General features: G+C 46.9%; 1 protein-coding gene across 1 annotated transcript; it reads right to left on the reverse strand.

The window, feature by feature from the left end:
* Positions 1–3,287: 3,287 nt before the first annotated feature.
* On the reverse strand, positions 3,288–119,750 carry LOC144681444 (collagen alpha-1(VII) chain-like). Its single transcript, XM_078543031.1, has 33 exons — positions 119,679–119,750; positions 107,829–107,913; positions 104,706–104,886; positions 100,432–100,591; positions 94,756–94,849; positions 94,491–94,652; positions 91,461–91,624; positions 87,893–88,022; positions 85,619–85,738; positions 63,197–63,352; positions 60,401–60,520; positions 56,407–56,553; positions 51,388–51,504; positions 50,268–50,420; positions 47,592–47,723; positions 45,544–45,687; positions 37,391–37,513; positions 34,049–34,192; positions 31,541–31,663; positions 28,841–28,984; positions 27,679–27,801; positions 23,283–23,426; positions 22,223–22,354; positions 21,691–21,837; positions 20,713–20,844; positions 19,154–19,300; positions 17,926–18,045; positions 16,387–16,536; positions 14,433–14,572; positions 11,404–11,527; positions 7,643–7,783; positions 5,585–5,754; positions 3,288–3,347 (listed from the first exon to the last, which is right to left on the reverse strand). The coding sequence occupies exons 1-33, from the start codon at positions 119,748–119,750 to the stop codon at positions 3,288–3,290; spliced, it is 4,401 nt and encodes a 1,466-aa protein (XP_078399157.1).
* Positions 119,751–144,179: the final 24,429 nt, after the last annotated feature.

A 144,179-nucleotide genomic window follows, 5' to 3' on the forward strand; every position in this document is an offset into this window, starting at 1 on the left:
GTGGCCCCACTGGGCCAGGTGGACCTTGAGGTCCCGGCAAACCGGGCTGACCCTGAACAACAAAAACCATTTCGGCGAATTATTACCTCTGACTTTAGAATTACCCATTGCCCCTCAGATTCAGGGTCTACTTATTGTTTCGTTTCTATTTCTCCATCTTATTTCTTGATGGGTGTTTAGATCTTTGTCAGTCCACAACGTTGAATAGTTATACCACTGAGTGAAATTAAGGCTTTTAATCGCCTGAGGGGGTTGGACTGAAATTTTCCAAAGTACTTTTTTTCCCCCTTATTCTCCCAGGGTTTTTTCCTGTTTCCGTGACTCTCTCAGGCGATTGCAGTGATGGGTGAGAGGTGTGGGGTGATGGGGGCGGGGAAGAAGTGCCTTGTCATGATGGCCCAGCCATCACATTGTGTGGGAATGGTTAATGGGGAGCCGCTCTTTTTATGTGTTTATGATCTTAAGATCAAATAGGAAGCCAAAGCTGTGAAGCGTCTGAGGCAGCGGCCATGAAGGGGAATGAACTCGGTGGCAGGGTCGTGGAGTTGGCGGCAGGCGGCCAAAAGCCATTACTGTGGTCTTCCCGATCTTTAAGTGGAAGAAACTGTGGCTCACCCAGGATCGGATGTTGGACCAAAGCAAATTTGTCAACACAGAGGCAGTGGAGAGATCGAGAGAGGTGGTGGAGAGATAGAGCTGGGTGTCATCAGTATACCACATGTACTACATGGGTGACCACGTCAAAGACGGCAAAGAGGTTGAGATGGACAAGGGCAGCAGATGCATGGAAACACCACCACCATCCCTCCAAGCCACACACTATCCTGACTTGGAAATATATCGCTGTTCCTTCACTGGCACTGAACCAAAGTTCCAGGACTTTGGGTGTACCTACTGTGGGTGTACCTACGCCACATGGACTGCAGCGGTTCAAGAAGGCAGCTCACCACCACCTTCTCAAGGGCAATTAGGGATGGGCAATAAAAATGCTGGCCCAGCCAGCGAAGCCCACATCCCCGTGAATGAATAAATAAAAAAAGGGATGAGGGGGACAAGTGTATCATGGTGACAGTCACATTGGGACACTGAGTGGATCATTTCAACACTGCAGCAGGGGGGAACACCTAACTGGTGACATACAAGCATAATGAGAAAGGAGTGGATTTCTGGTGGAACAGGACACCTTCTGGTTAACCTTCTGTCCAGTTGTCCCAGCCCTGCCTCTCTTCCTCTGAGAAGCAGAACAGTAATGGAACATTATAGTTACAATAAAGCAAAGCTGCGTCGCGTAGACTGGGATTACAGGAAAAAAAAATTCCTTTTTCCAGGATATTCCTAATCCTGTTATGTCACTTTGGTTCAGAATGACGAACACGTTCCTCAAGAGTTCTTTATTTGAGGGCCAAGTCACTGAGAGAAGCGGTTTTCCACATTCAATGTCCTGAAATTATTCAGCCATTCCACTGGTCTCACAGATTACAATAAGTCGCGTGTACTGTTTTAGAAGGGACAGAGTTGGAGGCCACAAGGGCAGGATTTGGGTTTGTGATGATGATCCACTGCCGAGCCCCTGATCTCAGTCCCACCTATTCACAGGGATGGCGGGCGGAGGCCAGAGGCACCTGCAAAGCGCGGGTCCAAGGCAAACAGAGACACGGTCGTGTTCCGTACATTCGATATCGGACGGTTATAGAATGACACAAGGGCTGCTCTGACGCTAAGGGGTCGAAACTGAGCCTTGTCTTTGACTATAGGCTTCCTTCTGGCAATAGTACTGAAGACTAGTGCTCCAGAACTAACTGCGCCCCTAAAGCGGTTTGATACACCTGAGTGGCTTGCTAGGCCATTTCAGACGGCTTTTAAGAGTCAACCACATTGCTGTGGGTCTGGAGTCACATGTAGGCCAGACCGGGTAAGGGTGGCAGGTTTCCTTCCCTAAAGGACATTAGTGAACCAGATGGGTTTTTACAACATCAACTGGAAGTTCAAATTTCTTTTTTAAAAGTTATCGATTTAATCCAGGTTTATTTAATTAAATAAATTTGAATTCCTAGCTGCCGTGGTGGGATTTGAACTTATGGTTCCGAATCATTAGTCCAGGCCTTTCATTACTAGTCCAATAGCCTGTCCACAACGTGACCATACCCCATAAGGGAGCAGGGATGAGGGATGGAAATGCTGACCTTGCCAGAGGTGTCCACATCCCAGGAATGAATAAGTAAAAAACATTGGCCGGGATTTTACAGCCCCACTGCAGTGAGGACAGGGCCGTAAAATGCGGTCAGCAATTCTAACCTGCACTGACTTCGGCGGGACTGTAAAATCCTGCTGGCGTCAAATTCCGTCCATCATTTTTTTTCTCAATCCCTTTGAAGGCTTATTTATTCGATGTGAAAGTATTGGAGATAGGGGAAAGGTTGTTTGACTGGGAAGGACAAGTGGTCATTTAATGAAACCTCCAGGAAAACATCCGACCAGAGCTGCTAACGCTAGATCTGCTCTGGCCATTCCCCTACCTTCTCCACACCTACGCTCCCCCACACCTTTCTCCCCTCTCGGCACATACCTGCAGACCACTGCTGGTGAGGCATCCAGAAATTTGTGTGGCGGGAAAGCTGTGTCTGCTAGGTGTGACAGGCAAACCTGTTGAAACTAGGCCTGAGGCCTATAAAGTCCAGTAGGCCTTAGGCCTCTTGCAGGGTGGCCAACTGCCCCATATTTTAAGGGATTGTCTCCTACTTTGACTGTTTGTCTGGTCTCCTGTCTCTTATTTCTAGGAGAGCTGTGGGAGACTAAGCCTGGGAGTTTCCTCTTGCCTTTGCCTTTTTGGTTTCTTCTTGCAAGCGTGTGTACTGTGGCTGTCAGCAACCAGGGGATGTTCTGGTCACCAGGGCACCCACTCCCCTACACGCACCCGCCCCCACCACCCCGACCCCATTCGTATGTTCACCAGCATCGCTCCCACACCTCCGGTCAAAGTGCCCCTTATTTTATTCCAGAACGAGTTGGTCACCCTGCTTGAAAGGGACGTGAGCTGCCTGCTCGCTCCCGATTCCAGGCCTTAAACCAGGCTCCAAATAAACGGTGACACCATGTTCTCCCCTGGCCCCTGGTATCCAATGCATCTTCCCAGCTTCCAACAACACAGGTGAAAAAAATATACCAAAAAAAAAAGAATAAAAAAATGTAACGTCGGAGAGACGAAAAGCGAAGCAACCAGCAGCCAAAACAGAGGAGCCAACGTTTGCTTGAGTTAAATAACCATTCCAAATTTCGACCGAGAATTTCTACTTTAATTCACTTGTAAACGTGACACTTACATTCCTTCCTGGTTCCCCTTTCTCACCCTGTTGAAAAAAAAAACACAATACTTCCATGAAACGTATACAAAGTCAAAATAAAATTCTTCACTCAAGAGGGTTAGGAATCTTTGGAACTCCCAACCCCAGAAGTCTATGCAGGCCCTGTCGCTGAATATATTTAAGGCCCAAATTTAGTGGCAGCAACAGGATTCCTGCCGGCAGCTTGAAAGTGGGAGACGACCCCAGGGTTGTATTTTACTGACAAGACCGGGGCAGCCATCCCGCTTAAGAATGGCGGTCCCCAACGTAAGAGCCAATCAGAGGGTCAGCAGCTCAGCAGCGCCACCAGGAGCGGTGGCCGCCACTGGGAGTGTACCTGGAGGAAGAGCTGCTCTGGGCAGGATTTTCTGGTCCCGCCACATTATGGGGTGGGGTGGTGGGGGGGGGTGGGGGGAGGAAGAGACGGGGAAATTTGGAAAGCGGCTGAAATTGACTGTTGGTCTCTCCCCAAATTTCCCCGCCCTACCCCGCCCCCGGATGATGCCCGCTGTTGGCGGGACCAGAAAATCCCAGCCTACGTCTTCTGTTTATAAATGTTCAAACCTCTCAGCTGTCTTTTGAACACTCAGGTTCACGACGTAATCCATACCAAGGATATTAAATGGGCAAAAGCATCTTTCAGGTCAAGGCAGAAACCAAGAGTGCAAGTGCTGGGACGGTTTTAATAAATACACACAAATAACAATCCATGTTAATTCACTGGATAAGGGAAACTGTGAAAAGTGGAGCTGAACTCCTTGTTCAGGATGAGGCACGTTACAGGGTAAAAAAGTGCCACCTCAGGCAGAGCGATAAATAATAGCCAGAATTTAGTCAGGGGAGCGGCATGCCAATTAGAGCCAGTGGCTCTTCAGTCCCAGCAGCGCCACCAGGAGTGATGGCCATTGTCGGGACTGCATCCAACTAAGGGGCGCGGTGATAGGATCTGCCCTTGCAACAAGTTAAGCGGAGTTGGGTTTGCCAAGATCAGCCCGGTAGACAGGGGAGAGGAATGGTTGCTGAGGGCAAGGAGAGGGGCGTTGCCAAGGGGATGGTCATTACTGCTGAGCGGCTCCTCCGTGGGCCGAGTACTCGAATAGGAGAACCCCTGCCCACCCCGCCCCAAACACCCACTCCCCACAGGCCTGCTGGGATGCCGCTAAGGCTCACTGGGGGTCTCCCTATAGGGTGGGGGTCCCACCCACCGCTGGTAAAATGCCAGCAGCGACCAGAAGAGGCCAATTAATGACCACTTAAGCAGCTGAATAGGCCTCTGGATGGTTCTTGTTGAAGAAGCGAAGGTTGTGAGGGGGTTTGATAGAGGTACTCAAAACCATGAGGGGTCTGAACAGAGTAAATAGGGAGCAACTGTTCCCATTGGTGGAAGGATCAAGAACGAGAGGGCACAAATTTCCTGGTGATTTGGAAAAAGAACATGATGAAAAATCTTTTTGCACCGCGAGTGATTAGGGGCTGAAATAGACTGCCTGAGAGCGGGGTGAATTCAATCACGGCTTTCAAAATGAAACTGGATCATTATCTGAAGAGAAAGAAATTGCAGGGCTATGGGGAGAAGGCAGGGAGCGGTACTGGATGAATCGCTCTTGAAGACAGCCAGCAAGTTCTTGATGGGCCAAACGGCCTCCTTCTACGCTATAACCGTTCTATGATGAGATTATGAGTTTATTAGAACTATGCAGCTAAGAAAGGTTTGTGAATAGACAGACTTTTGCGATACCTACCACAGGACACTGAGTAGTACAGTGGGCTGGTGTGGATGCCTGAAAGAAAAAAGATTCAAAAATAAGCTTGACTTACTTTGAGGCACAACTGTGTTTTCAGTCTAATAATAAGAACCCAAGAACTTGGTTACAGCAATTACAGCTTGCATTAATATAGCACCTCTAATGTAGCAAAATGGCGCTTTCGAGGAGTATTACCATAAAAAGTTTGGCATGAGTGGCATATTAGGACAGGTGGAGGTAGGTTTCGAGGAGCGTCTTAAGGTAAACGAAGAGGGAGAGAGGTGGAGAGGTTTAGGGAGGGAATACAGAGCTTAGGGCCCCGGCAGCTGTAGGCATGACCGCCAATGGTGGAGCCATTAAAGCTGGGAATGCTCAGGGGGACCCGAGGAACTTCAGGTGAAACAGAAGCAGTGGGAGAGTGAGGGGCTGCAGTTATTTTGCCACATGCACTGGTCTGATTTCAACGTGTGGTGCTCGGATAGGTTGGACGTCACTTACATCTGGTTTGCTGGCTGCAATGCAGATTACACCAGCGAGGGCCCCTTCAAACTGGGCCAGTGAGTCAAAGTTCTCTGCGTAGACAATGTTCTTGGGGTCTCTGTTGGTAACAATACTCTGCAGTTCTTTAATATCCGCTTCACCAACGCCTACAGCGAACAGATGGATGCCTAACATTGAGATGAATGGCATTACGATCGTTAGGTTCGATTCCATTCCTTGGGCAGTTTATCAAGATTAGATACTGGAACGTGTCGCCCACGCGCCATAGTACGAAATTTCCTTTCCAGCCTGCTCTTCCTAACAAGCCTTAAGCCACAGTCATGAACGTCTACCCCTTAGGAGGTCTTGTGGTGCAATGGGTAGCGTCCCTGCCTCTAAACCAGAAGCTCTGGGTTCAAGTCCCACTTCAAGGACCAAGATGGTTGTGTAAGGTCCATTCATAACACACGCCTATGATAGGTGGTAAGAGTAGGAGAGATTCCTGGTCAGCCATACTTGATGTGAAGTGGTGACCCTCAAGCTATAGCCTCTATGCCAAATTCCAGGAAAAATGAGCTATGGAAACAGACCAAGTGTGTGTCTCTATATGGAAGAAAACATCCTTCCCAACAGAGGTAAAGCTTTGACAGTGAGGCAATTCTGTGAAATCGCTTGATGACCTCCCCACCCCCATTATGCTTCCCCCTCCACCCCAAAAGAAGGTAATTGACCAACAGGATGATGGTCTAACATTGCACTTGACATAACTTTTTTTTATATGCATTCATGGGATGTGGGCATTGCTGGCTAGGCCAGCATTTATTTCCCATCCTAGTTGCCCTTCGGAAGGTGGTGGTGAGCTCCCTTCTTGAATTGCTGCAGTCTCTGTGGTGTAGGTACACCCACAGTGCAGTCTGTGCTGTCACCTCTGACCAGTCACACTCTTCAGACAACACTCACTGCTCATAACAGGCAAAGGATTCATCCCGTGGCCCTGAACCAGGTCCCTGATGGAGTTGTCCCTTAATCCCACCCTTTTTCCACACCCTCTTTCGTTTTATTTATTTTTCAAGTACTTTTAAAATATATATATTTTTGGGGATGTGGGTGTTATTGGTGATCCAGATTTATTGTCTCTCCCTAGTCACCCTCAAGAGGGTGGTGGTGAGTTGCATCCTTCTTGAGCTGCTCCAGAATGTGGTGCAGGTACATCAACACTGCTGGTAGGGAGGGAGTTACAGGACTTCTTAAAAATTCTTTCATGGAACATGAGCATCACTGGCAAGGCCAGCATTCATTGCCTGTCCCTAACTGAACTGAGTGGTTTGCTAGGCCATTTCAGAGGGCAGTTAAGGGTCAGCCACATTGCTCTTTTGTCTGGAGTCACATGCTGGCCAGACCAGGTAAGGATGGCAGATATCCTTCCCTAAAGGGGCATTAGTGAACCAAGATGGGTTTTTAATGACAATCGATGATAGCTCATTACTGAGTCCAGCTTTATATTCCAGATTTATTAATTGGATTTAAATTCCACCAGTTTAAATGGCCAGGTGGGATTTGAACCCAGATCCCCAGGGCTTCTGGGCCTCTGGATTACTAGTCCAGTGACACTGGCTCAGCGATAGTGAAGGAACAACAATAGGGTTCCAAGTCAGGATGGTGTTAGACACAGAGGCGACCTTTCCAGTGGTGGTGTTCCCATGCACCTGAACCCATGCCATAAAATCATGGGAACGTACAGCTAAAAAAGAAGCCATTCAGCCCATCTTGCCTGCGCCAGCCATTCCATTAGTCCCACCCTGCCTCCCGGCTCTTTCCTCAGAGCCCTGTAAAACTTTTCTTGTTCTCCTGGGCGGTGGAGACCTTGGGTTTGGGAGGTGCTACTTTGCTATTTCTTTATCGAAAGTTGTCGTGTGTTTTACCTCCCCCCCAACCCCCCCTCCACCGCTATTGCAGGCAGGCGATTCCACATCCCGACAACCCTCTCCATATACCTGAAAAACATCCTCTCCCCTAGCCCCCAAGAAATCCCCCAGTAAACAAAGCGCGGGAGGGGTGGGGAACAGAGGAAAATACCTGCGGCCTCTGCCTTCCTGACAGCCTCTGTTACTCTGTCTTCTGACAGTCCGTCTGTCAACAGTACCAGCAAGGCCGGGACCTGTGGGCGCCTCCCAGCTGCCAGAAACACGTAATCCAGGACAAAATTGATCGCTTGGCCTAGGGGTGATGAGAAGAGGAGGTCATGAAGGAAGAGAAAAGAATTCACTTTCAGATACAGCGCCTCCCACAACCTCGGGAAATGCGGCAACCCATTAACGCAAAGCAAGATCCCACAGACAGTAAACAATCAGTGACTAGCCAATCTGATTCTTTATATAAATATATATATATATATATATGGCACTTGTTGACACCAGGGAGAATTCCCAAATTTTCGGGGCATCGGTTTAACATCTCAGCCAAGATTGTGATGTTAACCTGTGCAAAAAATCTCTCTAACAATCCTAAAGTACAAGATATCCTGCTTTTAAAAAACAAACATTACCGGTACTGGCACCTTTCACTTCAACATGACGGAAAATGTAAGTGATATGTGAATAATTAGACAAATTGTTAAATGTTGAATGGACAAAGGATAGAACAGTGTACCAAAGGCACCTTGTTTAAACACAAGAGCTTTTTTCAACGATTTGAAAAGAAATGATTGATTGAAAATCTGTGGTTTGTTATCCAGGGGATTGTGCTGCACCTTCCGACGCCTTCAGTCGCTGACCCTGTCCGAGTTTGCCAGGTCAGTGGAAGGGCACCCCATTTTGCCAAGGACAGGCGGGCGCAAACGCCTCTGGGCACTCTGCCTAACCATACTGGCCAGACGTTCCGCTGCCCACTCATCCCTGGGTGTCAGAACTGGGGCGGCGACTGTCTTGTAGCGAACCCTGCACCATCCTAGGCCACAGGCTTCACAGCCCACTATCCAAAAAAAAAAACACATCCTTCCCCCTGGGGATGCGAGTCACTTCATTGACCTGGATCCCACGTTATTTTTTTATCGTTATTTGTTTATGGGATGTGAGCATCACTGGAAAGGCCAGCATCGATCCCCCTCGGAAAGGTGATGGTGAACCACTGTCACTCCTGGGATGTAGGTATTCCCTTAAGACTCTCTGTAACGGTTTGATACAACTCAAGAGGCTTAACAAAAGCAAAATACATGCGGGTGCCGGAGATCTGGGTGAAAATAGGAAGCGCTGAAAAAACTCAGCAGGTCTGGCAGCATCTGTGGAGAGCGAAACAGAGCTCAGGTTGCAAGTCCAATGGGGCTCTTCTTCGGAAACGGTTCCAAAAGAGTCACATTGGACTCAACACGTTAACTCCGTTTCTCCCTCCACAGATGCTGCCAGACCTGCTGTGTTTTTCCAGCTCTTTCCGTTTTTTATTGTGTAAGAGGCTTGCTAGGCCATTTCAGCATTACAAGTCAATCATGTAGGAGACCAGACTAAAAATGGAGAGCAGATTTTCTCCCCAGAAGGCTGTTAGTGAAGTGGGTGTGCTTTAACAGCAATGCAGTTCTTTCAAGATCATTGTGAACGAGACTAGCATTTTATTCCAAGTGTTTGCTAAGGTGGGATTTGAACTCACTTCTGCAAGCATTAACCCATATCTCTGTATTACATGCCCAGTAACATTACCATATGCTACCATCTCCCATACACCCTTGTGGATGGGGATTACAGTTCAACGCACTCGCCTGACAGTCATGCCAACAGATATCACTTAAGGTCATCATCATCACACTCCTGTCTTGACAATAACACCCAACACTGTGCTGACATTATAGGGCAGTGTCACCTTGTGTGGAGAAGGGCACCCTCTTTCCAAAACCTTGCCCACAGCCGCCCTCTGATGAGTCACCCGATTTAGCAATTCTATGTGGGTGGACTCGAATCGGCGGAGGATTCTCAACTGAATCAACCTCATCTTCTGGAGGACGGGTCGCTCCATCTGACTGAGTGTCTTCATCCTCCCCATATTCAATGGGTCCCATGAAATCGAGTGTAATGAGTTCCTGCCTCTGGGTTAATTGTATACCAATGAGGTGTTCATTGTATCCAGGTGGTGAGCATTTACTGGGGGACTCAGCGATGCTCACATTCTGTGTCTGAAGATGACTGTAAGCATGGTTGACGAAAAGAAAGTGTGGGTTTCCAAGGAGGGCACCAAGAAAGCGCAGAAAAAGTTGCCTGCGAAGGGTGGCAAGAGGAGGAGAAGATCCAGGAAAGAGAGCTACTCCATCTACATCTACAAAGCGATGAAGCAGGTTCACCCCGACAGCGGCATCTCCTCCAAGGCCATGAGCATCATGACCTCATTCGTGAGCGATATTTTCGAGTGCATCGCGGGTGAGGCTTCCCTGCCTGGCCCCATTACAACAAGCGGCAGCACCATCAGCTCCCGGGAGATCCAGACCGTCGTGCGCCTGCTGCTGCCCGGGGAACTGGCCAAGCACGCCCTGTCGGAAGGGACAAAGGCGGTGACCAAGTACACCAGCCCCAAGTAAAACCCCACATATAGGAACAAGCTGAAAGTTCAGTTGTTGGTTGGAGGTCATGGGGAGAATTTCCTCCCCGTCGTGCAGGCTGAGCGGGAGCGGGTGCAGGCGGGCGCGCAGCCAATTGCCACCCGCGATCAGCTGCACGCCGCCATACTACATGGGCTGGCCAATTAAGGCCCGCCCAGCGTGACGCACACCCGGAAGCGCTCAGCACTACCTGTGCGGGTGGGGGGGAGGGGGGAGGGAGAGCTGGGGCATGCGCTCTTTTGCGCGCATGCATGCGAAAGAGCGCAGAAATCTCCCTGAGGCACGGAGCTGCCTCAGGGAGATTAATTTGATTGTGAAAAATGGAAAAAAAGAATTAAAAAAATTATTCAGACATGTCCCCTCATGTAACAGTGTCACATGGGCTGGGACACGTCTATGAATTTTAATTCAAAAGTTTATTAAAGTTATAAGCCCCTCATGAAGCCTCATCCCGCCCGTGGATGAGGTTCAATCAAAAATGCAAAAGGCCACCCGGACTCTTTGCCTTCCCGCCAACCTTAAGGTCGGACGGGCAGCTCTGACAATTACTTCAATTGGTTGCTTATTGGCCTTAACAGGCCTTTGACAGTCCGGCAGGCGCACAGTCGGCTCCGGTGCGTACCTGCCCACCTGAAGAGCGGAATGACGCGCGGTGACATCGGGACGCACGCCTGACATCACCGCACATCGATCAGAAGATTCTGCCCCATGTTTGTAATCTGTGTCTCTCTAATTAAAAGGTTGTAAAGTCCTGTAGAAATTAGGCTCCAGCTCTATCGCTCACTGCCCGGCTACGTCAGCTGCGACACCCTGGATTACCGTGATTACCGTGATTACCATGCACTTGCTTCAGGAAAAAAATCCTTGCTCTGCAGAAAGTGGAGTTTTTAGTTATTTTAATGTGATATTTTGTCACTGGCCTTGTAAAGGGAAGACAGGAGCCCCAGCCCTTCTACCGGACCCAACCAGGGACACCCAGCATAGCCCAGGGCTTGGCACACCTGGACACGTCTCTTTGCCGTTCCACTGGACTCTTGTTGAAGTTACGGCAGGAACAGCCAAGTAAATTCAGCCCCGTTAACTTTATTGTGGGAGTTTGGCAAAATGACCAGCCTAATTCTACCCCACTCCCCACCACCCCACACCCCGCACCAAAGTGCCACAGACCAGAATACACCACAAGCCTACCAGAGGGTCCTTTCTCTGTGAGAAGTCTCTACGTCAGGTCCACGAGCTCTTTGGTATTCAGATACTCTACCTGTTTTAGTGCCGCCACCTTGATACGGAAGTTCTCTTATGGCTTGGAGCAGCTCCTGGTGGGTGCCAAGTTTACCAAGTGGGATTTCAATCTTTGGCTTATCGCTGTACTGAACCACTGACACCTGCACAAAGAGACATGGGCCAAATTGCAAGGTTAAACTAATTGTCCTGTATATCAAACTACTCAATGAAATTGGCACAACGCCTTTACTTTTTATTAAGTTTCAGAGTAGCTCAGTCTAGGGGAGCTGATTTAGTGGTTGTTTTTTTACCCCTGAGAGCTGACTTTAATTGTCGCCCAGTCCCATGACATGAAAGCATCACTCCTTGTTAACAATGACTTGCATTAGCACCTTTAACGTAGTAAACACCCCAAGGCTCCTCAAAGGATTTTGATCAGAGAAAAATCTGACACTGAGCCACATAAGGAGATATTGGGAAAGATGGCCAAAAGCTTGGTCAAAGAGGTCCAATGAGAACAGAGTTAATGCACTTTGATCAATGAATATAACTACACAGCCCCAGACTGCCCACAGGCTGGTAGTTTGACTTACAAAGGACAATTGGGTGGCTGATGGTGTTAATAGAAATGTCACCCTGTTATAGTATAAGGCGATGTTGTTGGTATTGATTTTTAAGACTGCAGACTAAATGACTTTATATTCTGGATTCATGCCCGCTAGAAACTGGATCAAGACCATGTTATGAGTGAACCTGACAGTCAACAGACAGGCTACACAATCTATCAGTCTGGATTGAATTCCAATGCAGATCCCAGAAGTGAAATGACTGCGCAACTGTTTCTTGAACAGTTAAACTTCTGTTGACATGATTATTTTCAGCACAATGGGAGACTCTAAATTGGATATTCTCTATTTGGATGCATGAAGCCTACAATCTCACAAATACAGCAAGCAAAATGGTAAGCCTTATTTTCAAAAGACTGCATTTTTTTTTTCACTTGCTGTTTTTGCATGTGGCTCAGTGAGTGACACTCCTGCCTCTGAGTTAGGAGGTTGTGGGTTCAAGTCCCACTCCAGGACTTGAGCAGCAAACTCAAGGTTGATGTTCCAGTGCAGTATTGATGTTCCAGTGCAATACTGAGGGAGTGCTGCACTGTCAGAGGTGCCATTGTTTGGATGAGACAGTAAACCAAGTCCTTAGCTGTTCTCTCAGGTGGACATAAAAGATCCATGGCACTATTTTGAAGAAGTTCTGCCCAGTGTCCTGACCAATGTTTATCCCTTAATCGCCATCCCCAAAACAATGTGTTTGGTCATTATCACATTGCTGTTTGTGGGAGTTTGCTGTTTGCAAATTGGCTGCTGCATTTCCTACATTACAACAGTAGCTACACTTCAAAAGTACTTCATTGGCTGTAAAGCTCTTTGAGATATTTGGTGGTTGTGAAAGGTGCTACATAAATGCAAGTCTTTCTTTCTATCCATTTGCTTCTTTCTTCAACTTAAGGATTCTAGGATCTGCTTCACTTCAACGACAAGTATCACTGTTGGACAATTTGTCTCCTGGCCGGATTTTACCTCATGTACACAACTTACTCTTTCCCAAAGGTGAGAAGATCCATTTCTTCACACGGCCGAGTCCTTGTGATTACTGCACATAAACTAACCACAGAACTTATGGAGTTCACCGAAACAGTAAAAAGTAGTTAGGGGCTATCGAATCACAACACAATTCATACCCACGTTATGTTAGCAATTGAAAAATTCTGAGATGAAGAGTTTATTTTTCTGTAACCTGTTACAGGATCAAATTAATCAGATCTTGTTGCTCACTACCATTACACAGGGAGATTGGTTAGCTTGGATGGCTAGCATGTGGTTCTGAAAAACGCCAACAGCGTGGGTTTGAATCCCGTTCCAGGTGAGGTAGATTTGTCTCCTCACCCTGCCCCTGAGAATGAAAGGCAATGACAGACCACCACTGACAAAAAACTGCAAGGGGAATAGCTCAGGATGAAGCCTGTGTAGACAATTAACCAAGAACCTGTCTTCAGGCACAGCACTCATGGGTCTGAATTATTACACCAATGAACTACTGCTGTATGCACCCTTTATAAAGCCCTTATATAGAATCTTGTCAGATCCTCAGGGACGTCTCAATGCATTTTACATGCGGTGCATCCATTTCGAAGTGTATGTACTGTTGTTTTGTAGGCAAGTGCGCCAACCAGTTTGCACATGGCAAGCTACCCCAAACTACAAAGGAGATCAATGACGAGTGCTTTTTTTTCTAACTGGCATTGTTGAAAAGACAAATGGTGCTCAGAACACCAGAACTCCCCAAGCCCCCTTTGAATATTGCTGTGGGATTTTTTTTTTACACCAACATGAACGGGCAGTCAGAGCCTCAGTTTAACACTTGATCCAAAAATTGGCATCTTTGACTAAGCAGCTTTCCCTCAGAGTCCACGCAGATGATGTGTTCAGGGCATCATGGGGTTGTTAGAGCACAGAAGGAGGCCATTTGGCGCATCGAGCCCGTGCCAGCTCTCTGCAAGAGCAATTTAGCTAGTCCCACACCCCCACACTTTCACCGTAGACCTGCAATTTCTTTCCTCTTCAGGTACTTATCCAATTTCCTTTTGAAAGGCACAATTGAATCTGCCTTCACCACACACTCGGGCAGTGCATTCTAGGTCCTAATCATTCACTGTGTAAAAGAGTTTTCCCAGTTGTCGCTTTTCCAAATCTTCTTAACTCTATGTCCTCTGGTTCTCATCCCTTCTACCAATGGGATCAACTCAGTCTATACCCCTCATGGTTTTGAATACCACTATCAAATCTCCCCTGAACCTTCTCTTCTCGAATTTCATGAACGTAGTGTGGTTTGAACCCACAACCCTCTGCCCCAGCTACCAATCGAGGCAAGCTGACCGTTCACTAAACTCCAGAGTCAAAGAAGATGAATCCCGATTAATGTCTGGATTGCTCATGAGAACCCACAACAAACCGACAGCCAGTTCTCTTCACCACTAATCAGAGTATTGGGGAGGGATAGACCTACCTGAGTCGCATCAGTCCCAATGCGAGGTAGATGAGAGACCACGTTGTACAGGAACTGCTTCACTTTCTGAAAGTTGTTCTGTCCGATACTCCAGGACCCATCGACCAGGAACACGATGTCAGCTCGTGCTCTGCTACACACTGCGAGCAACGCAAAGCAAATCAGTCTCGTCGGGCATGAGGAGAAGGAACGCGAGTAGGCCATTCAGCCCCTCAAGCCTTCTCCACCAGTCAATAAAATCATACGAAGATACAAATTGGGAGCAGGAGGAGGCCATTCAGCCCCTCAAGCCTTCTCCATCAGTCAATAAAATCATACGAAGATACAAATTAGGAGCAGGAATAGGCCATTCAGCCCCTCAAGCCTGCTCTGCCATTAAATAAAATCATGGCTGATCTGATGTAACCTTAAACCCCACTTTCCTGCCTACTCGCGATAATCTTTGATTCCTTTGTTAGTCAAGAATGTACCTACCTCTGCCTTAAAGATATTCAGTGACCCTGCCTCCGCCATTCTCAGGAGAGTCCCTCAGACTCACGACCCTCTGAGAGAAAAAAATTCTCCTCATCTCGTCTTAAATGGTAGACCCCTTATTTTTAAACTGTGTCCTCTAGTTCTAGTCTCTCCTCCAAGGGGAAACATCCTCTCAGCATACACCCTGTCAAGTCCCCCTAAAATCACAACTCATTCTTTTAAGCGTCACTGGATACAGGCCCAACCTGTGCTGCCTTTCCTCATAAGATAACCACCTCATCCCAGGAATCAGTCCGGTGAACCTTTTAAGATCATGGCCGATCTTCTATCTCTTCTCCACCTTCCTACCCGATTTTCCCATATCCCTCAATCCTCAAGAAGTTTTCTTGTCCCATTCATACCAGCTTTTAATTATTCCACCCAGCTTGGTGTCACCAAACCACTTGGTGCGCCTTGTCTTCTCTTCCACGCAATTCAAAAATAAACACCTTGCATTTATACAGCACCTTAAACGTCCCAGGGAGCAGTTAGACAGAAAGAGACAGCACATAAGGAAATATTAGGAGAGATGGCAAAGGGCTTGGTCAATGAAGTAGGTTTTGAGGAGCGTCTGAAAAGGGGAAAGGGACGGCGTGGTTTTAAAGGGAATTCCAGATCCTAGGGCCAAGTCAGCTGAAGGCATGGCCGCCAACGATGGGGGCGTTAAAATTTGTAGTTGCGCAAGAGGTCAGAATTGGAGCAAAGCAGAGATCTCGAAGGGTTGTGTAAGGCTGGAGGAGGTTACAGAGATAGTGTGGAGCTAGGTCATGGAGGGATTTGAACATGAGGATAAGAATTGTACATTTGAAACGCTGTTGGGAACCAATGTAGGTCAGCGTGTACTAGGGTGATGGGTGAACAGAGTCATACTGACATCATATTATAGACCTTAATCCCAAATGGTAAACATAAACCTCCTCAGGTGAACACGACCTCCGCAGTCTATAATTATAACCTAAAGTAAAGTTAAGACAATAACAAAAAGAATTAAAGGGAGAGTTTTTGATAAAATTGTTTTCTTTTTACTCAGAGGTTAGTTAAAATAATATGTAAAACATCCAGCAGAGAAGGAGGCCATTTGTTCCATTGTAGAGCTATCCTATTAATCCCATTTTCCCTGGTCTTTCCTGTAAATTTTTCCCCCTTCAAGTATTTATCCAATTCTCTTCTGAAAGCTACTATTGAATCTGCTTCCACCGCCCTTTCAGGCAGCGCATTCCAGGTCACAACAACTCGCTACTTTTTCCAAAGTCACCTCTGGTTCATAAACCGTGGAAGCAGGATCCACACAATTTCTTAAAGAACAGGGTGAGAGAGGGAAACATTAACAGGAACCGGGAAGCGCACATGGGGAGTAGGATTAGACTGCACAGTTCCTGTGGAGAAAAAAGACATTCGATGGTTCCTGTGCTTCTGGAACATTCTATGACTGCGCACTCACCAGGCTTTTCAGTAATGGAGGTCTCAGGTCCAAACTCTGTTCCAAACACTGGTCGGATTGTGAAGGTATACTCGCTACCAAACTGTAAGTCGGTGATCTGGTAAGAGCCAGTCGTTTCTGCTACAGTGACTGACTGCTGTTCTTTTTGAGCTGAAGCATATAAATATTGTGGGATTAATGGGGTTGGCAGTACTCAAAAAACTAACCAGCAAACAATTTTAACTGATCAACATTTGTTCATGGGGTGTAGGTGTTGCTGGCTATTGCCCATCGTCCAGGGGGCACTTAAGAGTCAACCACATTATTGTGGGTCTGAAGTCACATGTAGACCAGATTTCTTTCCCATCCCCAAAGGGCATTATTTTATGATTTCATAGTCATTCTTAAGCCTTTAATTCCAGATTTTTATTGAATTCAAACTCCACCATCTGCTGTGGTGGGATTTGAACTCTGATCTCCAGAGCATTATCCTGGGTCTCTAGATTACCAGTCCAGTGGCAATACCACTATGCCACTGCCTCCCCTATTACTATGGGTGATTATTTTTCTATTTGTTCTTTGGAATGCATCCATCCCTAACTGCCCTTGAGAAGGTGGTGTTGAGCCACACTCTTGAACTGGAACATAGGAAATAGGAGCTGGAGAGGCCATTAAGCCCCTTCAGTATGCTCCACCATTCAATTAGATTATGGCTGATCTTCTATCTCAACGTCATTTTCCTGCGCTATCCCCATATCCCTTGATGTCTTTATTAACTAGAAATCTATTGATCTCTGTCTTGAACATACTCAATGACTGAGCCTCCACCACCCTCTGGGATAGAGAATTTCAAAGATTCAACGCCCTCTGAGTGAAGAAATTCTTCCTCATCTCAGTCCCAAAAGGGAACCCCCTTATTCTGAGACCGTGTCCACTGGTTCTAGACCACCCCCCACCTCGCATGGGGAAACATCCTTCCTGCATCTTACCTTGTCAAGCCCTGTGAGAATTTTGTAAGATTCTATGAGACCGACTTTCATTTTTCTAAACTCTAGAGAATATAGGCCTAGTCTCCTCAATCTCTCCTCATGGGGTAATCCCGCCATCCAAGTCCATGTGGTGTGGGTACACCCACAGCGCTGTTAGGGAGGGAGCTCCAGGATTTTGACCCAGCGACAGTGAAGGGACGGCCGATATATTTCCAAGTCAGGATGGAGAGTGGCTTGGAAGGGAACTTCCAGGTGGTGGCGTTCCCATGCGTCTGCTGCCCTTGTCCTGCTGAGTGGTAGACTTGGAAGGTGCTATTGCTTGCTCAGGCCGTGTTGGGTTTTAGCTCCTGATTTGAAGCTCAGAAAATTTGGGTATTAATTTGATCATTCAGTTTGGACGACCTGGTGCTGAGGAACAAGGCTCCAATGAAATGAAATCTGATCTTAGTCCTGTTGTCCAAGCTAGAAGCAAAACCTCATTAGTGATCAGAGGGCAATGCTATTTGTCTGGTCCTTCAGGACTTTCAGGTAAAGATAACAGAGTCTGAGGGACTTCAATATGTGAACTCACCTGTAGTAAGTCTCCAAGACAGGATGTAGCTTGTAGCTCCAGGGACACGATACCAGCCCAGTGTCATCCTGCCTGTATCGACATCTATCACTCGGAATCCCTGCACCTTCTCAGCCTGGGCTGCGGGTAAAGTAACAGAGAACTCTCAGAAACCAGGACCAGCATGGGTTCCATAGATGAATGACCTCCTTCTGTGCCATAACAACTCTATGACTGAGATTAAAATTGACTCAGACTAACCCCCCCATCTGGCACCTACCCAAAGATCGCCATGCCAATTTTAGATCTCCATGCCAATTTTAGATCTGTTTCGCACAGATTTCAGGAAGAAGGAAAGATCTGAATTTATATACCAAAATTTATTCCACGACCTTGGGCCGTCCAAAATCAAAACATCATCTCAGTCCAAATTGAAGAAGATCTTTCGTGTAGGATAGACACGATCTTGGGCTCACCCCCACTCCACCCCCACCCCATTGAGATATTCCTATCATCATTTGCACAATTGTCCCAAATCAAGCATTGCCAGGAACCATGAGTGCGGGCAACTTGCTATTGGTCTTTTCCTCAATGTTGTACACTCTATGGGGCAAGTTGGGGGTCTATGAATGGATCAGCTCCCTGATGGGGAAATATCTGGTCACTTCCCAGTACTTCACCACTCCAATCAAAAACAATGCAGTGAGCACCATGGCCAATAACCCCAGTGTCAGGCTGCCCACCAGGACTAAAATGTAGATACTGGAGTCACAAGGTCGTGGGCTCAAGTCCCCAAACTCTGCGGAGTCTTGAGCACGTAATCTAGGGATATAATGCCGGGCAGTGCTGAGGGAGTGCTGCACTGTCAGAGGTCTTCTGGGTGTTAAAACAAGGCCCCATCTGCCTTTTCAGGCAGACATAAAAGATCACTGTTTCGAAGGAAAGCATTGGGGTACCTTCCACTGCCCTGGTTATCACTTAACCCTCAACCAACACCTAACTTATCTGGTTATTATCTTATTATTGTTTGTGGGAGCTTGCTGTGTGCAAATTAGCTGCTAAGTTTCCTATGTTACAGGTCTGACTGCATTTCAAAAGTATTAAGTTGTCTCTAAAGCCCTTTCAGGACACCCTGAGGTTGTGAAAGGTGCTACAGAAATAAAGCGAACATTAAATCAGAACCTCAGTAAATGCACATCGACAAGCAAGCGCACATAATCTCTTGTCAAAAAAATTCACTGACTCTTACCTGTGGCACCAGTGATTGTTACAGGGGTCCCTTCACGGTCGCCAAAAAGGGTAGAGACCCTGATGATGTAACTCATCCCTGGCTGCAGATTCAGGATATCAAATGTGGTGATGGTTGCTGTAACCAATCGATTGGTCTCTGGGCCACCTGTCAGCAGGATTTCATTCAATAATTAGGATCCAAACCAATGTAACCTTCATATGTATACATACGTCTCAGTACAAGCAAGGAACTTATGCTAAACTTTGAAAAAAACACTGACTGGGTCCCAACTAGAGTACTATGAGTACTAAATTGTGGTTTGGTAGCACAGAATGTGAATATTGCTGAAAAAAGAGACATGTCAAAGCTTTTCATCTTGCACTCATCAGGACACGTTGCAAGAATACCAATATAAGGGGAAAACAACAACTTATGCTCAATGTATACAGTATAAATTGTTGTTTTCCCCTTATATTGATATATTATTCCCACTCTTGCAAAGTGTCCTGATGAGTACAAGACGATAAGCTTGGACATTCTCGAGTGCCAATTTGTAACCCAGAACTTTATTGACCCACGTTTCTCAGTGTCACGCCAGACGGTAGATTTACTCAGAAGGAGGCCATTCATTCCATCATTCCTGTGCTGGAAAAAAAAAACTATCCAATTAGCCCCATTCCCATTCAAGGCACCAGACTTTGGGAAGCATGTTGAGGCTTTGGGGAGGGCGCAGAGGAGGCTTACTCAAACGATATCAAGGACGGAACACTTCAGTTACACGGAGTGACTGGAGAAGCCTGGGCTGTCCTCTTCAGAGCAGAGAAGGTTAAGGGTGGATCTGATTCAGTACGAAGGGTTTCAGAGAAATAAGGAGGCGTTTGCTTTGGCAGAAGTGTCAGTAACCATAGGGCAGAGATTTACGGTGATCAGTAACTGATCCAAAGGCAACATCAGGAAAACAGAATTTAAGCAATGGGATGCAGTTATGATCTGGAACTCACTGATCCGAAAGAGGGGTGGAAGAAAATTCAATAGTGACTTTCAAAAGGGAACAGGACAAATACTTGAAGGGCAGGAAATTGCAGAGCTGCAGGGAAAGGACACGGGAATGGGGCTAATTGGATAGTTTTCTTCAAAGAGCTGGCACAGGAACGATGGACTGAATGGCCTTCTGAGTAAATCTACCATCTGGCATGACACTGAGGTACGTTCTAGGTTACAAAGTTCTAGGTTACAAATTGACATTCAAGTATTGCTGAAAAAGAGACATGTCGGAGCTTTTTGCCTTGCACTCATCAGGACACTCATAAGAAAACCAATGTAAGGGGAAAAGAACAATTTATACCGTATATATATACAGGAGGGCATTGGAATATCAAGTCTAGAGGCAACTCAACCTTAACAAGAGTCAGAAACAAATCAAATCAGCTCATGCCCTTTATCAGGCCGACTATGATGGCCCGTTTATAGACTGTAGCTATACTGGGAGCAGCGGGTCACTCGCTGCTGTTCCCTCAGTCCACTAAGCTGCTATAGTGATTTTCAAAGCAACACGTTAAAGTCACTAAACATTTTACCCTCTGCCAGCCTCCAGTAGATTCTATATCCGGAGCTTCCCGGCACAGCGTTCCAGGCTATCTGAATCCGCTTTGTGGTTGAGCCGATGATCCGGAGATTCCCAGTCGTTCCCTGCAGACGTTCAACAGCAGCTGCAATTTCGACATTACAAAAAGACCAACAGGTTAGCGCTGCCGCATGGAAACAATGGAGGGACGGTTTTGCGGGAGGGGTGCAGGGCGTAATCATTCCCCTTGGAAAACAGAACATTCTAGCTAAGACCCTGAAAGCGATGGGCCGACCTGTGTCACTGCGATGAGAAGGGCACGTGTTTCAAATGGGAAATAAGAAGGAGTTAGCTCGTGCCCATTTGCCCAGGGGAGAACAAATGGAGGTAAATCCCTAGGGTGAGGTCAGAGGATAATTATATACTGGGGAGGCCATTCGGCCCATCTTAGTTCATTCACACAGAGAAATCCTGCAGCCCCTTCAGTTCAGCATCTAAATTGTGTCTTAACAGATTCCTGGATTTTGGCTTCCCTTGCTCTGTCCATATCTCATTCGCTCTGTTTAAAGTAGAAATTTTCCATATCAATTCTAACGGCTTAAATTAATAATCCCGTGTCCTTATCTATCTAGTTTACCTCCAAGACCAACTCTCAGATGTTTCCCTTTGAGGCTGAATAGCCCGAGGTGCAGCCTCTCCAAGGCTTTCACACTTCTCTGCACCCCTCCACAATGTCTGCAAAATTCTCCGTGCCCTTTTCAATACCTGCACAGCAAACTCATAGCTGAGTTGTTTCAGCATGCATTGTGGTCAGAGAACGGACGAGAAAGAGACCATCGCGTTTCCTGAGAGAAAATAGCCATTTGAACCAAACAAGTCGATAGGTGGAGAGTGATAGGCACGACAGGCTGAACACGACTCCCACAAAAAACAATCGGGGACAGAGAATAATCGGGCTGTGGGAAAGAATCATTCCCTGTGAGTGACTTACGAGTAGTCGCAGTGATGGTGATGGGCTGTCCTTCACGATCTTTGATCAACGCAACAACTTTAACGAGGTAATTAACTCCGCCTTGCAGTTCCATGATATCAAAGGTACTTACATCTTCAGGTACAACCCTGCTGATCTCAGGTCCCCCTGCAGATTGGAGAGGAAACATGGAGTGGGTTACATCAGCTAGTCGTGGGTTCAAGCAGTTCCTTTATTGTTCACTCATCGGTTGTGAGCATCACTGGCAAGGCCAGCATTTATTGCCCATCCCTAGTTGCTCCTCAGGAGGTGGTGGTGAGCTGCCTTCTTGAATACAACGGAGTGGCTTGCTAGGCCATTTCAGAGGGCAGTTAAGAGTCAACCACATCGCTGTAGATACGGAGTCAAATGTAGGGCAGCCTGAGTAAGGATGGCAGAGTTCATTTCCTTAAGGACATTAGTGAACCGGGTGGGTTTTTTAAGACAATCCAGTAATTTCATGGTCGCCATCACTGATATGAACTTCCTCCCTTCTTTAGCAAAGGGGACCTACCATCACTGCGTTTCCAGCTGATACGGTAAGATGTGGCTCCGCGAACACCGACCCAAGACACTCGGAGGACATCGCTGCGGGCTTCAAGCACTCGGACATCGCTGACTCCAGCTACGTGACCCTCTTTGGACGCTGTTGTAGTGACAGCAGAGGAGGTCACCATAAAGCATACACATCAAGCTGCTATCAAAGACAGCACAATAATTGTCCTAACACATACAATCACACTTAAAACGGCTTTGGAACACAAGAACATAAGAAATAGGAGCTTCAGTGGGCCATTCGGCCCCTCGAGACTCTTCCGCAATTCCGTAAGATCTTCTACCTCAATTCCACCTTCCCACACTATCCCCATATCCCTTAGTTCCCTTAGCGCCCAAGAAGATTACTGACATCTGTCTTGAATATACTCGGTGACTGAGCATCCACAACTGCCCGGAGTAGACAATTCCCAAGATTCACCATCCTCTGAGTGAAGACATTTCTCCTCATCTCAGTCCTAAAAGGCCTACCCTTGTTCTGAGACTGTGCCCTCATTTTCTACCTCATTCCCCAACCATTTTTTAAGCATCTACCCAAGCCCCTTAAAGAATTTTATATATTTCAGTTAGATCATCTCTCATTCTTCTAAATGTCAGAGAATAGAAATAGGCCTAAGCTACACAATCTTTCCTCATGGGACAATCGTCCTATCCCAGCAATCAGTCAAGTGAACTTTTGTTACACCCCCTCTAGGGTAAGTATATTCTTCCTTAGGTAAAGAGATCAAAACTACTCACAGTACTTCAATTGTGGCCTCCCCAATATGCTTACAGTAAAATCTCTTTACTCTTATACTCCAATAGCTTTGTAACAACAACTAACATCCAATTTCTTCCTTGTACACTGTTCATTGTATTTCATTTTAAGAAACACGGTGTTCTTCTGTGGAAAGGGCTGCATTTATTTTCTACGGTTTTCGTAATCTGGGTCCATCAAGTGATGGATCTCGTTCAGTGTAAAATCTCTTTTTCATCTCTGCCCCCGGTTCACATACATAGAAACATCACCACATACTTACCGGTCTTTGTCATAATGGTAGCAGGAATCCCTTCTCTATTTCCCATTTGGGGAGTGACTCTGACAGCATAAGCAGTGTTGGGCTTTAACTTCTGGATGTTAAATGATTTGATATCTCCACTCACTATACTGCTCTCTTCAACTCCTGAATTAACAAACAAAATTTTGACTGTAAAATCAACAATAGATTTATTATTGCGCATTTAACCGAGTAAAACACCATAAGCGTCATGAACACTGAGCTTTGCAAGATGGTTATATTTTAAAATGTCCCCTTTAACTCAAGGTTAAACAGAACATTCTGAAAGGGGGATGGTGGAGTCATGATGAACACTTGCTCAGAGACTATGTGATCCAATTGCCATGGGGACAGAAACTCAAACAGAAACCTACTGAGGTACCAAGTGATAGTCTTAGCACCTCAACACAGTGTGTCACAGAAAAAGGACAGCTGCCTTTTGAGAAGCGGGGAAGAAATAAAGAAGGTACTGCTGTGGAAAAGCAGAGCAGGACTATTTTGTGTTAACAACCAAACAGGATGCTGGTGAGAGTTAATTTTCTGTTCAAAAGGAATGGAACAGAACAGAACGGGATCTAAGAGATTTAAGGAACAGAGTGTCACTGAGGTATAGCTTATTGGTGAAAACTAGATCCAGAAAACTCCGGAATGATTTTCTAAAGGCACTGGAAGTTTTGACCTAGCATAGCATGGAGAAGTGAGTCTGCTGGAGAGCTGGAACTTTGGAACTGTTCCTGTAATGCTACCCATCTGCCAGAAGTGCAGTGTACAGCAAAAGGGGTTGTAAGATGTATTTCAATTGTTAGTTAATGCGAAAGTGCCTTTTCTTTGGTTTGATGTATTAGTTGCCTGTTATGTAACGTTTGATCTTGTTGATTTTGATTTGTTTATTACAGCAAAAGTCTTAAAACATGAAATCTTGTCATTCGGTTCTTTCCATCACTCACTGGGAAATTCAGATCATTTTAAAAGTTAATGGTGTCTACGGGGATTGTAACATAAGGCAATTCACAAGAGTTATCCAAACATAACTTGACACTGGGCCACTTAGGGAGATATTAGGACAGGTGACCAATAGTTAGGTTGAAGAGGTAGGGTTTAAGGAGTATCTTAAATTAGGAGAGTGAGGCGATTCCACACAACCAGCGCAAACACGATTCAGGCAGCACTATGTCATCATTACACTGCACAGTTTGTTAAAATGTACTTTTAAGATGTGTACGTCATTGGCAAGGTCAACATTTATTGCCCACCCTTAGTTGACCTGAGAAGGTGATGATAGGTCTTCTCCTTGGACCACTGAGTGACTCACTTCAGAGGGTTTTTTTTTCGTTCACGGGATGTGGGCTTCGTTGGCTGGGCCAGCATTTATTGCTCACCCCTAGTTGCCCTTGAGAAGGTGGTGGTGAGCTGCCTTCTTGAACCGCTGCAGTCCCTGTGGTGTAGGTACACACACAGTGCTGTTAGGGAGGGAGTTCCAGGATTTTGACCCAGTGACAGTAAAGGATCGGTGATACATTTCCAAGTCAGGATGGTGAGTGACTTGGAGGGGAACTTCCAGGTGGAACTTCCTGCTGCTCTTGTCCTTCTCGATGGTAGCGGTCGTGGATTTGGAAGGTTCTGTCTAAGGAGCCTTGGTGAATTCCTGCAGTGCATCTTGTAGATGGTACACACTGCTGCTACTGTGTGTCGGTGGTGGAGGGAGTGAATATTTGTGGATGTGGTGCCAATCAAACATACTGCTTTGTCATGGACTGTGTCAAGCTTCTTGAGTGTTGTTGGAGCTGTACTCATTCAGGCAAGTGGAGAGTATTCCATCACACTCCTGAACTGTGCCTTGTAGATGGTGGACAGGCTTTGGGGAGTCAGGAAGTGAGTTACGCATCGCAGGATTCCTAGCCTTTGACCTGCTCTTGTAGCCGCAGTATTTATATGGCTAGTCCAGTTCAGTTTCTGGTCAGTGGTAACCCCCAGGATGTTGATAGTGGGAGATTCAGTGATGGTAATGCCATTGAACATCAAGGGGTGATGGTTTGATTCTCTCTTGTTGGAGGTGATCATTGCCTGACACTTGTGTGGCGCAAATGTTACTTGCCACTTGTCAGCCCAAGCCTCGAAATTGTCCAGGTCCTGCTGCATTGGGACATGGACTGCTTTAGTGTCTGAGGAGTCGCGAATGGTGCTGAACATTGTGCAATCATCAGCGAACATCCCCACTTCTGACCTTATGACGGGAGGAAGGTCATTGATGAAGCAGCTGAAGATGGTTGGGCCAAGGACACTACCCTGAGGAACTCCTGCAGTGATGTCCTGGAACTGAGATGACTGACCTCCAACAACCACAACCATCTTCCTTTGTGTTAGGTATGACTCCAACCAGTGGAGAGTTTTCCCCCTGATTCCCATTGACTCCAGTTTTGCTAGGGCTCCTTGATGCCACACTCTGTCAAATGCGACCTTGATGTCAAGAGCAGTCACTCTCACCTCACCTCGGGAGTTCAGCTCTTTTGTCCATGTTGAACCAAGGCTGTAATGAGGTCAGGGGTTGAGTGGCCCTGGCGGAACCCAAACTGGGCGTCAGTGAGCAGATTATTGCTAAGCAAGTGCCACTTGATAGCACTGTTGATGACCCCTTCCATTACTTTACTGAAGATTGAGTGGACTGATGGGGCGGTAATTGGCCGGGTTGGATTTATCCTGTTTTTTGTGGACAGGACATACCTGGGCAATTTTCCACATAACCAGGTAGATGCCAGTGTTGTAACTGTACTGGAACAGCTTGGCTAGGGGTGCGGCAAGTTCTGGAGCACAAGTCTTCAGTACTATTGCAGGAATATTGTCAGGCCCCATAGCCTTTGCAGTACCTTACAGTGCCTTCAGCTGTTTCTTGATATCACGTGGAGTGAATCGAATTGGCTGATGATTGGCATCTGTGATGTTGGGGAGCTCCGGAGGAGGCTAAGATGGATCATCGACTTGGCACTTCTGGGTGAAGATTGTTGTGAATGCTTCAGCCTTATCTTTTGCACTGATGTGCTGGGCTCCCCCATCATTGAGGATGGGGATATTTGTGGAGACTCCTCCTCCAGTGAGTTGTTTAATTGTCCACCACCTTTCACGACTGAATGTGGCAGGACTGCAGAGCTTAGATCTGATCCATTGGTTGTGGGATCGCTTAGCTCTGTCTATCACTTGCTGCTTATGCTGTTTGGCACACAAGCAGTCCTGTGTTGTAGCTTCACCAGGTTGACACCTCGTTTTTAGGTTTGCCTGGTGCTGGAAAGTCAACCACATTGGACTCAGATCCAGAACCAACTGGATAAGGACAATAGGTTTCCTTCCTCACAGGACATTCATGAACCAGTTGGATTTTTATGACAATCCAGCAGTTAATTGCTCGCTTTTTACTGTTACTAAGTTCTTTATTTCCAGGTTTTCACACTGAATTTGGGCTCTCAATCTGCCAGTGAGATTTGAGCTCTTATCCGCTGGGGAGATGGGGGCTTTGTGGCAATGTCATGAGACTAGTAATCCCGAGGCCCAGGCTAATGTCCTGGCAGCATGGATTTGAATCTTGCTAGTGGAATTTAAATTCAATAAATTTTGTAAAAATCTGGAATTGACAGCTGGTCTGAGTGATGGTGATCATGAAACTTTGATTGATTGTTGTAAGAACCCATCTAGTTCATTGCTGCCCTTACCCAGTCTGGCCTACATGTCACTCTCGGCCCAGGGCAATGTGGTTGACTCTTAATTGCCCTCTGAAATGGCCTAGCAAACCACTCAGCTCAAGGGGGCAATTAGGGATGGGCAAAAAATGCTGGCCTTGCCAGCGATGCCCACATCCCATGTAAGAATAAATTTTGAAGGAACCATTAGCCCAGTAACAGGGCCTTTATCCTACAGCCCAAAGCCCAGGACAGGGAGATGGTGGTGTAAGGGTAATGTGACTGGACTAGTAACCAGAAGCCCAATACCCTGGGGACACAAGTTCAAATCCCACCTTAGAATTTAAATCCAATTAATAAAAGCTGGAATTGAAAGCTAGTAATAGTGACCATGACAACTATCATCGATTGTTGTAAAAGTCCATCTGCTTCACCGTCACCCTTTAGGGAAGGAAATTTGCCTCGTCTGGCCTACATGTGACTCCAGACCCACAGCAATGTGGTAGACTCTTAAATATCCCCTGAAATGGCCTCGCCACCTACTCAGTTCAAGGGCAATCAGGGGTGGGCAACAAGTACTGGCCTTGTCAGTGACACTCACATCTCACGACAGAATCAATTTTTTTTAAAACCCGACACTGGGCTGTAGCAATGGTGAAAGAGACCACCTAGCGCACATTTCGTAAGATGGCCAAACCCGATAAACGCACCATCAGCGCTCTTCCATGTGATTCTGTAGGCAGACACCCTGCCCACTCCAGTCCATGCAATCCGGAGCGTGTTGCGTCGAGACTCAGTCACTCGCAAATTGGTCACATCTCCAACAATGGGATCTTTTCGTAAAAAGATACAGGGAATATATTAGTCATAAGTAACACAATTTGTCATTTACGTGGAACCAGAAATGTGGCCAAATGTGGCTTCCACACCACCAGACCCAAATCCATACGAACATACAAACAAAGCAGGAGTGGGCAATTCAACCCCTCCAGCCTGCTTCGCCATTTGATAAGATCATGGCTGATCGGATGGCAACCTGAAATCTGCATCCCGCCTACCCCCCGATAACCTATCACCCCCTCCTGTGCTTACCAGGAATCTATCCAGCTCTGCCTTAAAGATATTCAAAGACTCTGCTTCCACCTCCTTTTCAGGGAGAGAGTTCCAAAGCCTCGCGACCCTCTGAGAGAAAAGATTTCGTCTCATCTCTGTTTTAAATGGGCGACCCCTTATTTTTAAACAGTGACCCCCTCGTTCTAGAGTCTGCGGGTTCAGGTCATTTCCTGAGGCTCAAATAATCCCTGGGGTACTGTCTCTAACTGAAGAGGCCTCCAGCAATGGCCAGTTGTGACAGGCCCTTTTCTCCACCGTCCACTTTAAATGATGGTTGTCTTTACTGCTCATCTCGAAACACCCTTCAGAATCTCACCCTGAGAGACCAGTGTGGATTATGGAACGATGTCGTAGCTTTGCCGCTGGGGTAGACTCTTCTAGGATTGGGGCCAGTGTACATTTCTGGAGCAAAGCAGAGGCACCTCGACAATCATACAATACAGAAGGTGATCATTTGGCCCATCGTACCTCTGCTGGCTCTTTGAAAGTTAGCCCAGTTAATTTTCTTCCTTTTAATGTATTCATCCAATTCCCTTTTTGAAAGCTAGCACTAAATCTGCCTCTACCGCCCTTTCAGACAATGCAGTCCAGGTCTCGCATTCTAACCACACTCTCCAAAGACTGAGAGTAACAAGGTGCTCAAAATGTGAAGTGTTCCATTCCCCCATCATGAGCAGCCCTGACAACGAAGGAGCACAAAATTCACCCGAAAAGTAATAACTAGCCAGCCGACTCGGTCCATGGAGGATTGGCACTTACTGGTCTTTGTAGTCACTGTGACGACATTTCCCTCTCTGGACCCAACCAGTCCCGATACCTCAATCGCATACATGGTGTTGGGCTGCAACCCTTCAATGTTGAACAAGGTGGTGTCTCTGCTCAGAAGTCTACTGTCCTTAACGCCTGAGGGACAGAGGAGCAATAAAATGGAGACCTGAGAGTGCAGCAACAACAACTTGCATTGATATAACACCTTAGTGTGGTGAACCACCCCAAGGCCCTTCACAAGAGCGATTACCACACATGTGGCACCGAGCCCACCTAAGGAGACAGTAAAACCAGCAGGTTTTAAGACATGTCTTAAAATAAGAGAGAGAGAGATGGAAAGGTTTGGGAAGGAATTCCAAAGCTCAGGGCCTAGACAGCTGAAGGCACAGCCACCAATGGTGGAGCGATTAAAATCGGGAATGCTCAACAGGCCTGAATTAGAGCTTTCTAAAAAAGCGAGGACTCCCTAAAATTTGATTTTTAACTTGGTAGGGTTGCCAACCCTCCAGAGTCTCCAGGTTTTAATGGTTAATCTTCAGGTCAATGCGCAAGCAACACCAAAAAAAAAACTCACAGCAGAGGCAACAAGTATTCCAGGTTTTTTTTTTCCCCCCATTTTGAGTACACTCGCTTATTAATTATAAAGGTATTGAAGATGGGGAAATCCGGCCCTCGGTGTCGAGGATCACTTATGGAGAATGATCACTGGGGTGAGGGTTGGAGACATAGTGCAGCTTGACTTGAGGCCTTCAGCAGAAGCAAGGAGGAGTCTGGATGGAGAGGGGGAACAGGCCTGAACTGTAAGGAAATGAGAACTGAGAGGACATACATATCGGGAAAGGCTGGGCAATGTCGAGGCTCTTTTCCGATAGAGCTCTTTAAGATGGTGGAGGGGGTTTGACAAAGTAGGTGGAATTTCCCATTTGTCTGGGAATCCAAAACTATAAATATAAGATGGTCGCTAATAAATCCAACAGGAAATTCAGAAAGGTTTCTTTACCCATTGAGTGGTGAGAAGGTGGAACTCATTACCACACGGAGTAGTTGAGGCAAATAACAGCGATACATTTAAGGGGAAGCTAGATAAGCTCATGAGGGAGAAAGGAATGGAAGGATATTCTGAAATAAAAATGCAAAGCGCTGGAAATACTCAGCAGGCCTGGCAGAGAGAGACCTGCGGAGAGAGAAACAGAGTTAACTTGTCTCGTCAAATATGGCTCTTCAAGATTATTTGACTTGAAAGGTTAACTCTCTTTCTCTCTTCACATGAGCTGTCAGATCTGTTGAGCATTTTCAGCACTTTCTGTTTTAAATGTCCAGCATGCACAGTATTTTGCTTTCATTATAGAAGGAAATACTGATAGCGTTAGGTAAAGTAGCGTGGGAGGAGGCTCATGTAGAGCAAAAATGCCAGCCCAAAACAGTTAAGCTGGGGCCTCATTTTTTTTTTATTCATTCATGGGATGTGGGCTTCGCTGGCTGGGCCAGCATTTATTGTCCATCCCTAGTTGCCCTTGAGAAGGTGGTACCTTCTTGAATCGCTGCAGTCCATGTGGTGTAGGTACACCCACAAGTGCTGTTAGGGAGGGACTTCTAGGATTTTGACCCAGCGACAGTGAAGGAACGGCGATATATTTCCAATTCAGGATGGTGACTGACTGGGAGGGGAACTTCCAGGTGGTGGTGTCCCCATACATCTTTTTTTTTCATATTCGTTCATGGGATGTGGGTGTCTCTGGCCAGGACAGCATTTATTACCCATCCCTAGCTGCTCTAGTTCAGAGGGCATTTAAGAGTCAACCACATTGCTGTGGGTCTGGAGTCACATGTAGGCCAGACCAGGTAAGGACGGCAGATTTCCTTCCCTAAAGGACATTAGTGAATTGCCTTAAAAAACAACTTTCTCTTTATATGACAAACATTTCATGGTCATCATTAGGCTTTTAATTCCAGATTTTTATTGAATTCAAGTTCCAGCATCTGCCTTGGAGGGATTAACCTAGGTCTCTGGATTACTAGCCCAGTGACAATACCACTGCACCATCTGCTGCCCTTGTCCTTCTAGATGGTAGTAGTCGTGGGTTTGGAAGGTGCCGTCTAAGGAGCCTTGGTGAGATCCTGCAGTGCATCTTGCAGATGGTACACACTACTGCTACTGTTCATCGGTGGTGGAGAGAGTGAATGTTTGTGGATGGGATGCCAACCAAGTGGGCTGCTTTGTCCTGGATGGTGTCAAGCTTCTTGAGTGTTGTTGGAGCTGCACTCATCCAGGCAAGTGGAGAGTATTCCATCACACTCCTGACTTGTGCTTTGTCGATGTGGCTTTGGGGAGTCAGGAGCTAAGTTACTCGTTGCAGGATTCCTAGCCTCTGACTTGCTCCTCTGGCCACCATATTTATATGGCTAGTTCAGTTCAGTTTCTGGTCAATGGCAACCCCCAGGATGTTGATAGTGGGGGATTCAGCGATGGTAATGCCATTGAACGTCAAGGGGCGATGGGTAGATTCTCTCTTTTTGGAGATGGTCATTGCCTGGCACTTGTGCTGTAAACTGGATGTAATTCAACGAATAGATTTGAGCGGGGGAGAAATAGGAATGAAGCCCCTCATCCCTCACATGCTCAATACTGGAACCTCACAGGCTCACACATCATTGAACAAACCTGAACAGTAAATAAAGTGGAACACCTACCATCAGCTCTCCTCCATGTGACCCTGTACGCTGTCGCCCTGGGAAATCCAGACCAGGTGATACGAATTTGAGAGCTCTGGGTTTCAACAACTTGAAGATTCGTCACGCCTCCCACAAGAGATTCTTATAAAGAGAAAGTTGGGTTTTTTTTAAGACAAAGAAACAGATGATATTTAGTGAGGAGAGGTCATTCCGCCCACCAAGCTTTTTTTTTAGAAGGTTCAAATCCACCAAGTGCCTTTTCTCTTCAGGTAATCACTCAACTGCCTTTTGAACTGGCTTCGGACATTCTCAGGTCAAATCAAATACAGAGTAAGATTAGTTCATTCAAGAATGACCCCTAAAGACCCAATTAAAACAGCCCAACTTGCTTATCTTGGGGATTCTTGAGACCGTTCATCCATCAGTCTGGCTGGATCTAAACCCAGACCTGAAAGGTGAAAGACCCTTCACTAACCTCTCTCACCCACACCCACACCCCTGGCACTGATTTCAATAAAACTGGTACGGGGGTGGTATTAGTTCATCGCTGTGAGAGAGGTCTTTAAACATTCCAAAGCTACCAAAGTCCCGATCGAACATGCTCAAATTCTCCGTCACCGTTCCTTCCTACTGTAGCTGTTGAAACAACAGCTTCGGCAAGAGTGCGATCGGGGGACAATCAATATTGTAATTTGCATCCAGCCAAAAAAACCCTAAAGTCACACCGACACAAGCCATGGCACGACTGTACAGGGTGTTGGTGAGGCCATTCCTAGATTAGTGCATAAACTTGTTCTCCTTATTTAAGGAGAGAGATACTTAAACTGGAGGCAATTCTAGGAAGCTTCACTAGGTTGATTCCTGAACGGAGGAAAGGTTGAGGTTGGGCCTATGGTCATTTGAGGTTAGCAGAATCAGCGGGAACCTTAATTCTGAAGGGACTTGACATGGTTAATGCACAAATCCCTTGTGGGGGATCTAGAACTAGGAGTCATAGTTTCAGAATAAGGGGTCTCCCAATTAAGACAGATCTGAAGAGAACTTCTTCCCTCATCTTCCGCCTAGGCACTTTACAGCCTTCCGGACTGAATATTGAATTCAACAACTTTAGATCTTGAACTCCCTCCTCCATCCCCACCCCCTTTCCGTTTCTTCCCCCTCCCTTTTGTTTTTTCCAATAATTTATATAGATTTTTCTTTTCCCACCTATTTCCATTATTTTTAAATCTATACCTTTAATGCCCTGTTAGTCTTTCCACCCCACCCCCACTAGAGCTGTACCTTGAGTGTCCTGCCATCCATTCTTAATTAGCACATTCGTTTAGATAATATCACCACCTTCAACACCTCTTTGTTCCTTTGTCTGTGACATCTTTTGATTATCTGCTCCTATCACTGCTTGCTTGTCCCTACAACCACCCCCACCCCCCCCAACTTCTCTCCACCCACCCCACCCCCCACCTTAAACCAGCTTATATATCACCCCTCTCCTAATATTACTCAGTTCTGTTGAAGGGTCATGAGGACTCGAAACGTCAACTCTTTTCTTCTCCGCCGATGCTGCCAGACCTGCTGAGTTTTTCCAGGTAATTCTGTTTTTGTTTTGGATTTCCAGCATCCGCAGTTTTTTGTTTTTATTTTTTTTCTTCCCTAAGAGGGTTGTGAATCTTTGGATTTCTCTACCACAGAGAGCCGTGGAGCCCGGGTCAATGAACGTATTCGGGGCTGAGCTAGACAAACTCATGACCAATAGAGGAGTCCAGCAGGAAAGTGGAAGAGAGGTCAAGGTCAGATCAGCCACGGCATTATGAAATGGCGGAGCAGGCTCGAGGGGCCATATGGCTCATTCCTGCTCCTGTTTCTTCTGTGGCCTTTAGCTCAGCACAAACCAGGCAGATGGCAGGGTGGTGGGAGGGGTTGTCCTGGGAGCAGGGTGACCAGCGAGATGGGGAGGAGGGGTTTGTTCTGGGATCTGGGGGAGGGGCTTTTTGGGATCACTGTTTCAGGTCCAACACTTGTTTTGCTTTGTGTGAAAAGACCAATCACGCATAACAGAGAGTTGTCAGAATCTGGAACATTCTACCTGAAAGGGTGTTGGAAGATGATTCTATAAATGACCTTAGAAGGGAATTGGAGAGATACCAACAGCACTGTGGGTGTACCTACACCACATGGACTGCAGCGGTTCAAGAAGGCAGCTCATCACCACCTTCTCAAGGGGAACTAGGGATGGGCAATAAAAGCCGGCCCAGCCAGCGACGCCCACATCCCGTAAATGAATAGAAAAAACATGGAACTTTCAAGGTTGTGGACAAAAAGTGGAGGTGTGGAACTAAGCACCACTGCTCCTTCAGGAGCCAGCACAGCAGCAGCAGGCCAAATGGCCTCCTGCTGCGTTGTAAGCATCTAGAATTTCTCTGATGACGGCTCCACACAAAAAGAAAAGACTGATTTCTACCCTAAGGAGCTCGTCAGCTCTGAAAACCTCGCCCCAACATACCGACGTACAGATAATTAGACACTCACCTGTTCTCGCCATGACAGTGGCAGGGGTCCCCTGTCTGTTTCCTATCATCGCCGAAACACCAATGGCATACACTGTATTCGGCTGCAATCCTTCCACATCAAACGTACTAACAGCGCTACTTAACACTCTGCTCTCCTCAATTCCTAATTCGAACAAAGGAGAATTAAATTAAAGGTGGAGCTGTGTCAGTGGCAAAGAAAGACTTGCATTCGTAATAGCAACCTTCGGCACCTCAGGATGTGTCACACCAGTTCACAGCCAATAAGTTACCAGAGACCTTAGTCTCAGTCTAATGGGTCAGCCGTTTTGGACGGAGGTGAAAAGAAACCTCTTCACTCAGAGGGTTGTGAATCTTTGGATTTCTCTACCCCCGATAGTCGTTGAGTGTAATCAAGATCGAAATCAATAAGGGTTCTGGACTCCAGACAATTCAACGCATATAGGGATAGGGTCAGAAAAGTGAAGGTGAGGCTGAAGATCAACCACCGTCTCAGTGAATGATGGAGCAGGCTCGAGGGGGGGTCATATGGCCTATTTATGCTCCTATTTCTTATATTTTAAAGCACGGTTGCTGTTACTTGTTAGGTAAACACAGAAGCCAATTTGCAGCAGGAGTGAGGTAAATCATGGAATTTTCTTTCTTTGTTTGGGAAGATGTCAATGGGCCTTCATCTTTATTAGACTACCTTTGAAGGCACTGAGACCAACTGCATGTGGGCATGATGGGGTCAGACCAGGAAGGGGTGACATGCTTCCTTTCTTGAACAACATCAATGGATCTGCTTTTACTTTAAACAGTTTGTGTTGGGCGTTGATCTCCCAATCATTGAGCTGCTACTCCAAAACCATACCACCACTCTATCACATGCTTGATATACGCGGGACTATTCCACTAGGCTAGGAATCCTGTGGCAAGTAACTCACCTCCTGACTCCCCAAAGCCTGTCCACCATCTACAAGGCTCAGGTCAGGAGTGTGATGGAATACTCTCCACTTGCCTGGATGAGTGCAGCTCCCACAACATTCAAGAAGCTTGACACCATCCAGGACAGAGCAGCCCGCTTGATAGGCACCCCATCCACAAACATTCACTCCCTCAACACCGACACACAGTGGCAGCAGTGTGTACCATCTACAAGATGCACTGCAGGAATTCACCAAGACTCCTCAGACATCACCTTTCAAACCCACGGCCACTACCATCTAGAAGGACAAGGGCAGCAGATAGATGGGAACACCACCACCTGGAAGTTCCCCTCCAAGTCACTTGCCACCCTGACTTGGAAATATATCGCCGTTCCTTCACTGTCGCTGGGTCAAAATCCTGGAACTCCCTCCCTAACAGCACTGTGGGTGTACCTACACCACATGGACTGCAGCAGTTCATGAAGGCAGCTCACCACCACCTTCTCAAGGGCAATTAGGGATGGGCAATAAATGCTGGCCCAGCCAGCGATGCCCACATCCCCTGAATGAACAAAAACAAAATTATTGTTGGTTGGAGATCTTCGCCTTCTCATTGAAGAAGTGTCATGGTGTCACTACCCGGACGGATGAATGATAACTTAGTTTCATGCATCAACCAAAAGGCTGCTCATCCATTGATGCGGCTCTCCCGCAATACTGCACTCATATCTCAGCTTAAGAAAGGGCTGAAGCACAGAGTGGGGCTCAGATCAGAAGCTTAATTCACACTTAATTTAGTGCAGAAACGCAGGAGTTTAAAATTCTAATCTCCTTGTGTCCAGAGGCCCCCATGGCTTCACCTCTCCCTATCTCCGTAACCCCCTTGCACATCCCTGATTATAATATCTCCACCATTGGTGGTCATGTCTTCAATTGCCTGGCAACCAATAACTTAACAACAATAAATTATATTTATATAGTACCTTTAATGTAATGAAACGTCCCAAGGTGCTTCACAGAGTACTATAAAGAGAAGTTCACTGGGCTGATTCCTGGGATGAAGGGGGTTTGTCTTGTGAAGTAAGGTTGAGCTGGTTGGGCCTACACTCATTTGGGTTGAGAAGAATGCGCGGTGGTCTTATTGGAACATATAAGATTCTGAGGGGGCTTGACAGGGTGGATGCTGAGAGGATGTCTCCCCTCACAGGGGACAGATTTTTGATTGGCAAGGGAGTCAATGGTTATGAGGGATCAGCCAGGAAAGTGGAGTTAAGGCCACAAATCAACCATGATCTTATGGAATGGTGGAGCAGGCTCAATGGGCTGAATGGTCTACTCCTGTTCCTACTTCTTATGACCTTATGATCTTATAAAGCAAAAAATAGACAAGCCACCTAAGACAATATTAGGGGGCGGATGGCTGTAACACTTGGTCAGGAGGTAGGTATAAGGGATGTGTTAAAGGAAAAAAGCAAAATAGAAAAGGGGGAGAGGTTTAGGGAGGGAATTCCAGAACTTGGGGCCTTGGCTGCTAAAGGCATAGCCACCAATGGCGCAGCGATTAAAATCGGAGATATTATACTCAAGAGGCCAGGATTGGTGGTGAGCTCTGATATCTGGGAACGCTGCGGAGGAGGTTACAGAGATTGGGAGGGGTGAGGCCCTGGAAAGATTTGAAAATAAGGATGAGAATTTTAAATTTTAAGAACAAGGAGAGGCTACTTTGGTTGAACGGCATGTTTCTGCGCTTTATATATTCAGAGTAAAACAATGTTGGCACAAATAAACCTTAGATCAGTTTGACGCAAGTTAAAAATGTACAGTGCAGCAGAGGGTAAACTCTGGAGTTAACCGAAAGTAATCGGTCACAAACAAGTATGGATAAAAATAAAGTTCACCCAGGCAAACTATCTCCCAATCTATAAGAAAGACTTGCATTTATATAGTGTTTTTATCACCTCAGGACAGCCAAGCGCATTACAACCAATGAAATACTTTATGAAGTGAGGTCACTGCTGGTATGTAGGAACTGGGGCAGCCAATTTGTGCACAGCAAGATCCCACAAACAAAAATGAAATAACAGCCAGATTATCTGTTTTACTGGTGTTGGTTGAGCAGTCAATATTGGTCAGGACACCAGGGAAAACTCCCCTGTTCCTCTTCAAAATAGCCAGGAGATCCACCCAGGAGGGTGGACAAGGTCCTTGGCTTAATGTCCCATCTGAAAGGCGGCACCTCCGACAGTGCAGCACTCCCTCAGTACTGGCGCTTGGGAGCGTCACCAACTGAGCCACAGTCAGTAAGTGAAATCTGGAAGGCGGTACTCCATTAAACGTTCGCACAGTTGCCTTTAAAATGTAGCAACCACAGTCCCGGGGCACGTCGCTGAGGTGAGGTTGCTACCTTAAAACAGTTTAAACAACTGGGAACTTACCATCAGCACCTTTCCACGTGACTTTGTACGCCGTCGCCTGGGGCACCCTTCTCCACGTTATCCGGATTAGGTTACTCCGCGTCTCCACGGCACGTAGCTCCGACACATGTTCAATAGTTGTATCTTAAGTGCCGATTGGGGAGAAAGGGAAAGATATTTGAAAGATTCATTTACCGAGGAAGTGTGATCTCTAACCAGAATGGTACCAGGGATGATGGACCTCGGGTAGGAAGAATGAAGGAAGCCAGTATAAGCTAAATGCTCCAATTTCAAAGGGGATGCAAAAACAGAGAGACCTCGGGATTTAAGTGCAGAAATCTTTGAAGTCGGCAGGAGAGGTTAACAAAGTGGTTAATAAACATATTGGATCTTGGACTTTATAAATCAGTTGCTTGGTAGCACAGAATTTGAATACTGCTGAAAAGAAAGACATGTTGCTGAAGCTTTTCATCTTGCACTCATCAGGACAAACACAAGAATGTCAAATTTCAAACGATCAAAACAATTTATACTACAGGAAAAGAAAAGGTGCTGATTGGTTGTCAGGCCGATTCGGATTGGTCAGGACATTGCCATAGAGAAAGCAACATCTACTGTTAGATGCGATTCTGTGATTGGGCAGCACTTGCTAAACAATCCTGAGTGCGCTAATAGCTACACTAACAACCAATTTAATATAATCAGTCAAGCTCATAACATGACTCATTTATGTTTGCTAGAAGTGACATACATTCATCCACAGGGACACATTCTCTGCAAACAAAAGGAATATGTTCAAGCCTTGCACGTTCTTTGAAATCCCCAGGAGCTAGGGGAGTCTACGGTTCCTCATTGACTTCTCCATGGCAATTCCCCAGCCAATCAGAGTCCGCCTGCCAAGCAATCAACGCCCTTTTCTCCTACAGTAAAAATTGTTGGTGATGTGGTGAATGCAAATGCCAGAAAATTATGCCAAACCTATGTAAAAACAAACTAGTTCGGCCCCAGATGAAGGTTTTGGAGAGAGTACAGAAGAGATGAGGGGTTACAGCAACACGGAGAGGTTAGAAAAGCTGGGGTTGTTCTTGTTGAGCAGAGAAAGTTAAGAAAATATTTAAGAAGTGTTCAAAATTATGAAGGATTTTAATAGAGTAAAGGAGGAGAAACTGCTTTCACTAGGGGTTGGTCAGTACTGGAGGGGACACATTTGGGGTAGTTCCGGAAAAGTTCTGTTATACAGCAACTTATTATTATCTGGAATGCACTGTGTTAATGATATGTTAATTGTATTATTAAGGTCAATGATAGACACGTGAAAGACATTAATTGATTAAGTACCTTGAGCACATATAAAGAGAGACTTGACATTCCAATTTAAATTTCCATTGAAGATTTTGTTTTTAGTTACAGTGCCACTTTTAGGGGCTGTAAATTTGTTAATTTGTTAATTAATTTGCTTAACTGATATACTCAAAAGAGTATAAAGGGAGACTTCTGGGACATTAGGTGTTGCTTAGGGAGGAGGCAGACTTTTTTAATGTTGCATTCTGTAAATAAATCTAGTATTAAATAAAAGATTTGTGCCTGGTTTCCAACTTCACCATCTGGCTTCAGAATGAAATAACACTCTCTCTCTGGAACAGATTCATGAGTAACATTCAAAAGGAGAACTGGATAAATACTTGACGGGAACATGCCTGCAGGGCTATTGAGAATGATTGCAGCAGACAAGCTAATTGTATAATTTTCAAAAGAGCTGGCACAGGTACAACGGCGTCCTTCTGTGTTTACAATTCCAAGATTTTATAATTAACCCACAGCCACACGGATTGTTGCAGACTCCCTGTTATACTCGCCCTGAGTAATGAACAGATCCTTCTTAAAAAACATTGAGGATTTCCAATATGTATGTACAGGCACAGTACCTCAATAAATATATACAGGTACATTACCTCAATAAATATATACAGGCACAGTGCGTCAATAAATATATACAGGTACAATACCTCAATAAATATATACAGGTACATTACCTCAATGAATATGTACAGGTACAGTACCTCAATAAATATATACAGGTACAGTACCTCAATAAATATATACAGGTACAGTACCTCAATAAATATATACAGGTACAGTGCCTCAATAAATATATACAGGTACATTACCTCAATAAATACATACAGGTACAGTACCTCAATAAATATATACAGGTACAGTACCTCAATAAATATATACAGGTACATTACCTCAATGAATATATACAGGTACAGTACCTCAATAAATATATACAGGTACAGTACCTCAATAAATATATACAGGTACAGTACCTCAATGAATATATACAGGTACAGTACCTCAATAAATATATACAGGTACAGTACCTCAATGAATATATACAGGCACAGTGCCTCAATGAATGTATACAGGTACAGTACCTCAATGAATATATACAGGCACAGTGCCTCAATGAATATATACAGGTACAGTACCTCAATGAATATATACAGGCACAGTGCCTCAATGAATATATACAGGTACAGTACCTCAATGAATATATACAGGCACAGTGCCTCAATGAATATATACAGGTACAGTACCTCAATAAATATATACAGGCACAGTACCTCAATGAATATATACAGGTACAGTACCTCAATGAATATATACAGGCACAGTACCTCAATGAATATATACAGGTACAGTGCCTCAATGAATATATACAGGCACAGTACCTCAATGAATATATACAGGTACAGTGCCTCAATGAATATATACAGGCACAGTACCTCAATGAATATATACAGGCACAGTGCCTCAATAAATATATACAGGCACAGTACTTCAATAAATATATACAGGCACAGTGCCTCAATAAATATATACAGGCACAGTGCCTCAATAAATATATACAGGCACAGTACCTCAATAAATATATACAGGCACAGCGCCTCAATAAATATATACAGGCACAGTACCTCAATAAATATATACAGGCACAGCGCCTCAATAAATATATACAGGCACAGTACCTCAATAAATATATACAGGCACAGCGCCTCAATAAATATATACAGGCACAGCACCTCAATAAATATATACAGGTACAGTACCTTGAATCCAGCTATCCAAAAGCCAGCAATGTCCGAATACCAGATTTTTTTTTAAGTGTGCCGGGCAAGAACATCCCATGTTAACAAGTGCATAAATAAAAGTTCAGTAATTGAAGAATTTGGCTCCCAAAACCCCCACTAGGGCCATCTGTCACTTGCTCGTCCTGCTTTCTACCCTTAATGTCACCATTAGCACATCCTTTAGCTAATATATATACCCCTTTGTCCTTTTGTCTATGACAGCTTTGGCAATCTCTCCTTTGCCTCCACCTATCACTGGCCCTCTATCCAGTTCAACCTGTCCCACCCCCCCTCAACCAGTTTATATTTCACCTCATTTCCATTTTTCTTTAGACCCGATGAAGAGTCATACAGACTCGAAATGTTGACTTTTTCCAGCTGTTTTTGTTTTTGTTTCAGATTTCCAGCATCCGCAGTATTTTGCTTTTACCCAGAAGATTGGTGTTAGTCTGTTAGTTTTAGTTACTTAATTAACCTCAAGTCCACAGTAGAAGGCAAAAATTCCAAACGTGGCCTCTGGCCAATGGTAGAATGAAGAGCAAAATGTACATTTGATGGAGTATCGCACACCTGTCACTTCCCGTGCTCTGAGTGGTCGGACCGAGCCTTGACCCCACCTGACCCACCTCGGCCTGACCTGACCGGACCCGTGGTCACAACGTGATGCCAGTCTCACCACTCGTGCACCGCTGCGGGTATCGCTGGCGAGTGAGTGAAAGTACTGTACGGCAGCTTTCTCTGTTACTGACAGGTAAGCAGCACCTATACCACCCATGGGAACTGGGTCTTAATGACCTTTAGAGTGAAAAGAGGCAACATAGCAGTGGGAAATAGCCAGACTCTAGGACCGAACAAGGCACATAGGGAGGGATAAGCACTAGGGGCAGACATGTTGCAAAATGCATGAGGCTGAAGACAATCATCACCTTGCCTCCAAAAACCACCAAGATCAAAAATCCAGCACAAACTCAGTCCTGAGGTTACCGGTTTTGAGACACTCTACCTATTATTGGCGGTGGTGTGTTACAGATTACTCAGGGGGTGGTATTTGCTGTGGCAACGTGCACTTTTGCATGTTGTAGACCACAGCTATAGACAGCAATGGTAGAGACTCCAACTTCCTTCCTACAACATAGCTGACCAGGAATCTCCCCCACTCTTACCACCTGCCGTGGGTGTGCGTTGGAAGGATTTACAGGTCGACACCCAACCTGTTTGGACACGTTATGAACGCACCTTCCTTGACCATCAAGTCCTGGAGTAGGATTTGAACCCAGAGCTTCTGGCTTAGAGGCAGAGATGCTTCCCACGGCACCACAAGACCTCCCAAATAAATAATTAATATAACATTATCAGCCTCAACATTAACTGGGTACAAACTTCATACTGAAATGTGCTCACGCTGCTATTAGCGGTGTCATAAGTAACAAGTGCTTTGCAATATTTGAAGCACAGCCTATTTAATCATAGCCCCCAGTGTCCATGGATCTACACTATACCCCAGCAAGATTCAACACCTTGAGAAAAGCATAGGGAATTGATCTAAAATGCATAAAATGTTGCTCAATCAGCACCTGAAAGGCTAACATTTCAGATTTGGATCAAGAATTACAAACAGAATGTTTTAACGCTGCCGGCATTCAGTATTTAGCTGATTCAGTGCAGTGTCAGGTATCTGTCGCTAGGCGAGCTTGATAATATAAATTGCTCAGTGAGGACCTCTGGTGGTGCATCAGTTTATTGTAACAGAGAGATTTTGACGCTTAGCAGGATTGGTGGTGGTGGTGGTGGGGGGGGAGGGAATCTTAAATCTGATAGCGCACAATAGAGGGCCCAAAACGCCTGGCGCACTGGACTCCAGCACACTAGTGGATACAAGCGAGACAAATGTCCTAGAGCCTCACTGGGATAAATCCGGTGAGCACCAATCCAACAGCACAGTGGAAGTTGGCAGTCACATTTTGGCCAGTTTGGAAGCAAATCTGGCTGGATGTGAGGTTCTGAAGTAACTGAGGTTCTGGCTCTGAAGAGGAACCACACGGACTCGAAACGCTAACTCTGTCTTTCACTCCGCAGATGCTGTCGGACCCGCTGAGTCTTTCCAGCAATTTTTGTTTTTGTTTCAGATTTCCAGTGTCGGCGGTATTTTGCCTTTAGGGAAATGAGGTAAGTTGTGCAAACTTTCACCCTGGAAGAATGGTGTGAAGTTGAAGAAGGATTTTGCAACCCACTCTAAGCCACATGAAGACTCCTACATGCCGTCTCCCCCCGCCCCCCCCACCGCACCCCACCCCACCAGGCAGTACTGGTATTGTAAAACAAAAACAGAAATACCTGGAAAAACTCAGCAGGTCTGGCAGCAGCGGCAGAGAAGAGCACAGTTGACGTTTCGAGTCCTCATGACCCTTCAACAGAACTAAGTAGGGTGTTTTTATTTTTAGTACTGGCATTGTCACTGGACTAGTAATGCAGAGACCCAGGGCAATGCTCTGGGGACCTGGGTTCAAATCCCACCATGGCAGATAGAATTCAGTAAAAATCTAACCATGAAATAAAATGGTTAAAAAAAAACCCATCTGGTTCACGAATGTCCTTACCTGGTCTGGCCTACAAGGGCAATTAAGGACGGGCAATAAATGCTGGCCTCACTCAGCGACACCCCCACCCCATGAACAAATTAAAAAAAAACCCTGAAGTGGGACCTGAAGACAGGTCCTTCGAGTGCAAAGGCAGGGGAAAGCTACCAAATGAGCCAGGAAGACAACCAGAAACCGGTAAACCTTAGGCATCTTTCTGGGGGCCTCCTTTAACGCTACTGCTACAGAACTTGGGAACACGAGTCTGTGTTTGTACAGCACAAGCTCAGCTTAGTCTTAACACATTTTCAGATGATGGGAACCAGATCTGGGCTCAAATGCAGGCAGATACAAGGCTCGCCTAAAAATAAGGCCCTGGCAAATCCCGAGGTAGCTGAAATAAGCACTCTGCATTCTACACCCGTAAAAATGATGCAACGGTTTAGACCTGGCGTACCCACAACTGAATTTCCTCACATTGACGGGTATTTTCTCCGGATGCCAGTGTTGACGTGGCAGGACCTCAGAGCAATCAAATCCGCCCATTGCTTTGAGATGAGTGAGTTAGCTCTCAGCTTAACACACAAACAGAACTGAGGTTCCAGATTTGAGGAGGAGGAGGCAGGGACGGGAGACTTGGCAAAACAATGTCCATCCATTGCTTCCACCACGACCTGCGTCAAGGCATCGACAGACCGTCATTCCGTCAGTCAGGAAGCAACATGGACATTCCTGACTGAAGAAAGGTCACCTGGAGGCCTCCACGTCCTTGAGATGTTGAGTATTTATTGGGTGTTATTGTGAAATATGAAGAAGGGGGCTTCAAACAGATTGGCAAACACTGATCTGTTCCTGCAATTTCCTGTTTACTTCACACATCCTCAGACGTAGCAGTCATTTTATTAACAGCTGTAGGATGAAATGCTGAGGGAATCATGCCAGGTCACAAAGCCAAGACCTCCTGCTCGCTATTTGAACAGACACAACAGACCAACCTTACTCCAGGCATCACTGCTAGCCCTCACTACAACAAGCAATGGAAATATAAGGAAACCAACTTGGCCTGTTACAGTGGGGCCAATGAATTTGCTCATTGAGTTACACCATTCGGGACAAACCAGTCAGCTTGAGAGGCACCCCATCCACAGGTTAAAATGTCAACTCCCTCCACCATCAGTGCACCATGCAGTGCAAACTATCCATAGGGTGCAATGCAGTTATTTGCCAAGACTTCTTTGGCAGTATCCCTTAAACCCACGGTATCCAGCATCAAGAGGGACAAGGGCAGCAGGTGCATGGGGATACCATCACCCCCACCAAGCGAGCTACCATCCTGACTTGGGCACCTATCTCCTCCGTTCCTTCATTAGGCTGCGGCCTAAACCCTGGAACTCCCCCTCCAACAGGCTGATCGTGAAGGACGCCCATCGCCAACCTTCTCCGGGCTACCTGGGGCTATAAACAACAGCACCCCCCCAGAGACGCCCACATCCCCTGAGTGGAGTTTTTAAACATTTGCTACCAAGTTCTGCAGTCAGCCGATACCCTTCCGCATTGGCCACTTGTAACTTTCTTGGTTCACCGAAGGGATCTTGAGTTCAAGCACAGCGAACGGTTCAGGACCTCGGCTTGGATTTCGAGTCCGTGCCAGGGCCGGGGAAAGAGGTGAGCAGGAAAGTGCAGAATGCCACAATGCCAACCCGTGTGCCTATTCCCTGGCTCCGCCCTGATCCGGGCGCGCTAAGGCCTGTTAATGGAGGTCAACCGGAATTTTCCAGCGGCCCTCCAGGTCCCCGGAGTTGGCAGGGGCAGACTGAGCTGCCTGGAGGCTGTCTCCTGGTGGGGGGATTGGGGTGGCCAGCACTCCAGGCAGACTTCGGGGGTCCTCCCTCCCTGCCTGCCTGGGTGGGTGGGTGGGTCCAGTCGCACTGTGAAGGGGCCGGCCCCCAGGCCTGGCCCTCTCACAGTGGCGGCCTGGCTGCAAAGGCCATTTTTTTATTTGACGTTCTGAAAAGCGGGAGAGAGAGAGAGAGAGAGAGAGGGGGAGGGCCTCCATTTTGGAGTGGCCTCTCTCGCACTTACCCGCCATGGCACCCTGCGGCTGCTTTCAAACTGGAAGGCCCCTGGTTGGCTCTCCAACTCTTCGAAAGCCCACCTACTGTCCTTAACTGGCAACACCCCGGGGGAAAACCTTAATGAGTGACTGTTTCCCCCACACTGTGCAGGGTTTCTCATCCCTATTTGAGTCTGACAGGAGGATTCAGAAGACTGCAGGGAAAATACTGCCCCTTGTGTTCACAGTTTTGTTTCTACTCGCTTTCATGCTCCTTTACCCGAGCTCCGCACATTTTTAACCTAGTGGGGCCTGTACTCTGTCCCCGGGGCAGTAAGAGCTTCTCGGGCTGTGCGTTTGAGACTTAGAAAGGGTAAGCTCAAGGAGAGCGTTGCCACTGTCATCTCTTACCTGCTCGGACCACAATGCTAACAGAATTCCCTTCCCTGTTTCCAGAGACTGGGGACACTTTGATGTAGTACGTTCCTCCTTGGTGCACACGGTCAATGTCAAATGAGGTTATGTCATGTGACACGATCCTAGTTAACTCATAACCTGAAGAGGAAAAGAACAGGTTAAATATTACACTGCGGCTCGGGGCCTACAGGCCACCATTTCAAAATGTGCAGATAAACATGCGGTCCCTGGGTATCTCTCAAGGCTGAGTTAGTTAGATTCTTGGCCAACGAGGGAATCAAAGGCTCTAGCGGGTAAACAGGAAAGTAGGGGCCCACCGTCAGGTCAGCCACGATCTTATCAGATGGCGGAGCAGGCTCGATGGGTGAACAGCCTACTCCTGCTCCAAATTCATACGTTCACGTGTAACGCGAAACTTGGAAGTATTGTGAACTGTGAGGAGGATAGTGTTAAACTTTAAAAGGACATGGGGAATGGTGGAAAGGGAGGACAAGTGGCAGATGAAATTTAACGCAGGGAAGTGTGAATTGACTCATCTTGGAAGGAAGAACAAGGAGAGGCAATGCAAAATAAATGGTCCAACTCGAAAGGGGGTGGAGGAGCTGTGGGACTTTGGGGGGGTACATGTGCACAGATCACTAAAGATGACAAGGCAGGGTGAGAAAATGGCTAATAAAGCAAACAGGATCCTGGGCGTGATCAATAAGAGCACAGAGTACAAAAGCGAGGAAGTTGTGGTAAGCCTGTATAAAACCCTGGTTCAGCCTCAACTGGGGTATTGCGTCTAGTTCTGGACGCCACGCTTTAGGAAGGATGTGAAGGTATTGGGGGAGGGTTCCCAGGGTGAGGAACCTCAGTTGCAAGGATAGACTGGAGAAACTGAGGCTGGTCTCTCTGGAGAAGAGAAGATTAAAAGGAGATTTGATCGAGGTACTCAACATCATGAGGGGACTGGACAGAGTAGATAGGGAGAAACCGTTCAATTTGGCGCAAAGATCCAGAACCAGAGGACACCGATTTGAGGTGACTGGCAAAAGAAACAACGGCAACACAAGGAGAATCTTTTTTTTTACACGGCGATTTGTTAGGATCTGGAATGGAAGTGTGGCAGAGGCAGACTCAATGGCGGCTTTCAAAGGAGAATTGGGTCATTACCTGAAGGGAGGACTCTGCAGTGCCAGAGGGAGAAGGTGGAGGGGTGGGACTAGGTGGGTTACACTTGCAGAGGGCTGGCAAGGACATGACAGGCTGAGCGGTCTCCTCTGCTGTAACCATTATATCAGCGGGTTCCACTGGTCCCGCTCGTTGGTGGGATTTACCGGTGTCGCACAAGTCGTTGGACCTTTGACCGGTTCACCGCAGCAGGGCCGGAAGATCCCAGCCTATGAGTCCATAGTTCTATACGCAGTGTCCCTACAAATCTCTAACCTTGAGAACAACAAGTTGTTGAGGTCCAGTCTCAGCATGTCAACTAACCTCTGGTACCTCCGCAAATGGAGTCAGTCAATGGCTTAAAAAAATTCAAAGAGAATTTGGATAGACACTTGAGGGGAACAAACTTGCAGGGCAATTGGGGGTAAAGAGGACAGAATGGGATTGACCGGATTGCTCCACAGAGAGCTGGCACGGGTTCGATGGCCTCATTCTGTGCTTAAAACCCAGAGTCAGGCAATGAGAGAATATCTGTGTGTCAGGCGAGCGCTCGGATATATGGATGTCACAGGTGAAAATGTCAAAGTTAGCACGGCCCCTGTGTTGGTAACATGTCAGGCATGGTAGTGATCAGTACTGCAGAATTCATTACGCTGCATTCTATTCTGTCTGTCTACCAATATCATCATCTCTATCAATTTTGTTTGCTCTACCAGCATTATTTCACCTGCTCCACCAATTTCATTTTGGTTGTTTTATCCGTGTTATTCTACCACATGTTATTTTATCTACACAATGTTGGCTGTGCTGCCAGTGTTGTTTATCTGCACCGCCAGCATTATTCTGTGCGCCAGCACAACCTCTTCCTTCCAGCAGCTTCCGAGACATACCTGTTTGACCTCGCCACACAATTTTATAAGCCGTTGCTCCGGCCACTCCGGTCCAGCTGATGCGAATCCGGCTGCCTGTTGTTTCTACCGTCCTCAGATTTGTAACAGAGCCCAGTGCGATTTCTTTTTCCACTAATTGGAAAATAGAAAATGATGACAATATGAGGAAACAAAAATTACCATTAAACCCCCTCCTTTCCAACAAGAGTTTAGGCTCCATGTAATCATGTCAACGACTGCCTGATCTACCCACTTCACGTCAACCTCACAGCAGATGTGTTTTGTACAAGGTGTAGGAAGAACATTGATCCACTTGTCTCATAAGGCGTCTAGGAATATACAGTTTAAATACAACACATGCCATCAGAGGGAGTAGAGCATCTGTATGACATAGCATTCTGAATCCTTTAGGGGGAGATGGTGGTGCAGTGGTAATGTTATTAGCTACTGGGAATCTAGATGTCCAGGTGAATGCTGTGGGGAACACAGTTCAAATCTCACTGTAGTGGCTGGTGGAGTTTAAATTAAAAGCTGTTCTCAGTAGTGGTGACCATGATAACTATCATCGTTCTTTCTTTTTAAAGAACAATCTGATTCACCAATGTCCTTTCGGGGGAGGGAAGCTGCCATCCTCACCCAGTCTGGCCTACATGTCGCTCCAGACTTGCTGGTCTTACCAGTGACGCCCACATAAAGGGAGAAAAAAAATCGCCATTCCCAACCTCAAGGGTCAGCTGTGACTCAGTGGGTAGCACTCTCACCCCTGAGTCTGAAGCTTGTGGGTTTAAGACCCACCCCAGAGAGCTGGGCATAAGAATCTAGGCTGACTGAGTGCTGCACTATCAGGGGTGCTGTCTTTCTATGAAATGCTAAACTGAGGCCTCATCTGTCTCCACAGGTGGATGCTAGAGATCCTGTGGCAGGAGAGCAGTGCAAAGATTGGCTGGCGCGTCTCCTCATTACAACAGCAACTGCACTGCATTGACTGTAAAACCCTGTGGTGGTGAAAGGTGCTATGTAAATGCAAGCTTTTTTTTTTCCCACAAAGTAATGATACCAACAACAGAGCGAATATCGGACACACTCAAATACGAAACAAGACAATGGCCTTCTCCCTGCTCCCCCAACCCTGCGTCCTGCTCCGCGGGACACCTTCTCTGGAATGGCGCTCCTCCTCAGGCCACCTGACCTGTGGTTTTGTGCCCTTTCTCTTCTGTAGTTATTTTCCTTTCGCGCGGACACGCAGGGCTGGTTTCCCGATCTGAGGAACGTAAAAATGGATGAGCCATGCGCGTGTGGCCCTTTCCCAGCGGCGCATGTGCAGAAACCCTGAGGCCCACTGCAAACTGTAGATCCCGAACTCTGATTTAAACTTAAGGTAAGTTTTTTTTTTACTTGGGGGGGTGGGGTTCATCACAGGGTCCAATAATTAACAATTTCGCCAACTATCCAGAGGTTGGAAGCTGCACATCTCCCCCATTTAACTCCTGTCATCATCGAGATACAACCCATTCCTTAAAGGGCCTGGTCTACAGTAAAATCCTCTCCTTTCCCCTCTACAATTGACATGCCAGGAGCTCATTTTCTCCTTGGGAATTCTTCAGTATACCTCATGTGAACTCAGGAAAGTCTCCGATAGTCACCATGGCAGCAGGGATAGGCCCAAAGGGGCAATGCCTGACACCGGAGGTACAAAGCTTCATCTCTTGAGGTGAGTTCATTCCTCGCTTCCGGAGGCAAAGTGTTGCAGGTGGTCATTGTAACTGGGTCACTATTCTTTTTTCTACTCTGTTGCTGTAAGGCCAGCATCTGTTGCCCATCCCTAATTACCCTTTGAGGGCAGTTGAGCGGTGTGGGTCTAGAGTCACACATAGGCCAGACCAGGTGAGGATGGCAGATTTCTTTCCCTAAAGGACATTAGTGAACCAGATAGATTTTACAACAATCAATGATAGTTGTCATGGTCACCATTACTAAGACTAGCTTTCAATTCAAGATTATCTTTTAATAAAATTCTTCTCATTAATTAATTCAATTTAAATTCCACCAGCTGGCATCATGGGTTTTGATCCCGTGTCCCCAGGGCGTTAGCCTACCTCACCGGTTTCCTGGTCAAGGGATTAATTGAGGTCACAGGACATCGTCCTGAACCGGGAGTATGTTGCTCATATTGCTGGGCTCTGACAGACACTTGGCACGTGTACTCAGTAAGGCCAAACATGCACTTCCAACATTGGTTTGCATGGAGTCTTCCAATAGATTGAATGGAAGAACATAACAAATAGGAAATGGGGGAGGCCATTCGGCCCTTTGAGCTCGCTCCACCAATCATTAAGATCATGGTTGATCTTTGACCTCAACTCCACTTTTTCGCCCCATCCCCTTGGCTCCCTGGGAGACTAAAAATCTATCAAACCCAATTTTTTATAAGCTCATCGATTAAGCGGCCACAGCTCCCTGGGATAGAGAATTCCAAAGATCCCCAACCCTCCCCGTGAAGAAATTTCTCCTCATCTCGGTCCTAAATGGATTTATCCTCCGACTATATGACCCCCTACTTCTAAGGCTCTCCAACCAGGGACACAGCATTTCCACATCTACCCTGTGGGTAGCCCCCTCTAGGCATGGCAGGGTCATGGTTTCCCAGCATTCCTGAGTGTACCTTTCTGGACGTACCTGTCTTTGACATGGTTGCTGGCGTTGCAACTTCCCTGCCATTGTACAGAGTGTAGAGTGTTATGGCATATTCCGTGCCAGGTGAAAGGTTGATAATGTCGTAGTTGTTGGTGGTGGCGGAGAGCACAGCTTTGTGAGACTGCTTCAAGTCCGCTGTGAAAAGCAAAGAGATTTTTATTTTCAATTTACAGGCACGGGTCCAGGAAGGGAGTTCAAACCGACACTTCAGATCTCACACTTCACGTCATCGTTCTTTGGAGAGTTTTGAACCAATCGGGGGGAGAGGGATGTTAGTGTAGGGGGGGAGAAATAAGGTCACTTTCCCACTTCAGACCCGGTGGTCATGTTGGGTGAAGGGGATTTGGTGCGAGTTAGGGGTCAGAGGTGGCAGGACACTGGCTATTCTAAGTACAGGCCAGCACGCGACTATGAGTGACAATTTGATCCCACGTTCAGTCTACCTGGCAGTGATCAGGACCATCTGCCTCATCACAACCATCGTCCGCACAGCCACTCGGACCTTTAGGGGTTAAATTTTAAACCCTCAGGGCAGGTGAGCTTATGGACATCCTGACCCCTCCCCAACTTCTGGGCAACCAGGACACTCTCAGGAGGCGGTTTGGGTAATAAAACATTTTAAAAAAGGTTCTCAGCCTCTAGGGTGGCCCAACCTATGTTTTTACCGGCTGCAGGATGAGTTTCAGAGGCCATCCAAAACCTGGGGGGGGTTGAAGGGAGGCATGAGGGGGTCTTTACTGCACTGCTTGTGGGCTAAAGGAAGCGGAAGTCTTCCACCACCCCCAGCCCGGGTGGACAAGTTACCTCTGTAAATCCCCCTGTCCAATCTGTCTGGACTCCTCCCAATCACATCCTCCGCCACTGCCAATGGCTGCAGGTTACATACCGATGCCAGGTTCCTGTTATCATAGGCTGACCCACCCAGCAGCCGCCCACCTACCATCCTGGTTAGCTGTTGCCGGGAAACAGAGAACTGGGGGGGAAAAAATCAGCTCTCGCCATTAAACATGGACTTCCCGGGTCCCGTACTTCTGTGATGGAAGATGAATCTCCCCTAACCTTCCCTCTCTGTTATAGGGCATTCCTTTGAAGGATTTTTTACCTGCAGATTTTCTCCACTCTATCCTGTAGCTGTTGGCATCCGGCTGGAGATTCCATGTCACACGGATAGCGGTCGGACTAATCACAAGGATCCTTAAAACCAGCCCTCCTGCCACATCTCACCGAGAACAGAAGAAAAGGTTTGGGTGAGTCACGTAAACGTGGTAAAAGCTGAATTCGGCCAACCCTCTACATCAACTCCCAAAACCCTCCTGACCCATAAAACGAAAGCACAATACCGCAGATTCAGGAAATGGGAGATATAAACAGAAAGACTCAGCAGGACAGGCGGTGCCTGTGAGGGGCGGAACAGAGCTGACATTTTTGAGTGGTTGGCCTCCCAGTTTTGGTGAATAGTTCCTGTTCCATTCCTTCTTATCAAATCCAATTTAAAATGGATCAATCTCCGACACATTGAAAGAGCCAAAGATTCATTACGGCACAGAAGGAGGCCATTCGGTTCATCGAGTCCGTGTTGGCTCTCTGTAGAGAAATCTAGCCAGTCCCGTTCCCGTTAACCCTGTCGCCCTGCGAGTTTATTTTCCTCAGCTTCCCACCTTCACTTCCAGCGCCCTCCTAGGCAACAAGTTCCAGGTCATTACCGGTCATTACCAGGATAACAAAGTTCTTCTGCACATCCCCTCTGTATCTCTTGCCCAAAAACTTTACTCTGAGGCCCCAAGTCCTTGTACCATCAGCTAACGGGAACAGCTTACCTTTGTCCACCTTATTCACTCAATTGTATAGAATTCCATGACTGGGTCAAAATCCTGGAACTCCCTCCCTAACAGCACAGTGGGTGTACCTGCACCACAGGAACTGCAGCGGTTCAGGAAGGCAGCTCATCCCCACCACCTTCTCAAGGGCGATTAGGAATGGGCAACAAACGCTGGCCTAGCCAGCGACGCCCACATCCCGTGAATGAATTTTTTTTTTTTTAAATTCACTTGCGTTTATAGAATTCCTGTGGATCAAATCCGACCCCCCCCCACCCCACCATCCCTGGTCTAAGACCACCCTGTTCAGTCACATTCAGATCCACCTTTGTACAGCGCGCGCAATCACGACTGGGGGACTCTCAATGTGTCTTCGCTCAGTTTTGAATTCCTGAGGCAGGGATGAAATGGCTTTTGCAATTTCTGCACTGATTCTTTTAAATCTGCAGCATCTGATCTCTTATTTTGCCGGGGGAAAACCAGAGCTGGCTTTTTGGCAGGGTAACTATTTGCTGGTCAGGATTCATGTGCAAAAGGTTAAAAAAGAAAAGCATTTCTTGTGGTTACTTGGAAGGGAAATTGAGTGTCCAACAGCCAGGGAAGCTCCGCAGATGAATCTGTTGCAGATAATAAAATGCCTGAAGGAGCCCACGAGCTGGCTGTACTGAGCAGGAAATATTGTGCGTTAACTTAACATTTAAAGGAGTCATGTTGCCTTGAGAGGCTGAAGCTTCGCAGATTTTAGTCCAAAATTTGCAAGCTCTGGATACCCTGGCCTGATTTTAACTTTGATGGGGCGAGATGGAAACTCGCCCCCTCTCGGTGGTAAATAGGCCGGGACAAACTCTCCCTGTTCAGCTCCTAGCTCCTCTTCCTCGGGAAAGGAATATTCCCCATCCTGTGTCCTGAACTTGCCTTTCGCATCCCTAAAAAAAAAAAGCCTCAAAAAAATAATTACAGGGTCCGTAAATCGTTCGCACAGTTAAAAATAAAAACATGGTAAACTCGGGTCTTCTTCAGCCGAAGGGCTAAAATGCTTCTACTGTAGGACCAGGCGGATGAATCGATCCACCAGACGGAGCAAATGTCTCACTCGGCGCTGGGGCCCCGTCCAGCGTTCCCAGCTCCTCTCCAGCGCTGCAAGCTTATTTGCGACCCCCATGTCATGCTGCTCGCCGTTTATTTGTAATGTTGAAGAATGAATTTGTTCTTCCCCTTTTCATCCTTGAAGACGCCGTCTGTGGAGGTCTACAGCTCCCTGGGGGCAGCCGTCTGCCTTCAGGGAGCTCACTAGAAGCGCCCGCCCGCCCCCACCCTCGGTTAGGTGGGCACCCGCCCTCTTCCTGCCCCACCCCCACCCCCGGCAGCGCACACGCGTGCTCTCGCTTCATGCTGGCCAATGAACAGCCAGCCAGCGTGAAATCGCAGTCAGGGGCCAAACGCGGCCGGAGGCCCATTTCCTGTCCGCTTCCGGGCCTGTCGATCGCACGCGCGCGCCCAACGAACGAAAAATTCAGGCCGCTGAACTGGGCCGACAGCTCGATAGCCCCGCCAGTGGCCCTCGGGTCATCTCAACCCCCAAGTGGTCATCCTTAACGCGCGATCCTAAGTAGCGAATGCCACCACACTATTCGAAGTTGAACTGCATGACAGCCTTGTGCTGGCCTTGCCCAATCCTGTCATCCCACCATGGGCCATAGGGCAGATGCAGAAACTCCTGGCTGATGAGTTGCCCTCTCCCCCCTCCCCCGCCAGCTGCAGCCCCTCCCATGCCTCAGGTATTTAGTAGCCAGTTCCAGCAATTCCACTGTGGTCTGTGGGCGGCTGTATAGATGGTGAATGACAAGCAAGCTCCTTCACCACCGACCGCAAAAGCCAGCCATTAAAGAGAAGTGTTGGAGATATTTTAATTACAGTTAAATGATCCCTCATGATTCAGGCTCAAGTATCTAAATGCAAATTTATTGCTCCCTCCACAAGTGACGCACAGTAGCAGCAGTGTGTACCATCTACAAGATGCACTGCAGAAAGTCATGAAGGCTCCTTCGACAGCACCTTCCAAATCCACGACCTCTACCACCTAGAAGGACAAGGGCAGCAGACACATGGGAACACCACCACCTGCAAGTTCCCCTCCAAGTCACTCACCATCCTGACTTGGAAATATATCGGCCGTTCCTTCACTGTCACTGGGTCAAAATCCTGGAACTCCCTCCCTAACAGCACTGTGGGTGTACCTACACCACAGGGACTGCAGCAGTTCAAGAAGGCAGCTCCCCACCACCTTCTCGAGGGCAATTAGGGATGGGCAATTAAAATGCTGGCCTAGCCAGCAACGCACACAGCCCATGAATGAATAAATTTTTCAAAGTCAATAGTATAATAACCATTATAGTTATTCACTGGATTCAGACACCTTGATTTCTTGCAGACCCAAGGTAATCAAACTTGGCTTCTGCAGATATGGTTCCTTTGGCTGTCCTGTGATTTCTGAGCTTAAAGGGGCTGTTCCCTGATACATTGTGCAGCTTTTCTCTGTGCATTATAGCTCATGATGCCCGGAATGTACACTGAAAAGAGTTCCTTCTCGTCCAATCTCCGGACTTGACACAATGGCCGTCTTGATGGTTTAACTGTTAATCAGCTAATATCATACAAGGAACAGGATGACCTAGACATTCTCAAATAGTTAAGTATGAGAAACTGCTTGGGGGCTTCCATTGTCCTGACCAATACCCAATACTCACACCTGATGTGGGATGTAGCCAACATGTCTGCCTTAGTGTCTACTCCCATTGCTCTGGCCAATAACTGATCTCAACACAAATTCAAACTCTGATTATCACGTTGCGTTGTGATTAACTATAGGGACCCAGGCAAATTCTAACAGCAAGCACCAAAGGAGAAAGATATCTAAGAACCTGGAACTCGCTGCCTGTGAGGACGGGGGAAGCAGAGATAATCAATGATAACAAAATGTAATTGAAGGGAAGAAACTTGCAAGGCTACAAGGATAGAGCGAGGGAACTGGACTGGCTGGACTGCTCGACGGAGAGCTGGCATGGATTCAATGAGTCCAATGGCCTCCTTTGTGCTGTTATGATTCCATGGATGGAATCTTCCGGTCCTGCCAACAGTGGGAAGTGTGGCGGGCAGGGGAACTTAATTTGGCAGGGTGCCAAAAATCAGTTTCCTGGAGTCGGGAAGAACTGTAGGAATCCTGTTCTTGGGGCTTTAAAGGTGGGTCAAGCCTCCCATCAAACACTGTTGGGAAGCCCTTTTGCGTGCATTAGCATGTCATGCACGTTCATTAAAGGGCCAACTCACCTGAATTAAGGTCCCCCACCAAAGTACTCGCCGGCAAGTAATTAGAACGGGGTGGGGAGGGTTAGGGTGGAAGGGTGGACCTGGGAGGTGGGCTCAGGGGGAAAGGGAGGGAGGCAGTCCAGGTGCCCTTTAAATATGGCACCCGGTCCTTTGAGCCATGAGGTAATGGCCGGGGTGGGGGTGGGGGCGGGGGGGATGGGCGACTTACTGCCCTGCCACCAGATTCATCGTGCTCCGCACGGATGAATAAGCAACGAGCTGACCAGCGCAAGATTGCACCTATTCAGCTGTGCCGCCTCTCTAGCGGGTATCACTTGCATTTCCGCACCCACCACTGAACTTAGGCTTCCGAATGGAAGGTTCTGCCCCATGGCTCTAACTTCTCAGCCAGCCCAGAGTCAAATCACATACGTTGGTCTTGGAGGGAACTTGCGATGTGATCTTGTTAACACTTTCACGGAATGACTAACTGTTGAAAAACATTCACCCCCACCCCTACTTGGAGTCAAAGTCAAGCACTTTGGGCCATTACGTTACCTGACAGGAGATTATAAGGGTTGCCAACTTCCAGGGTTGGCCTGGAGTCTCCAGCAATTTAAAATTAATCTCCACGTCACCTTTGCAAACAAAACCACGGGGGCATTAACAAAATGGTGTGTGCGCGTGTTTTCATTCCTTTTTAGACACTCTAGTTATAAAATGAGCAAAAAGGCTTCATGACTGACAGTAAAGAGTTGTCCAGTTGGTAATGAGGATTCTCTTTATTTTCCGATTGGCAGGGATGGCACGAGGCCATGTCGGGCAACCAATGGCGGGGAGAGGACAGAGGTCACGTGATGAAATTTCCAGGAATATGCCCAAGCAGAGCTGGCAACTCTAGCATGACAGAAATGTCAGTTGTTGTTGTTGAGTCTGGGGTATGTGTAGCTTCACTGCCCCCCACCCCCCACCAAGATGGTTAAGGCTGGGGCTGGTACCTGTTTTCATCCTGGCATTCGCAGGGGGACCCTCCATTCTTCCGTATAATGCCGTTATGGTTACTGTATAATCAGTGTTTGGTAAAAGACCCTGGATATGGTACAATTTAGCGGATGGTTCCAGGGTAACTGCCAAGACATCGCTTCCTAATGAGAAACAGATAAAGCAAGTGAGTGTCAAAAATACAGCACATCATTTGTTTTTTCATTAATTGAAGTGATGCGGTCAGCGCTGGTAAGATCAGTATTTATTACCCGTCCCTAACTGCCCTTGAGTGGGTCATCTTCTTAAGTGCAACTAAATAGCTTGCTAGACCATTTCAGGGGGCAGTTAAGAATCAAGCACATGTGGGTCATATGTAGGCCAGACAGGGGAAGGATGGCCGATTTCCTTCCCTAAAGGGCTTTAGTGAGCTCTGATAGTTTCACGGTCACCATTACTGATACAAGCTTCTAAATTCCAGAATTATGTAATTAACTGAATTTGAATTCCCCAGCTCCCATGGATTTGAACTCAGGTCTCTGGATCATTTGGCCAGGCCTCTGGATTACTCCCCAGTAGCATTACCACGCAGCCACCATAACCAACAAACATTTGCCACAGATGGGCACAAAACAATGGGGAAAAAAAAATACGGAGAAAGTTAGAAGAGTTAAACGGCAGTATCACGGGCGGCCCAGTACAGATGCGCATTCAGATTCGCCCAGGGATGATGCCCTGACCTTAGCAGTTGCCATTAGCAACCTTGCCCTGCGTTCAGGAACGTGGAACAAAATTCAGCTGTGTTTCCTGCTTCCTGATCACTATCCGACAATCCTAACTAAAAAAAAAATAGTGGCATGAAAGAAAGACAGTATTGTGCTGTGATCACAAACCCCGCATTCAATTAGCCGAACCGATGTTCACCACCATATCAAGAAGGGTAACTTTGTATTCACAACTTTAACGGGACAAAGCAACTCAAAGTGCTCTCGGGAGCACAATTATCGAACAACGTGAGACACTGAGCCACATAAGGGTTCATTAGGCCGGGTCAAAGAGGTAGGGTCGTAAGAGCGTCTTAAAGAAGCAGAAAGAGACGGAGAGGTTTAGGGAAGGAATTCCAGAGCTTAGGGCCCAGGCAGCTGAAGGCATAGCTGCCAACGGTGGAGCAATTAAAATCAAGGATGCTCAAGAGGCCCGAATTTGCAGGGGACAGTGGTAGAGTGGTAATATCATTAGACTAGTAACCCAGGAGCCCGGGCTCATTGTCTGGGACATGGGTTCAAATCCCAGCACGACAGCTGGAGAAATTTAGATTCCAATTCTTAAAGAGTAAAACATAAACTGGGATTGAAAGCCAGTCTCAATAACGGTGACCATGAAACTACCATTAAGTGTTTTAAAAATCCATCTGGTTTGCTAATGTCTTTGAGGGAAGGAAATCTGCTGGTCCTTGCCGGGTTTGGCCTACATGTGACTCCAGATCCATAGCTTTTTTGGTTGAGTCTTTAATGCCCTCTGAAATGGCCCAGCAAGCCCCTCAGTTCAAGGGCAATTAGGGATGGGCAACAAATTTTGGTTTTGCCAGTAATGCCCACACCCCCCCATGCAAGAATAAATAAAAGAATTAGAGGAGCACAGGGAGCTCGGAGGGTTGTGAGGCCAAAGGAGGTTACAGAGATGAGGACGGGGAGGTGGGGAGGGCAGGACATGGAGAGATTTGAAATCAAGGTGATTATTTTGAAATTGAGATTCCCAGCAGCAGAAACCAATGTAGAGCAGCGTGCGCAAAGTGGCGGGGTGATGGGTGAATGGGGCTTGGTGCAAATCACAGTTGATATATGAGGTTAATTCAGTGAAGTACCGAACCCTGACCCACATTTTTAAACTGTACACCAGCTAGAAGATGGCGGTGGGGGGGTGGGGGGAAACAGCTGCCAATAAATCCCACCTCTGCAATCGGCAAGGCACAATGAGGGTCACAGTGGTTTGATGGAACAGAACGAAAGGATTTGTGCTGCAACAACAAGGATTCTGTTTTCTTTGTGCAAAAAACCTGAAGCAGCAACATTCCAGTTTTCAAACTCAACAAGGGCCGAGGTTGGCCTCCCTGAATTTTCATGCCAACTCTGGCCTCATGCAGCCTTTCATCAGACAATAAAGTCTTCAGTATTCGCTGAGGCTGACAGTTACTATTTTGAACTTGAAAATAAGGACTGCTGACCAGCATACACATCAGGGGTAGGAGGAGGCCACTCGGCCCTTCGAGCCTGCTCCACCATTCAACAAGATCGTGGCTGATCTGACTGTCACCCCCAATAACCTTTCACCCCTTGCTTATCAAAAACTGAAAACATTCAGAGACTCTGCTTCCACTGTCTTCTGAGAGAAAAAGTGCCTTTTATCTCTATCTTAAATGGGCGACACCTTATTTTTAAACAGTGACCCCCTAGCTCTAGATTCTCCTATTCTATCCACTCTGACAAGACCCCTCAGGGTCTTATATGTTTCCATCAAGTCACCTTTTACCCTTCTAAACTCCAGTGGATATAAGCCTAGCCTGACCAACCTTTCCTCATAAGACAATCCGCCCATTCCTGGTATTGGTTTGGTAAACCTGCCCTGGACTGCTTCTAATGCAGTTACATCTTTCCTTAAATAAGGAGACCATTACTGTACACAGTAGCCCTAGATGTGGTCTCAACAGCGTCCTGTACAACTGAAGCACAACCTCCCTACTTTCATATTCAATTCCCCTTGCAATAAACAATAACATTCTATTAGCTTTCCTAATTACTTGCTGTACCTGCACACTAACCTTTTGTGATTCATGCACTAGGACGCCCAGATCCCTCTGAATCTCAGAGCTTTGCAATTTCTCACCATTTAGATAATAAACTTCTTCTTGCATTCTTCCTGCCAAAATGGACAATTTCACATTTGCCCACATTATACTGCATCTGCCAGACCTTTGCCCACTCACTTAACCTATGTTATGTTCTCCTGTAGCCTCCTTCTGTCCTCTTCACAACTTACTTTTCCACCTATCTTTGTATCATCGGCAAATTTAGCATCCATACCTTCGGTCCCTTCATCCAAGTAGAAAGTTCTGTCCCTCGCACCAAAACCAGAAGTAAAAAGAAGCATCATTTCCTTTCTGTTTTGCTCATTTTATGCTCCTTGCAATTGTGCAACTTGTTTGAGGGGATTTCTCAGTGTTTGACACGTTGTCTTTCTACAGGCTGAGTTCAACCACGGCTTCTAACCCCCACTCACCCATCCCCCCTTCCCCACTCCCGACCATCCTCCCAGTTTTATAACCTCCTATCCTGAAAGTGCTGGGTCTGGTTTGGAGCTGATTCCTTGTGCATTGGGCACATTGAGGCACATTATCCGCCTGGAATGCTTCACCGGTGAGCCAAGATGGCAAGTTACGGTTGGCAACACAGCCACAGGAGAGCATCGCTGGCATGCCCAAATCCCATCTCCTCAAAGCACTGCTCACTGGATAATGAGCTGGAGCACGGAAACCAGGCCTGACCGTTTTGTCCAAACTGTTTGATTGAACAGCTACGAAAAAGAGGATTTTCTCTTTACTGTCCTGGTCTCATCCAATGTTCTGATGCTGAAGGGATGTTTCCCCTCGTTGGGGAATCTGGAACCAAGGGGCACAGTTTCAAAATAAGGGGTCTCCCTTTAATGACGGAGATGAGGGGGAACTTCTTCTTTCAGAGGGTTGTTAGTCCTGGGAATTCTATTCCATAGAGAGCAGCGGAGAGTCTGGGTCACTGAATATATTCAAGGTGGAGACAGATTTTCGATCGATGAGGGAGTCAAGGGTTGTGGGGGGCGGGGGGGGGGGGGGAGGCGGGGGGTGGGGTGGGGTGGGGCGGACAGGAAAGCGGAGTTATGGCCACAATCAAATCAGCCATAATCTTATTGAATGGTGAAGCAGGCTCAATGGGCCGTATGGCCTACTCCTGCTCCTATTTCTTATGTTCTTACTCTCACCTGTGGATGGGCCCCACTTCAGTCGGTAGCCGGTAGCGTCACTCACACCTCTCCACATGACTCGCACGCTCTGTGGAGTCACACTTTGAACAGTCAGTTGCTGAACCGACTCCAGAGGCACTGAAAGCACAAAACAGGTCTCATTTCACTTTGCTTCACAGCTGCTCAGTAGAAATCCCTCCCGCAATTCCTTTGCCCTCCACCTCTCTCTCCCTCTCTCTCCTCTTCAAGAACCACTTCAAAACTCCAAGCCTTAGTCTCCCCCTCTACCAGTCGCTCTCTTAATGGTTCAACAGCCATAACCTTTTACATCCATGTGATTAAAACGACCACAGATACTAGTTACTACTGCTACAAGGTCACTACTGCCACTCTACTAGTATTACTGATGGTACCACCAGTCTTACTGTTGCAAATTATAAAGGGGCTTGAAAGGATGGGCGCAGAGAAGATGATTCCACTTGTGGGGAGACCAAAACCAGGGGACATCAAAATAAGATAGTCACTTATAAATCCACCATGGAATTGAGAAGAATGGGCAGAAAGAGAGTTGAAAGGGGAATTCACTACCACAGGGAGTGGTTGAGACTCTGTGCCAGCTCTCTGTAGAGCAATCCGGTCAGTCTGGAATTTTCAAAATAAAACAGTCATGAGGGCGAAACTGAAATGGATTAGCCATATAAATACTGTGGCTAAAGCAGCAGATCCGACACTGGGAACCGTGCAGCGAGTAACTCACCTCCTGACTCCCCAAAGCCTGTCCACCATCTACAAGGCACAAGTCAGGAGTGTGATGGAATACTCTCCACTCGCCTGGATGAGCTCCAACAACACTCAAGAAGCTCGAAACCATTCAGGACAAAGCAGCCCGCTTGATTGGCACCCCATCCACAAACATTCACTCCCTTCATCACCAACCCACAATGGTGGTAGTGTGTACCATCTATTGGATGCACTGAAGCAACTCACCAAGCCTCCTTCAACAGCACCTTCCAAACCGGTGACCTCTAGAAGGACAAGGGCAGGAGATACATGGGAACACCACCACCTGCAAGTTCCCCTCCAAGCCACACACCGTCCTGACTTGGAAATATATCGCTGTTCCTTCACTGTTGCTGGGTCAAAATCCTGGAACTCCCTTCCTAACAGTACTATGTGTGTAGCTACACCACACGGACTACAGTGTTCAAGAAAGCTGCCCACTGCCACTTTCTCAAGGGCAATTAGGGATGGGCAACAAATGCTGGCCTAGCCAGTGCTGCACACATCCCATAAATGAGTCATTCTAAGATCTGCTCACCTTCATTTAACAGCCCATTTATATTCTGGAGGAAACAAAAACAAAAATAGCTGGAAAAACTCAGAGGTCTGATGAAGAGTCATACGGACTCGAAACGTTAACTGTGTTCCTCTCCACAGATGCTGTCAGACCTGCTGAGTTTTTCCAGCTATTTTTGTTTTCGTTTCAGGTTTCCAGCATCCGCAGTATTTTGCTTTTATATTCTGGAGGAGCTTGTTAACAGGCTGGGAAGGCAATTTTCAAAGCACAGGCAAATCTGAGCAGTCTGATGTATGTTAGTGCACAGCTGTTGGGTTCAATGCAGGGGAACCAATTTTATTTTAATGAGGGAAAGCTTTTTGCCATTTAGGGTTTTTGTCTCAGATCGGGTGCGGTACCCTTCAGTTTGCCGTTTGCCACTTCTCTATGTCATGAGGCTTCTGGACCTCAGAGGTGCTGCCTCCTTTCCTCTGCGAGGATGCGGCAGGCTCCATCATGGCTGCCATCTCTCTTTGCCACTCACACTCTACAGGCAGCTCCCTCCCCCAGGCAACGCACAACACCACTAACGGGGCACCCAGCTCACCGCCAGACCAATGGGGGCAATCCACATTTGAAAATTACATCACTTGAGCAATGTAGACACAGTGTGGACTTGGGACCCAGGAATCATCGGAGGGTCAGGGTCCTGAACCCAGGTTGAAAACCGAGCCCACTGTCTCCACTGGCAGGAGGATTGATAACCTGTGGCCACGGATTCAAAATAATCAGCAAAAGCCAGTGTGAGACGAGGGGAACTTGTTTTAGTTAGCGAGTTGTTACAATGTGGAATGCACTGCCTGGAAGAACAGTGGGTGCAGATTCAATAGCAGCATTCAAAAATGATATTGGATGAATTCCTAAAAAGAGATGCAATTGTAAGGCTGCAAGGACAATGGGAGTGGGGCTAGAGATTAGATAGTTCTTCGAGAGCCAGCACAGACATGATGGACCGAGTGCCCGTCTTATGTGCCTCACCATTCTGTGAAGGGCTTTTTATAGGAGTGGAAGGAAACACTCAACACTGGGTCTCAAGATACAAGGCATATATACACACACATCACCATTAATAATTAACACACAAATCATCTCAAGCATAGCAAACCCCCCCCTCACTGACACACTCGCAAAGGGGCAGCTACAAATACACTCCAGCCTGGCGCCTTTCCCAAATTACCCGAGAGCTTGGGGAGCCTATAGTTCCCTATCATTTTCACCATGGCAACACCTCAATCAATCAGAGGCAACTTGCCAACCAATCAGCACCCTTTTCTCCTGCACTATAAAATGTTGTGATCCTTTGAAATTTGGCATTCTTGCATTTGTCCCGATGAGTCCAAGACAAAAAGTTTTGGCTATTTCTCTCTCTTCAGCAATATTCAAGCCACAGGTTAGATGTTTTATCCAACATCACCTTCAAGGCATGCCGATGGGCTGTCGGACACGTTGAACCTCTAACCGAAGCTGCAGGTACTTACACGTCTTGCCAGAGATGGAGGTCGGGGCTGCTGTATTCCTCGGGTAGATGGGGTGTATGGTGAAGACGTACACCGTGTCTGGCAGTAGCTCCTCGAGGGTGAAGGATGTGGCGTCGGCACTCAGGGTTTTCTCCTCCAGCTGTGTGTCTGCATCTCCTGCTCGGGGAGGTGGGGGGTGTAAGGGTGGGGAAGGTGGAGGGGTGGTGAGGTCAACAAGCCAGAAAAGAAAAAAAATACTTCAATCAGAATTTATTTCACGTCATCGGACAACTGCTCTTTGAGGCATTGCCATAAAAGTCAGTGTACAACATAAGCAGCAACTTGTATTTATGCCAAACACTCTTCACATCAAAGGGGAAACAGTGTTTCAGCATCGATCCTATCAAGTACTCTAAGAATTATACACATTTCAGTGAACTCATCTAAAGGTCATCTAAATTCAGTAAACACAAATTTTTAACCTTTTGTCTTCACAGGATGTGGACATAGCTGACTGGACCAACATTTATTGCCCCACCTAATTGCCCTTGAGAAGGTGGTGGTGAGCTGCCTTCTTGAACCATTGCAGTCCATGTGGTGTAGGTACATCCACAGTGCTGTTAGGGAGGGAGTTCCAGGATTTTGACCCAGTGACAGTGAAGGAACGGCGATATATTTCCAAGTCAGGATGGTGTGTGGCTTGGAGGGCAACTTCCAGGTGGTGGTGTTCCCATGTGTCTGCTGCCCTTGTCCTTCTAGATGGTAGTGGTCGTGGATTTGGAAGGTGCTGTCTAAGGAGCCTTGGTGAATTCCCGCAGTGCATCTTGTAGATGGGACACACTGCTGCTACTGTGGAGGGAGGTGGAGGGAGTGCATGTTTCTGGATGGGGTGCCAATCAAGTGGGCTGCTTTGTCCTGGACGGTGTCAAGCTTCTTGAGTGTTGTTGGAGCTGCACTCATCCAGGCAAGTGGAGAGTATTCCATCACGCTGCTGACATATCTCACAGTAGGTTTTATTGGCCTACCAGGTTTTATTTCCTCCATTAACTCCTTTCTCCTGCTGAGGAATGGCTCACTTCCCTTGCCTCACATGGGAGTGGTGTTCCTCAGGTGTGATCCCAGACAGCGTCAGCCATCTATTTGACTTTGAAGAGCATCGCCACCCAACCCGAGCTTGGTTCTCTGCCAAATACCACGCTTTCCAGCAGGGGTCACTGGTGAGCTGTCGGAAGAGGTAACTCCAGCTTGCACTGCTCAACTTTCACCCAGGACACTGAGCCCATTGTTGCAGTGCCCCACCCTACACTTTCCCCGCCCATCCCCACCAACACCCCACCCCTCCCCCAGCGATGCTTCATAACTACGATCAGCTATCTCAGCATATATAAAAAAATCAAACCAATGCACCAACATTGGCAGCCATGCCGTCAGCTGCCGAGACCCAAAGCTATGGAACTCTTTCCCTAATCCTCTCTGCCTCTCTCCCTCGCTCTCCTCCTTCAAGAGGTTCCTCAAGACCTACCTATTTGACTCAGCTGTTGGTTACCTGCCTTAATACCTCCTCAGTGTTGATTTTTGTTGGACAACATTCCTGTGAAGGGCCTGGGGGGGAGGTCTTTACTTAAGTAAAGGTGCTATATAAATGCAAGTTGTTGCTGTTGAAGGGACTACCTGCAAACCCACTCCACCGATCTTGAAAATGTTGTGATCCATATAATGGATGTCAGTGCGAGGGAAAGGAACATTTTCCATCTTTTGGCACCAAGTGTCCGGGCTTTGGTGAGACCACATCTGGATATGGGGCGTGCAGTTTTGATTTCCATACTTGAGGAAGGATGTACTCGCATTGGAGATGGTACAGCGAAGGTAAGTAAGATTGGTTCCTGGGATGAGTGTCTAGTCACACGATGGAAGGTTGAGTAAATTGGGCTCTCTGGAGTTTAGAATGATGAGAGGTGATGTCATTGAAACACATAATATTCTGAAGGGGCTTGACAGGGTAGACGCTGAGAGATTGTTTTCTCTGGGTGAAGAAGCTGGGAGCACGGACTCAAGGTAATGAGTCAATCATTTAGGACCGAGACATGTCTTCACTGAGAGGGTTGTGAATCTTTGGAATTCTCTACCCCAGAGGGTTGTGGCTTCTCCATCGTTGACTGTGTTTAAGGCTGAGCTAGACAGGCTTTTGGTCTCTCAGGGAATCGAGGGGTATGGGGAGTGGGCGGGAAAACGGGGTTGAAGCCCAAGATCAGCCATGATTGTATTGAATGGCGGAGCAGGCTCAATGGGCCGTGTGGTCTACTCCTGCTCCTATTCCTTATGTTCTTTTAGTGCTAACGTCAAGTACCAGCAGGTCATATATAAGCACAGGCAGGGTGCATATTAAAGCTCCTACCACATTGCTCCTTTAACACTCTTCATCTCAAGCACAAGAGGACGCTTCCATTGCAGTTGGCCCCATTCACCAGCTCTCTTTATTAATATCATACTGTGGACTAAATCCCACTGCAAAAAAAGAAGCTGCTCCGATTGCCCTGAGCCTCATTTTAGGAGGAAAATGCCCAACCAACATCTTGGAGGAAGCACTGAGGGTGGCAAGGGCGCAGAATGCACTCTGGGTGGGGAACTTCAATGTCCATCGCCAAGAGTGGCTCGGTAGCACCACTACTGTCCAAGCTGGCCGAGTCCTAAAGGACATAGCTGCTAGACTGGGGGCAGGATGGTCCCAGATTTGCACGAAAAAAGGTAATTTTACCCGCCGGCCACAATGGCGAGTTTTTGTGCCATATTGTCCCCTTCCTCGCGCGTCCTGCCTCATTAATAAAGCATTCCCAGGAAACACGCCATTCACGACTCCTCGGATACTAAAGCAGTCCATGTCCAAATGCAACGAGACCTGCACAATATCCAGGCTTGGGCTGATAAGTGGCAAGTAACATTTGTGCTACACAAGTGCCAGGTAATGACCATCTCCAACAAGAGAGAATCTAACCATTTCCCCTTGACATTCAATGGCATTACCATCACTGAATACCCCACTATCAACATCCCCCTGGGCGTTACCATTGACCAGAAACTGAACTGGACTAGTCATATAAATACTGTGGCTACAAGAGCAGGCCTCCACAAAGATTCGCTCCCTCCACCACCGACGCACAGTAGCAGCAGTGTGTACCTTCTACGAGATGTACTGCAGGAATTCACCAAGGCTCCTTAGACAGTACCTTCCAAACCCATGACCACTACTAACTAGAAGGACAAGGACAGCAGAGACATGGGAACACCACCACCTGGAAGTTCCCCTCCAAGTCACTCACCATCCTGACTTGGAAATATATCACCGTTCCTTCACTGTCGCTGGGTCAAAACAGCACTGTGGGTGTACCCACACCACATGAACTGCAGCGGTTCAAGAAGGCAGCTCACCACCACCTTCTCAAGGGCAATTAGGGATGGGCAATTAATGGTGACCTAGCCAGCAATGCCCAAGCCCTGTGAATGAATGAAAAAAACTGACTATAATTATTATTGTTAGGACATATAATTAATTTAAGCAAGTTATATTTATATTTATGAGAATTAGGAATGAGTTTTAGCTTTAATGTTTAAGTTTGATTTGTATTTCTGTATCTGTATGTTAAGAAATGGTCAAATTGAGTTTTAATTTCACTTTATAAGGTGTCTGCATTTCTAATGGGAGTTTTACGACTGTTTCAGCTAAGTTAAACAAACAAAAGTAGAGAAACTGGGCTGTTGCTTAGCAACAGGGGTCCAGAGAGGCAGGTCCCTCCCACAGACACACACAGAAGAAACTAGAAACAGCAGTTTGATTTGGAAGCTCTTTGAGTTTTGTTGGTTTTGAAGACAAAGACAAAATACTGCGGATGCTGGAAATCTGAAACAAAAACAAAAAATGCTGGAAAAACTCAGCAAGTCTGACAGCATCTGTGGAAAGAAAGACAGAGTTAATGTTTCGAGTCCCTGTACCAACCCCCCAAAACAGTATATATTTCACCACGTTTCTACTTCCCTTTAGCTCTGAAGGAGAGTCATACGGACTCGAAACATTAACTCTGTCTCTCTCTCCACAGATGCTGCCCGACCTGCTGAGTTTTTCCAGCATTTTTTGTTTTGGTTTTAAAGACAGCTGCCAGGCATAAACAGCCTAGAAGGGACAGGTAGCCAGTCCCAAGCTAAAGTCAAGACCCCAAAGTCCAAGGGAATGGAACAGGAGACAATCCTTTTTAGTAAAAACGAAGAACAAGAACTTGGAAAAGGGCCTATTAAGTGAAGTTTAGAGTGAGGAGCAGAAAGAAAGTATCCAAGCTTCAGATCTAAAGAGACAAAAGCTGCAGAAAGCAGATTTAAAGCGAGGACAGCTTGCAAGAGGCCAGGAGGTCCAAAGAGACGGCAAAAGGCCTGTAACCTTTTGCTATGGGCATGTGAAGCAGTTATGTTCTGTTGACAGCTGAGTCAGAGAGGGAGAGAGGGTGGAATAAAGCTTGAACGCATGTGGTGACCCAGGGGAGAGGAAAATCGGAAGGAGAGTTCGAAACCCTGGAGGTGACCCCTAGCGGAAGGTATCTGCCAGAAAGCATCAGTTTAGGAGAAGATTCCAAGGCAAGTTCTTGGAAAGTGGAGATTGGAAACCCACGTGTGAAAGACGGAGTTTTGTGCGACTGGTTGGCTCATGGTGTGACAAGCGTCTGGGGGAAGTTGAGGAGAGATCCATAGCATTGGCCTGGGGTGGCATCTGTCGCTTGGGGCAGAACTTTTCGCTCGGCATGCAGGCATGCACCCGACCCACTCGAGCATGAAATAGCGCATGACGACATCAGGTGAGCGCCCGACATCATCGCACACTCATGCAATCTTTCACTTGGGGCACACGCGAGAGTCGACAGCGCACCCGCCAACAATTAACAGGCCTAGTAAGGCCGTTAACGTAGTAATCAATGGTGATTTTTCATTGCCTGTCCAACGTTTTGGTTGGCGGGCGGGCGAATCAGCCAGGCGGCCTTTGCCTTTTTGAGGAAACCTCATCCAAGGGCGGGATATGGTGCCCGATAATTTTTTTAAAAGATAAAAATGTTTGGACAGAATTTACATTAGCCCTATGTTCAGGTGACTGATACTGATGTGTAGACATTTTTTTCAGCATTTGAAGATCTTTATTTATGCCTCTTGAATTCTTCAACTCCCTGAGGCAGCTCTCTGCCTTCAGGGAGCTTTCATTCCGCACTCCCCCGTGCCTGCGCTGACTTCAGCGCTCGTCCTCCTTCCGCTCCCACCGCGGCAGCGCTGAGCATTTCAGCGCGCCTTTCACACCAGCTGGCCGTTCACTGGCCAGCCAGCATGAAATCACGATCAGGGGCCGATCACAGGTGGTGGCCTGTTTCCTGGCCGCTCCCAGGCCTGTCAACCGGGCCTACATGCCGAACTCAAAATCCTGCCCTTGGTTTCAGAGGGTGGTGTGCCTGACCACGAGTTGCTTATTGGTTTACATGGACTGTGTGCTTACTGCGAACATTACAGTATATGATAGCTTTTGCTACTTGTTATCCTTACAAATCTGTATATATCTGTAAAGAAATAGTTGTGGGTGAAGGAGTATTGCAATATAGTTCATCTTTTCTTGTTTAATAAATGTTTTATGTTTTTGATAAAAGTTCATCAGCTGACTCCTGTGACTCTGTTCAGTAGCCACGCTCCACGTATCTAAACAAACAAACAAAAGTTAGGATCTATCCAGCTGGGTTCCATTCTGGGATCAGGCTTGTCCAGGGGTAACCTCAGCTGGGGGTTGTAACATTATAATATGCAGCACATGCATTTTTGTTATTAGCCTGTAAACAAATTAAGTCGGTGTTTGGCAACGTAACTGAGCACGGATTCAGGATCTCTCCCCTCGCTGCTTCCCACTGCAGTGCACTGTTGGCAGGGATCCTCACCAACACAGGAGTCACACTCCGCAGTGGGTAGCTCAGGCCGAATAGCTGCTGAAGGGAGGGATGGGGGGGGTCCCTCAGACTGAAGGATGGGGGCTGAGAAGGGGAGAAGGAAAGGGGCAGAGGCTTGACATGAGATTTTGGGAAGGGGGGGAGAGAGAAGCTGAGGATGGCGCTCTGAAGTGGGTGAAGGAGGAAAAGCGTGGCAATCTGAAATGGTTGGGGGGGGGTGGCACGGTGGGAGGGTGGGGCGGTGTGGGTGGTACTAGCTCAAATTGGAGAGAGTGCCAACCTGAATTAGGGGCGAAGTGCCCACCTTGGACAAAGAGGAAGAGCTTGGCAGCTTTAACTGGGAGGGGGATGTGGTTGGGTGAGAGCGACAATATAAACTGGGAGTGTGTTGGAGGAGGAGAGTGTGGAAATTACAAAAATTGATCCACTTCCGAGCATTGAACACCCTCCCCTTAAATTGCATCTTTTAAAAAGCAAAGAAAAAGACTCCGGCATTTCTAGAGGGATAGGAGTAAAAGGCAGGGAATTCATGTTAGAGTTGCATCAAACTGTGGTTAGACCTGAATTGGGAGCACAGCCCACAGTCTGGTCTCCATTTTATCAAAAGGATATAAAGGCATTGAAGGAAGTCCAAAAAAAAATTTGCTAGAGTGATAAGAGTACCAAGAGAATATACTTATCTGGAAAGATTGATCAGGCTGAGGAGTTATTGGAGGAAACTTGAAATAAAACTTGGTGGGCCAATAAATCCTACTGTGGGATATGTCAGCAGTGTGATGGAATACTCTCCACATGCCTGGATTAGTGCAGCTCCAGCAACACTCAAGAAGCTTGACACCGTCCAGGACAAAGCAGCCTGCTTGATTGGCACCACATCCACAAACATTCACTCCCTCCACCACCAACGCACAGTAGCAGCAGTGTGTACCATCTACAAGATGCACTGCAAGAATTCACCAAGGTTCCTTCAACAGCATCTTCCAAACCCACCTCTACCACCTAGAAGGACAAGGGGAGCAGATGCATAGGAACACCACCACCTAGAAGTTCCCCTCCAAGCCACACACCGTCCTGTCTTGGAACTATATCGCCGTTCCTTCACTGTCGCTGGGTCAAAATCCTGGAACGCCCTAACAGCACTGTGGGTGTACCTATGCCACAGGGACTGCAGTGATTCAAGAAGGCAGCTCACCACCACCTTCTCGAGGACAATTATGAATGGGCAATAGAAATGCTGACCTAGTCAGCAAAGCCCACGTCTTGTGAAAGAATTAAAAGAACAGGTATTCCACCCTATCCTCTGCAGAAACCCACTGCATTTGGAGATTAGTTATTTCCAGTAGAAAGATGAATTCCAAACACAGAGGAGGATAACGCAGAACTGATTGCTAAAGATGTACCAGGCTACTCACTGCTCTCTCCTCTCTGCATCCTCAGTGCGTTGAAATCCAGACTTATCGCACTACTGGACCTCAAAATTATGAAACTCTTTAAATCTCCGAACTATTCCTTCTGGTTGCAATCTAACAGTGCAGTACAGAGGGAGTGCTGCACTGCCGGAGGTGCCATCTTTCAAATGAGGGGCCCTCTTGGATGGATGGCAAAGATTCCATGGCACTACGTCAAAGGAAAGCCCGTGCTCTGGCCAATATATATCACTCAGCCAACAGCATTAAAAAAACAATTTATCTCGTCATTATCACATTTCTATTTGTTGCACCTTGCTGTGCATAAATTGGCTGCCATATTTCCTACATTGCAAAAGGCACAAGTCAAAAAATATTTAATTGGTTGCAATACACTTTGGGGGCATCTCAAGGTCATGAAAGGCACTATACAAATGTAAGTTCTCTCTTTTCTTTAAAGGTTTATAAAACCCAAGTTAGACCTTGCCTGGCAGTAGTGCTGAAATCTTGTTGTCCAGAGCTAGCCGTGCCCCTAGCCAAGCCTTTCCAGTACAGCTACAATACTGAAATCTGCCCGGCAATGTGCAAAATCGTCCAATTATGTCCTGTCCACAAAACACAGGACAAATCAAACCCAGCCAATTACCGTTCCATCAGTCTACACTCCATCATCAGCAAAGTGATGGAAGGTGTCATTTACAGTGCTATCTAGCAGCACTTAGTCAGCAATAACCTGCTCACTGATGATCAATTTCGGTTCCGCCAGGGCCACTCAACTCCAGACCTCATTCCTGCCTCCGTCCAAACATGGACAAAAGAGCTAAATTCTAGGGGTGAGGTGAGAGTGACGGCCCTTGACATCAAGGCAGCCAAAATAAAAGCCCAATTTCATGTTCATTGTGTTTTCTAACATACTACTCACAATAAAGCTGTTTATCCTGCCTCAAAGTGTTAATTAATGTTTACACAATGTTTCTTCCCTTAAATTAGGAAAATGTATTGCATCTCTCCCCAAAATTACAGCTTTCAGCAAACTACAGGAAAGTCACTTTGAATCTGTGATCTGGTTCCAGAGGCAAACACTTTCATCCCACATTAACCACATCCACTTGCAACCCCCAGCAAGGGAGCCTTGGCATCAGGACACATTTTGAAACGAGAGATCGAATGAGCATCAGTGTATTTTTGTTTGAAATGAGGGGATCATAAAGCACAGAAGGAGGCCATTCAACCCATCTTGCCTGTGTTGGCTCTTTGAAACAGCTATCCAATCAGCTCGGTCCCCAATGCCACCACCCCCTCTTTCCCAATAGTCCTGCAATTTTTTTTTGCTTTCATCCATAGTAGTCTAATGAAGAGTTTTCTGCTGAAAAAGAGTGATGACACTGGAACACTCGAATCAAACAGCATATTCCTTTGGTTATTTATAATAGGCCAAGTACAGACCGTACTCAGCCAGCCCACACTTGCAAAACACAAGACACACCTACTATTAGGTGTGATTCTATGATTGAGCAGCATTTACTGAACAATCCTGAATGTGCTAATAGTTAGTTACACTAACAACCAATTTAGGATAATCAGTTGAGCTTGTAATGTGGCTCATTTATGCCTTCTACAAGCACATACATTCATGCACAGGGACCTGTTCTCTACAAACAAGTGGAATATGTTCAAACCTTGCATTTTTTTTAATTACCCGGGAGCTTTGGGAGCCTATAGTTTCCTGTTGCTTTCTCCATGGCAATGCCTCGGTCAATCAGAGTCAACTTGCCAACCAACCAGCACCCTTTTCTCCTGTAGTATCATTTTTTGCGACTGTCGGAAATTTGGCATTCTTGCATTTGTCCTGATGATTGCAAGATGAAAACATTCGGCAGCATGTCTCCCTTTTCACCAACACCGGAATCACTAAAATTTGAACTTGAAAAGAGCCGAACACATGCAGGTGAGAAACGAAGGCATCCCTGAGTTAAAAGCAGTAATCACTCATGGGAACAGCCCCTCGAGCTTGTTCCACTTTCAGTGCGAACATGGCTGTTTCTCTACTGAGGTGTGTTATTCTTCCTATTCCCATTGCTCCTGCCAACTCCATAAGCAGCGACTGCTCTTCAAAGATAATCCACTGGCTGCTCCATAAATGAAACGTCTTTTGCTTTTTCACCTGAGTTTATGTTGAACCAACATTCGACATTTCAAGAAAAATATACTTTCCTTTGAAAAGTACAAATGAATTATCTTTCCAGCGGAACAGGTGAAGATTTAAAGAGATGCACTGGTCACAATTCTAGCACGCAACTCACCTTGGGCTGCGCCAGTTATGATCAGCAAAGGTTCATTATTGAGCAGCTCCAAATAATTTTTTTTCCTTTATTCTTTCATGGGGTGTGAGCTTCACTGGCAAGGCCAGCATTTGTTGCCCCTCCCTACTTGCCCTTAAACTGACTGGCTTGCTAGGCCATTTCAGAGGGCAGTTAAGAGTCAACATTAGTGAACCAGATGGGTTTTATGGGACAAACAGGCAATGGTGTTCTAGTTCCCATTACCGGGACGAGCTTTATAATTCCAGATTTGAAAAATTGAATTTAAAATCTACCAGCTGCCATGGTGGGACTTGAACTCGTATTTTCAGAGCATTAGCCTGGGTCTCTGGATTACTAGTCCAGTGACATTACCACAATGCCACTATCATGCTCCACCTGCAAATGCTGGGTGAGGATGGGGTCAGGTTCACAGTTGCTTGCTCCCTGGTCAATAACCTACTGGCATGGTGCAAGAACAATAGTCATAATGGGCATTGCCCCTGCCAGTCACGTACTCCGCCAAGACTTAACCCTACTCGGTGCCAGAGATCAAAGTTAAGAGTCGCTGACCATGTTATTTTCAATATGATAAAGTAAAGGAGGAAGATTACAAGGGTGGACAAGGCATTCAAGGACAGGGATGAAAGCAGGATCACCTATCAAGCAACAAGTATTTTTATTCTTCTATTCTCCTTAGAGTGCAACAAAGAAAAAGGTCTGAAGAAGCCTTCCCTTATATGGAGCAATCTCCAAGCCTTAGGCATAGTAGAACGTCAGCAGTTACTGAGAACGAGGAAATGCTTGGCCCCAAAGCTTCATGGAAGACAGCTTTAATAATGAGGGGGTGACACGAGTTCCATTTGAGAACAGAGAAGATAGTCAAGCCAAGAACATCAGAGAGCGGAGACGCTAAACCAAGGTCCCATCTACCTTCTCAACTGGATAAAAAAGATCCCACAGCACTATTCCAAGAGGGGAGTTCTCCCCTAGTGTCCCAGCCAACAATTATTCTTTCACATCAAAACACAGGTGATATGTTCATTTATCCCGTGGCTGTTTGTGGAACCTTGTTAGGCAAAATCTGACTGCTGTGTGTCCCCTACAAGAAAACTTGCATTTCTACAAACTCCAGATGTCCCAAGGCTTGAAGTGTGCACTTCTGAAGTGTAGTCACTAATGTAATGTATGCCATGTGGCAGAAAATTTGTGCTCAGCATGGTCCCCCTGAGATAGAAGACAGGGTCTCAAATTAACATCTCATCAAAAGCACAGCGCCTCCAACAATGCTGCATTCCCCCAGTACTGCACTGGAGTGTCAGCCACATTTTTGCAACTCTGGAGTGGGACTTGGACCTACAACCTTCTGAAACATGGGGCAAAATTGCTACCCACTGAGACACAACCACGGGCTTGATCTGATGCAATCCATTGTATCAAGAACAATGGTGGCCAGGTCCACTTAATCGCGGGAGAGTTCCTGCGTCAGTCTCCCAGCGACGGCAAAATCACCCTTGATTGAGTCAGAGGGTGGAAGGGACTGACACAGGATGCCCAACCGCTGCCGAGATTTCAATTAGGCCCATTAATGAGCCAATTGACACCCATTATCCCTGAGCCCACTGCAACATAGTGCTGGCTCGGAGGTTAAATAGGGGCAGCATGGCTTTCCCACACCTCCTGAAGGTTTGCCAACAGCCTGGTAGGAGGTGTCCCTCACTCGGTGCCTGATCAAGGGTTGCAGCATTGGGAAGGGGGCAGTGGGGGGGTGAATGGCCACTGAAAGTCACACCCCCTGCCTTCGCCTCCAAACGACCCCACACCCTTCTCTCAGGCAACACCCATCCCATGTTCCCCAGCCCATCCCCACTCACTTTTGACCTGCGGGTCCCTCCCTTGGCATCCCTGGCTCTCTCGTGGGTGCACCTTTGGCAGCTGCCACCATTCCTGTTGGCACTGACAAGCAATGAGGAGCTGCCAGCCTCTGATTGGCCAGCAGCTCCCAGTGGGCGGGACTTGTATCGCCTGCAGAAGGCCCAACAGTGGCCGCTTGAGGGCATTTGATGTTTCGTTGTGTGGTCGGGGTCTAGAGGGGATGGGGGGATTGTCTCTTCTCCCAAAGTATGCTGCTCGAGTGTGTAGTTTCGTAAAACCGTTACTCTTTATTTGCAACAAGTATTTACATATTTGGACCTCTAGACAAGGTTGGAGCTTCTCCTCCTTCCAGATCTCTCTTACTTCTCAGTCGTATGATCTGGCATCATTATTACATCAGCATCATGTATGTTTCTGATGCCCTTTACCCTACACTTAACACCACTGTGCCCCCTCCATGGAGCTGATAGGGATTCCCTGCCAGTGCTCCGGACAGTGGGCATTAGGGCCCATTTGGCTGACTAAATCCAGCCCTACAACAGTGACTAAACCTCAATAGTATATCATTGCCTGAGGCCGTGAAAGATGCTATTTAAATGCAAATTCTTTCTCTATTCAAAAACAGAATCCTCAAAGGTAAAAGTCCGGTGCTGGCCGCGGACTTGAACCACCATGAAGGAATGATGTGTTCGAAGGAGGGGGAAGGAAAACGCAAACACCCGTCTGAACGAGAGGCAGGAGATCAAGGCAAAATGTTTCAGCTGCTGCCCTGCCGGAACAAGGGAGAGTCTGTGCGGCAAGGGCACCTCATCTGAAGGGGGTCGAGGAGATGCTGGTGTAGTAATGTCACTAGCCTAGTAATCCAGAGACCCAGGCTAACAGGTTCAAATCCCACCATGCCAGTGCAGACTTGATGGGCCGAATGGCCTCCTTCTGCACTGTAAAGATACTGTGGCAGCTGGTGGGATTTAAATTTAATGAATAACTCTGGAATTGAAGCTCAGCTCAGTAATGGCGGCCGTGACAACCATCGCTGAATGTGGTTAAAAACCCGTCGGGTTTACCACTGTCCCTTTGGGGAAGACCCATCTGGCCTACATGTGACTCCAGGCCCACAGCAATGCGGTTGACTCTTAACTGCCCTCTGAAATGGCCCTAGCAACAAGCCAACTCCGTTCAAGGGGTAATTAGGGATGGGCAACAGATGCTGGCCTTGCCAGCGACTCCTACATCCCATGGAAGAATAAATTTTAAAAAAAACAAGCATGAATGGATCAGGAAACTGATGGACAGGGTTGGTCAACGAAATGAGGAGGAGAGAAATAATGAGCAGGGTTGGAGCAGCGGGGAGGACGTCTGCGGAACTTGTGTTAAAGGTCAACTCAGCTATCACCAACTCTATTCCTCCATCACAATAGTGGCTACACTTCAAAAATATTTCATTGGACGCAAAGCACTTTGGGATGGCTTGATGCTGTGATACAACAACAACTTGTGTTTATATAGCGCCTCTAATACGATGAAATGTGCCAAAGCGCTTCACAAAAAGGCATTCCAAACAAAGTATGACGCAGAATTTTAACAGCACAGGAGGAGGCCATTTGGCCCATCGTGTCTACACCAGCTCTCCAAATGAGCATTATGACCTAGTGCCAACGCTCTGCCTTTTCCCCGCACCCCTGCACATTGTTTCTATTCAGGTAATCATCTAATGCCCTCTTGAATGCCTCGGTTGAACCTGCCTCCACCACACTTCCAGGCAGCGCGCGTTCCAGACCCGAACCACTCGCTGTGTGAAAAAGTTTTTCCTCACCGAGCCACATCGGGAGTTATTGGGTCAGCCCAAAGCTTGGTCAAAGAGGTAGGCTTTAAGGAGTGTCTCAAAGTAGGAAAGTGAGGCAGAGGGGTGAAGGGATGTAGGGAGAGAATTCCAGAGCTTGAGGCCGAGGCAACTGAAGGGACGGCCACCAATGGGAGTGCAATCAAAATGGGGATTGCACAAGCGGCCAAAATTATATGTGCGCAGATGTCTCGGAGGGTTGTGGGGGCAGGGGGGAGGAGATTGCAGAGATAGGGAGGGGCTGAGGCCAGGGAGGGACTTGAAAGCAAGGATGAGAATTCCAAAATCAAGATGTTGCTTGGCCGGAAGTCAATGTAGGTCAGTGAGCACCAGGGTGATAGGGAAACGGGACTTAGTGCAAGTTAAGACACAACAGAACAACAGAAATTCATTGCTTTACTTTAACGCCTTTCAAACCCCAAGTTGGGTTTCTCTAAGTCGCAACCTCATCCTCTCACTGACTTTTAACAATCTTGCCGAATTGACTATCCACCTCAGCTGACTAAATAGGAAAGAACGATGTATATTTTTAAAAGAATGCAGGTTGGCACTTCTCCACTTGATACAGTATTAACGAAGCAACGCACTTGCTAAGGTAACAGGCTGTGGTGAACTGTTACCCACATTGCGTTCCAACCCTGCCTTCTTACCACAAGGCAGCACAAACACCGATAAAGGTGAGCAAGAAAGGCAGGAAACAGAGTTTCTGCACACACTGCGCCCACAAACAAAGCTTTATACACCAGCACTGGCTGGAAAAACAGAACTACAACCTCTTGCAAATATTATAATGGGGTTTTCTTTTCCATGTCAGCAGGACAATGCTAATCTGTAGTGGTCTTACTCTTTGTAATTGAAAGGGGTGTACTTTTCTTTTTTTTTTAAACTGTACACTTACCTGCTTCAGCGACACACCTGGCACAGGTGCAGTCAGCATCGGACCTGAAACTTTTGCACTTTTATTAATTTCTCCTTTCTTTTGGCAAGGGATGAATCCAGGGCACACCCAGTGTTTTCACACACACCGGGATGATTAAGTCCTGCCTCCCGGGAGAAGCGCTCCCTCTGGAGCAATCATTTCAGACAGCTGCAAAGAAAATATTATCTTTCTTTTTTTTTTTCCCCCCTTTGGTTTAGAATCAAAAGCCTCAGGCTAAATAAGCCGGGACGTACAGACTTGTTCTGTAGATACGGTGCACACCTTGGTGAAAGCTGATGCAACAGGTGATGAGACATTTCCCAGTTATGTCCCCGGGAGGCACAGGAGGTAGGGGGCGGCAATGTTCAAAGGAACAACTGTCTACCAGCCCGTGATCAAACCAAACAAGGTGAGAAACGGCGAGAGAGAAGCTATAAGACCATAAGGCGTAGGAGCAGAGGTAGGCCATTCGGCCCATCAAATCTGCTCTGCCATTCAATGAGATCGTGGTTGATCTGATAATCTTCGACTCCACTTTCCTGCCTTTTCCCCATAACCCTTGATTCCCTGACTGATTAAAAATCTGTCTCCCTCAGCCTTGAATATACTTAATGACCCAGCCTCTACAGGCCTCTGCGGTAAAGAATTCCACAGATTCACCACCCTCTGAGAGAAGAAATTCCTCCTCATCTCTGTCTTAAATGGGTGACCCCTTACTCTGAGATTATGCCCTCTGGTCTTAAACACTCCCACAAGAGGAAAAAACCTCTCAGCATCTACCCTGTCAAGTCCCCTAAAAATCTTATATGTTTCAATAAGGTCGCCTCTCATTCTTCTAAACTCCAATAAGGACAGGCCCAACCTACTCAACCTCTCCTCAAAAGAAAACCCCTCCATCCCCGAGATCAACCCAGTGAACCTTCTCTGGACTGCCTCCAATGCCAGTATATCTTTCCTTAGATAATGGGACCAAAATTGTTCACAGTATTCCAGGTGTGGTCTAACTAGTGCCTTGTATAGTTTTAGCAAGACTTCCCTATTTTTATACTTCATTCCCTTTGAAATAAAGGCCAACATTCCATTTGCCTCACCTATCACCTGCTGAACTTGTATGTTAGCTTTTTGGGATTCATGCTGTGCTGCAGCTTTCTTCAGTCTTTCTCCATTTAAATAATATTCAGCTCCTCTATTCTTCCTGCCAAACTGCATAACCTCACACTTTCCCACATTATATTCCAGCTGCCACGTTTTTGCCCACTCACTTAATCTGTCTATATCCCTCTGTAGACTCTTTGTGTCATCCTCACCACTTGCCTTCCCACCTATTTTTGTGTCATCTGCAAACTTAGTACATTCAATTGTACATTCACTTCTCTCATCTAAGTCATTCATTTATATTGTAAATAATTGTGGCCCCAGCACTGATCCCTGTGGCCCTCCACTAGTTACAGGATGCCATCCTGAAAATGCCCCCTGTATCCCAACTCTCTGTCTTCTATCAGTTAGCCAGTCCTCAACACCATGGGCTCTTATTAAGTAGCCTTATGTATGGTACCTTATCGAGTGTCTTTTGTGAAATCCAAATATATTACATCTACTGGTTCCCCTTTATCTATTCTGCTTGTTACCTCCTCAAACAATTATAATAAATTTGTCAGGCATGATTTCCCCTTCATGAAGCCATGCTGATTCTGCTTGATTAGATTATGCATTTCTAAATGCCCTGCTATTACATCCTTTATAATAGACTCCAACATTTTCCCAATGACAGATGTTAAGCTAACTGGCCTATAGTTACCTGTTTTTTGTCTCCCTCCCTTTTTGAATAGGGTTGTTACATTGGCAGTTTTCCAATCTTCTGGGACTTTTCCAGAATCGAAGGAATCTCGGAAGATCACCACCAGTGCATCCACTATCTCTGCAGCTACTTTCTTTAATATCCTAGGATGCAACCCATCAGGTCCAGGGGACCTAACAGCCTTTAGCCCCATTAGTTTCCCTAGTACTTTTTCTCTAGTGATAATTATTGTACTTAGTTCCTCCCCCATTTTTGCCCCATGATTATTTAGTATTTTTGGTATGCTATTAGTCTCTTCTACCTTGAAGACAGATGCAAAGTATTTATTCAACTCCTCTGCCATTTCCTGGTTCCCTATTATTATTATTTATTGGGGGGGCAGGAGCTGGTGGTCAGAGGTGACACAAACTTTATCCTGTCCATTCAAGCAAGAAAAAACAGGAGAGATAGAACCAGGAGGCCATTCACCCCTCAAATCTGGTCTGGAATTCAATAAGACCATGGCCTTAACTCCACTCTCCTGCCTGCCCCCCAATAATCCTTAACATCCTTGTCAGTCAAAAAATATACCTAACCCAGCCTTGAAAATATTCAATGGCCCAGCCTCTACCCCTCGCTAGGGGAGAGAATTCCAAAGGCCAATGACCCTCTGAGAGAAAAAAATTCCTCCTCATCTCCATCTTAAATGGGAGAGCCCTTTTTTTCAAATTGTGCCCCCTAGTTCTAGATTCTCCCACAAGGGGAAACATCCTCTCAGCACCTACCCGGTCAAACCCTCTCAGAATCTTATATGTTTCAATAAGATCACCTCTCATTCTTCTACGCTCCAATGAGTATAGCCCAACCTGCTCAACCTTCCCTCTTAAGGCAAACCCCCTCATCCCAGGAATCAACCTGGTGTACCTTTTCTGATCTGTTTCCATTGCAAGTATAATCCCTCACTAAGTAAGGAGACCAAAACTGCACACAGTACTCTAGGTGTGGTCTCACCACTGCCCTGTACAGTTGCAGTAAGACTTCCCTACTTTTATACACCATCCCCCTTGCAATAGAGGCCAACATTCTAATTGCCTTACCAATTACTTGCTGTGCCTGCATGCTGACATTCTGTGATTCAGATGTTGGGATTAAGTATCTCCTCAGGCACAATATTCAAGTCTGGAGACTTCTCACTACCTCCACCCAGTATCCCAGTTTTAAAACAAAAGCAGAATTACTTGGAAAAACTCAGCAGGTCTGGCAGCATCGGCGGAGAAGAACAAAGTTGACGTTTCGAGTCCCCATGAGGACTTTGTTCTTCTCCGCCGATGCTGCCAGACCTGCTGAGTTTTTCCAGGTAATTCTGTTTTTGTTTTGAATTTCCAGCATCCGCAGTTTTTTGTTTTTATCCCAGTTTTAAACCCTCCCTGTCCGATACCTATTTCAAACACTGCCTGCAATATATCTTAGTCTTAAACATGGGGACACCACCACCTGGAAGTATATTGGAAATATATCGCCGTTCCTTCACTGTCGCTGGGTCAAAAACCTGGAACTCCCTCCCTAACATCACTGTGGGCGTACCTACACCACATGTGCTACAGCGGTTTAAGTGGGCAGCTCGCCACCGCCTTCTCAAGGGGCAATTAGGGATGGGCATTAAATGCTGGGCCCAGCCACATCCCATAAATGAGAAAAAAATAAACACTCTCACGTTTTAAAGGTGGAGATGTTGAGGCCTCTCAACAAGTGGAAGTGAAGGGGAGAAGGAGTTTCAGCCCCAGGAGCGGTGGGGAGTGACTTTACACCTCTCCGCCACCGAAAATGTTCCAAGTGGGGCTTATTGCACAGCCAAGAGAGCTTACCACATGCTGCCTGTGCAATACCTGGAGAACTCTAAATCCTTTAATTTACTGGCACATTTCTCCTCCAGCCATATGCTGATAGAAACATTGACAGCACATTTTCCCTTTGGGTATCTGGCACTCCTTTTGGAAGTTAGCACAGGGAGTCCCGGGCAGTGTTTTTCCTATTTACAAGGCTCTTTGAAAGTGTATTAATATGGACATAGGAATGAGGAGCAGGAGTAGGCCACTCGATCCTTCGAGACTGCTTCACCATTCATGGCTAATCTAATTTTAACCTCAGCTTCACATTCCGGCCTACCCCTGATAACCCTTCACCCCCCACTGCTTATCGAGAATACTTACAGGGGGGGTCCTGAGGTAATATGTCAACATTTACAGGAAGTGAACAGGTGTAGGCCAATATTTGGAGGGTGCTCCCAGGCGTGGATCAATCATTGTAGAGGCATTCCTGGGTCAATATTTTGCACCGGCTTTCTAGAACTGTATCAATATCTGCAGGGGATTCCCAGAAATGTGTCACTATTTATACAGGGTTCCCCGAAATTGTGCCAAAATTTGCAGGGATTCCCCCATGCAGAAAGCCTCGAGGATCAGTACACTGCTGTACTCCTCCACAGCAACCAGAGGCTCAAATTTTCCCACCCTGTTGGCATCGGGCGTTTGGTGGAATGGCGGGCGGGGGAGGGGTGGGTGTGGGGGTGGGGGGACAATTCGGCGCGAGGGGCAGAAATCGGCTTCACGACGGTGTGAAACCACGGCGGGATCATCCGATGGTGTCCGCCATGGTGGAACGCCAATCCCGCTGGAGGCCGGCGTGAACCTGATTGACATCCCGGTCATGGGATGCAGAGTAAGGCCCGGCCAGAACTGTTCCCCCCACCCCCTCACACATGCCCAATTTTCCATTATGCTTCGAAACATCACAGTCTTGGCCATGGGCTGCTACGGATGACCGGTGTGGGGTGGGGAGAGGAAGATCCAGCCGTGAGTGGGAGAGGAAAGTGTACTGGGGAGGTCGGGGGGATGGGGGAAGGGGGGGAGAGGGAGAGGAATGTCTAGGTTTGACTGGGGGAGGAAGGCGTCCTGGGGGAGCTGAGGTTGGGATTGTGGGGGGGTGGGGGGGGGGGGGGGTGGGTGGGTGGGTACGAAGGTGTCAGGAGGGTGGGTGAGGGGGCGGGTGAGGTTGGGAGGTTGGAGACAAAGATGTCGGAGGGTGAGGTTGGGAGGGGGCAGTACCGGGGAGGAGGGTGTAATGGGGGAGAATGCGGCAAGTGGAGAGGTAGGTGTAAGGGGGGAGTTCGGAGGTGGGAAGGAGTTTGGAGGGGGGAAGGTGTCCAGGGGGAGGAGGGAGTTCGGAGGGAATAAGGGGGTGTTTGTCCAGGTGAACATGCAAGGGAGGGGTCTGTGGAGTCAATGATTATCTTCTGGGGAGCAAACTGAGGGTAGGCGTGGTGGTATGGAATGGTGAGTGTGAGAGGGGGGCAGAGGGAGCAGTAGGGTGGGAGGGAGAGGGTGGGTGGGTAGCGGCAGAAGGGGCGGCGAAGGTGGTTGGTGGGGACTCGGAGGCAGACGTGGACCCCGGGGGTTGGGAAGGAGGAGGTCGGGGAGGTCAATGTGGATGAGGGTGGGATTCTCAGGAAGGTAGGGAATGTGCACATTCACCTGGACATCCTGGAATGACGAGGGTTCGGGTTGGTAGGTGACGGTGAGGAGGTGGAGGGTAATGCCAAGAGGGGGTCGGCAGTGATGGGGGAAAGGATATGGGTGACTGGGGGAGGGGAAAGGACTGGGGGAGCTGACGATAAACTTGACAACTACCATCTCGCAGGAATCGATAATGAGCGGAGTCTCGTGTTGGACAGGCCCTGGTGCAGCCTGGGAGTGAGATCAGTGGGTGGGCGGAGATGCAGCTCAGCTCAGATGGACAACTGAAAGAGAACCCCAGCAGGCAGTGTTCAAAATGCTTGCGACAGTGAGATGAGTGCAATGGATGAAGGCTCCGTGTGCGTGTGTGGGAGAGTATTTTGCACAAGGCTCTGAAAGATCCTGCCACACACACACACACACACACACACACTTCTCCCTCCAGAATCACTCGTGGTCCAGCTGCCTGCAGCTGAACTGCTAGTGGGGGCGGTGGTGGGAGGACTCGCAAAGCCTGTCAATGAAGCTGAAAGGCAACATCACACATTATTCAGTGAAAGTGAATATATTTTCAGTTTATAGAGGGACAAAATGTGTTGATCCATGCTACCCACTTGTGGTCAGAACTTCTTAACTTTTCTAGGTCTACCACATCTTCTAGGTGCTGCCCTGACATCTGCAGCAGGGGTGGGAAGGCCCTGTGCAATGGTTGGCCCTGTTGCCTCGTCATCTGGAAAGCCAAGTTCTTGTAGGCCCCGGTTTGCTTTGGCTGTCCTCCTGTGGGCCAGCTGCCCCCTCTGAGGTGACAGAGGAGGGTGTTGAGGGGGTCACGGGCAAAGGGGACTCGGAGGGAGAGAACAGCCTCTGAGATTCCTGAGTCAATGACCCAGGCATGTCCAGCTGTCACTCCTCCTCCCTTCGGGTGCTTGAGGGACCCGGCCTGATTCTTTGAGGGGAAGGAGCACCTTGACGAAGTCGAGGTGCCCCATTTCCTTCTCGCGTCGCCACTTCAGGAAGTCACACGTGGCTACCATATGGAGTGCAGGTCTGTGTTCTGCTGGACCAGGGTCTCCATGGCATCCACCATCTTTCCCATTGGGACCTCCATGCGTGCACATGTGGACATCACTTCACCAGAGAGCAGGTGGGCACACTCTCCCAGCTTGTGTGCCACTCTGTTGAGGCTTCCAAAAGCTCTGCGTGATAATCCCCCACCTTCTGCTGACTCTCCAGGATGAGTTGGAAGGGTGAATCCAGAGGTTCGTCATCTGGCTCGGACCTCACCGATGCCTCTTCCCCAGCAGTCCTCCGAGTGCTTGGCAGAGCTCGCTGTAAACCAAAGTAGAGATACTTAGCGCATGGCAGCAGAGTCAAAAGCAGCAGCAAGTGCACTCACAGTCACGTTGAGAGGGGGGATACTAAGGTGGTTGACTTACCCGGACGGAACGGCTGAGAGCATTCATCCTCTTCCTGCACTGGATGGCTGACCTCCTCTGTGCTCCAGTGGCGCTGACCACCACTGCCACCACCTCCCAGGCCAGATTGGTGACTCTGGTGGACCTCCTACAGCCAAAGCGGGGGTAGAGGACATCACGGCAGCTTCCACTGTGTCCAGCAGGCACCCCAGACAGCGGTCAATAAATGCAGGGGCTGCCATCTTCTTTGCTTTCTGTTGCCTGGAGCAGCCCCGGCCTGGAGATATGAAGTAGGCTGCGCTCTGGTGCGCTGTAAATATAGCGCCCAGAGCAAGGAAGCACCGAGATCTCAGCGTGGCGGGCAAATCTGAGCTCGCTCGCCAGCGATCCGGAGTGTTTCTCGTGAGCTCATTATTAATGAGGCGGGACTCACCGGGAACGGGACAATACGGCGCGAAAACCCGCCATTGCGACCAGCGGGTAAAACGTCTCTTTTCACGCTCGTTAGCGCACTTAGTGCAAACGTGGGACGGTTCCGCCCAGAGACTCAGCAGTTCAGAGATAAAGATACAGGACATGTCTCTGCCATAAGAAATGTTCGCACGGTCACAGTTACAGTGAAACATGTACCGACTCATCCAGTACTAATGCTGCCGTTGGCAAAGCTCCAACTGCCTATTTGGGTGTGGAAAGAGCTGGATGTCATTATGGGGCTGCCCAACAAGCAGTGGTGTCCACAGTTAAACAGGCTGGTTGTACTCACTGTTTAGGATTACTCATGAGGAACGACCACTTAAGCAAGGGAAGGGTGCCCATGGAATCCTATGGTCTGCGTAAGTCAACACCTTCAGAAGGAAAGTGGAGAAAACTGACTAAAATGGAAAGTTAGAGATGAAAGGGTAAGTTTTCCTGCATTCTCAGAGACGGCAAAAGGCTACAACAGCTTGCAATTGCTCAACTCTTGCACCCTTCAAAGCACAACTTTCCACAGAGAGCTATGAAGATCTATGAAGAACAGAAGACAGAGATGTCGCCTGCCGCTTTTGCCAGTGAACTCACACTCACCCCATGGGCACTCAGTGACTTCTGTTCTCTCGCCTAAGTGGCCGTTCCTCATGTATAATCCTGAGCAGTGAGTGCTACCAGCCTATTCAACTGTGAGTGCCACTGCTTGCTGGGCAGGCCATAATGACGTCTACTGTGGTCCTTTCCAGGACAAACAGGCAAATGCACTTCAGTACGATCACTGCCGTCATCTTGTAAATGAATGGAAGAGTTTTCTCTTACTCTTAAAAACTTTATCTTAAAAAAAGTGCTAGAAATTCAACAGTTCTACTGCTGGACTCTCAAATTTTCCCACGATCTCCCTCCTTAATCCAACAAAGGGAAAAAAGAGAAACAAGGTGCGTGTACACTCGACGATATGACTTTCCCCTGACCTCGAGGCTGGTAGCTAAGCCGATATCCTTGCAGAGAAAGAGCGGGTGGTTTCCATATCAGCTTCAGCCTGAAATGTTCCGCCTTCGCCACTCGGAAATTCAAAACTCCAGGCAAGGTCTCTGCAAGGGATACAAAATAAACCAATGACTGGTGTCATTATACAGCACAACACACAACAGTGAGACCTTAAACCGAGTCCACCCATCGCCCCTCAGAGACCCCGTGGCATTCCTTTGAAGATGAGCCGGGGGTGTTCTTCCTAAGGTCCGGGATAATATTTATCCTTCCAACTAGCATCACAAAAAATCAGATAATCTAATCATTTATCTTGTTCTGGGGCTTTGCTGTGTACAAATTGGCGGTAATGTTATCTATAATCGTACTTGTAACTACACTTCAAAAGTTGTTAATTGACTGTATGAAGTGCTTTAGGATATCTTGAGGCTGTGGAAGTTGCTATATAAATCCAAGTCTTTCTTGACTTGTGCCTACTACAATCAGGTTTGTATTCATACTTGAAAACGTTTGAATTCTCAATCCAGGGAACATAAAGAGTATTACGAATGCAAAACTTTATAAAATGCTTAGCTTTTAACCCGTCTTCTTTAATTCAAGGTTAAACGCAGTGGTTTGGAGAAGGGGGCTGTTGACCTACGAAATCTGCCCGGAGGAAAACTCATGTGGCCAGGTTGTCACGAGGACAGAGGCCCAGGTCAAGGCTTATTGAGAGTAAGGTGCAAGTCTTACCAGCTAACACAGAGAAGGAAGCCTTGCTGTGCCCAAACTCTCAAGAGTCAGACAAAGAGGTTTGGTGAAGAAGACCCCAAACAGGTGCTGCTATGCCAGACAGTAGAAAAACTGTTTTTTGGGTTAACCACCGCGCAAGGTGCTGGTGAGAAAGCATACACGATTCGAAGAACCAAGGCTTGTGGAGAGTTATGGACCATGGAGTCGGCAGAATGTGCCTTCCCACCGGAAGCCCATTCAGTTATACTCAGAGGATCGAGCGAAGAGACTTTGTTTAAAAGGACACTGGAAGATTCACTCTGGGTGGCAGGGAGAAGAGATCCCGATGAAGCCAGGAGGAACTTGGAACTTAATATACAAGACTACTCCTCTGCTGAGAGTGCAGTGTAGTGTATAAATGTGGTGTGGGGTTTTTGGTTGTGTTTGGAAGTTAATGGGGAGTACATTTTTTGCAGTTTGGTGCATTAGTTGCCTACCAAATAATACTTAGTCAATGTTGATTTAGTTTGTTTGTTACAGTAAATGTATTGCTGAAAAAAGGCATTTTGTCAAAGCTTTTTGTCTTGCACTCAACAGGACAACCGCAAGTGTCAGGGGAAGCAACAATTTTATAATGTATGAGGAGAGAGTGCTGATTGGTTGGCAAGTGGACTCTGATGGTACTACTAAATAATTACAGTATGTCTTAAAATGTGACATCTTGTTGTGAGATTTCCTATATGTCAGTCACTAGGAAATACATACCTCTTTTTAAAAGGTATCGGTCTCTACAGGGATTGTAACAGGAGGGCATTTGGCCCCTCGAGTCTGACCCACCATTCAGTTAGATCCCGGCTGATCTGTACCTTACCTCCAACAAACTATTTTTGTTCTGTAACCATTGGTTTCCCTTCTAACAAAAATCCATCAATTTCAGTTTTAAAATTTTCAGTTTGGCCCACCAGCCTCAACAGCTTCTGGGGGAGAGAGTTCCAGATTTCCACGAGGCTTTGTGTGGAGAAGTGCTTCCTGACATCACCCCTGAATAGTCCAACTTTAATTTTAAGGTTATGGCCCCCTTGCTCTGGACTGCCAGAGAGAAACTTTTGAATCCTCAATCACAGGAACATAAGATCAAGAGAAGTATTATGAATGGCAGACTTTATAAGACTTTTAAGATCTTTCCAACTGTCTCCCGCCTTATAAGATGGTTATCTTTTAAACTGTCTTCTTTAATTCAAGGTAAAATGGAGGTAATAGTTTCTCCTGATCTACCCTATCATCTTAAGCACCTCACTTCAATCACCCCTTAATCTCCTACATTCAAGGGGTTAGAAGGCTTGTCCTCAGAATTTAGCCCTTTAGCCTTTGGCCTTTGAACAAGGCGCTAAAATTGCATCCTGAGGCCACGTCTCACTGGAGGTTCATCAAACATTCCTACATACATGGGATTGGGTCCAATGACCTCAAGCAAACCATCTTGAGGGGTGGTGGTGGGGCAACTCAGACAAACAGGACTTCAAATAAAATCGACCGATGATACTCACTTGTCTTCCCTTTTCCTGAGGTGGATTCCCCAATGCTGTTTGCGTACTGAGCTATCACCGTGACCAGATATTCAGTTGCAGGCTTCAGTCCTTGTAAAAAAGCCGAGTTCTCACCTGTGCGAACAGTAATCTGGTCAAAAACAAGATGTCAATACGCAACAGTCAGCAAAAAAAAAAGCAAGTTCCAATCTCAGTATAACACTCCCACCATAAAACCCACTGGTTCCAGGTCTGTCAATCTAAGTACATTAAAAAGTGGAGCTGGAATTTTGCTGCTTGTACCACTTTGTTAAAAGTGTTTATGAGAGACCCCTGTTAAACTTTGTGAAAATAGCACCACACAAATTTCTCACAAGCACCGGAAAGGATTCAATACAAATATTAATCGCCGTCCGCAGCAGGATAGCACCAACAGACCGCACTGCGCCCCAGTGTGTTTCTACTCTCCACCAATACGTTAACACACAGACCAGGAAATCAATTCAGTTACTCCTTTGATATTTCAGCACAATGTTTTCACTTGCCAATGAGAAGAAAGTGGCCTCAATCAATTTGGACTGCATATTAGGGCCGTTCAATGAATGAGGCTCTGGGGTAAAGGGGTGTCAATGGGAAAATAATCAAATCTGGGGAATAAGAGTACTGGTCCTAACCGGCACTCCATTGTCAGGTGTACAAGACCAGTTCGGACCAGTACTCGTTTCTCAGTTTTTGCTGTTTCTTCCCAGTGGGAGGTGCAATTGCCAATTTAGTAATGGGAGGGCCAGCAGGCGAGCATTAAGTGGCCAGCAGTTGAAATTCTTTCAAGTTATCAACAGTCACAGATTGCAACTTCTTTCAAATACAATCACAGTTCTTGGTTTCCGGGAGTGGGACATGAACCCACAACCCTCTGATTCAAAGGCGAGGGTGCTATGAACTGAGCCACAGCTGGCACCTCCGGCCAGCAGTTGAAAGTGGCCTCCACAACCTCTCTCTTAATGTCTAATTAGGGTAGAATCTTCCATGTTCTAATATCCCTTTGTGTGAAACCATTTCTTCAGACTCCCTCCTTCATTCTTCAAATGATAATGTCCCTCATTACCGATTCATCAACTGGTGCGAATAATCTTTCACTACTGATCCCTCTCATAACGAAGTCCCCCACTCTGACCATCTTAGTTCCAGTAAGAAAAGACAAAACTACTCGAGCCTTTCTTCACAATCATATTTAACTGTGGCTCAGTAGGAGCACTTTCACCCTTAAGTCAGAAGGTTGTGTGTTCATTTCCCAGACCAGAGGCTTGAGCACAAAATCCAGGCTGACCAGCCGCCTCCACCAGCCCTACAGCACGGTACACAGAGAGTCCTGCACTGTCTGAGGTACTGTCTTTCTGATGAGGTGATAAACCAAGTCTGCTCTCTCAGGTGGATGAAAAAAAAGAGCAGGGGAGTCCTTTACAGTGTCCTGGCCAACATAAATCCCTCAACCAACATCAACATAAAGAAATGGCTGAGGACACTGGATACTGCAAAGGCTATGGGCCCTGACAATATTCCCGCAATAGCACTGAAGACTTGTGCTCCAGGACTTGCCGCACCCCTAGCCAAGCTGTTCCAGTGCAGCTACAACACTGGCATCTACCCGGCAATGTGGAAAATTGCCCAGGTATGTCCTGTACACAAAAAGCAGGACAAGTAAAACCCGGCCAATTGCCGCCCCATCAGTCTGCTCTTGATCATCAGTAAAGTAATGGAAGGGGTCATCAACAGTGCTTTCAAGTGGCACTTGCTTAGCAATAAGCTGCTCGCGGACACCCAGTTTGGGTTCCGCCAGGGCCACTCAGCTCCTGACCTCATTACAGCCTTGGTTCAAACATGGACAAAAGAGCTGAACTCCAGGGGTGAGGTGAGAGTGACTGCCCTTGACATCAAGGCAGCATTTGACCACGTGTGGCATCAAGGAGCCCTAGCAAAACTGGAGTCAATGGGAATCAGGGGAAAACTCTCCACTGGTTGGAGTCATACCTAGCACAAAGGAAGATGGTTGTGGTTGTTGGAGGTCAGTCAGCTCAGCTCCAGGATGTCACTGCAGGAGTTCTTCAGGGTCGTGTCCTCGGCCCAACCATCTTCAGCTGCTTCATCAATGACCTTCCTTCCATCATAAAGATCAGAAGTGGGGATGTTCGCTGATGATTGCACAATGTTCAGCACCATTTGCGACTCCTCAGATACTGAAGCAGTCCATGTCCAAATGCAGCAAGGCCTGGACAATATCTAGGCTTGGGCTGACAAGTGGCAAGTAACATTCATGTCACACAAGTGCCAGCCAATGACCATCTCCAACAAGAGAGAATCTAACCATCATCCCTTGACGTTCAATGGATAATCCCCCATTATCAACATCCTGGGGGTTACCATTGACCAGAACTGAACTGGACTAGCCATTTAAATACTGTGGCTCCAAGAGCAGGTCAGGGGCTAGGCCTGTCCACCGTCTACAAGGCACAAGTCAGGAGTGTGATGGAATATTCCCCACTTGCCTGGATGAGTGCAGCTCCCACAACACTCAAGAAGTTTGACACCATCCAGGACAAAGCAGCCTGCTTGACTGGCACCACATCCACAAACATTCACTCCCTCCACCACCGATGCACAGTAACAGCAGTGTGTCCCATCTACAAGATGCACTGCAGGAATTCACCGAGGCTCCTTAAACAGCACCTTCCAAACCCATGACCTCTACAATCTAGAAGGACCAGGGCAGCAGATAGATGGGAACACCATCACCTGGAAGTTCCCCTCCAAGTCACTCACCATCCTAAAGGTCAGAAGTGGGGATGAGGATCAAGGTCAGTGAGCTGATTTGGAGTTGGGACACAGGGTGCGATTAGGAGATGTCTATCACAGCACCTTAAAGGAGAAAGGGATTGTGTTGGGAAATGGCTGTGTGCAGCTCCAACAACGCTCAAGAAGCTCAACATCATCCAGGACAATGCAGCCGGCTTGGAAATATATCGCCGTTCCTTCACTGTCGCTGGGTCAAAATCCTGGAACTGCCTCCCTAACAGCACTGTGAGTGTACCTACACTACATGGACTGCAGCAGTTCAAGAAGGCAGCTCACCACCACCTTCTCAAAGGCAACTAGGGATGGGCAATAAGCCCACACCCCGCGAATGAATAAAAAAAAAACTATAACAGATTATCTGGTCATTATTGCATTGCTGTTTGTGGGAGCTTGCTGTGCAAAAATTGGCTTCTGCATTTTCTGCCTGACAACAGTGACTACATTTCCAAAGTACTTCATTACCAGTAAAGCACTCCAGGACGCTGAGTTCATGAAAGGGGCCATATAAATACAATAACGTATTAGTCCTGTGAATCTTCACTATACCCATTCGATGGCTCCAACATTCTTTTTATAATTGGATTGGCCAGAATGGAGCACAATTCGCCAATTATAACAACACGCACTGAAGCCACTTATAGATCCAGCTTCATTTGTACTCTTTGCTGTTGTAAACCAGCAGGAATCTTTCTGTCCCAGCCAGGGAGTTGCCCCTAGTATAACAAAGTATGACACTAACCTCTCGGAGTTCAGCTGCGATTGGGAGGCCCAGCGCGTTAAGGGGAGTGTATTGAACTTTGTACCCCATCACAGGCCCCACCGCCACAGTCCATCGAATTCGCATCGATTCAAAGCCCTCGTCGCTGAAGATCAATCTTGAAGGGCCACCAGGCACTTCAGTAGCTGAAAGCACAGGAGAAAAGAAACCGCAATTATTTCACTTCTGGGCTCTAAGAGCCTATTAAGCCCCAAAATAGCTTCGGGAGTGCACACACACACTTCTGGCTGGAAGCGCTTCTGGCACTCTGGCATGGACACAATGGGCCGAATGGCCTCCTTCTGTGTCATATATTTTCGACGGTTTCTATGATTTCTGTATTGGGAAAGGATGAAGAAACACGCTAGAAACAGGGGCTAGGATCATCTGCAGATGCAAATGAAGAGCCTAACATTGCATTGGGAAGTACCATTCAAAGGGCATAGCGGCCATTTCTGTTCTGAGTGTTAATCGGGTGGGTGTATTCAGGCGGTGAGTGCAGCAGGGCAACCTGACGGCTCATAGTGGAACCCGAGTAATTTTTGTTACTTATTGGATCAAGGACAGTGAGCTGATTTGGAGTTGGGACACAGGGTGCCGATTAGGAGATGTCTATCACAGCACCTTAAAGGAGAAAGGGACTGTGTTGGGAAATGGCTGCGTGCAGCTCCAACAACGCTCAAGAAGCTCAACATCATCCAGGGCAATGCAACCATCTTGTTCAGCACCACATCCACCACCTTCAGCATTCACTCCCTCCACCATTGATGCACAGTGGCAGCAGTGTGTGTACCATCGACAAGATGCACTGCAACTCGCCATGGCTCCTTCGACAGCACCTTCGAAATGCGCGACCTCTACCACCTAGAAGGACAAGGACAGCAGATGCATGGGAACACCACCACCTGGAAGTTCCCCTCCAAGTCATACACCATCCTGACTTGGAAATACATTGGCGTTCCTTCGCTGTCGCTGGATCAAATCCTGGAACTCCCTCCCTAACAGCACCGTGGGTGTACCTACACCGCATGGACTGCAGCGGCTCAAGAAGGCAGCTCACCCACCACCTTCTCAAGGGCAACTAGGGATGGGCAACAAATGCTGGCCTAGCCAGTGACGCCCACATCCTATGATTGAATCAAAAAAAAAGTGGAAAGATGAGGAATTTAAGTGCAACGGGCTGCGTGTGTACAGAAGCTATGGCAGAACATGGATTTTATTGTTGGGCAGGATTTCTTCTTACGCAAGTACAGGGGGAGAAACAAACCCGCAAACTCACAAAGCTGCAACCTTCGAGGTCACTGACCTGCCCCCTTGCATGGGTAGCATCATGTGATACAGAGAAAGGAGGAAAATAAAGAGACAAACTGAAGAGCTTTGCCTCACCCCAACAATACAACATAAACAATGGTTGCCCGAGCTTACTGCCCGTGTTAAACAAATCCTTTCTCTCTGACGGTGCCTCAGTTGGCACAGAGCATTGTGGAAACGAGGGAGAGACGTCAGATGCTGTCACCCCTAGTCTGTTTTCAATATTTAGTCATGATTTGTTATTAAAACAAAATGCCTGTACCATTTCAACATATGGGATCCCTGTGACTATGCTCGGTTAAAACAGATGCAGGATCTCACTCACTCTGTTATATCCCAACACACTGGTTGAACTTTAAGAAGTTGCATCACTTCCATCTTGAGGACCAGACATTGGGCTGGATTTTACGGCCCCCTTACTGCCAATTTGAAGGCAGGGGGGCTTGTAAAATAAAGCAGGTGGCCTTCCCACTGCCCGCTGAACTGCCTCCCATATTTACAATGGGTGGGGAAGGTATCAGGCGGCCCACCCACCGAATTAATGGCCACGTCAGGGCTTCATTCCGCCTCTGCCAATATATTACGTGCGGCAGGGGAAGGCAGAGACCAGGCAGGTAGCCCAGCAGCTTTCACTGTACGGGCTGCTGTCAGGCAGGGAGGGGGAGTTGCCTCTTTGTGGGTGGGGGGGTCTCTGTGCCCATTGGAGGCACCCCACCCCAAGTTCGTACTCCTCACCCAAGATCATACCACCACCGCCCCCACTTTAACCCTCCCTCCCGTGCTCTCAAACTCCACCACCCCCTTCCCTCCCTCGCTGGTGCCTGCCAACCAGGCCCATCCAAAATTCCAGCCTCAACTGTCCCCGCTCGTAAACGATCGAGAACCAGAGGGCACGGTTTTGAAGTGTTTTGCAAAAGAAGCAAATGCGAGGTGAGGAAAAGCTTTGTGGCGCAGCGAGTAGTTAGGGTCTGGAATGCACAGCCTGGAAGTGTGGTGGAGGCAGGTTCAATCGAGGCGTTCAAGAGGGCATTGGATGATTATCTAAATAGAAACAATGTGCAGGGTTACAGGGAAAAGGCAGGAGATTGGCACGAAGTTAAAATGCTCAGAGAGCCGGGGCAGACAGGATGGGCCGAATGGCCTCCTTCTGCACCGTAACAATTCTGTGACCTTTACGTCCGGGCTCCTTCACTTCTCCTCAGGGGCTGCCTGTAGTCCCAGCAGTGGCCACCACTCAAACCTGGCGCTGCTGGGAGCACTGAGCTGCCAGCCAATCAGGTTGGTCGGCAGCTCCTTCGGGCAGGACCTTCTCCCAGGTGGGAGCGGAAGCCCCATATTCTGAAACAAAGAAGGCTGGTCCCAGCCTAACACGACTGCAGGGTAGCTGGGCTCATGACTGACATTTCAGTTGGAGGGGACACCTAGCCCATTGACTAACATCACTAATGTGAGGTTCTGGTGAGGATAGGGTCTGGGTTTCTGAAAGTTCATTCGGTGCATTCAAACCGCTGCAGAGAACCCTCCAATATATTATGCGTGGCAGGGGAAGGCAGAGACCAGCAAATCGCCAGCAAGTCCGACAAAAGTCGTATCGTGCCTTTATGTTCCCAATGGCCTGGTAAACACCCTACATCAAAGGATTGCTAATCACACTGAGCACCAAACAGTTAAGACAGTCTCCCAATGGACTTTGCTTCTTACCACCAGGTACATCCAAGGCTCCCCCAGTAATGGAGCAAACCCTCCGTGAAATGAGTGGTGTGAGAGTACGTAGGATTTTGAAGTCATTCACAAAGAACGAATATTCCTTTGCGGGTGTTGAGGTAATATCGTCAAGTTCCTTTTTATCCGCATTCTTGATCCCTGGAGAGAAGGAGTGGACATTGGCATGTTAGGAAACAAGAGATCAAGAGTCAGAAATTATTCCTGCTTCGCACTCGCAATTACAATTTCAAGCAGAACATACCAACTGCAAATAATTTAACATCTTGGCTCCGTAACTTTAAGGCTGGTCGCTCAACGTTATCCTGTGATTTTCCATCTGTTATCAAGATAGCGATCTAAACACAAAACATTAGATCTTAAGAGAGCGTTTGCATTAAAAGCGTATTCATTTTGGCACCATTTGCACTTACTACTGCTCCAGTCCGGCTTCCAACGTCCAAATGACAACCTGTCACGTGGGCAAATTTAAGCCACAGGAAGGAAAGCGCGTACACTCACTGGAGGCCAGAACCATCCAACAAATGGAACTGCGACGTTTGCCTTGTCTGATGGGGACCAACACTAACGAGGGTTGCAGTACAACTGGTATGTTTTCTGACTGGGGGCGCACGCAATGGGACTAATTTTCTTCTTATTGTACCCGAGTGTAAAAAAATCTCCTAAGCGCAGCAAACTGGACAAGGAGGGTCATGCATGTCTATTACAGGGACAGGAGTCAGCCTTTCATTCCTATTTAATGGGATCATGGCTGAGTTCTATCCACCCAGCTTGACTCTAATCCCTTTAATCTTTGGCTAGCAAAAATCTATCGCTCTCAGGTTTCAAATGATTACCTGAGCTAGCATCGACTGATTTCAGAGGAACAGAGTTCCACACCTGTACCACCCGTTGCATGAAGAAATGTTTCCTAATTTCTCTCCTGACTCCCTGGCTCTGATTTTAAGGTTATGCCCCCTTATCCTAGGCTCCCACCCCAGCGGAAACTCTATCTACCCTGTCAATTCCTTAGCAGAATCTCAAAAACCTCAATCTAACCAGCCCTTAATCTCATATATCCTAGGGGATGTAGACTTAGGGTATGTGTTCTCTCCCAAGAATTTAACTGCTGTATTCCTCGTAACATTCTGGAGAACCTGTGCTGCACTCCTTCCAAGGCCAATATACCCTTCCTAAGGTGCAGTGCCCAGAACCACGGTACTCCAGATGTGGCCCAACCAGGCTTTTGTGTAAATGTAGCAAAACTTCCTCCCCATTGCATCCTACCCTCTAGTTATATAGGTTAACATTCCATTTATCTTTTTGAGTATTTTGTGTACTGACTACTACATTTTACAATTAGTGGTTTGGTGGTACAGAACTTGGGTACTGCTGAAAAAAGAGACATGTCTAAGCTTTTCATCTTGCACTCATCAGGACACTCGCAGGAATACCAATATAGGGGGGAAAACAACAATTTATACTGTATGTGAAGAAAGTGCTGATTGGTTGGCAGCGATGCCCACATCCAGTGAATAAATTTTTTAAAAGTCACCTCTTACTCTTCTAAACTCCAGCGGAAACAAGCCTAGCCTGTCCAATCTTTCCTCATAAGACAACCCGCCCGTTCCAGGTATTAGTCCAGTAAACCTTCTCTGAACCACTTCTAATGCATTTACATCCTTCCTTACATAAGGAGACCAATACTGTACACAGAACTCCAGGTGTGCTCCAATATGGAATGTCCCTCACCCATCTCAGCTACTAACAGCGCCCCCTCAATTCTTTATTTTCTCAACACTACACGGAGTTTATAGCCGAAAATCCTGACTATTTCTGTGCACTAAATCCCATGTAATTCTATGGGACAGGCATATTTGGCCCAGCTGGTCTCTCCACATGATCCTTCTCCCACACCTCTTCATATAACCCTATTAGCAATCCTTCTATTCCTTTCTCCATCGTGCGTTTCTCCTTACATTCACCTATACTATTTGCTAGAACTGCTCTCTGTGGTTGCAATTTCCATATGCTCATCACTCTCTTGATAAAGAGATTAGGCCATAAGACCACAAGACGTAGGAGCAGAAATAGGGCATTCGGCCCATCGAGTCTGCTCTGCCATTCAATGAGATAGATCATGGCTGATCTGATAATTCTCAACTCCACTTTCTTGCCTTCTCCCCATAACCCTCGATTCCCCTACTGATTAAAAATCTGTCTATCACAGCCTTGAATATAATTAACGACCCCCCAGCCTCTACATCCCTCTGCGGTAAAGAATTCCACAGATTGACTACCCTCTGAGAGAAGAAATTCCTCCTCATCTCTGTTTTAAATGGGTGCCCCCTTACTCTGAGATTATGCCCTCTGGTCCTACACAAGGGGAAACAACCTCTCAGCATCTACCCTGTCAAGCCCCCTAAGAATCTTATATGTTTCAATAAGGCTGCCTCTCATCTTCTAAACTCCAATGAGTACAGGCCCAACCTAATCAACCTCTTCTCATAAGAAAATCCCTCCATACCCGAGATCAACCGAGTGAACCTTCTCTGGACTGCCTCCAATGCCAGAATATCTTTCCTTAGATAAGGGGACCAAAATTGTTCACAATATTCTAGATGTGATCTAACTAGCGCCTTGTATAGTTTTAGTAAGACTTCCCTATTTTTATACTTCATTCCCTTTGAAATAAAGGCCAACATTCCATTTGTCTTCCCTATTATCTGCTGAACTTGTATGTTAGCTTTTTGGCATTCGTGCACAAGGACTCCCAAATCCCTCTGTGCTGCAGCCTTCTTCAGTCTTTCCCTATTTAAGTAATATTCAGCTCCTCTATTCTTCCTGCCAAAGTGCATAACCTCACAGTTTCCCAGATTATATTCCATCTGCCAAGTTTTTTCCCACTCACTTAACCTGTCTATATCCCTCTGCAGACTTCCTGTGTCATCCTCCCAACTTGCCTTCCCACCTATTTTTGTCATCTGCAAACTTGGCGATAATACATTCACTTCCCTCATCTAAGTCATTAATATATATTGTAAATAATTGAGGCCCCAGCACTGATCCCTGTGGCCCTCCACTAGTTACAGGTTGCCATCCCAAAAATGCCCCCCTTATCCCAACTCTCTGTCTTATATTAGTTAGCCAATCCTCTATCCATGCCAATATACTACCCCAACACCATGGGCTCTTATCTTATTGAGTAGCCTTTGTGGTACCTTAGTGAACGCCTTTTGGAAATCCAAATATATTACATCTACTGGTTCCCCTTTACATATCCTGCTTGTTACCTCCTCAAAGAATTCGAATAAATTTGTTAGGCATGATTTCCCCTTCATGAAGACATCCTGACTCTGCTTGATTAGATTATGTATTTCTAAATGGTCTGCTATTACATCCTTTATAATCCTTTATAAGTGTCTGCCATTGTTCATCAACCATCTTTTCTGCTAAACTGCTTTCCCAGACCACTCCAGCCAACTCTGCCCTCATTGCTCTGTAATTACCCTTATTTAAGTTTGGCACAGTTATTTCTGACTTGAGTTTCTCACTCTCAAACTCAATGCTAAATTCTACCATGTTATGGTCACTGTTTCCTAGGGGATCCTTTACTCTGAGATCATTTATCAAATCTTCCTCATTACACATTACCAGATCCAAAATAGCCTGCCCCTGGTTGGATTCACAACATATTGTTCTAAGAAACTGTCCCAAATTCACTATAAATTCTTGCTCATATCTACCTCTACCAATTTGATTTTCTCAATCTACATGAAGATTAAAGTCACCCATGATTAATGTACTGCCTTTTTTACATGCCCTCATTATCTCCTGATTTATTCTCTGTCCTACAGTATAGCTACTGTCAAGAGGCCTATAGACTACTCCCACCAGTGTCTTCTTCCCCTTGTTATTTCTTACCTCCACCCATATGGATTCTACATCTTCCGATCTAAGGTCCTTTCTTGCTGTCGTGCTTATTCCATCTCGTACTAACAAAGCTACCCCACCACCGTTTCCTTCCTGCCTGTCCTTTTGAAAAGTCACATACCCTTGAATATCTAGTTCCCAGCTTTGATCTCCTTGTAACCATGTCTCCATAATCGCTAAAAGATCATACCTCTATTTATTTAACCTCTATTTGTGCAGTTACTTCATTTACTTTGTTCTGAATACTACGTGCATTTAAGTAAAGGGCCATTAATTTTGCCTTTTTACATTTTTTCCCCCTTTGACCCTATTTGCTGTTTTTAATGTTTGTACACTCTGTCCTTTCCTGTCACACTCTGGATATCATTACCTAAATAGCTGCCCTCCAAGGCTGCCATATCCTTTTGCTTTGTAAGCCTACATATCTCCTTTCCAGAACCCTCCGCCCACCTCTATTCCCTACTGGGTTTATTGGTGACTATCTTATACTTTGCTCCTCTGAATCTTTCTACTTTCTAAACACCAAACATCTCATCCTTCAGGCACCCCCTGCTTTTCAAACCTCACTCTGTTGAGACCAAGACTCATCACACAAGCTCCTTCTCGAGCTCATGAGCTTTCAAGGACCTCCTGCTTCCCGTTACAATCGGCTCTTTCTCAGTTCTTTGGCATCCCTTCAGGATTCCAGTCTTCCCTCCTTTCTGTATCTATTGATTTTGACGACCAACTTTTAGCCTGCTCTCGTTACCATTTCTCAAGTTATTTCATGTTCTCTCCAGCTCTGTCCTATCTACTTATCTGCCCATTTGACCATCCCGTCTATATCTTCCTGTAGCCCAAGACACTCAACCTCACTGTTAACCACCCGGCCAATCTTTGTGTCATCCACGAACTTACTAATCCTACCCCCCACATAGTCATCTATGTCGATTATATAAATGACAACTAATAGCGGACCGAGCACAGATCCCTGTGGTACACCACTGGCTTCCAGTCACTAAAGCATCCTTCTGTCATCACCCTCTGTCTCCTACAACTAAGCCAATTTTGAATCCACCTTATCAAATTACCCTGTATCCCATGTGCATTTGCCTTCTTTATAAGTCTCCCATGTGGGACCTTGTCAAAGGCTTTGCTGAAATCCATATAAACTACATCAACTGCACTACCCTCAGCTACACCTGGTCACCTCCTCAAAAAATTCAATCAAATTTGTTAGGCATGACCTCCCTCTGGCAAAGCCATGCTGACTATCCCTGATCAAACCTTGCCTCTCCAAGTGGAGATAGATTCTCTCCTTCAGAATTTTCTCCAATAGTTTTCCTACCACTGACGTGAGACTCACTGGCCTGTAGTTCCCTGGCTTATCTCTACAATCCTTCTTAAATAGCAGAACCACATTAGCTGCTCTCCAGTCCTCTGGGACCTCCCCCATGGCCAGAGAGGAATTAAAAACTTGGATCAGAGCCCCTGCGATCTCCTCCCTTGCCTCCCTCAGCAGTCTGAGACACAAATCATCCGGACTTGGAGATTTGTCCACTTTTAAGCCTGCCAACACCTCCAATCCCTTGTCACTCCCTATATCAATTTGCTCAAGAACCTCGCAGTCTCTCTCCCCGAGTTCGATACCTTCATCCTCATTCTCCTGGGTGAAGACGGATGTGAGTCATGTTTTATAACATTTTTAAAATCCTTACTTCTAATGTTTAAAACTCTTCATCTCCCTGAGGCAGCTCTGTGCCTCAGGGAGATTTGCAAGCGCTTACTCGCGCGAATGCGCAAAGTTCCCCCACTCGCCCTCCTCCCACCCCTCCCCACCCCCGCACAGATAGCGCTGAGCGCTGGGCGGGTCTTAATTGGCCCACCAGCGTGAAATCGCGGTCCAGCCCCGATCGCGGGTGACAGTCGGTTTCCCAACCACACCCACCGAGCCTGCCCAACAAGAGCAAAGTGCTGCCCATGAAATATTTAGAGAGACGCACATGCAGAATGATAAATGTTCTCCCACCTTGGGCACACTACGCCTCAGCCTGGCTGATCCAAAGAAGTTGTCCGCTACGTATTTCAATCCCGCGCCTGTTCTCGTGTTCCCACCTTTGTAACGCAAATTGCGGATGGCGGTTATTACTTGGGATCCGTTGCTGTGGTCTTCAAAAGAAAACTCGACCCTTTTTGAAAGACAAAAAAATGACATGAATAATTCCAGGGCTAAACTAAGAAAAGGTTTATGATGTTTATGAAGAGCAACAACAGGCAAAACTGACCTCGGTGCACCACTAATGTCACCTGAAGTAACCAAGTTGATTCCTGGGATGACAGGATTGTCGTATGAGGAGAAACTGGGTCGACTAGGCCTGTATCACTGGAGTTAGGAAGGATGAGAGGGGATCTCATCGAAACGTATAAAATTCTGACAGGGCTGGACAGACTGGATGCGGGGCTGATGTTTCCTCTGGCTGGGGGGGTCTAGAACAAGGGGTCACTGTCTCAGGTTACGGAGCCATTTAGGGATGAGGTGAGGAGAAACTTCTTTACTCAGAGGGTGGCGAACCTGTGGAATTCTCTACCACAGAGAACCATGGAGGCCAAGTTACTGAATATATTTAAGAAGTAAATAGCTAGATTTATAGACTCTAATGGCATCAAGGGGTATTGGAAGTGACCAGCGCCATTGAGATAGAGGATCAGCCATGATCATGTTGAATGGCAGAGCAAGCTCAAAGGGCTGAATGGCCAACACCTTCTCCTATTTTCTACATTTCTATGCTTCTAAGCCAATAAAGTTTATCCCAACACAAGAACCACACAATCACAGAATTGTTACAGCACAGAAGGAGGCCATTTGGCCCATCGCGTCTGCTCTCCAAGTGAGCAACTCACCGAGTGGCATTCCACCACCTTCTCCCCGTAACCCTGCACATTCTTGCTTTTCAGGTAACAGTCTAATTCCCCTCTGAATGCTTCAATTGAACCTGCCTCCACCACTCTATTACATATCTCCATACATTCCGGCTGCTCCCCTATTGCAACACAGGTGGCACGTTCAACAACAACCTGGTTCTATATAGCGCCTCTAATGTAGTAGAATGTTCCAAGGCACTTCACAGAAACATTATCAGATAGAATCTGACATCAAGCCACAAAGGTGATATTCGGCAGGTGACGTTTGGTCAAAAAGGTAGCTTTTAAGGAGCATCTTAAAGGCATTTCAATATACAATCTCAATATACCAGGCTGATTCCTGGGATGGCAGGATTGTCCTATGAGGAGAGATTAAGGAGACTGGGCCTATATTCTCCAGAGTTGAGAAGAATGAGAAGTGATCTCATTGAAACGCACAAAATTAGGGTTTGACAAGGAAGATGCAGAGAGGATGTTTCCCCTTGCTGGGGGGTGGTGCAGGGTAGGTCTAGAACCAGGGGACACAGTCTCAGAATAAGAGGTAGGTTAGGACTGAGATGAGGAGGAATTTCTTCACTCAAAGGGTGATGAATCTTTGGAATTCTCTGCTCTAGTGGGCTGTGGAGGCTCAGCCATTGAGTATGTTCAAGACAGACATCGATAGATTTCTAGGTAGTAAAGACATCAAGGGGTATGGGGGTAATGCGGGAAAGTGGCGTTGAGGTCAAAGATCAGCCATGATCTAATTGAATTGCGGAGCAGGTTCGATGGACCAAATGGCCTACTCCTGCTCCTAATTCCTATGCTCCTATGTTTAATAACAGTTATCGGCCAACCTTTGAGGTCATTCAATGGACTGTCAAATGTTTAACTAATGCACTGAAGGTCTCATTTTCTTAATCAAAAATTACAATAACACAATTATTTGCAGGCAATCCTGAATCAAGTCTTTTGGGGAAAATGCACAGAGGACAGTTTACGTCTGCTGGTGTACACAGATCTCAGAACTCCAGGAGCTCACCATGAACTTACATTAGAATACAGACATGTCCACACATTTATCAAGCTAGTTATTAGACTCAATTCCTGTTTTCACAAAACAAGATTTTCTCAAGGCATAAAAGTTTGCCCTCTCACTGGGCATAAAAGATCCCAAGGCCATTATTTCAAAGGAGGGCAGGGAAGTTCTCCCCACTGTGCTGCTCAACACTGATCCCTCAACCAACATCACTATACAAACAGATTGCCCGGCCATTATCACGGTGCTGTTTGTGGGATCTTGCTCTGCGCACATTGGCTTCCGTGTCTCCTACATTACAACAGTGGCTACGCTTCAGAAGTACTTCGCTGGCTGTGGAGCGCATTGGGACATCCTGCGGTTGTAAACGGTGCTATAGAAAAAGCAAGCCGATATTTCACTTCCACTGACTGACAAAAAGATTGACACCAGTGCAAGGACAATGCCACCCCTTTGCAAATGGGCGTGAAATCGGAAGTTGGCAAGTTTGAGCATATTCAAGATCCATTAGATTTCTGGACTAGTAGGGAGCGAAGAGATATGGGGATGAAGTGGAAAAGTGAAGTTGAGGTACAAGATCAGTCATGATCGTATTGAATGATGGAGCAGGCGCAAGGGGCTGTAAGATCGACCCCAGCTTCTCACTCTTATCTCCTTATGAAATCCTTCATTGCCACTTTCTGTCGGAAATGTTCCCCCAAAGCCCAGGAGTTCTGAGTAACCCATTCCGTCTTTGTTTTTTAAATAAGACTTTCCAGATCTCAGTCGGGCCGGTACAGCCATTAACTCGATCATTTAGTTAAACTGACACATTTTCTAGATTAAACATGCTTTAAATCAAACCACAAAAATGACAGTGGAAGTATGAGGAAAGTCGGGGCAGATGTAAAGATCATTAAAGTATCTTTGACCAGACCATGACCAGATGAATGGGAAGTGGTTGAGCAATTTGCAAGTGTCCAGACTGCAAAAACATCTGTAATATCTTATAATTATTAAAGCATGTTTCATTTGTTTCGGGGAAGCTAATGGGCAGAATACTGAAAGGAAATGACTTGCATCGCACCGAGTCGCAGTGTGTAACATCTACAAGAAGCCCCACAGCAACTCGCCAAAGTCCTTCCGATGGAGGTACACCCACCGTATTGTTAGGAAGGGAGTTCCAGGGTTTTGACCCAGCGACAGTTCCAAGTCAGGATGGTGTCTGGCTTGGAGGGGAACTTGAAGGTGGTGGTGTTCCTGTGTACCATAAGACCATAAGACATAGGAACAGAAATTAGGCCATTCGGCCCATTGGGTCTGCTCCGCCATTCAATCATGGCTGATAGGTTTCTCAACCCCGTTCTCCCGCCTTCTCCCCGTAACCTTTGATCCCCTTACCAATCAAGAACCTATCTATCTCGGTCTTACATACACTCAATGACCTGGCCTCCACAGCCTTCTGTGGCAATGAATTCCATAGAATTCATTGCCACAGCTGCTCTTGTCCTTCTAGGTGGTAAAGGTCACAGGTTTGGAATGTGCTGTTGAAGGAGCCTTGGCGAGTTGCTGCCACTGTATGTCGGTGGTGGAGGGAATGAATGCTTAAGGCGGTGGTTGGGGCACTGATCAAGCGGGCTGCTTTGTCATGGTTGGTGTCGTGGGTATTGAGCGTTGTTGGAGCTGCACTCATCCAGGCAAGTGGAGAGTTACACTGCTAAGTGCAGTGAATTACTTCAGAATGTCCTAATGACAAGACAAGAAGCAAAATAAATCTTAAAAAAGCTTCTTTCAAGAAACAATGAGTGCAGTTTCGGGATAGGATTGCCAATCAGAAAGATTGCTGGTTATCTGGGGATTCAGCAGAGGATTAGAAATACCAATATAACAGGACTCGATTAAAACCATCGCCCAGATGGGTGACTGGGTGCTCACATCATGAAAACAGATTCCCTGGTCATAATGTTTCCACATTACAATAGTGACCACACTTCCAAAGTACTTCATTGGCTGTAAAGCGCTTTGAGACATCCGGTGGTTGTGCAACACGCTATATAAATGCAAGTCCTCCTTTTTCTTTATAATCACGCTGCTGTTTTTGGGATCTTGCTGTGCACAACTTGGCCTCCACATTTCCCTACATTACAACTGTGACTGCCCTTCAAAAGCATATAATTGGCTGTAAAACATTTTGTTATGTACAGAGGTCATATAAGGGCCTCCAAGGGTCATAGTTACTGCCACACCATTACGGCACCTATTCTCCAGCCCACGTTTGCTTTGAGCATGCTTTCCTACTGGACTGTGAGTTTACTGTTCTGCATTGACATTCAAAAACCACCATTTTTTTTTAAAAAAGTAATAATAAATGAACAGTGGCTTACCTTGGGTCATCGCTATATTGCACCAGGCCAACTCTGACTGCACTTTGGCTAATAACATTTACAAATGGATGAATAGTTGCATCAATAAAGTCTTTGACTTCTTCAAAGTTGACTCTCCCGATACTTGAGGAGCCATCCACGAGGTAGACAATATCAGCAGCAAAGACATTTCTGCAAATCACTGAAACATGAAGGAGACACATGTTACTCTGTATAGAGCCAAAACTGGGCACTGGCACATCTCTCCTACAATGCTATAACTGTACCAACTCTTCTCCAGGAATGGCTGACAATGGGTGCTATTAAACTAGATTAGTCAACAGGGCAGAACCAGGAGATTGCCTTTTTGAAAATGGACTACATATGTGTAAGATTTTGTTAGATTTTGAAGTTGAGCCCAGCTCATGAAGGATCTTTGGGTTTATCATCTGTTTTTCAGAAGTTGCAGAAGCTGGTTGGACACGTGGGAATGATATCGCATCTGTGGCCCAATACCCACTCCCTCACCCTGATATGCAGGTTCATTGACTTCAATTCGATATCAAGTGCGTCAGGGGTTGTTTTCTATAGAAAGGTTGAGCAGGTTGGGCCTATACTCATTGGAGTTTCAAAGAAGGAGAGATGATCTTATTGGATTCTAAGGAGGTTTGACAGGGTAGATGCTGAGAGGATATTTCCCCTCACGGGGGGAATCTAGAACTAGGGGGAACAGCTGAAATGTAAACAGTCTCCCATTTAAGATGGAGTTGAGGAGGTGTCTCTTCTTTCAGGTGGTCGTGTATCTTTGGGCTTCTCAATCCAGAAGGGAGGTGGAGGCACCAAATATATTCGAGGCTGAGTTAGATCTATTTTTAACTGTAGGGAAGTATAGGTTTACGGAGGACAAAGAGGAAAGCAAAGTTGAGGCCAAGATCTGATCAGCCACGATCTTATTGAATGGCGGGGCAGGCTCGAGGGGCCAAATCACCTACCCCTGCTCCTATTTCTTATGATCTCATGTGTCATGCAGTGGGTGGAAAATGATGTTCTGCCTGTTTTTGTTCACCCCCTCCATCCGCAGCATTCTGTAAATCCTCTAACACTGAGCCACCTACACGATGGGCATTAGACCAAGATGGGAAGAAACCACACCACCTATGGGGATGCTCGGACAAGTTTATCCAGCAACTAGATGGGCCAGACTGAGGAGGAAATATCTCAGGTTAAATCTTCAGTCAGTGCTGTCAGCAAACCATTTAGCTTCATCGCCATTCAGTGAGGAAGTGAAAACCACCCAGGATTGCTGCTGCTGGTTACTAGTCAGCAACCACCACCTTCTCAACGGCAATTAAGGATGGGCATTAAACCCTGGCCGTGCCAACGATGCTCATACCCCAAGAACAGATTAAAAACCCTGTTTGAAGAGTGGGGCTGTGGTCAGCGGGTGAAAGATGAATCAGGCTCCTGCTGCACTATAAACAATAACTTAAATTTATATAGCGCCTGCAATGCAGCAAACTGTCCCAAGGCGCTTCACTGAAGAGCATTATCAAAGAAAATTTGACACCGAGCCACAAAAGGAGAGTTTAGGAGCGATGACTGAAAGCCTTGTCCAAGAGACAGATTAAAGGAGAGGAGAGGAGAGGGGTAGAAAGGTGGAGCGGAGAATTCCAGAGCTTAGGGCCCGGGCTTAAAGCATGGCCACCAATGGTGAAACCATTAAAATTGAATATGCTTAAGAGAGCAGAGTTAGAGAGTGCAGGTATCTCAGAGGGTTGAAGGTCTCACAGAGAATCCAGGCAGAATCTTCTGTTCAGCGTCCGGGGCCCAGCCCCCACACGCCGACAGGTAAAATGGCGCGCGGTGATGTCGGGCGTGCGTCCCGACGTCACCACGCGTCATTCTGATCTTCCATTCGGCGGGCACGCACCAGAGTCGGCTGCGCAGCCGCCGAACTGGCAAAGGCCAATTAAGGCCATTAATAAAACAATTAAACCAATTGAGAAAGCTGCCCGTCCAACCTTAAGGTTGGTGGGGGGCAGGCAAAGAGCCCAGGTGGCCTTTGCATTTTTCATGAAACCTCACCCACGGGCGGGATGAGGTTTCATGAAGGGTTTATTAATGAAATAAACATTTTTATCAAAATTCATAAACATGTCCCTGCTCATGTGACACTAGGGGACAAGTCTGAATAATTTTACTTTTTTCTTTTTTTTAACAACTTTACAACTGCACTTAATCTCCCTGAAAGCGAAAGCGGGAGAGATTACAACGTTACATCCCACACCCGGACACACACACCCCCCCCGCCGACTCCTCCCCACCTCCAAGTGCCATGAATTAAAAATCTGGGGCAGGATTTTGCCCCGGGCGTCAATGTGCCTTGTCAGGATCAAATGGAAGTCAAAAGTGTAAGGGGAGCAGTCACCCAGCAGGAATCTACCCTGAGCTGGCCAATCAGAGGTCAGAGGACGGGCTCGCCGCTGGCCAATCAGAGGTCAGAGGGTGGGCTCACCGCTGGCCAATCAGAGGTCAGAGGGCGGGCTCATCATCTTCTTAAAGATGGCAGGTGGCCTCTTGAAACTGCAGGACCAATAGGAGGCCCTTCAGCATTGAAGATGCATCAGTTCAGATAAGAGAGAGAGAGAGAGAGAGGGGGCACCTCCGTTTTGAGGCAGCCCCTGACAAACTTTTTAAACTCTTAAATTTAAAAATGTCTTCAGCAGCCAGGCCACCATTGAGGAGGTAGGAGCCCATTCACAGGGCTGGTTATGGCCATGGCTGATGGCAAAGAGGCCTGGGGGGATATTCCAGCCAGACCTGCACAATAGGCCTCAACAGGCCTTTAACTATCTTTAATTGCCCCTTGCGGGCGGGTTGCTCTGCCAACTCCGATCACACCCCGTGACCTTTCCTCGCCCAATCTCTCTGGCCTCGCCTAGGCCCTCGCCGTGCTTCATTCACCCCGCCAATGCCAACTGAGGTTGAGTTTGGGTTATCGGGTGGTTTAACCCTCTGCGCCGGCAGGTCACCAGCTCCTGCTCCTTGTCAAACTGCTATGACTGGTCTGGCTTCCTTAAGGGATCTTTTCTGCATCATGGAACAGCCGAGTATCTGACTGTTCAGCAACAACCCTTGCAATACCTTTCTGTGATTGAGCCTCCAAGGGGGTGATGAGAACAGCTTGAGCCGCTACAACCAACATGAGCCACATTTTCATTGTCACCATCTAGAGGGGGAGAGAAAAATACAACAAGCATTAATGAAAGCTCCGAGACGCATTTCTTCATTTCTTCGTGTGGATGTGGGCATCGCAGGCTGGGCCAGCATTTATTGCCCATCCCTAACTGCCCCTGAAGAAGGTGGGGGTGAGCTGCCTTCCTGAACCGCTGCAATCCCTGTGGTGTAGGTACACCCACAGTGCTGTTAGGGAGGGAGTTCCAGGATTTTGACCCAGCGACAGTGAAGGAACGGCCGATATATTTCCAAGTCATGATGGTGAGTGACTCAGAGGGGAACTTCCAGGTGCTGGTGTTCCCATCTCTCTGCTGCCCTTGTCCTTCTAGGTGGTAGAGGTCGCACACTTGGAAGGTCTTCCTTTGCATTGACCGTGCTTCAGCACAGCATGAATATACAGGAACCTGGAGGAGACCATTCAGCCCCTCGTGCCCATTCCACCATTCAATGAGATTATGATTTGTACAATACTTGCATCCCGTGTCAGCATCAAAGCCTCCCTTATCAGCTAGAGTGCAGTGAGATACAGAATACATTTACCTCATGCCCTACCTCAGCAATGAACATCAGCACCAGCCCCTGAGAAGCATTCCCACCCCAACCAATGGATGGCAATGGCCAAAGATTGATGGCATCATGTCACAAGAGACCACTGACGGTACAAAGGCACGTTTGGTGTCAGCCCAGGGTGAAGTTAAGCCAGGAAATAACCCCATGGTATAATTCAAAGAAGCGCAAGGGATACGAATGTCGTCTGGTAGTACAGAACTTGAGTATTGCGAAAAAAGACATTTTGTCAAAGCTTTTTGTCTTGCACTCATCAGGACAACCGCAAGAATACCAATGTCAGGGGAGCAACAACTTTATACTGTATGAGAAGAGAGTGCTGATTGGTTGGCAAGTGGACCCTGGTAGAGGTGTTGCCATGGAGAATGCATCCGTTAATGGTGACTGACAGTGAACTGCCAAGCATTGTGTAGACACACATTTCTCCTGATTCACCCAAACAAAATAACTGATAGCCATTCACTGGTTCATTCCACATGGCAAAGCCTTGACCAATCAGAGCCAAGCTGCCCAGTTTAAGTTTCAAACAATGCTTGGCAGTTTACTGTCAGACACCATTAAGCGGTGCATTCTCCATGGTAACGCCTCTACCAATCACAGTCCACTTGCCAACCAGTCAGCACTCTCTACTCATACAGTATAAAGTTGTTGGCTTCCCCTGACATTGGTATTCTTGTGATTGTCCTGATGGGTACAAGACGAAAGGTTTCATCAAAATGCATTTTTTCAGCAATACTCAAGAGCAGGGGAGTTCTCCCAGAGTCTTGGCCAACATTCCTTCAACCAACACCACTAAAACTGGCTCATCCAGCACATTTTCCGCTTGTGGAGTCTAACATAAGAATGAGGAGCAGGAGTAGACCATACACCCTGACAAACCTGCTCCACCATTCAGTGTGATCATGGGTGACCTTGGGCTTCAACTCCACTTTCTCACCTGATCCCCATGTCTCTTGATTCCCCAAGAGACCAAAAATCCATTTACCCCAACGTTAAATATGATAGAGCACCAACAACCCCCCGGGGTAGAAAATTCCAAAGATTCACAACCCTTTTGAGTGAAGAAATTTCTCCTCATCCTCAGACCTAAATGATCGTCCATTTATCCTGAAATTGTGTCCCTGTGTTTTAAATTCCCCAGCTAGGGGAAACAACCCCTCAATATTTACCCTGTTGGCCCTGCTCAGGATCTTGAATGTTTCACTGAGATTGCCTCATATTCTCCTAAACTCCAGAGAGCATTGACCCAATTTACTCAGCTTCTCACAGGACAACCCCCTCATCCCAGGGACCAATCTAGTCAACCTTCACTGTACTGCCTCCAATGCAAGTACATCCTTCTTTAAATCTGGAGACCAAAATTGCACACAGTACTCCAGGTATGGTCTCACCAAAGTCCTGTACAATTGTTACTGAGCAAAGTGAACAAATTAACTGCTGCACTTCCACATATAACAGTGATCGCACTTTGAAAAGTAATTCAATGGATGAGAAGCATCATGAGACATCTGAGACACACATACTAACAGCATTATATAAAGGCACAAGATAAAGGTACTATAAAAAGTTATTAGGTAAAGGGAAGTACTTCCTTTCTAGTTAGTAGTAGTTTAGAATTTACTTACACCAGACCGCTGTAATTATCAATACAAGATATGTAATGGAGTTGAATTCCTGGACCAGAAACTGAACTGATCAGCCATATAAATACTGCAGCAATAAAAGCAGGTCAGATGTTGGGAATTCTGCATCAAGTTACTCACCTCCTAACTCACCAAAGTCTACCCACCATCTACAAGCAAGTCAGCAGTGTGATGGAATATTCCGTACTTGCCTGGACGAGTGCAGCTCCAACAAGATTCAAGAAGCTCAACGCATTCCAAAACAAAGCAGCCCACTTGATTGACACCCCTTTCAGCAACTTAAACTTCACTGCCTCAATTATTGGTGCTCCCTGGTTGCAGTGTGTATCATTCACAACTAGCACTGCAGCAACTCACCAAGGCTCCTTCGACAGCACCTTCCAAACCCACAATCTCTACCACCTAGGAGGGCAAGGGCAACTGACGTATGGGAACCCCATCATTTGGAAGTTCTCCTCCAAGCCACTCACCATCCTGACTTGGAAATATATCACCGTTCCTTCACTGTTGCTGGGTCAAAATCCTGGAACTCCCTCCCTAACAGCACTGTGGGTGTACCTACACCACATGGACTGCAGCGGTTCAGGAAGGCGGCTCACCACCACCTTCTCAAGGGCAATTAAGGGTGGGCAACAAATGCTGGCCTTGCCAGTGACACTCACATCCCATGAAAGAATTTAAAAGATGAGTAGCATTTCTGTTCTGACCACAGCCGGTATTAATTGCTGCGCAAACCAAATCCCAGAGGGAAACCTGGTTTACAGGCCACAACCTTTTTTTTGGTATTCTGAAAACAAGAAGACATACCGATCTCAGCAGTAAGAGGTCCAGCAACGCTTTTGGGGTTTTAAAAATTAAAAGTAAAAGTTTTATTAACCAGAAAAAAAGAAAACTTAAGCACACAAGATTACAGTTACACAATTAAGGTTGGTCTTACAAAATATTCCCAACTTGGTCAAACCCAAAAGTAAACACCTCCAGGCAACACTCGCTTATAGATGTTAACAATAAAAACTCAGTAATATTAACAATAAAAAAAACCCAGTAATATTACACAAGGCAAACTGTTGTAGGTTCAATAAAGGCATACCACATGACCTCTACGCTCTTCCACTATGCAGTGGAATCCATTTCGGAATCAAACTGCTTGTTGCAGCCCAAGGCTATTCTGGCTTGACTGTCTGGCTGATTTAAGCTGCAACTCCTCCCAACTCAGAGCTAACAGCTATAGCTCAACAGCTCAAACAGCTCCAACTATCTCAAGCTAAGCTCTCCACAGTAACTAACACAGTAAATATCTTTTTTCCCCCTATTATCTCCAGTTCCATTGTTCTCACACCTCTTTGAAACTCAAATCCTTCCAAATATAAAATCTTATATGTCTCTATCTTGTATTTGTTTTCAGGTCAATAAGATATACTAATCCCACTACTATTCACCTCTGGAAATCCTGCAAGATGCAAACATGTTTCTTTATGCCTCTGGCTCCCCTTTGATATTCAAACAAGCTCTCAACTCATCTAAAAACGCAGATGTTAGATCTAACCTATTTGCTTGTACCTCAAATTTAACACCTCTATCTTTTTCATGTTTCAAACCCCCCAGACAATCTGACTCCTATCAATCTCCTGGCCAGATAAATTAAATCTCACACACACACACACACTCCCGCTCCCACCCCCACCCCCAACCTTCTCTACAGAATAACATTATATTCCCCAAAAATATAAAAATAATATTAATTCTCATATTTCTCACCAGGACCATAAAAATAAGGTTTAGGTAGAATCAGCAGAGCTGTATTCTGCATCACACCACTCTGCACCTGATGCAGAAGTACTTGAGACTGACAGACAAGTAGAGTTGCCAACTCCAGTTGGACGCGTTCCTAGAGGTTTCCCTCCTGTGACCAGCTCATGCTGTTAAACAGCCTTTCTCCCCCAACACTTTTATAACTAGTAAATGAAAGTGCATCAAAGAAACTGAATAAAAGAACCACACTTTTTTAAAATGTTTTTTTTTTCTCTCCTGGATTGCTGTCAGCTGCATCCGACAGATTAATCATTAATTCCTGGAGACTCCTGGACAATCCTGGAGGGTTGGCAACCTTACACAACAGCAAAAGTGGAGAAGTGTTCCCCGGGTGTGAATAAACCGAGCGCTTAGTTTAACAGGTGGAAAGACCAAATTTCTAAGATCACCTTAGGACATCCACCGAACTTCCTGAGCGTTGCGCAACCAATTGCTTACTTCCAGAAGTACAGTCACTGTACTCACCAGGCTGTCTATAGTATTTAAATAAACTCAAAATTGCCGCAGTTTTGTTCTCCCGTGTTTAGAGCAAGGGCGAGTTCTTTTTGTCGTCGGGCGGAATGTTTCCCTTGTCGGGCGGGCTGGGCGGGGCCGGCCGGGAAGCCAATCGCCACCCGCGATTGGGGCCGGACTGCGATTTCGCGCTGGGCGGGCCTTACGTGAAACGTGAGCAGCGGCACTCAGCGCTGCCCGTGCGGGGGTGGGGGAGCAGGGCGGGTGGGCTGACTGCAAACTTGGTGGCACCCGTACGCGCGCGTGTGAGCGCCGCGTAATCTCCCTGAGGCACAGAGCCCGCCTCAGGGAGATGGAGCATTGTGAACAAAAGAAAATCAAGAAAATGGAATAAAGCACGTCCTCTCCCGTGACTCTGTCACACGAGCAGAGGCATGTTATTCATTCCATTTTAAAACTTTTGTTAAATTTTTTCATTTGCTTTTGGAAACCTCATCCCGCCCATGGGTGAGGTTGCCAGAAAAAGAGTTCAAAGGCCGTTAGGTTGGGCGGGCCAGCAAGAAATTTAAGCTAATCGATTATTTAATGGCCTTAACAGGCCTTTTAACTGTCAGCGGGCGCGCTGCCGATTCTGGCACGCATCTGCCGGCCAAACTATTGCGCCTCTGCGCGTTGACATCGGCACACTCGGTGTGCATCAATGGTTTTGACTTAAATGTAGGGGGTATGATCAAGAAGTTCGCGGATGACACAAAAATTGGTAGGGTGGTAACTAGGGAGGAGGATAGCCGTAAACTGCAGGAGGATATCAATGGACTGGTCGGGTGGGCAGAGCAGTGGCAAATGGAATTCAACCTGGAAAAGTGTGAGGTAATGTACTTGGGAAGGGCTAACAGAGCAAAGGATTACACGATGAATGGTAGGACCCTGGAAAGTACTGAGGATCAGAGGGACCTTGGTGACCGCTAGAAGGGGCAGGCAGTCAGTGCAGAAATCCCCTGTGGCTGTCCCCCTCTCTAACAGGTATACCGTTTTGGATACTGTTGGGGGGGATGGTCTATCAGGGGAAAACAACAGCAGTAGCCAAAGTAGTGGCACCACGGCTGGCTCTGTTGTTCAGCAAGGGGGGGTCAAAGTACAGAAGAGCAATTGTCATAAGGGACTTGGCTCAGATAGGCGCTTCTGTGGTCATGAAAGAGACACCAGGATGGTATGTTGCCTCCCTGCTGCCAGGGTCCAGGATGTCTCTGATCGGGGACGGGACATTCTGAAGGGGGAGGGAGAACAGCCAGAGGTCGTGGTTCACATTGGTACTAACGACATAGGCAGGAAGAGTGACGAGGTCCTGCAGCGGGAGTTCAGGGAGTTAGGCAGAAAGTTAAAAAACAGGACCTCTAGGGTTGTAATCTCAGGATTACTCCCTGTGCCACGTGCCAGTGAGGCTAGAAATAGGAAGATAGTGCAGCTAAACACGTGGCTGAACAGATGGTGTAGGAGGGAGGGTTTCCGATATCTGGATCATTGGGATCTCTTCCGGGGCAGGTGGGACCTGTACAAGAAGGACGAGTTGCATCTAAACTGGAGGGGCACCAATATCCTGGCTGCGAGGTTTGCTAGTGTCACTCGGGAGGGTTTAAACTAGTGTGGCAGGGGGGTGGGAACCAGAGCAATAGGTCAGCAGGTGAAATAAATGACTGGGAGGATCCAGTGAATATGGCCAGTAGGACTAAGAGGAAGGGCAGGCAGGGAGAAATTACTGAACACAGTGGGACTAGGGGTCTGAAATGCATTTGTTTCAATGCGAGAAGTATAACAGGCAAGGCAGATGAGCTTAGAGCTTGGATTAATACTTGGAACTATGATGTTATTGCTATTACAGAGACTTGGTTGAAGGATGGACAGGATTGGCAGATAAATGTTCCAGGATTTAGATGTTTCAGGCAGGATAGAGAAGGATGTAGAAGAGGTGGGGGAGTTGCACTGCTGGTTAAGGGGAATATCACAGCTGTACGACAGGAGGACACCTCGGAGGGCTCATGCAGCGAGGCAATATGGGTAGAGCTCTGGAATAGGAAGGGTGCAGTCACAATGTTGGGGGTTTACTATAGGCCTCCCAATTGCCGGCGGGAGATTGAGGAACAGTTATGTAGGCAGATTTTGGAAAGATGTAAAAGCAATAGGGTTGTTGTGGTGGGTGATTTTAACTTTCCCTATATTGACTGGGAATCACTTAGTGCTAGGGGTTTGGATGGTGCAGAATTTGTAAGGTGCATCCAGGAGGGCTTCCTGAGACAACATGTAGATAGTCCAACTAGGGAAGGGGCAATACTGGACCTGGTATTAGGGAATGAACCCGGCCAGGTGGTCGAAGTTTCAGTAGGGGAGCATTTCAGGAAAAGGGACCATAATTCAGTAAGTTTCAAGGTACTGGTGAATAAGGATAACAGGAGTCCTCGGGTTAAGGTGCTTAATTGGGGGAAGGCTAATTATAACAATGTTAGGCAGGAACTGAGGAATCTAGACTGGAGGTGGATGTTTGAGAGCAAATCAACAACTGACATGTGGGGGGCTTTCAAACGTCAGTTGATAAGAATTCATAAGCGGCATGTTCCTGCTAGGATGAAGGATAAGTATGGCAAGTTTCAGGAACCTTGGATAATGAAGGATATTGTGAGATTAGTCAAAAAGAAAAGGGAAGCATTCATAAGGGCTAGAAGGCTGGGAACAGATGAAGCCCGTGCAGAATATAAAGAAAGTAGGAAAAAATTTAAGCAGGGAGTCAGGAGGGCTAAAAGGGGTCATGAAAAGTCATTGGCAACCAGGATTAAGGAAAATCCCAAGGCCTTTTATACATATGTAAAAAGCAAGAGGGTAGCCAGGGAAACGGTAAGATCACTCAGGGACAGAGGTGGGAATCTGTGTGGGAGCCAGAAGAAATGGGAGAGATACTAAATTAATACTTCTCATCAGTATTCACCAAAGAGAAGGACTTAGCCGTCGATTTGTCTAGGGAAGAGTGTGTAGATAGCCTGGATCATGTTGAGCTCAAAAAAGAGGTGTTAGGCGTCTCGAAGAATATTAAGGTGGATAAGTCCCCTGGGCCAGATGGGATCACCCCAGAGTACTGAGGTAGGCAAGGGAGGAAATTGCTGGGGCCTTGACAGAAATCTTTGTATCCTCACTGGCTACGGGTGAGGTCCCAGAGGACTGGAGAATGGCCAATGTTGTTCCATTGTTTAAGAAGGGTAGCAGGGATAATCCAGGAAATTACAGGCCGGTGAGCCTTACGTCAGTGGTAGGGAAATTATTGGAGAAGATTCTTCGTGACAGGATTTACTACCATTTGGAAGCAAATGGGCGTATTAGTGAGAGGCAGCATGGTTTTGTGAAGGGGAGGTCGTGTCTCACTAACTTAATCGAGTTTTTCGAGGAAGTGACAAAGATGATCGATGATGGAAGGGCAGTGGATGTTATCTACATGGATTTCAGTAAGGTCTTTGACAAGGTCCCTCATGGCAGACTGGTACAGAAGGTAAAGTCGCACGGGATCAGAGATGAGCTGGCAAGATGGATACAGAATTGGCTTGGTCATAGAAGACAGAGGGTAGCAGTGGAAGGGTGCTTTTCTGAATGGAGAGCTGTGACTAGTGGTGTTCCGCAGGGATCAGCGCTGGGACCTTTGCTGTCTGTAGTATATGTAAATGATTTGGAGGAAAATGTAACTGGGCTAATTAGTAAAATTGCAGACGACACTAAGGTTGGAGGAGTTGCAGATAGTGAAGAGGATTGTCAAAGGATACAACGGGATATAGATCGGTTGGAGACTTGGGCAGAGAAATGGCAGATGGAGTTTAATCCAGACAAATGCGAGGTAATGCATTTTAGAAGGTCTAATACAGGCAGGAATTATACAGTAAATGGCAGAACCCTTAAGTGCATCGACGGGCAGAGGGATCTGGGTGTACAGGTCCACTGGTCACTGTAGGTGGCAACGCAGGTGGATAAGGTAGTCAGGAAGGCATATGGCATGCTTGCCTTCGTCGGCAGGGGTATTGAGTATAAAAGCTGGGAAGTCATGCTGCAGCTGTATAGAACCTTGGTTAGGCCACACTTGGAATATTGCGTGCAATTCTGGTCACCACATTACCAGAAGGATATGGAGGCATTGGAGAGGGTGCAGAGGAGGTTTACCAGGATGCTGCCTGGTCTGGAGGTTATTAGCTATGAGGAGAGGTTGGAGAAACTCGGATTGTTCTCACTAGAGCGCCGGAGATTGAGGGGCGAATTGATAAAATGGACAGAGTAGATAGTCAGAAGCTTTTTCCCAGGGTGGAAGAGTCAATTACTAGGGGGCATAGATTTAAGGTGACAGGAGAAAACTATAGAGGAGATGTGCGGGGCAAGTTTTTTACACAGAGGGTAGTGATTGTCTGGAATTCGCTGCCAGGGGAGGTGGTGGAAGCAGGTACGATAGTGGTGTTTAAGAGGCAGCTTGACAAATACATGAATAGGATGGGAATAGAGGGATACGGACCCCGGAAGTGCAAAATGTTTTAGTTTGACAGGCAATATGATCGGCGCAGGCTTGGAGGGCCGAAGGGCCTGTTCCTGTGCTGTACTTTTCTTCTTTGTTCTTGGTGTGCATATCCATAGATCCCTGAAGGTAGCAGGGCAGGTAGATAAGGTGGTTAAGAAGGCATATGGGATACTTGCCTTTATTAGCCAAGACATAGAATACAAGAGCAGGGAGGTTATGCTGGAACTATATAAAATGCTGGTTAGGCCACAACTGGAGTATTGCGTGCAGTTCTGGTCACCACATTATCGGAAGGATGTGATTGCACTGGACAGGGTGCAGAGGAGATTTACCAGGATGCTGCCTGGGGTGGAGGGTCTGAGCTATGAGGAAAGATTGGATAGGCTGGGGTTGTTTTCCTTGGATTAACGAAGGTTGAGAGGGGACCTGATAGAGGTGTATAAGATTATGAGGGGCATAAATAGGGTGTATAGGAAGGCATTTTTTCCATTAGTAGAGGGGTCAATAACCAGGGGGCATAGATTTAAGGTAAGAGGTAGGAGGCTAAGAGGGGCGTTGAGGAGAAATCTTTTCACCCAGAGGGAGATGGGAGTCTGGAACTCACTGCCTGAAAGGGTGGTTGAGTCAGAAACTCTCGTAACATTTAAGAAGTATTTAGGTATTCACTTGTGTTGCCATAGCTTCCAGGGCTATGGGCCAAGTGCTGGAAAATGGGATTAGCGTAGTGAGATCATTGCTGACCGGCACAGACACAATGGGCTGAATGGCCTCCTTCTGTGCTGTAAACGTCTATGAGTCAGGCAGCTGAAGGCCCGGCCGCCAATGGTGGATTGATTAAAATTGGGGGTGCTCAAAAGGCCAGAATCGGACGAGCGCAGGGATCTGACAGGGTTCCTGATCCCATGCACCCTCCCCGTCCCAGTTCACATGTGACATAAGAACATAAGAAATAGGAGCAGGAGTTGGCTTTTGACCCCTCAAGACTGCACTTCCAGTCAATAAAATCACAGTTGATCTGATGTGGTCTTAACTCCATTTTCCTGCCTGCCCTCCCCATAACCCTTGACTCCCTTGTCAATCAAAAACCCGTCTAACTCAGCCTTGAATGTATTCAATGACCCAGCCTCCTACGCTGGCTGGGGGAGAGCATTCCAAGCATGAGGAAATTTCCCCTCATCTCCATCTTAAATGGAAGACCCCTTATTTTGAAACTGTGCCCCCTAGTTCTAGATTCCCCCACAAGAGGAAACATCCTTTCAGAATCTCACCCTGTCAAGCCCCCTCGGAATGCATTGTTTATGGCCCTTTCTTTAAGGGGAAGGATGTGTAAAACCTCTAAATAATACATCCCTCTGGCATAACATGCCTTTAGTGCAATTTGGAAAGCCTGCGATAGTAAAGTGTTGGTTTGACATACCTTGACTGAAAGGAATGCAACCTTAATTCTTTCTGTCTCACGCCTTTTAACGATTTACTGTCACTGATCTCATTCTTACCAACTCCTCGTTTGACCTCAACCCTATTTTATTGCTATTGACCCAACTTTCAAATTATCCTTTCATTTCCTTTGAAACTGACATGAGTAAAGGTTTTCACTCTCCGTCAGTTCTGCGGATTCTGGATGAGGTAAACGGGGAGAAACTGTTTCCGCTGGGGGATTGGTAACCAGAGGACACAGGCTTAAGGTGCTCGGCAGGTGAGCCAAGCGCAACATGAGGTGACATGAGGAAATGTTTTTTACGCAGTGAGTTGTTATCATCTGGAATGCGCCGCCTGAAGGGTTGGTAGCAGCAGATTTAATCCTAACTTTCAAAAGGGAATTGGAGAAATACATGAAATGAAAACAACTGAAGGCTAGGAGAAAAAGAGCGGCTTTAATTGGATAGTTCTACCAAAGAGCCAGCACAGACACAATGGGCTAAGTGGCCTCTTTTGGCCACTTCTATCATACTATGATTCCAAGTTATGTTGGCCAGCATCCAGCCGGTTTTTAATGGGTGCGTGGCTATGACAAAAAACTGCCCAAAATTTGCTCATCAGGGCACTAGGTACTCGCATGTTATGAGCAGAAACCTCAACTATCCCATCCCACTGACTCATCGACCTTCCCACCAAGTGAACCGGCTGGGGGCTAATCTTGCCAATCTTCTTCCTGTCCAACTCATCCGTCCCACTGCTGACTCAATGGACTCTGCCAGTGGATCGGCCCTTTCCACATGCCTCTCCCGAATGTTCTTTTACCTGGGAACGAGGCCCCTGTCATCCATGAACCTATTGTGGAAGATGGCAATGACATCATGACATTAACGGAAATCTGGCTGAGGGGTGATAACACCTTTCCCCTCAATGAAGTCTGCCCGTCTGGCTATACCTTCCACTGCCTGCCCTCTGGAATGGCCTAGCAAGCCACTCAGTTTGAGGACAATTAGGGATGGGCAATAAACGCTGGCCTAGCCAGCGACGCTCACATTCCATGATTGAATAATGAAACAAAACTGACTCGACCCCTCGAAACATCATCAGGTCCTGCTTTCATCTGTTAAAACTGCTCACCATTCCAGGATCATTCTGGAATGCAAAGGTAACTCCTGCTTCTTTTCTCCACTGCAAGCCATCTTCTTATAACCCTCTCCCCTCCATCCTCACCTCCAGTAATGAGTGAGGAGCTCAGGGGCTTCTTTGTCACTAAGATCAAGACAAACTGATGAGCTGTCTCTGCCACATCCCTCCTTTCTACAAACCCACCTGGTAATACTTTCTGCGATGCTTCTTCCTGCCTCGCCCTGATCCTGCATCTTTCTCCAGTTTGTCTCCCATCCCCCTTCATGCCCTCTCTGAGTTCATCTTGTCCATGAACTCCAATACCTGCTCCCACGATCCCAATCCCACTAAACTGATCACCCAACTTACCCTCCTGGCCCCCATGTTAGTTGATATTATACACAGTTCTCTCCCTTCAGGTGTTGTCCCTCTCTCCTTTAAATCTGCCGTCCTCACACTTCTCCTCAAAAACCAACCCTCGCCCCCACCGCCCTTGCAAAGTCCAAAGTCCTTGAACGTGCTGTCCCATCCCCAATCTCCGCCCATCTTTACCAGAACTCCATGTTTGAATCCCTCCAATCAGGTTCCTGCTCCTGCCGCAGGACCGAAATGGGTCCTTATCATAGGCACAAATGACATTCTACGTGACTGTAACAAAAATAAACTTTCTCTCCCCATCCTAGGAACATAGGGCTTAGGAGCATCAGTAGACCATTCGGCCCTTGGAGCCTGCTCCACAATTCGCTAAGGTCGTGGCTGATCTGGTTGTGGTCTCAATTCCACTTTCCTGTCTGTCCCCATAATCCTTGACTCCCTTGTCTCCCAAAAATCTATCTAGTTCAGCCTTGAATATATTCAATGACCCAGCCTCCACCACTCTCTGGGGGAGAGAACTCCACGGGCTAATAACTCTCTGAGAGAAAGGATTTCTCCTCATCTCCACCTTAAAAGAGAGACCTCTTATTCTTAAACTGTGTGGTCCCCTGGTTCTAGTCTTCCCCCACAAGAAGAAGCATCCTCCCAGTATCCGCCCTCTCAAGTCTCCTCAGGATCTTTTATGTTTCAATAAGATCACCAGTCATTCTTCTAAAACTCTAATGGGTGTTGGCCCAACCTCTTCAACCTTTATTCATAACATAAACCCTTAATCCCAAGAATGAGTCGCGTGAACCTTCTCTGAACTGCTTCTAACGCAATTATATCCTTTTACAAATAAAGAGACCAAAACTGCATAAAGTATTCCAGATGTGGTCTCACCAAGGCCCTGTATAGCTGTAGTAAAACTTCCCTACTTTTATATTCTGCTCTCAAATAAATGTCAACATTCCATTTGCCTCCCTAATCCCATGCCAGCACACTAACTTTGTGTGATTCATGTACCAGGACACCCAGATCCCTCTGTGCCACCGAGTTCTGCAATCTCTCTCCATTTAAATAACATTCTGTTTTTCTATTCTTCCTGCCAAAATGGACAAGTTCACATTTTCCCACATTATATTCCATCAGCCAAATTTTTGCCCATTCACTTAACCTATCTACATCCCTTTGCAGACTCTGTACTTCCTCTCAACAACTCACTTTCCTACCTATCTTGGTGTCATCGGCAAATATATCTCCCATACGTTCGGTCCCTTCATCCAAGTCATTGATATAGGTTGTAAATAATTGAGGCCCCAGCACTGATCCCTGTGGCAGTCCATAGTTACAGCTCACCAACCCGCAAAAGGCCCATTTATCCCTACCCTCTGCTTCCTGCTGGCTAACCAATCCTTTATCCATGCTCATAGATTACCCCCTAAACCATGTGCCCTTACCTTGTGTAGTAGCCTTTGATATGGCACCTTATCAAATGCCTTTTGGGGGTCCAAGTACACCACATCTAAAGGTTCCTCTTTATTCACCTTGCTTGTTACTTCCTCTAAAAGCTCTAACAAATTAGTTAAATATTGGGCCAAAACTTCCAATGGAGTGGCAATTGAGTCAGATTGCTACTCTGTTCGCAAGTTCTTACCTTAAAATCCAGCCGGTCTTATCTCGCCCGACCTTCCGACTCAGGCGGTGCGAGATCTGGGCAGTGCAATGCGCCCCCCAGGGCCTAGTGGCGAGGGCTATTGAGTCACAGTTAAGTAAGCTCTGCCTGCCCCTTTTTACAGCACTAGCTGCCATAAACCAGGTACGTTTAAAGGTCCAGGCAGGTTTAAAGGTCTTGGAGAAGGTAAGTGGGTAGGTTTTGGGCATTATGTGGGGTGAGGGTTGGATTGGGCCTTGGGATGGGGTAGGGCAGGAAGCCGGGCTGTGGGGGGAGGGTGTGGTCGGGCCTTGGGGGGGTGCAGGAGGTTGGGTCGGGTTGGGCCAGGCCTTGGGGGAGGTCGGGTCGGCACAGCCTGGGGTGGGGCGGGTAATTGGGGGTTGGAGGAAGACCCATAGGGAGTCGGAGAGGCCGTAGGGGGTAGGACAGTCCCATCCGGGGAGGGGGGGGGGGGTGGCTGTCATGGGGGGAGGAAATGGGGGAGTATTGAGGCAGCAGTAGGGGAGTCATGTTGGGGGGAGTCCTAAGTCGGGGGGGGCCCACGGAGGGTGGTGGGGGTGTCACATTGGGGGGGAAGTAGTCACGAGGGGTGGGGTGAATCTCCTGGGGGTTTGGGGGGGTGAGGGGAGCCCCATTGGGGGCTCAGTGTGGGCCTGTACAATTGTTACCCAGAAGCTAAAAGCAGTTTTAATTCTTCTAACTTTTTCTGAGTAACTGTTGATGTGACACAGTCAGAACCATCCGAAGTTTGCAATTTAAATCGCATTTTCGGATGGTTCCCATTTCATTGCAATTGCCCTGGGGAGGTTTGCACATTCCAGGCAATTGCCTTGCAAAATTTACCTGGGAATGTCCGGGGAGGCAGCACGTCTTTTGGGTACCCCCCAGATACAATACCCTGGAGTCTGGAGGTTAAGGCTCTATTTCCCTCTCAGAAAACCATGTTGACTCTGTTTGTGATTTTCTGAGTATTCTGCTATATAACCTTAATAATGGGCTCTAACAATTTCCCTATGACAGATGTTAGGCTCATAGTTTCCGACTTACTGTCTCCCTCCTTTCTTGAACAAAGATGTTACATTTACCAATCAGCTGGGACCCTTCCAGGGTCTAAAGAATTTTGGAAAATTACGCAGGCCACCCAGTCCTGCGGACTTGTCAGCTTTTAGGTTTTTTTTAATTCGTTCACGGGATGTGGGCGTCGCTGGCTAGACCAGCATTTGTTGCCCATCCCTAATTGCCCCTGAGAACAGAGTGGCTTGCTAGGCCATTTCAGAGGGCATTTAAGAGTCAACCACATCGCTGTGGGATCTGGATCACATCTAGACCAGACCAGGTAAGGACAGCAGATTTCCTTCCCTAAAGGACATTAGTGAACCAGGTGGGTTTTTACAGGAGCCGACAATGATTTCATGGTCATCATTAGACTTTTAATTCCAGTTTTTATTATTGAATTCAAATAGTTTTCCAAGCACCTTTTCCCTGGTGATGGTGACTGTTTTAAGTTCCTCCCTACCGTTCACCTCTTGATTTTCAGTTATCTTTGGAAAGTTTTCTACAGTGAAGACAGACACAAAATACCTGTTCGGTGCCTCAACCATTTCTTTGTTCTATTATTAATACCCCAGACTCACTCGCTAGAGGACCAACATTAGCTTTAGTTACTTTGTCCCTACTTAAATACTTGTAGAAACTCTTACTATCTGTTTTTATATTACCAGCTAGCTTTCTCTCAGACTCTATTTTCTCCCTCTTCATTAGTTTTTAGTCATTCTTTGCTGGTTCTTAAAATCTATCCAATCTGATCTACCACTAATCTCTGCACATTTGTACAGTCTTTCTTTCAGTTTGATAAATTCCTTAAGTTCCCTATTTACCCAAGGATGATGAATCTTTCTCAAAGAATCTTTCTTTCTCATTGGAATGTATCTTTGCTGAGTGTTATGATGTATCTCCTTAAAAGTCCGCCACTGTATCTCTACTGTTTTACCTTTTAACCTAGTTTCCCAGTTTACTTTAGCCAACTCCGCCTTCATACTCTTTTATAATTACTTTTATTTAGGTTTAAAACACTGGTCTTAGACCCACATTTCTCCCCTTCAAATTGAACCTGAAATTCTATCATGTAATGATCGCTGTTGCCTTGAGGCTCCTTACCATGAGGTTATTGATTAATCCTGTCTCATTGCACATTCACATCTAGAATAACCTGCTCCCTGATTGGCTCTAGAATGTGCCGCTCTAAGAAATTGTTTTCGCATACACTCTATGAACTAATTTTCCTGGCTACCTTTGCCAATCTGATTCAGCCAATCTGCATGTAGATGAAAGTCACTGATGATTATTGCGGTACTTTTCTTACATATCCCATTTATTTCTTCCTGTATACTCTGTCCTACAGTGTAACTACTGTTCGGAGACCTATAAACTATTCCCGCATGTGACCTCTTACCTATCCTATTTCTTATCTCTACTTATCCTTCTCGACCCACCTGCAGTCTTTAACACAGTTGACCGCCCACCTTCCTCCAACACTTCTCCACTATTGTCCAGCTGGGTGGGAACTGCTCTAATGTGGATCCATTCTTATCTAGTTAATCATCGGCCGAAAATCATTTGCAATGGCTTCTCTTCCGTTACGTCTGGTGTCCCCAGAGGATCTATCCTTGCCCCCCTCCTATTTCTCAGATGAATGCTGTCCCTCAGCAACACCACCCGAAGGCACAGCATTAGTTTCCATATGTACACTGGCAACACCCAGCTCTACCTCACCACCACCTCTCTCAACTCCTCCACAGTCGCTAAATGATCAGATTGCTTAACCGACATCCAGTACTCAATGGACAGAAATCTCCTCTAATTAAATATTGGGAAGACTGAAGGCATTGTCTTCGGACCTTATTCCAAACTCTGTTCCCAACCACCAACTCCATCTTTAACCCTGGCAACAGTCTGAGATTAAACACAACCTGTTCACAGCCCCGGTGTCACATGTGGCCCAGGATGAACTGCCGACCACATATTCCTGTCAATTCTGAGACAACCTATTTCCACCTCCACAACGGTACTGGAAATCTGAAATGAAAACAGAAAATGCTGGAAAAACTCAGCAGGTCTAACAGCATCTGTGGCGGGAGAAACAGAGCTCATGTTTCAAGTCCTTATGACTCAATGCCACACAGTTGCGCACTTTTCCGGGGTTCAGATTAGAGCACCCTGTTGGGGCCACATCTAGGAGGACCTGATGTAGACAGTTAGGATCATGATTACTAATGTAGACACTGCGACTGCAAAGCATTAAAATAAATAAATATCCTGTCCCAATGCACAATGAGGTAGATAGTATCTAATCCACACTCTCTATTTATCACCATCCCACTCGATAAGCACAAGTGACTCCAGAGAGATATACCACATTTGTCTTTTAATCGAACTTCAAAACTGCCTCAGACCAGAGCAGGCCGCATGTGTTGGCAGGCCCACCTGGAGCTGGAAAGATTGCAGCGGAGATGGAAAGAGGTCCTTAAGTGGTCATTAATTGGCCACCTAAAGGACTCAAGTGGAGAGGTGGGGGGGCAGGGACAGGAAGGTCGTCCATAGGCCTTTCCCGCCCAGCACTTACTTCCGGGGGGGGGGGAGACGGGAAGGCATCAGCGACCAGTCCCAATGTCAACCCGCTAAATTCTCAGGCCCACTCTCGCCTCCTTCCTCGCCTCCTGTGGGGGCAGAAGATTCCGGCCTGCAGCTCACAAACTGCTTTACAACACGACGTTGTGACCTAAACCCCTGCTGGCGCGACAACATCAAGACCTGTTTGTTTGTTTCTGGAGATGTCAATCAGCCCACATGGCCGGGTTGGAAATGGGGGGTTAGGATTGGAGCTGGTAAACTCCACGCCCCAATCATAAAAAAGAACACCCCTCAGAATCCACAGTTAAACCAAGGTCACATCTGCTCTCCCAGGGGAACAAAGAGACCCCCATATCGACGAAGAGCAGTGGGAGTTCTCCCCTGTTTGCTGGGCCAATATTTATCCAACTAATACAGATTGTTCGGTCATTTATCTCACTAATGTTTGTGGGTTCTTGCTGTGCACAAATTGGCTGCTGCATTTCGTACATTTACAACGCTAACCACACTCCAAAAGTACTTAACTGGGTGTAAAGCACTTTGGAACGTCCTGTAGTCACAAGAGGTGCTATATAAATGTAAGTTCTTTTCTTATATTAAATGACCGGCTGAGAGCTCCAAATGGAAGCAAACCTTATATTGTTGCACGACCAGAATGAGAGTGAAAAGGGGATTCGCACCTAACCTGTCAAGTTAGGGGCTCCTTTGTATTAAAAAAAAGAAAAATATTGAGATGTGAAACTGCCCCAGTTGAAACCCCGCTGGGGGGGCATGTAAAGATTCTTCAAATGTAACACTTATTGTCAGCTACAATGACCAAACTGCAGCTCCAGGTCCATCACATCTGTGAAGTTTAAACGACCTTCACATCTGGCTCCAGTTAAACTTGACGCTTGGGAGACTGGGTCAGCACAATCAATCCTACAAGCCCTTTAAAGTCAGGCATCAGGGCACAAAAGTCACAGTGCACTTAAACTGGGTCTGCACAACATCTCCATTCATTCTACACTCATGTACCTTGCAGGCTAGGGATATCATACCGGGCAGGGGCAGCAGGAATGTGCTCCCAGGATATTTATGGGATGGATTATGACCCCCCCCACAACCCATTTCTCCAACAGCAACAACTACTTAGATTTCTGCAGCACCTTATGCTTTAACACAATAGCCTGGAGCACATCTTCTCGAGTTCTCTTCCCGAGGGCAGATCGGACCCACAGTGCCACGGGTAGGGCAAGGAGGCAAGTCCTGAATCCACCCCGGCCTGAACAGGGATCAAACCCCCAATCCGATCCACTCTGGCCGCCCAGCCAACCAGGTCCCGGAAGGAGTCCAAGTTGCTGTGGCAACAACATTTTTACAGGCATGTTGCAGCCTAGAGCTATGGATAGTGATAGTAGGAGCTCCAGTTTCTTTCCATCGCCTGCCTGACCAGGAATCTCTCCCACTCAGGCTTCGGTCGGGAAGGGGGCAGTGCTTCCCTCAAGGGCCCCTCTCCACATCGGGCGGCTCCCCACAAAGTCTGCCCCTGTGGGTACTCCCTGTCCCCCCAGCCTCTCCATTATGTACCCGCCCCCCCCCACCTATCTCTGCCCACCATCCCGGGCCTCACCTCTCCTCACTGCCATGAGAACCCCCTCATCCTGGACTCCAGGGCTTAGAATCTAGGGACTGCTTGCAGTCCCAATCCTGGCCACTGTTGGGGATAACAGAGCTGCCGGCCACTCAGATTGGCTGCAGCGCTCTGAGGTGTGACTTACACCCAAGTGAGGGGCGGTAGTCCCGTCTCCCAGCCAATCAATGCTCCTCAGAGTGTTAAATGCGGGACTGCTATGATCAGAGGGAACACATTCTTCGGGTGACGGGCGAGAAACACTGCCATACGAAAATCCTTGTTACTTCATGAAGAACTCGGTCAGTCAAACCCAATGTTCCTTTAAAAAACCATGACTCAACTTCCATTTATTAGCCCAAATGCCAAATAATTTTGCCCTTGACTATCATCTCTAAAATTGCCCACCACCATCGTTAAGCTGGCTGGCGTGCAATTGTTGGGTTTATTTCTCTCCCCTTTTTTTGAACATGGTTGGAATATTTAATGCCCCCACCCCAGTCCTCTACACCACCTCCTTATCTCCACAGTCCTTACAACTTCCACCCCTTTCTTCCCTCAGTGACCTCAGATCCATTCCACTGGACTGGGTGACTTGCCTATTTTGAGAAATGCCACTGTTTTAAGTTCCTCCTCTCTCTCAATTTTTATCCTGTCCAATATCGCTATTGCTTCCTTCTTTACTGCTATATTCGCAAAATCCTCTTCTCTAGTGGAAACAGATGCAAAGAATTCATTAAGTACCTCAGCTACAGCAAGGTCACCTTCTTGGTCCTTAATTGCCCCTCCCTCCTTTAATGTTTGGACTCCCTTTCATGCTGCCCACTAATCCATTTTCATACCCTCATTTTGACCCTCTTACTTCCTTTTGTAGATCTTTTCCTTCTTGTTTTCAATTCAATTGGTTCTCTATTGTATTATCAAACTTCTATTTGTCGCAAGCCTCCTTTTTTCCTGTTTCATTTTAATCTCAGTCATCATGGGAGCTCTAGCTTTGGATGTCCTTCTTTTCCCCCTCATGGGAACATGTCTATTCTGGACCAAACCATCTCACCCTTAAAGGTCTCTCATTATTCAGTTACTGCCTGCCCACCAATTTTTGATTCCAACCCACCTGGGCTAGATCACTTTTCATCTCACTGAAATTAGCCCTCCTCCAGTTAAGTATTTTTATACTTGACTGTTCCTTGTCCTTGTTTCATCATTATTCTAAACTTGATATTATGATCACTGTTCCCCAAATGCTCCCCCATTGAAACACGCTCCGCTTCATTCCCCAGAATTGGATCCAGCACTGCTTCCTCCCTCATTAGGATGGAAACACATTGATCAAGAAGTTTTCGTGTCTACATTTCAGGAATTATTCTTTCTCTTTTCCCTTTACCCTATAGCTATCCCAGTCTATATGAGGATGAGCCGTGGTTCCATGTCCCTTAATATCCTCAGTTAACAAAAATCTATCAATCGAAGTCTTGAAATTTTCTACTGACCCCCCAGCCACAGTAACGTTTTTTACGAGCTGAGAGTCCCAGATTCTCGCTATCCTTTGCATGAGAAAGTGCTTCATGACATCACCCCTAAATGACCCAGTTCTAATTTTAAGCATTATGTCCTCTAGTTCTGGACTCTCATGCCAAAATAAATAGATTCTCTCTATCTACATTATTAAATCTCTTAAATAAAAACAGAATGTGGTGGGAAAACTCAGCAGGTCTTGCAGCATCTGTGGAGGGAGAAAAACAGAGTTAACGTTTCAAGACCAAATGTGATTCTTCTTCAGAACAGACGAGAGGCAGAAAAGTGATGGGTTGTATGCTGTTGAAAAAGGGGGAGGGTCAGGTGGAGCAAAAAGGAAAGGTCGGGGACCGGTTAGAGGGCGGGGAGATTAAATTACAAAGATGGCATGGAACATAAGGCAAAGAGAGTCAGAATGGTAGTAGTAAAGGAACAATGCATTTGTCCAGAGCAGGTGTTAATAGCAGAATAAAGGGCAGCACGATCTGAAAGCAAAATAGCAGAATGTGTTAATAGCAGAATAAAGGTCACTGCTGTCTAAAAGCAGAGCATGACAACAAGATATAGACAGTCACTGGGAGAGAAAAAATACAAAATGGAAAACAGAGCTCAAGGTCTGAAGTTGTTGAACTCAATGTTGAGTCCAGAAGGCTGTAAAGTGCCTAATGGCAAGTTAAGATGTTGTTCCTCAAGCTTGCTTCGGGCTTCACTATTAAATCCCTCAGTCATCATAAACACCTCAATTAGATCATCACCTAGTCTTTTATGCTCAAGGGGTTACAATCTTAGTCCACGCAAACTCTCCTCATAATTTAACCTTCACAGCCTCGGAAACATTCTGATGAACGTACACGGAATCCGCAACCACCAACAACCCCACCCCCGACCCCCCCCCCCACCCCCCCATACCACCACCCCCTAACCCCCACCCCTTAAATGGCAATATATCCTTCCTGAGGTGCAGTGTCCAGAACTGAATGCAGTCTACACAGGGTTTTATAGAGCTGCACAATAACCTCCATACCTTTCTGCTCCACCCCTTCTGAGGTAAAGTTCAATATTCCATTAGCCTTTTCAATTATTTCCTGTAAATTTCCATTGGCTTTTAATACTTTCTGTATATGGACCCCCCCTAAATCTCTCTGCTCCTCCTCAGCTCCTGGATCCTCACGATCTAGAATCTACTTTGATCTGTCTCTGCGGACGAAGTGGACGGCCTCACACTGAACTCCCTCTGCCACAGTCTTGCCCACTCACACAATCCTTCAATGTCACTTTGCAACATTCTCTCCATAATCTAGGCTGACACTCCCGGTGCAGCACTATCGGAGGTGCTGATGAGAAGATAAAACCGAGGGCATGTCTGTCCTCCCCCCCACCCACTCTCGGGTGGGCAATAAAGGATCACATGGCAGTATTTGAAGAAGAGCAGGGTAGATCTCATAGTGTGCCTGCCAACATTCATCACTGAACCAACGTTTGGGAACAGGTGACCTGATCACTATCTCACTGCTGGTTGTGGGACCTTGCTGTGCATAATTTGACCTCAGGATGTCCCAAAGCTCTTTACCACCAATGAACTGCTTCTTGAAGCGTAATCGATGTTGTAAGAAAGGTGGCAGTCAATTAGCGCACAGCAAGATCCACAAACAGCGATGTGATTAATCTGTTTTTTTTTAAGAGATGCTGATTGAGGGATAACCATTGACCAGGGCACTGGGCCAAAATGCTGCTTGTGTTTTTGACAAAATAGCGACACAAGGACCTCTTACACCCACCCGGGAAAGCAAAGGGCCTCGATTCATGTCTAGTTCGAAAGATGGCACCTCCAACGGTGCAACACACCCTCAGTGCTGCCCTGAAATGTCATTTGCGCCCAAATCTCTGGAGTGGGGCTTGAACCTACAACCTTTGAACCCAAGAGCGCTACTCACTGGACCACAGGCGCCTGCAAAGCTGCTGAAAGGCCACTGCCCCCAAAAAGGATTAGTAGAAACTAGACAGCCAGCAAAACAGAAACAAAAGGTGAAGACAGCAGGGAAAACTCTCTCTTCAATCGGGATCATGGCAGGTTTCAAAAGATCACGGCAAAGGCTCATCAGAAAAACAAATTGTCCAACTCTTGTTGCCAAAGATTTCAGACTCGCGTCAAGGAGAGCAGCAGATTACAGTTTAGCTTTTTCTGCGCAATCTTAAATAAGTCGTTAACCCCTGACCGTCTCTTCAGAGGTACTTAGGAATTTATATAAGGTCGCTTTCAAATAGGCTGCATTTTGGGAGGCTTGTGTTTTGGAGATTTGGAGGGCGAGATTGTAGCAATGGCTGGACACCTTTAACAAGCAGGTCTGCAATACTGGCTCAGGTCCAAACGCTGTAGATCTATCCTGCTCATATTGCAAAGCAGATTTCACAACAGCTGTGTCAACTTATAAATAACTGCACTAATCTTGTGTGGAACCTCACCCCTCACTATCTCTCAACCTCCTCCAGATCTACAGCTCTTCCAACACTCTTTCCATTCCTACGGCTCTAGCCCCTTGGCCAACCTCACCTTCCCCTAACCATTCACAGCTGTGCCTTCAGCCATTCCAGATGCCTTGAGTTCTCTGCGATTCCCCAGCTAAACCCCTCGAACTCCCTCTCCTCTTTCAAGGCCTTCTTTAAAACCCACTTTTTTTGATCCCACCTCCTAATGTCTCCAGCTGCAGCACTTTGCCCTAAACTTGAGCCGATATCACCATTCAATGAGACAACGGATGGTCTACAACTGAACTCCATATACCCACCGTTACCCCATATTACTTAACACTATTGGATAATTAAATCTCTCAATCTCAGGCTTAAAATTTACAACTGATCAAGCATCAATTGCTGTTGGTGGAGCTCTAGTCCAGGACCATCCTTTGTGTGTAGAAATATTTCCTATGTCTGGATTTCATGCTCCCCGTGTGACGGGTTTAAAGGCAGGAGCGCTCATTAAATCCAGCGGCAACCTGCCCACCTCTGTCCACGCCACAATTATACCAGTGGCGTAGGCTAGCCTGCCCAACCAGTGTGCCAACTTAGGCCTTTAAATGGGCAATTAATGTAACTCTTTCAAGTGCCTCATACTACCGCCATCACCAATTAAAAGGAGGCGGGAGAAGCCCACGTCAAGCAGCCAATCCAGCAGGTTTCTCCTTGCGGATTGGTGGGGGGCAATGGGGGGGGGAGGTCCCTCCTTAACTTGCCCCGGGACCCATTGGAGGACTCCCCACAAAGTAGAAACTCCCCCCCAACCGCTCCCCCCCCCCCAAGGTTGCCCTCCCCCCATGGCCTCTCAATCCCTGGCCCCCACCTCCCTCGCTGACCCCCTCTTCCTCTCTTGTCAACGCTCCAAAAATGTACAAATTTCCCATCCATCGCAGCTCGCCTCTGCACCGCCCGGGTGCAGTACCGGCAGTGGCCACAGCTGTCCCGGGTGGCACTACCGGTACATCGAGAGCTGGCGGTCTCTGATTGGGCCGAAGCTCTCAGGGGCGGGACTTCCTGTCTCTGAGGGAGGCGGGAAATGCCACCTCCAGCCTACTGACCATTAAATGACTGCGGGGAAGCCCTGGGTGGGCTCCCTCCTGACCTCTGACCTAGGGGACCATGTCATACCACAGAATTCAGCCTCTAATTTCACTCCTAAAAGGTCTGGCTCCAATTTTCTGACTATGCCCAGACTCTCCAACCAGTGAAAATGGTTTCCCTCTACCTACCCTTTCTATTCCCCTTGACGAACGGTGTGAGTATGACACATCCCCAGGTTTCCCAGGGGGCGAGGCAGCCATTTTGGGCACAGCAAGGTCCCACAAAAAGCAAAGAGACGGGTGAGTGCTGAGAACAGAAGCAAAATACGGCAGATGTTGGAAATCGGAGACGAAAAAATAGAAAAAGCCAGAAGGCGCCCAGCAGGTTGGGCAGCATCCGCGGGGAGAGAAACAGAGGTAACGTTTCAGGTTGGTGACCATTTGTCAGAACTGGAAGCCGTTAGATATTTGACAACTTGTAAGCGATTACAGAGGCAGGGAACAAGCAGAGAGGGGAGGAAGGAACAAAAGGGAAGGCCTATGATAGGGTGAAAGGCCGGAAAGATTAAATAACCAAAGGGATGATGGTGCAAGGCAAAAGGGGGTGGTAGTGTGACAAGCAAAGGAACAAAAGATGGGTCCAGACGAGATGTGTGAATAGCAGCAGCGGAACCTAATTCCTTTGTTTTCAGTGGGTGTTGGTTGGGGAAGGAAAGGTCGGACAGATCAGGAGCAGAAACAGAAACAAAAATAGCTGGAAAAACTCAGCCGGACTGACAGCATCTGCGGAGAGGAGCACAGTTAACGTTTCGAGTCTGTATGACTCTTCGTCAGAACGCAGGAGGGGAACTCTCTGCTCTTTTTCAAATGGGATCTTTTGTGTCACAACAGCCAGAACAACCAATCAGTTTAACACCTCATCAAACAGCTAGAACTCAGTACTGCACTGGATGGGGCTTGAACACAGTGACCAAGGGAGGGCAAGTTTGAATCTCAATTCTGATTATAAGTTAAGAATCTTTCGGTGCCTAGTTATAGGGCATTGGCAGTCACTTTAAGTTTAGGTCGCTGTCACTGTCAGGATTCAATTCAAAATACAGGGCCAAGTCCCCTGGCTTTCCCATTCAATTGAACAAGCAGGACTTTCTTTTCACACAAATACGATTTGTTTGCAAAAACTCATTACAAGTAGATCTTCTTCAATTGAGAAGCATTTGGCACAAAAGCTCTTTGTTTTGCAAGAGGTCAATTAAGTCAGAAGGGGTATTACAAGGAGGAGGAGGAATAAATGGTTTTGTACCAAACACCTAATATAAGAATGTCTCAATTCTCAGGGAGAGGTTCTGGGTCCACCAACTTCCCTTTGTGTCCTTAAGCATGTTTATTATTTGTCTGATCTTGAAAGACATATTTTTGATTTAAAAAAAAAATATTGAGTTCAACAATTTTAGATCTTGAACTCTCTCCTCCATCCCCACCCCCTTTCCGTTTCTTCCCCCTCCTTTTTGTTTTGTCCAATAATTTATATAGATTTTTCTTTTCCCACCTATTTCCATTATTTTTAAATGTATTTCCACCCATCATTTATCTATACCTTTTATGCCCTTTTAGTCTTATTTCACCCCACCCCCACTAGAGCTATCTGTACCTTGCTTGTCCTGCTCTCCACTCTTAATTAGCACATTCCTTTAGATAGTATCACCACCTTCAACACCTCTTTGTTCTTTGTCCCAACAACCCCCCCACCACCCCCCACCCCACCTTAAACCAGCTTACCCCTTTCCTATTTTTACTTAGTTTTGTTGAAGGGTCATGAGGGCTTGAAACGTCAACTGTGCTCTTCTCCGCCGATGCTGCCAGACCTGCTGAGTTTTTCCAGGTATTTCTGTTTCTGTTTATCTTTTTGATTTACTTTGGTCTAGGTCCTGCTACTCACACTAAGTCCCACCCCCCTGTCACCCCTGTGCTCGCTGACCTACAGTGGCTCCCAGTCAAGGAACACCTCGATTTTAAAACTCATCCCTATTTTCAAATTCCTCCATGGCCTCGCCCCTCCCTAGCCCTGTAATCTCCTCCAGCCCCACAAACCCTCCGGGAGCTTTGCGCTCCCCGATTCTGGTCTCTTGAACGCCTCTAATTTTAATTGCTCCACCAATGCTAGCCTCGCTTTACACTGCTCAGGCCCAAAGCCTTGGAATTCCCTCTTTAGAGACGCTCCTTAAAACCTAATTCTTTGACCAAGCTTTTGATCACCTGTCCTAATTTCTCCTCAAGCGACTTGATGTCAAATTTTATTTGATAATATCTCCCATGTAGTCCCGCGGGACATTTTACTACATTAAATACAAAGAGAAAATCACATTTATGGCACAGAAGGAGGCCATTTAACCTACCATGTCTCTGCTGGCCGAGAAAGGGCTATCCAGCTGAAGGCACAGTGTAAATGGAAGTTATTGTTGCTAAGGTTATTATGATTGTTGGGGAGGGGAGGGTTGATAAATCAGTTCCTCCCTTACTTTGTTTGTTTTTTTGCTGATACGAACCCACTAAAGTCTAATGTGGTGCTCAAACCAAACAGCATAGGAAGGCCCTGCCCTCAATAGACTTAAAATATAGGGAAGATATGGTAAACCTGTATCTAACTTTGGTTATACCTCAGTGAGAATATTGTATGCAGATCTGGCCACCAAATTGTAACAAGGATATAGAGGCACTGGAGAGGGTGCAAAATGATTTATAAGAATTATACCAGAAATGCTTGGGTATACAAATTAGGAAAGAATTGACAGGGTGGGTCTCTTTTCTCTTGGAAATAAAGAGACTGAGGGCTGGCCTAATACAGGTTTTTAAAGGTATTAATGAAAGCAAAATAATGCAGATGCCGGAGATCTGAAATTTAAAACAAAAAGTGCTGGAAAAGCTCAGTAGGTTTGGCAGCATCTCTAAAGAGGCTGTTTAAACGGAGTTAAGGTTTCGAGTCCAATATGATTCTTCTTCAGAACTGAAGAGAGGTAGAAATGTGATGGATTTTATGCCGTTAAAAAAGGGGGGAGGGTCAGGTGGAGCAAAAAGGGAAGGTCAGGGACAGGCTAGAGGGCAGGGGAGATTAAATGATAAAGATCTCATGGAGCAAATGCAAAGACAGTGGGAATGGTAGTAGTAAAGGAACAAAGCATTGGTCCAGAGAAGGTATTAATAGAAGGGTAAAAGTCAGCGCTGCATCAAAGCAAAATAGCAGAATGTGTTAATAGCAGAATAAAGGTCAATGCTTAAAACATGAAAGCAAGATACAGACTGGCACTAGTGGAAAAAAATACAAAATGGAGGACCGGGTTCATGGTCTGAAGTTGTTGAACTCAATGTTGAGTAGAGTGGATACAGAGTGAATGTTTCCTCTTTTGTGGAAGAGCTGGAGGCAATCTATGTAATAAGATAGTCATCAAAAAACCAACAGGAAATTGCTGAAAATAGAGGCATGTCGAAGCTTTTTGTCTTGCACTCATCAGGACACTCACAAGAATACCAATATAAGGGGAAAACAACAATTTATACTGTATGTGAAGAGAGTGCTGATTGGTTGGCAAGTGGGCTCTAATTGGTAGAGGCGTTGCCATGGAGAATGCACCAGTGATGGTGACTGACAGATAACTGCCAACCATTGTTTGACATTTAAACCAGGCAGCTTGACCCTGATTGGTCCAGCCGGCTGGCAAGACCCTCAACGCCTCAACAGGATTCTACCCAATGACTGAATAACCTGCCGACACTCACCATCCAGGCTCACTTACAGAGAAGGTGAAGTCACAAACAGGAGGGCTGAAATCTCCTGTGGAATTGTAGCCCAAGATGAGGTTACTGCATTCAAAGGAGAAAGAGAGAATGTCAAGGTGGAAAGCAAAGTCGCATGATTCCTGGAACTTCCTCCCTAACAGCGCTGTGGGTGTACCTACACCACATGGACTGCAGCGGTTCAAGAAGGCAGCTCACCCACCACCTTCTCAAGGGGCAATTAGGCATGGGCAATAGATGCTGGCCCAGCCAGCGAAGCCCAGATCCCCTGAAAGAATAAATTTTTTAAAATGATAAGAGAAATTAAACATTTTAACAATAATACACAATTTTTAAAAACATAAATGCCTCGAACAAGTTTCTGAATCTGTCCAATGCCAAGGAATGCTGAGGGCAGCTGCTTTCAATTACATGATAATTTATTCAACAGATTGCTTTCCATTTTTCATCTACAGTGAGTTATCGCTTGGTCCTAGCGGAGTGTAAATTGGCCCCAGAACAGATAGACTGTTACATGAGTCTGCTGTAGGAAGACCTCCCATTCTGTCTTGTCTTTCTGCCTGAAGGAAGTTGGTTCAACAACTTCTCCTGGTCTGACGGCAGCTCAGCCTATTCCACTCAGCGAGCTCCAAGTTATATCCGTCCGCCTTAGTAGATTCCCTCCCCCCATGCGTGCTTGGAATGCAAGAATGCCGCGTTACTGCCGCATCGCAGCTCAGATGCATGGAGAATGCTGCTCGCCGGTCTCTTTCCGCCCGCAGGGGTTTTAACTGAAAAGATAAGATGCGCTATTGAGTTCGAGCCAATTCTCTGTCCCCTTTAGTCTGCTTGCTGTTATTGGAATTCAGTTGCAACCATCAATTGGCTAGTGCCTGTTGGCTATTTGACTACAAAGGCATCACAACCAAACCTGACCTTGTCTTTGTGCAAAATTCACTGATGTACTTTGTGATCCATTCTGTTGTCATTATCCGTGATGTGTACTGCTTGGTCACCATGAAGCAGTCTTGTTAAAGTTATAAAGTAGTCTTAATGAATACTACTGAACAATGTACATATTTACAGTAGAGGGGAAAGGTATGGAGAGGACCCCATGCTAGGTCCTTACATCTTGCTACCTATCTCTAGCTCTAGGTCACCTGCCCCTTCTTACATCACACTGTACTCAGTTCCATGTCGACCCTTTAGGTACAGATCCTCCTACTATGCTTTGCAGCAGATATCACTGTGCAATGACTAGAAACAGCAACCCTGGCTGATATTGTCCCCTCTCCAGCCCAGAAGCGAAGGGCAATTTTCACACCCCTGCCCCCTACTCCACACCAGCACCATGCCCTTCACTAGCAAACTCAGCACAGATGAGAAACCAGGACAGTGACTTTCATCCTCTGTACCGTTCACGATCTCGCCATCCACTTGTGCCATTAGTATAGACAATGAGGTTGCTTCTTAATGCACAATAACTGAAGCTACCTAGCTTTCACCCAAGGGATTTATACTGGAGCCAGTGCAAGGACAAACCACACAAATACTGGCACACTGCACAAACACACTGGTAGTTTCACACCAGATAAGCAACAAAGGTACATAATGAAGTTATCATAGGACCAGGAATCAGAAAAGGCCACTCAGCCATTCCCTCACTAAACCTCCACACCTCTCACTCCACTCTGCTCAAAACTCACCTCTTGGCCTAATCTTCTTCTTTGGTTCAAAGTTCATCGTTAATTTATTCTTTCACGGGATGTGGGTATCGCCAGCGTTTGCCACCCGTCCCTAATTGCCCTTAAACTGAGCAGCTTGCTGGGGGAGCTGGAAGTCAACCACGTTCTTGTCTGTAGGCCAGCTCAGAATGGCAGATTTCCTTTCCTAAAGGCCACCAGTGAACCAGATGGGTTTTTTATGACGATTGATGATAGTTGTCATGTTCACCATTACTGAGGCCAGCTTTTAATTCCAGGTCTCTTTATTAATCGAGTTTAAATTCCACCAGCTGCCAGGGTGGGATCTGAATCCAAGTGCCCAGAGCATCAGAGTGTTGTTAGCCCAGTGACACTCCGCACCTCCCTGAATCACTGTTTGATTGTACCTCTGTGAAGCAGCTCGGTGCATTTTTGAAGGCGCTGTGAGAATATAAGCGAACGTTGTGATTTGAAGACTGTGTTGTGGATGAAGTGGCCGATCTCCATTTCACATCAACTCTTAGGGCTGGACGTTACAGGGTATTGCTCAGGCCCGGGGGTAGGCGGAGAGGAGGTCGGCTGGGCGCCTGATATAATTTCTGTGCTTCCAACCCCTCCCCCCCCTCCCCCCCCCCCCCCCCCCACCCCCCACCCCCCCCCCCACCACACCTACTGCCCCCCTGCCCTCCCGGAAAACATGCCCGGCTGGGGAGGGCCACGGAATCCAGCCCAAGCTGTTACCCACCCCCCGGTACCTCAAAATTGCGAAATTCCATACACACCAGCCACTGGCTTCTTTTCAAATCCCATCTACGTTTCCGTCTCAAACATTAAAACGACAAATAAAGTTTCAGCTCCACGAGTGGGACCAGCACAAGCGGTCGAAACCATTGCGGTCAAGTGGTTCGTGTTATCTGTGGAGATGCTACGAAGTTGAATAAAACTCAAATCCTGGAGGTGTCAGGTTAGCCACGACTCCAGTCTCTGAGTTAGAATGTTAGGAGTTCGCAAGGAATAAAGGGAATTTGTATTTACGTAGCACCTTTCGCAACCTCAGGACATCTCAAAGCATTTCACAGCCAATGCCTTTTGAAGTGTAGTCACAGAGACGAGGTTGACAGCCACACACAGGGCAGGGTATTTAGTTCCAACTGCGATCGGCCCCCTGACCGCGATTTCACACTGGCTGGCCAATTAACGGGCAGCCGGCGTGAAAGGGTCATCGCTGCCGGGGTGAGGGCGGGAGGAGAGCGGGCGCCGACATAAGCGCGGGCGCTGGAGAACGCGGAATGAAAGCTCCCCGAAGGCAGAGAGCTGCCTCAGGGACCTGGAGAGTTTAAAAGCAATGAATAAAGATTTAAAAATCCAGAAAAAAAATGTCCACACGTCAGAGTCAGTCACCTGAGCAAACAGACAATGAAAATTCCGCCCAAACATTTTTTTTTTAAACATTAAAAACCCCGTCCTGCCGTTGGATGAGGTTTCATCAAAAATGCGAAACCCGCCTGGCCGATTCGTCCGTCCACCAACCGTCAGACCACGAAAAATCAGAGTCAATTGGAACTTTACCGGGCTTAATGACCTCACTTAATTGTCGGCGGGCGCGCTTCTGAGTCTTGCGCACACCTGCCGACCGGAATATTGCGCAAGCGCGGGATGACGTCGGGCCACACATCCGATGTCATCACACGCTATCTTAACCTCGAGCGGGTCAGCCACGCGCACGCATACCAAGCTAAAAATTCTGTCCGTAACCTCCGACGACACTCAGTGACGTGTCGATGTGATGCTGCAATGTCATCACGCTGTCTGAGCCCAAATTCTCCCCTAGTCAAACATTCTTTCAGCCAAAATGGAGCCACCTCACCAAGAGTCATGCTTCCCTGCCGACACTTGTATCCTCAGCTAACCAGAACCCCCCCTCCAATGCGCACCCTCTCCAACGTATACTCCCTCCGCCAACACGCACCCACTCCGCCAATGCTCTCTCGTCCACCAACGTGCACCCCCTCTGCCAATGTTCACTCCCTCCCTCAGTGTGCACTGCCTTCATTAAGAGACGCACCCTGCCAACTTTCCCATAATCCCCAACTCACCCCTCCACCAATGTTCACCCCTTCCATCCACACTCATCACCTCATTCAATACACACACCCCCCTTCTACCCTCAACCCCCTGCCCATGCTCACCCCCCAACACCCACAAAAACAGGGCCCTCCGGCAACACAGGTGCCTCTTGCCACCCTGCTTGAGAATAGCTAACTAGCCTCACATTGAGATATGAAAACGATCATACACTGTTTAAATCAAACCTTACCTTTTTGCTTATTTAAAAGGTGAACGTTGCTGAACCAAAAGATGGCTGTTACATGTCATTTGATCACAAGTTGGCTACAGTTTCTGGAAATTTCCAACAGCAGTTACAGGACAAAAGCTTCACCCTCATCCTTGTGGAATCTCACACCTCCCATTGTGAGGACTCATTACAATCAGCAAAACCAGGGACTAGCAGACAATCTGTCTCCCCAGCCCGGTCATATAACAAAGGGGAAGCCATCTCATTGTACCTGCAGAGGCACTAAAAGCCACCATTCCTCTCCTAAGGTGAACAATGGGTTTTAACCAAAGGCATAGAAACTGCTTGTTAGCCTGAAACTGGCTCATTAATGGGCAACATCACATGAACTAAGTTTCTGGCCTTTGGAAAGTTTTAATATTACACTTCGAGGCTCGCAACTCAGTCTGTTGTTTTAAACTCCAGCCTGCAAACATACAAGGAGGACTCTAGGCTACCAACAGCCTGCATCAAATCTAAGACTCCTTGAACCCTGTTTCTCTGGAAGGTTCCTGCCATCAACAGCCGAGCAGATCAAGGATCTGTATACCAACCTCATCTCGCGGCATCACCATCAACTTTAAAGGAATCCTGCTTCAGCTAGCTAACTGTAGCTCCTCCGTGAAGGAACCCTCACCGGACTCTGACGTTCTGGACTCAGGCAATGGTGCATCTTTTACAACTGCAGAATGTCCCAAATTGCTTTACAGCCAGTGAAATAATTTTGAAATCTGGTCCTCCTCCTCCTTCAGGTACCAGGCTCTAAGAGGACATTGGCAACCATGGATTTCCATTGGATTGGTCCATGATTATGACTGGCAAAGTACTGCTGTGGTTTGCCATTGCCTTCTGCAGTATGACTGACCAGGACACTGTCCCACTCTTACCACCTGCCATCAGGCGTATTGGAAGGATTTACCGGCTGATAATCAACCTGTTTGGCCACGTCAAGAGAGAATCCAACCATCGCCCCTTGATGTTCAATGGCATTACCATCACTGAATACCCCACTATCAACATCCTAGGGGTTACCATTGACCAGAAACTGAACTGGACTAGCCATATAAATACTGTGGCTACAAGAGCAGGTCAGAGGCTAGGAATCGTGCTCGAGATGAGTAACTCACCTCCTGACTCCCCTAAGCCTGTCCACCACCTACAAGGCACAAGTCAGGAGTGTGATAGAATACTCTCGCTTGCCTGGATGAGTGCAGCTCCCACAACACTCAAGAAGCTTGACACCATCCAGGACAAAGCAGCCCGCTTGATTGGCACCACATCCACAAACATTCACTCCCTCCACCACAGACGCACAGTAGCAGCAGTGTTTACCATCTACAAGATGCACTACAGGAACACACCAAGGCTCCTTCGACAGTGCCCTCCAAACCCACGACCACTACCATCTAGAAGGACAAGGGCAACAGATAGATGGGAACACCACCACCTGGAAGTTCCCCTCCAAATCACTCACTATCCTGACTTGGAAATATATCGTCATTCTTTCACTGTCGCTGGGTCAAAATCCTGGAACTCCCTTCCTAACAGCACTGTGGGTGTACCTACGCCACATGGACTGCAGCGGCTCAAGAAGGCAGCTCACCACCGCCTTCTCAAGAGCAACAAGGGATGGGCAATAAGTGCTGGCCCAGCCAACGAAGCCCATATCCCATGAATGAATAAAAACACACCGAATGTGGGGTTTGGCAGACATAGGCTAAAGAAAATCCTTGGTCTAATTTCAGATGTGTTTGAATTTTTTATTCTTGATAAGTTTATTCCCACAGAAAATCAACGAGAGAAAAACAGGGTTTCTTTTTATGCTGACATAAGAGGATAAACTATTGTCAACAAGCCATGGAGCGAGCACAAGGATGATAGCATTACCAGAATCAGTCAGGATGCACAGAGGATCTGTTCTGAGCAGACTTGGCTGCAAAGCCAACAGGGGGTCCCACAGTTTCCTGTTTTAACTCCCAAAAGCCCCATCTCCACACAAGAGCAGAAGTACATTGCCGAGAAACTCTCAGCTTGAAGGCTTTATCAGACAATCCCCCAGTGTGGTGACGCATATTAGGAAGACTATGTTACCTAAATCAGATGATGGCAGTCCCTGTCATATTACAGGAATGCAACTGAACACAGATGCAAAAGTCAGAGAATCAGTGAATGTTATTAGCACGGAAGGAGGCCATTCGGCCCATCGTGTCTGTCGGTTCTTCAGAAGAGCAGTCATGTTCAGTGTCCTGTCTCTGCTTTTTGCCCATAATCCTGTAAGCTCCTCATCCTCAAGCTCCTGTCCGATTCCCCTTTAAAATCACTAACGGAATCAGCTTCCTCAAGTAGAGCAGCCCAGATTCTAACAACTCAGCGCAAAGAATTCCCCTCATCTCCCCTCTTCTGCTAATGATTTTGAATCAATGGCCCCTCGTCATCGACTCTCTCGCCAAAGGGAATAGGTTTACTCCATCAACTCTTATCAAAACCTTCAAAACTTCTGTTCAGTCACCTTTTAACCTTCTCTCATAACTGATAACAACTCTCCCACAATCTGCCATGCTCAGCGTAAAAGGCCCAAACAGCACAAAAACTGCTTCGTAGGACCAAAGAAAATGGTGCTAAGGGCTCCACCAAAAAACCAATTAAAAATAATTACTCGAGCTCAGATCGTAGCTCACTTATACCTGCTAGAAGCGACATACATTCATCCACAGGGACCCGTTCTCTGCAAACTGAAGGAATATGTTCAAGCCTCGTGCCTTTTTTGAATTACCCGGGAGCTTGGGGAGCCTACATTGCTCTCTCCATGGCAACGCCTCAGCCAATCAGAGTCGACTTGCCAACCAATCAGTACCCTTTTCTCCTGTAGCACAAATTGTTGTGATCGTTTGAAATCCTTGCGTTTGACCTGATGAGCGCAAGACAAAAAGTTTCGGCAACTTGTCTCTCCTTCCAGCAAAAGTGGGTTCGCAAACTTGCCTTTGGATTAAGGCCTGCTGTTGCAGCCAGCTGCCCTGAGGGACATGTTTGCACTCTGGGTCTCCATAGTCCCTGCCCCCAAAGGGCAGCATAAACATGACATCACTTACACATCGACCTGAATGCCAGGGCTTTCTCTAGAGCCAGAGATGTAATATGAATAGAATATCAAAGTGGCAGAACAGGGGTAACCACCCAGTCACTAATCAAATCTGCAACCATAGATCTCTAACCTCATTAGCGTTAGTTAAGCAATAAAGAAGGTATCTTCCCCCATTCACTTTGCTCCACCGCTGGCAGCTGTACTTCTTTTATTTCTTCACGGGATGCGGAAGTCACTGGTAAGGCCAACATTCAGCATCCACCTACAAAGTACTCTCAAGAAGGTGGTGGTGAGCCATCTCCTTGGAATACAGCTGCTTGTTGAGCTGTTTCAGAGTTAAGAATCAGCCACATTTGCTGTGGGTCTGGAATCACCTACGAACAGGAGTGGGCCATTCGGCCCCTCGAGCCTGCTCCGCCATTCAACTGGATCATGACTGATCCTCTACCCCAACCCCAGCTTAGGCTTGACTGGCTAAGGATGGCAGGTTTCCTTCCCTAGGGGAAACTAGCGAACCAGATTTTTACAGCAATCTAGAGGTTTCAAGTTCACTATTGCTGATACCAGCTTTGTTATTCCAGATTTTATCTGATTAATTGAAATTAAAACCCTCAACCACTCCAGATCAACCCTCCTACATTCAAGCGTAAATCATTTATATATACCATAAACAGCAAGGGACCCAACACCGATCTCTGTGGAACCTCACTGGACACAGGCATCCAGTCACAAAAACACCCCTCGACCATCACCCTCTGCTTCCTGCCACTCAGCCAATTCTGGATCCAATTTGCCAACTGTGTCAAACTTGAATTTTGACCACCAACTCCACCTAATGGTTGGGACAGTAACATTGACTGATTTGTCTTAATCAAAGACCCTAACTCACTTTGCCCTACCCATGGATTCTGTAATATTGGCACACTTTCAGTTTCTTTTCTGACTTTCACTTTTTTTCTGACTTTCCCTTTGGACTGTCCAAGGAAATAGGACTATAGGTTTCTGGTGCTCTTCTTTTGTCAGATTTCCTCTTTCATGCCAATGTCACTGACAGAATCGCTCTCCAATCTTCACTAGAGATGTGAATGTGTCTAGTCTCTTTACAACAATTACAAACACATATTTCTCCTCATCACTTCAGTGATTTTTCACCATGAACTTCTGACCACCACTGAACTCTCTAAGTTTCATGCCTGGCTTATCATGACTCATCTTCACATTATCTTGCTTTTCTCTTATTTTGCTACTGACATCAGGCTTAAACAAACTAAAGAAGAGGGCTCTGAAGAAGAGTCTTTATAAAGCTGAGGCTTTATAAGGCTCTGGTCAGACCACATTTAGAATATTGTGAGCAATTTTGGACCCTGTATCTCAGGAAGGATGTGCTGGCCCTGGAGAGGGTCCAGAGGAGGTTCACGAGAATGGTCCCAGGAATGAAAGGCTTAACATATGAGGAACGTTTGAGGACTGTGGGTCT

Source organism: Cetorhinus maximus, chromosome 6 (genome assembly GCF_964194155.1).
Source record: "Cetorhinus maximus chromosome 6, sCetMax3.hap1.1, whole genome shotgun sequence".
NCBI classification, from domain to species: domain Eukaryota; kingdom Metazoa; phylum Chordata; class Chondrichthyes; order Lamniformes; family Cetorhinidae; genus Cetorhinus; species Cetorhinus maximus.

Bases quoted from the DNA above. Each gene is read 5' to 3' on its own strand.
- LOC144681444 (XM_078543031.1), bottom strand. From the start codon at position 119,750: ATGGGAGACAAACTGGAGAAAGATGCAGGATCAGGGCGAGGCAGGAAG. The intron at 104,887-107,828 runs GTATTGCAAGGG...TTCATGTTTCAG, and splicing joins GGAGGCTCAATCACAGAAAG to TGATTTGCAGAAATGTCTTT. The intron at 14,573-16,386 runs GTGAGTGCGCAG...CGTTGCTCGCAG, and splicing joins CTCCATTACTGAAAAGCCTG to TGTGTAGCAGAGCACGAGCT.